Source organism: Hemicordylus capensis, chromosome 14, assembly GCF_027244095.1.
Source record: "Hemicordylus capensis ecotype Gifberg chromosome 14, rHemCap1.1.pri, whole genome shotgun sequence".
Lineage (NCBI taxonomy): Eukaryota > Metazoa > Chordata > Lepidosauria > Squamata > Cordylidae > Hemicordylus > Hemicordylus capensis.
The window spans coordinates 20,803,088-20,918,492 of NC_069670.1; the positions used below are offsets into that span (position 1 = coordinate 20,803,088).

At 48.0% G+C, this 115,405-nt stretch overlaps 3 protein-coding genes and 2 long non-coding RNA genes across 15 annotated transcripts; 2 read left to right on the forward strand and 3 right to left on the reverse strand.

Moving 5' to 3' along the window:
- The first annotated feature begins 7,939 nt into the window (after nt 1-7,939).
- LOC128337656 (zinc finger protein 268-like) lies at nt 7,940-88,891 on the forward strand. Of its 11 annotated transcripts, XR_008312373.1 has the most exons (6): nt 7,942-8,325; nt 9,917-9,998; nt 81,536-81,848; nt 83,059-83,184; nt 84,593-84,719; nt 86,152-88,891. XR_008312373.1 is itself a non-coding variant. In XM_053278890.1 (3 exons), the coding sequence occupies exon 3, from the start codon at nt 66,878-66,880 to the stop codon at nt 68,918-68,920; it is 2,043 nt and encodes a 680-aa protein (XP_053134865.1). In that variant the 5' UTR covers nt 7,946-8,325; nt 9,898-9,998; nt 66,648-66,877; the 3' UTR covers nt 68,921-75,010. The 11 variants fall into 11 exon arrangements, 4 of the variants coding, with proteins under 4 accessions (XP_053134865.1, XP_053134863.1, XP_053134866.1 ...); XR_008312375.1 differs by lacking the exon at nt 9,917-9,998 and having other exon boundaries at nt 7,943-8,325; XR_008312374.1 differs by lacking the exons at nt 7,942-8,325; nt 9,917-9,998 and adding an exon at nt 58,454-58,723.
- Nucleotides 15,205-28,519, reverse strand: LOC128337657 (zinc finger protein 268-like). Its single transcript, XM_053278892.1, has 2 exons — nt 28,207-28,519; nt 15,205-22,445 (listed from the first exon to the last, which is right to left on the reverse strand). Exon 2 carries the CDS (start codon nt 22,214-22,216, stop codon nt 20,192-20,194), a length of 2,025 nt encoding a protein of 674 aa, XP_053134867.1. The 5' UTR covers nt 22,217-22,445; nt 28,207-28,519; the 3' UTR covers nt 15,205-20,191.
- Nucleotides 80,941-85,319, reverse strand: LOC128337674 (uncharacterized). Its single transcript, XR_008312397.1, has 3 exons — nt 84,599-85,319; nt 83,104-83,204; nt 80,941-81,678 (listed from the first exon to the last, which is right to left on the reverse strand). It is a non-coding gene; the product is annotated as an uncharacterized LOC128337674 (long non-coding RNA).
- A 1,278-nt stretch (nt 88,892-90,169) lies between the features above and the next one.
- LOC128337662 (uncharacterized) lies at nt 90,170-112,268 on the forward strand. The gene is made up of 11 exons (XM_053278898.1): nt 90,170-90,261; nt 92,221-92,450; nt 92,565-92,647; nt 92,819-92,935; nt 93,144-93,223; nt 93,364-93,469; nt 93,695-93,790; nt 104,736-104,832; nt 109,857-109,982; nt 110,613-110,659; nt 111,568-112,268. Coding segments are annotated over exons 1-11 (1,071 nt in total). The 5' UTR covers nt 90,170-90,259; the 3' UTR covers nt 111,655-112,268.
- Nucleotides 112,269-113,014: 746 nt separating this feature from the next.
- Nucleotides 113,015-113,890, reverse strand: LOC128337672 (uncharacterized). Its single transcript, XR_008312395.1, has 3 exons — nt 113,785-113,890; nt 113,638-113,687; nt 113,015-113,271 (listed from the first exon to the last, which is right to left on the reverse strand). It is a non-coding gene; the product is annotated as an uncharacterized LOC128337672 (long non-coding RNA).
- Nucleotides 113,891-115,405: the final 1,515 nt, after the last annotated feature.

Here is a 115,405-nt window from a genome sequence, read left to right on the forward strand (position 1 = left end):
TGTTTATTCAGGTTGAAGCTCTTTCCATACTTCAAGCATTTAAGAACATAAGAAAAGCTCTCCTGGATCAGGACCAAGGCTCATCTAGTCCAGCATCCTGTTTCTCACTGGGGCCCACGAGATGCTGCTGGATGCCACAGGAAGAAGTTGAGGGTATGCACTCTCTCCTTCTGTTACTCCCCTGCAACTGGTACTCAGAGGCATCCTGCCTTTGAGGCCAGAGGTGGCCTGAAGCCCTCCGACTAGTAGCCGATGATAGACGTCTCCTCCATGACGTTATCCAAACCCCTCTTCAAGCCATCCAGGTTGTTGACTGACACCACATCTTGTGGCAGAGAATTCCACAAGAGCATAACAGTATGTGTTGTGTGAAAAAGTACTTCCATTTGTTGGCCCTAGATTTCCTGGCAATCTATTTCATGAGATGACCCCTAGTTCTAGTGTGATGTGAGAGGGAGAAGAATTTCTCTCTGTCCCCTTTCTCCACCACAGGCATGATGTAATAGACCTCCTATAACATCATGTCTCCCCACAGTCTTTTTTCTAAATTAAAAAGCACCAGGTGTTGTAGCCTTGCCTCACAAGAAAGGTGCTCTAGCCCCCTGATCATCTTGGTTGCCTTCTTCTGCACCTATTCCAGTTCTACAATGTCCTTTTTTAGATGTGGTGACCAGAATTGTATGCAGTACTCCAGGTGTGGCCACACCATAGTTTTGTATTAGGGCATTATAATATTAGCAGTTTTATTTTCAGTCCCCTTCCTAATGATCCCTAGCATGGAATTGGCCTTATTCACAGCCTCCGCACATTAAGTCGACACTTTCAATGAGTTGTCCACCACGACCCCAAGTTCGCTCTCCTGGTCAGTCACCAACAGATCAGATCCCATCAGCATATACTTGAAGTTTCCCCTTGACATTTTGGTCCCCTTGACATTTTGGGATATTGCCACATTGGGGAGATAGAGCTGCTAACTACTTAACAACGCTGCACTTCTCCCCAGTGTGGGTTCTATGGTGTACAATAAGATGTGCTCTCTGGCTGAAGCTCTTTCCACACTCCAGGTATTTATGTGGTTTCTACCCAGTATGGGTTCTGTGGTGTACAGTAAGAGCTCTTCTTTTGCTGAAGCTCTTTCCACACTCTAGGCATTTATGTGGCTTCTCCCCAGTGTGGGTTCTGTGGTGTACAATAAGATGTGAACTTGTGCTGAAACTCTTTCCACACTCTAGGCATTTATGTGGCTTCTCCCCAGTGTGGGTTCTGTGGTGTACAATAAGATGTGAACTTGTGCTGAAACTCTTTCCACACTCCAGGCATTTATGTGGTTTCTCTCCAGTGTGGGTTCTGTGGTGTACAGTAAGTTTTGTTCTCGTTCTGAAGCTCTTTCCACACTCCAGGCATTTATGTGGTTTCTCCCCAGTGTGGGTTCTATGGTGTAAAATAAGATGTGCTTTCCAGCTGAAGCTCTTTCCACACTCCAGGCATTTATGTGGTTTCTCTCCAGTGTGGGTTCTGTGGTGTACAGTAAGTTGTGCTCTCGTTCTGAAGCTCTTTCCACACTCCAGGCATTTATGTGGTTTCTCCCCAGTGTGGGTTCTGTGGTGTACAATAAGTTGTCCACTTGTGCAGAAGCTCTTTCCACACTCCAAGCATTTATGTGGTTCCCCCCAGTGTGGGTCCTGTGGTGTATACTAAATTCTCCACTCGTGCTGAAGCTCTTTCCACATTCCAGGCATTTATGTAGTTTCTTCCTTGCTTTCATTTCCTTCTAAGATTGAAAGCTGGGTTCAGTAGAGGAGCTTTTCCTGAACGGAGGACAAAGGCTTCTTTCTCCTGCTTTCTGTATTATTTGCCGGATTACATTCTGAAAACCATTGGATTCATTCCTGTTCTCCCAGTTTTCTCCAGTTTTTAGTCTCTCTTGTTTCCCTTTCCCCCATCTAGCAGCTCCATCCATTGGGTTTCTACCATTCTTCCTCTCCCAACATTTACCTGCAGTACCCCGAAAGAGAAAACTAGTTAGAGCCTGGGATAGAAAAGGAAACTGAAGGAGACCCTATTGTCACGAGCCAATGGCCCAGATCCTGTCTGCACGTGTCTCTTCTCCTTGAGAAACAACATGGGCTCTGAAGTGCTTACTGAAACTACTGAGCTAAACCTGTTAATCTATTCATTTCCTTAGCAATGCCTTATAAAATATTGTTATTACTATCCAGTTGATACTTGTATTCTCTTATAAGTTGCCCCCACCAAAGGACTATGGGCAACAACCAAGAATCTTGCTGTTTGAACAAGCTAATATTTTGGAAGCTGAGCAACGTGCCTCAGTGACTTTGCAGATTACAGAACCAGGACCTTCACTGGCTGGCTTTATTTAGTTATCTAACGGTAGAATAATAAAATTAAAATAAAATAAATATTATTATACCGCCCAAAACACAAGTTCTCTGGGCGGTTTACTAAACAATAAAAATAACCAATAAAGATTGACACTTTTCAACCATTTAAATTTAAAAAGTCAAAACTATTAAAACAATTAAAACAATATCTAATTACAAGCCTAGGTGAACAAATGCATCTTGACTGCCCTTTTAAAAGTTGTAAGAGATGGGGAGGCTCTTATTTCAGCAGGAAGTGAGCTGCAATTTGCATTGGTCCCAAGACCCTTTGGGATAGGCCCATAGTCGTCATGGCCAATATGAATTCCTGAGCCGCTCCAGACAAATTGTTCCCAAAGTGGACATTGAAGTTCCCCAGGACCACAACCCTGGGAGACACCTGAGACCAAGTCCGTCAGCTCAGTAAGGAACTCCATTGGGCAGTGGGGAGATCAGTGACCCCCAGGAACTGCTGACTCACCCCCTCTCGCCCTGATCCTGCACAGACAAACCTGCAGGGCAGCCACAGCCCCACACGTTAGGGGGCACACAGACTGGCAAGCTGACAACAGCAGAAAGCCACCACACAGGCTCTCACCACTGGGCAGCCACTGTCTCTGGGAAGCAGATGTTAAAGCCTCATACAAGGCTTCTAGCAACTGTGCTCATGTTTTAGATTTGAGCAAAGTGCCAGCTTCTTACTGGCTAGATGTTTCCCAGATGTACTGGACATAAATTAGCAGGAAGTAATTCACACTTGTTATGGTGCTAATTGTTGCATCTTCCGGGCCTTTTGGCAGCTCTTGTTTGTATTAGGAGGAAGAGTGCTCCTCCCCCCTCCTCCCATCAACATCAATGAGGCCAGCCCTAAAGGCCAGGACAGAGATATGGGCTTTTTGTTGCTCATCTATCAAGGCCAGAGAACACTTCACATGACACTAGCCGCTCTCCGGGCCTGTCCGAAAACAGTGGGGTGCAATAGTTAACCCTGCTTAACACCAGAGGACAACTTGATGGGCACCTGACAACTCTAGATGGGCCAGAACCCCAAAGATGGGCAAGAGGTTTCACAGATGACACCCCAGTAAGAAGTGGGAAGACCCTGCCCCTCGAGAACCATCCAAGTGATCTCCGGAGATATCCATTAGGACTGGAGACAGAACTGGCCAGACAGCTGGACCCTCCCATCAGTTCTCTCCCACACGTGCCATCAGCGCCCCCCAATTTCTCGTCTGTTCTCTGTACCCCAATTGCATTGAACTCAAGCTTCCAATAGGTGGGGAAGGATCAGACCTGGCCAGTTTGGCCTCTCCTCCATCAGACCCTTTCCCAACCTCCCTCCTTTGCAGACGCAAAAAGCACCAGCTTTAAACCCTCTTAGACAATGATCTGAAGGAAGAAATCAGGGAGGCATCCAGGAGAGACCGAGTTGTGAATATGGGTGTCTTGAACCACCCTCCCTTGGAGTGGGCAAATTCCCATCTGGGTCAAAGAGGCCCGATTTCTAGAGACACTAAATGACTGTGCCTTAGATCAGCTGGTCATGGAACCAAATAGGGAGAAGATGACCCTGGACTTAACCCTGAGTGGCGCTCAGCACCTGTTAGGAGATGTCAGAGCCATGGAGCAGATGGGGAACAGGGACCAGAGAGCTATCCAGGTCATCCTATATGCGAGCGGAGACTTGCTTAGGAAGTGCAAAATGGCCACTTTGGGCTTCAGAAGAGAAAAAGGCTCAAAAATGAGGGGAGTGTTGAAAAGAGAGCTGAAGGGCGAGGCAGGCTGGAGGGTAGGATGGATCTTATTCAAAGCCACCATGATCTAAGCCAGTCAGAACTTGCCTTTCCAAGTGGCCTGGCCTGCAGCTGTTAGCAGGGGGAGCTTTTTCAAATGTCCCCTTGGAACGGAATCTATCAAGCTTCTGCTCTACTTTTTCTGTGTGAACTGCTTGGGGAGATTTTTCTTTGAAAGGCACTACATAGCCTGCTTCTGTCTGTCCTCGCCCCCCCCAAAATGGTACAGAAATAGTTATTAAAGGCCCAAGAGCCATTGATTAGCTTGATCTACAGCTGTTCAAGGGATTCCTACTGGACCTACTTCCAAGCTCCTGTCGGTGATGGAGAATGATTTCCATTTTACTTGGGAAGCCGCAGGGTCCATTAGTATGACCAGACACCAAGGCTCCTTCTGTCTTCTCTCCATGCCTCCCTCTCCCACACCAGAAAATACTAAGGGATGGCTATGATGATGATGATGATGATGATGATGATTAGCCCCTTTTGCACACTAAAGATGGAAGCAGCCCCCTTTATTTCCTAAGTTTTGGTGGGGGTTTCATTCAACACCCTTCCAGACTTAGTCTTTCTTCTAGATAACAGCTGAAAAGCAACCAACAGAGACCTCGTTTCCTCCAGGGCAAAGGTGTGTGTGTTCCCCAATGAACTGATCAAGGGGATTGATTCAGAGCAAAAAGCCAGATGAGCCTGTCGGAGCTTCTCTGGGTGCATCTAGGGAATTTCACTCCAGCTCTAATGACTGGGGAGATGGGCTGAAGGTGCTTTCAAGTCATGCAGGTGGCTTCAAATTCTGTTTGCTAATTATACCTAGGATTCGAGAACTCTAAAAGTTCTTTAAGCAGTCTGTATAGAAACATAAGATCAATGAATAGATAAAGAAGGAGAGTGAGAAGTGGGTTGACTGGGATGGGAGAGACCCAAGTTCCAATCCTTTCCCACTCAGTCATGAAGCTCAGTGGATGCCCTTAGGCCCATCACTTTGTCTCCTCCTAACCTACCTCACAGGACTCTTGTAAGAAGTAAAATGGCGGGAGAAAAAGCATTATGCCAGCCTATGCTCCTTAGGCACATAGGAAGCTGCCTTCAACTGAGTCAGAACATTGGTCTCTCTAGCTCAGTCTTGTCTTCACAGTCTGGCAGCGGCTTCTCCAAGGCTGCAGGCAGGAATCTCTCTCAGCCCTCTCTTGGAGATGCCAGACAGGGATCTCGGAGCCTTCTTTCTGTATGCAAGCATGCAGGTGCTCTTCTACTGAGCAAGGGCCCCAACCCCTAAGGGGTATATCTGGCAGGGCTCACACACGTAGTCTTCCATTCAAATGCAATGATGGGTTGGGGGAAGCCAGACCACCAGGAAGGTCCCTTCAGGCACAGGGGTCACCCCTGGCCTCCTCTTCCCCACCTTCCAGGACCCCACTTACAGCTTCAAAATGATCTTTTCATTCCCAGCAGAAATCTGGGCTTGTGGGCTTGGAAACTGTGAGGATCCTTGCCTATCCAAGGCCTTTTCCCCAGCTCACTATTATCTCTCTATCTCAAGCTGCTTGGGACTCACTCACTCTCTGACATAAACTCCCAGACCAACCCTCAAAAGACTAAAACATTGTTTTTGTTTTTGTAGGTAGGTTCCATAACTTATGCAGACTAGCAAAACAATTTTTTTAAACCCCACAAAATAGCATTCTTTCCCCAGAAAATGCAGGGAAACTCTCCTTTTGAAAAGCATGAAGGAGCAGGAAAGCTCAGAGGAAAGAAAGGCTAGAGTCACAGAGAGAGAAAAAAAAATTGGATTGTGGAGGAATGCTTTCAAAATGCAAGGATATATCTATCACACACCCCTGGGGTGCAGCCTGAGATCTCCAAATATGCCCATTTAATGTGTGTACTTCAAGCTAGCAGACAGAGAAAGTCTCCATAGAAGACAGAGCCAAAGTTCTCAGTTCTGCCTTGGAAAAGAATTGCATCTCCACAGCTGATTGCTCTGCATGATTCTATTGTTTTAGGGACTTATATCTATGGGAAGGAGCATAGATCTCCTGTTTGAAGCAGGAGACACAACAAAGCAAGGCTGGGAACCATAGAGACAGAGGAGAGGGATAGGCCTGCGTCTGGGATAGCAAGCAAGGTCCAGTAGGATTCGAAAGAAGTGGTTGGAAGAAGATACTCAACCCGTATTGGGCTCTTCATCTGAAGTGGGAATTGGGGGGGAAACCCTACCGATATACTAAACACACCTTGAAAAGTATCATCTGAACTGGCCCTTTGGTCTCCTTGCAAACAGGCGTAGAAAGGAAAGAAAGAATCATTAGATCAATATGAATGGCAAGGAGAAACTTTTCCCTCCCCCAGCTCAACACTCACTGGTTGCTGAGAGCTTTAGGGCCAATCTGGGGTTGGAGGAAAGAGTTATTATAATCATTTATTATTTTTACATGTATATCCCGTTCTTCCTCCAAGGAGCCCAGAGCGGTGTACTACATACTTGAGTTTCTCCTCACAACAACCCTGTGAAGTAGGTTAGGCTGAGAGAGAAGTGACTGGCCCAGAGTCACCCAGCTAGTATCATGGCTGAATGGGGATTTGAACTCAGGTCTCCCTGGTCCTAGTCCAGTACTCTAACCACCTGAAGTTGCTCCAAAGAGTGGATTTTTAACCCCAGATATAAATCAAGTTACATTCTAACGGAGAATGAAAAATCCAAATCCTGTGTCAAGTGCTCCCCGATAGCAATCTGCCCAATATGTTAATGCACATCCTCCATTCTGGAGGTGATGTGAACTAAAAGCTGGTGTGAAAAACCTCCAGTTTGTCAACTTGCGTCTCTCTCTGTCACGTTGGTGTGTCAGGGCAGAATCACAGGACCAAATCCTTCTTTGAAACCAATTCCCTGTTCTGATGGTCCCATCTCAAGAAACAGGGCAGGGAGGGAGGGAGAAAAAGGCAGCATCGAGCAAGAGAAACTGTACAGAAAAAAGCTAGTCAAGAGACGGAGGAGCTGGAGCACCTTCCTGAGGAGGAAAGGCGAAAGATTCGTCTCTCTTTTCAGAGCTAAAAGACAACGAAGGGGGAGTCAAAGAGAGAGTTGGGCGTGTCCAAGCCATAGAGCCAGAATGTGGGGTGGTGGTGATCCACTCTCACAGCCATGGAAGTGAAGCTGATTAGAAGCCGGTTCTCTGGCACAAATCAGTTCTTGTCTTTTTACGGCAGGGGTTCCCAGACAGGGTTCCCCAGAGGTGGTTGGACTAAAAGGCCCATCATCCCCTGCCCAGAATGCCCAAGTCCCATCATGAATCGAGTGTGTGTGTCACTGTCAGGCGAGGTCAGGAGGGCCCTCAGGCAGGGCCCCCTCTGCCCCTAGGTTGGCCCCACTGACCCCCAGATCCCCCGAGGCTGGGCTGTGCAGGAGGTGGGGTGCAGCAGCCCTTCCATCGGGGACCTGGCAGTTTCCTTCCCTCCCCCTCAGCTTCCCTCCTCAGAGCAGACGGGAGGAGCCAGAGACCAGCTGCTTGCTTGCTTGCTTGCTTGGGGCCAGGAGTTCTGCCATCGGCGGCTGCATCCATCACCCCCCCTTCCCCCTGGATCTCTCTCTCTCCTCCTCCTCTTCCTCCTCCTGGCCGGGCTCTGAGCTCCCCAGGCTGTACCACCCTCCGCTTGTGCCCCCCCCCCCCCCCGCCTTCCCTTATCCTCACAGTCTCCCACCCGCAGCCCGGCTTCCTGAAGTCCTCGGAGTGCTGCTTCAAGAGCGGCCAGGAAGGGAGGAGCTGCTGCAGCTGCATTTCCATTCCATGCCCCGCCTCTCAGCTTCCTGTGCAATGCATTGTGGGATAGCCCCGCCCCTGCCCCCGCCCCCCCCCCCGGCATTTGGGGATCCTGAGAATAGTGTGAAAGTGTTGCATCAGCTGAGGAGGAGGAAGCAGAAGCGAGGGGGGGGGGGTTGAAGGGCTTGGAAAGGAGGCAGAGCTTGCAGGAGGCTGCTGAAGCCTCCTGGGCCTAAAAACGAGCAGGACTTTCCTGAGTTTTCGGGGGCCTCCTTGAGTCTGCAGCAGGGTGCAAGAGGACAGCGCTGCCTGAAGGATTGCACGTGATCTTACACACACACCGTACCAGCCTGAAGGACTCTGGGCTGCTGCATGCTTTGGATAAAGAGCAAGGTAAGGAGGAAAAGCAGCAGCAGCACCCCGGGGAAGGGGTGGAGGTGGTGGTCTCTCCCTCTCCATCTCCCTCTCCCTCTCCCAGGAACCCAGCAGTCTTTTCTGCTGTCAGGAATGTCCCGGCATGGCTCTGAGGTGTGCAGCCAGCAGCATCCACCTGTCCAGGGCATGGAGGTGGGTGGGGAGAGAGAGAGGCCAGGAGGGTTTGCAAGAAGAGAGCCAGCCTGGTGTAGTGGTTAGAGTGCTGGACTAGGACCGGGGAGACCCGAGTTCCAATCCCCCTTTAGCCATGAGACCTGCTGGGTGACTCTGGGCCAGTCACTTCTCTCTCAGCCTAACCTACTTCACAGGGTTGTTGTGAGGAGAAACTCAAGTATGTAGTACACCGCTCTGGGCTCCTTGGAGGAAGAACGGGATATACATGTAAAAATAATTAATAGAAATAAATAAATAAATAAATAAATAATTTAAAAAGCCTGCAGTCTGAAAATGCCCTTGGTGGGGGAGGAACTTGGCCCTGGTCTTTCCTGGGAAAAGGTCTTCAAAAGTAGCTTAGTTTTGGATGCATCAAGTGCGAACCGGCCTCAAATCAGACTGACTCCAGTTAAGTCAATAAAATAGCCATGGGGCACAGCTGTCATCTTTAAGAGGCCTGGTTTGGAGTTTGTGCTGAAATTCTCAATCTGCACATTTCTCATGTGGTTGGCATTTCAAGTCAGAGAGGATTGAAGGACATTTTCAAATGAAATGGAGATGTTCAGAATTATCTCCCCTGCCCTGGTCCAGAGTACCATGTGTATGCAAGACCTGTGCTTCATGCTTGCATAAATCACCCCAGATGTGGAAATTCTTGGGGCATTTCAGCATTGGCTCTGAGGCCCCCTCATCTGATGTGCCCTCGGATTTCACAGCCTCCATGGGTAGGCCCTGAACCAACACTGTCACACAGGCTTCTTAAAAGCTGGGGCTGGCTTGCTTCTTTGAGACTTAACACCCAGTGAGTTTCATGGCTGAGAAGGGATTTGAACTCGGGTCTCCCTGGTCCTAGTCCAACACTCTAACCACTATGCCACATGGGCTTCTTGGCACAGAGCTGCTTTCCTGGCCAATGACATATCCAGAACCACTTTGCCTGGAGCGGAGGGGGGGAGGGGGGGAGAGACAAACCCAGCCGCTGGATGAGGGGGTTGCAAGATCGGCCCTGCAGAATGGAGGGCCCCCTCCAGGGCTAGATGCAGGCAGGAGTATCTCACCTTGCCTGCTCTCTGCAGCCTCTCTGGCCCTCCTGCCCTGCCCTGCCCTTCTGCAGTGGGCCCAGAAGTCAGTGGCTGCCTGCTGGGCGGAAGGAGCAGCCCACAGGCCCTGACAGCCGCCTTCTGGGCACTGCCCTCCGTAGCCCACCAGAGCAGCCGGCCTGCTGGAGATCAGCTGCCAGGGCTGCCGTGTCTGCTCTGGGGAAGGGAGCCCAGCTCCTCCCAGTCCCCTGCTGCTGCCCCAGGGCTCATCCCAGCACAGGGGACATCGGGACACAGGAAGCTGCCTTCTTCCACGTCCGACTCTTGGTCCATCCAGCTCACCATTGTCTACCCAGACTGGCAGCAGCTTCATCGAGGTTTCAGACAGGAGATGCTACCAGAGAGGGGACCTGGAGCCTTCTGCATGCAAGCCTGCAGGTGAGTTCTCCCCATCCCCTCTTGTGGTGCTCACAGGTAGTCTCCCATTCAAATGCAAACCAAAGCGGGCTCTGCTTAGCATATGGGACAATTCATATTTCTTGTGGTAAGGTAAAGTGTGCCGTTGAGTCGGTGTTGACTCCTGGTGCCCACAGAGCCCTGTGGTTGTCTTTGGTAGAATACAGGCGGTCTTTGGAATTATGCCCGGACCGAACCGTGCACACTCCTACTGGGCGCCACTTGAAGGGGGGCGCCCCAGAGACTCCCCTGTCCCCCACCTGCCTGCCTACCTTCATACATTACAATTTAGTTCTGATGGGAGGAAAACGTTTTTTTCTGGCCGAGGCGTGCCACCATATCCTTTTCCCTAGCAAAGAACAAGAACATGCTAAAAGGCAAACACAACTTTAATTATAATAAATAGCAAATAATACAAGTTCTTCTTTGTAATAATACAAATAAGACAATTCAGCATCAGGGGGCAGGATTGTAGGGCTATTTGGGGGAGAAACAGGACTCAGATTAAGGCATCACAATGTTGATATTGCTAAAATTTACCATTAGCATTTTTGATGAGTGTGTCATTCTTATTTATTATTTTTACATTTTATATCCCGCTCTTCCTCCAAGGAGCAAAGAGTACTACATACTTGAGTTTCTCCTCACAACAACCCTGTGAAGTAGGTTGGGCTGAGAGAGGAATGACTGGCCCAGAGTCATCCAGCAAGTCTCATGGCTGAATGGGGATTTGAACCCGGGTCTCCCCAGTCCTTGTCTAGCACTCTAACCACTACACCACGCTGGCTCTCTTGTTGCTTTACGTGCAAGTCACACGCCTGCAATTCTATCCACACTTTGCCCTACTTCCCACAAAGACCTGAAGAGGTGACAAGCTGTGTCTGAGCTACAGTGGCAGCCCAGAAGTGTTTTGCTGCCTTCAGCAGAGCACAAAATAGCACCCCTTCCTCTCCCCACATTTTGTCCTCTTAAAATCTCATCTCCCTTTCCCCAGATCTCTCCCCCTTTTTTCCACCTTGTTGTCTTTTCATTTGCCTCTGGGGAGGGTGCTAGGTGAGCAGCTATGTATGTGGCCATTGTCCTAAAGCAGCCTGCTTCACTCTGCTTTCTGGTGGGGCCAGCCCTGGTGGACTGCAGCATTTCAGAATGAGGTGGATGCTCTTCTGCACAAACAAATCCTTGCATACAGAGGTCTGGGAGAAAGGTTCCGGCTTCGCCTTTCGCAGGGGCGAAGGTCAGGGACATGGTGAGTCCAGGGGGCGTAACAAGGTTGGAGTGGGCCCAGACTCAGAGACAAGATTTTAAAATGCCCCACCACCACCCGCCGTCACTGCCTACATCTCCTTCCCCTGGCCCGATGTCTCTGCTAACTATCCCAACTAGTTGCAAGGTATAAATAACAGCACACCAGAAGAAAACTTAAGTGTTTTCTGTATAAAGGGTTTTTAGAGAGCTGATACTTCTGCTTCTATTCTGAGATCAGTTAATTACATATTGCAGTTATCTTGGCTGTTTGGTAACGGTTTTGTTCCACCAGTTTGCATATTATTATTGATTTGAAAGACTTACTCATCCACCTCTAATTGTGCCAATAAGCACTATTTTAGTCTATTTTATTTCTGCATACTTGCCACAGATATGTCCTTTTTGAGATTTAAAAAAGAGAGAGAAAGCAAACTCCCAGACGAGAGACAATTGTGAATCTCAAAAAGGACACATGATCTGTGGCAATTATTGCAGAAATAAAATAGAATTTTAATAGTGCTTAATTTTAACAGTGCTCCAGGACCTTGGCTCTCCATGAGGACTTCAATAGCTGCCCAATCCTGGCAAAATATCAGACTAATGCCAGCAGACACACTGCTCCAATGGGCGCATCAAAGTTAAAGGGAATTTAGATCCAGAAAGGCTAAATATATGAATGTTTGATGCACAACAAAGGCAGTGAGGTAGCAGGCACTATTACACATTAATTGGCACTTTGAAAGGGAAAGATGGATGCTTTGCTGCTCAAAAGAAAAAAAAGACCATGCTTGTTAACCCCCATGTAGCTGCAGAGGACTCAAGGCAAAAAAAGCAATAGCTGCCATGTAAGCTTAGGGGTTCCCCACCTGTGGTATTCCAGCTGTTGCTGAACTACAACTCCCATCAACCCCAGCCACAATAAATTATAGCTGGGGATGATGGGAGTTGGAGTTAGCAACATCCTGAGAACCATAAGCTGGAAACTCTGAAAGCCTAATCAACTTCACCTTGCTCAACAAACATGCAGGGGAACAGCATGAGAAAGTGCTTAAAAAACTCAAAGCTGCTCTTCAACACACACAGCACTTAGTGCAGCAGCATTTTCAGGAGACTTTTAAAAAGGGGACGTGCCGCTGTGGACCATGCGGTCCCATGGCCGGCCAGTGGCTGTGTGCAACAGTTTCTGTATCTCCTGACCCACAACTGTGGACCATGCGGTCCCATGGCCGGCCAGTGGCTGTGTGCAACAGTTTCTGTATCTCCTGACCCACAACTACAGTGTCGTTCTTCTAAAGGCACACCCTAAAACCTCCCAGCTAGAAGTGCAGATGGAAAGGAATTAACTCTTACTCTCGTGAATATCCATCGAAACTAAGAAAAAGTAATTGTCGACAGATATTTTGCGGGGGAAAGATCCATATTAGTTCTTATAGCTCTATCAAACTCTGGAAGCGCAGCCCAGTTTTCTTGGATCTCAGTATCAACAAAGCGTTGTCTCACTACTCTTTTCGCATTCGCTAGACCCAGTTCCAGCAGTTGAGCTGGGTCTAAGCCTAGAGAGGCGAGTTTCGTACTTACTGTAGCACACCATAGTGACTGGGGACTAACTGAGAGAAACTCAGGAATTAAACCAACTGGTCGCAGATGTATTTTCAACCAGAAATAAATAATCAGAAGCCAGGCCCGAGATTCAATTTTTATAAAGCCAGCCTCTGTCCTTAAAGTCACATTTGCTGTACATTTTGGAGTGCCAAATAAGTTCCTCAAGAATCCTGATTGGCTTCTCTCCAAAGTGTCAAACCTTGAGTATGGACCTAGTTGTATACCATACAATAATTGCGGAATGACCTTTGCAGTATAAAGCTTTAAGGCAGCTGGTATGAAGCCTGCACCCTGAGTTCTAGAAAATCTTAAGATTGCTGTTGTGCTGCGTTTTTCCGACTCTGTGACCATACTTATATGTGCTGATTTCCCAGCATTGTGTTGAAAAATTACCCCCAAGTATTTTATTTGATTTACCTGTTCTAGTCGGTGTCCATCTAGCATCCATACAAATTTTGTTACTTTATTGGTGAAACACATAATTTTAGATTTGTCATAATTTATCTGTAGATGCTCCTCTCTGCAGTAAAGTACTGTGTGTTTTTATCTCATGTTTTAATGTTGTATTTTTTGAGCCTCCCAGAGAACAGTTTCTGGAAGAGTCAAAAGAGAAACCCCTCCCCGCACAAGAGGCACCAAGTGCTTCCAGCCTGAGGCCAGATGTGTAACTCGGGGGGGGGAGCAGCCAGGGCATGTGCCCTGGGCGCCACTTGAAGGGGGGCGCCCCAGAGACTCCCCTGTCCTCCACCTGCCTGCCCACCTTCATACATTATAATTTAGTTCTGATTGGAGGAAAACTGGTTTTTTTCTGGCCGTAGCGTGCCACCATATCCTTCCCCCTCTCCCTCCTCCTTCCACCACACCCTTTGGCCTTGTGACCAGGCACTGGCCCCGCCTCCTCCCCCTCCCCCTTCGCTCATTGGCTGGGCACCACACATGAGAGGCACATGATCTGAGCTGCTGTGCTGGCTTCCTTCAACACACAGATGGGAGGGGCGGGCGCTGCAAGGCAAGCAAGAGAGATCCTCAGAGCCAGGCACCTGTGAGCCCTCAGTAAATCCTTCTTCTGGAAAGCAGGTGGTGGAGGAGAGCCTGCCTGCCCGTGTGGAGAGCGAGGGGGAAGCTCAGGAACAAAACAGGAAGCTTTGCTTTTGCAGCCAACCAGCTTCTCTGCAGAGAGGAACTTCAGCAACTTATTTTTGCAGCCTGCCCTGCTCCTTTGCTGTTTATTTCCTGATCACAGGATATTTGCATTGGAATAGTTCTTTGGGAAAGCAGAGGGAGGGAGGGAGGTGGGGGAGCGCCTGTGTGGAGCGCCAGAGGGAAGCTCTTCTGATCTCCAACTAGAAAGCTTGACTGCTGCTTGCTTGTTCTTTCCTGCAAGAAAACCTAGGATTCAAAAATTCTCTTGCAACCGGTTTTGTCTAGGATAGATTTAGGGGGGAAATCTGCACTGATTCTTAATGTACTGACTCTTGGTGAATTACTGATTTCGATGACTTTACTGAGTTGGATCCTTGCAGTGCAAATTGGCTTTTGATCAGGTTTCATTAGACTTCCAGTCTGTCTGGATGAATGAATGAATGAAGGTTGGTCCTTCCTCTTTAAATCAATTATTTCATGACAAAACTGACTCAGACGCTCCCCCACTTTTTGAGATGAGACCATCATAGGGACATAGGAAGCTGCAATATACCGAGTCAGACCATTGGTCCATCTAGCTTAGTATTGTCTGCACAGACTGGCAGCAGCTTTTCCAAAGTTGCAGGCAGGGATCTCTCTCAGCCCTATCTTGGAGATGCTGCCAGGGAGGGAACTTGGAACCTTCTGCTCTTCCCAGAGCAGATCCATCCCCTAAGGGGAAAATCTTACAGTGCTCCATTCAAATGCAACCAGGGTGGACCCTGCTTAGTTAAGAGGACAAGTCGTGCTTTCAACATCCAGACCAGCTCTCCATGCTGGTCCCTATCAGAACAAGGAACTTGTGTATCAAGAAGGGCTCCAAAAGATCTTTAATTCTCAGTGCAGTGAGTGTGATCCTGCATCACATCAGATGGGCTCAGTTAAGTAAAAGCATAGTAAATCGTGCAGCCCCCTTCTTAGTGACCTGGTTTTATTTATATCTTTATTTACTTGATTTATATACCGCCCTTCCAAAATGGGTGTTTTGGGATAGTGCTGAATTAATCAGCCTGCAAATTTCTTGTCACATTGTTGGCATTAAAAAAAAGGGGTGTGCGTGGTGATTTAGTCTCCATTTTGAAATGGAACAGAGATTATTAGTGTTAAAGGTTGTTGATTTTTACCCACAATAGGTAAAACAGCAGAGCACTAAGGAATGAGCACACACTCCAGTTACAGAGTAGGTAGCAGAGGATGGTTTGGATATTGCAGCTATGTAGAGAAAACACATGGAGATCTTTGTATGACTAAACACTATAAATATTTATTGGTTAAATACACTTAGATAGGAAAGACCTATATCTAATCTAAAGGACTACATAATGGATAGGTAAGGAAAGAGAGAGAAAGATGTTTACATCTGATCTCTAGGAGGAAAGGAAGGATTGTGACTCAGTACAGGAAGTGCTGCAGAGTCCGTTGAGGGGTCATAGAGTGGGGACAGATCGGGAGACCCTGACTCACTGTCTCTACTCCCAATGCCCCTAGTGGTCATTAGGACAGTTGGTGCAAAAGGTCGATGCACTGGAAGTTCATCTCCAACAATTAGAAATATGCGAGATGTAGCCAACAATGGCAGGAGGGACAAAGTTGTTCAACACTGGTCTACACTGACTGGCAGCAACCCTCCAAGGTTCCAGGCAACCTCTATCCCAGCCCTCTCTGTGGATGCTGCCAGGGATTGAACCTGGGACCTCTGGCATGGAAAGCAGGGGCTCAACTCCTGAGGGAGACGTGCTCCAGACGGACATATGAAGCTCCGGAACTCAGTCACACGACTGGTCCATCCAGCTCAGTATTGTCTACACCAACCAACACAGAACGGGATTCGTAGGCAAGGAAAAGCAAGGGAATGCTGTGAAACACTAATATTCATGAATCAGTTGGACCGAATGATGCACACTTATTCTTAACACAGAACCAAACACACCAGTATGAACACTCGGCCTCAATTCCCTCAGAAGGTAACAAGGGTCAAAGCAAGTCAAAAAGAGAAAAAGAAATTGGACAAGGTTTGATATTTCACACAGTGAGGTAGTTTCCCAGGTTTCTCTGCAGTGTCAGGTGTATGGTTTTTAAGCTCTATGGGTTTGCTCATGTGCAGTAAGTCTTGCCTTCCTCCCGATGTTCTATTAACACTCCAAGCATTCATGTGGTTTTCTCTATGTGGGTTCTATGGGATACAGTAAGAGCTCCACTTGTGCTGAAGTCTCTCCACACGCCAGGCATTCATGTGGTTTCTCCCCAGTGTGCGTTCTATGGTGTTTATTCAGGTTGAAGCTCTTTCCACACTTCAGGCATTTAAGAACAGCCCTGCAAGGGTCATCTAGTCCAGCATCCTGTTTCGCACAGTGGCCCACGAGATGCCGCTGGACGCCACAGGCAGGAGTTGAGGGTATGCCCTCTCTCCTGCTGTTACTCCCCCACAACTGGTACTCAGAGGCATCCTGCCTTTGAGGCTGGAGGTGGCCTGAAGTCCTCTGACTAGTAGCCGATGATAGACCTCTCCTCCATGACGTTATCCAAACCCCTCTTCAAGCCATCCAGGTTGTTGACTGTCACCACATCTTGTGGCAGAGAATTCCACAAGTGTATTATGTGTTGTGTGAAAAAGTACTTCCATTTGTTGGCCCTAGATTTCCTGGCAATCTATTTCATGGGATGACCCCTAGTTCTAGGGTTATGTGAGAGGGAGAAGAATTTCTCTCTGTCCCCTTTCTCCATACCAGGCATGATTTTATAGACCTCTATCATGTCTCCCCACAGTCTTTTTTCTAAATTAAAAAGCCCCAGGTGTTGTAGCCTTGCCTCACAAGAAAGGTGCTCTAGGCTCCTGATCATCTTGGTTGCCCTCTTCTGCACCTATTCCATTTCTTCAATATCCTTTTTTAGATGTGGTGACCAGAATTGTACGCAGTACTCCAGGTGTGGCCACACCATAGTTTTGTATTACGGCATTATAATATTAGCAGTTTTATTTTCACTCCCCTTCCTAATGATCCCTAGCATGGAATTGGCTTTTTTCACAGCCTCCACACATTGAGTCAACACTTACAACGAGTTCTCCACCATGACCCCAAGATCCCTCTCCTGGTCAGTCACCAACAGCTCAGATCCCATCAGCATATAATTGAAGTTTCCACTTGACCTTTTGGTCCCCTTTACATTTTGGGATTTTGCCACCTTGGGAGATAGAGGTGCTAACTTCTTAACAACGCTGCATTTTTCTAAATCTCGGGTTTCATTTGCTCGGGCCCGGTTTAATGTGTTGCCCACTTCTCTTTTTTGCTCGGGCCCGGTTTAATGTGTTGCCCTCTTCTCTTTTGGAACGGAGGTTTGCTAAAGATCATCTTCTTGTGGTTTTCTGCCCTTGTGGCGTTGGCCTCCTGGAAACTGTCACCCATGTTTTGCTATATCGCTCTACATATCGGGATGCTAGAGAAGACCTTATTTCCCCTCTGTTACTCAAATTTCCCGGAAGGTGTGAGCTCTTTTATACATATTACTGCCTCGCGGATTCAAGCCCCGGGATTACAACAATCGTGGCTAAATTTTTCTACATTGCCATTAGGTTAAGGTCCCTATTAAGTGCTTAATTGAGAGAGCTGTCTATTGTTTATAAGTAATTTATTATGAGTGATTGTATTCTGTTTTATTGTGTTTTAGCATTGTTTTATTGATCGTTGTATTGAGTATATTTGTTACTCCTATTTTTGCTGGCCAATGTCCGTAATCAAATTGATATTGAGGATGATGATGATATACTTGAAGCTGGGGTTCTTCGTCCCAATGTGCATCACTTTACACTTGAACCGCATTTGCCACTTTGTCGCCCACTCACCCAGTTTGGAGAGATCCTTTTGGAGCTCTTCACAATCAGTTATGGATTTCACTACCCGAAAGAGTTTGGTATCATCTGCAAATTTGGCCACCTCGCTGCTTACCCCTGCTTCTAGATCATTAAGGAATAAATTAAAAAGCACCAGTCCCAGTACACCAGTCCCTGGGGGACATGTTCTATTAGGTGCTTTACAATTTTATCCTTCAGAATGCTTTCCTTCAATTTGCCTAGAACAGATGTTAAGCTAACCGGCCTGTAATTTGCTGGATTACCCCTTTTTGAAAATCCGTGTTGCATTTGCTACTTTCTAGTCCTCTGGTACAGAGCCTGATTGTAGGGATAAGTTATACATTTTTGCAAGGAGGTTGGCAATTTCACATTTGAGTTCTTTAAAGACTCTTGGATGGATGCCATCCAGCCCTGGCGATTTGCTAGTTTTCAGTTTTTCCAGACAGTTTAGAACATCATCTCTTGTGACTTCTATCTGACTCAGTTCTTTAGCCTCCATCCCCGAAAAGCCTGGTTCAGGAACAGGTATATGCTCAGTATCCTCTGCCATGAAGACGGAGGCAAAGAACTCATTTAGCTTCTCTGCAACCTCCATATCCTCCTTAATAATCCCTTTCACTCCGTCATTGTCTAATGGTCCACCCGCCTACCTGGCAGATAGCCTGCTTCTGATGCATTTAAAGAAGTTTTTGTTATTCCCCTTGACTTATTTAACTAAATATTCCTCAAACTCTCTTTTTGCCTCCCTTATTGTCACCTTGCATTTCTTTGGTCAGAGTTTGTGTTCCTTTCTGTTCTCTTCATTTGGACAGGCCTTCCAATTTCGGAAGGAAGTCTTCTTCCCTTTTGTGGCTTCCTTGTGAGCTGGAGAGTTTGAACTTCTAGCCTATGCTCTGGATGGCTAAATTGCACGTGATCTGTGTTTGGTACACAGGGGATCCAGATTCTGTATTCAGAATCCATTAATGACAATGAAGTACATTTTCATACATGTTTTTGTCCATTGTTGTAGAATGTTAGCCATGCTGGCATCCCCCTGGACGTAGCAGTACCTTTCCTCCTTTGGGGTATACAATCTAACTGGCCTTCTAGTACTGTGATTTTGAGTAAACTCCATGCACTCTGTAGCAAAGTGACTCTCCTGATTTTCCTTTTCAGCTTTCTTTTCACCATACTCCTCATTTTGGAGAAGTTTCCTCTTCCGAAATTCAAAATGTCTGTGTTAGACTTCCTTGGCGATTCTCTCCCCGCATGTATGCTGAATTTGGTCACTTTTCCCTAAAAAGGGTTGATGATTCTGACATCACACACCAGGTCCTGGGTGCCACTGCCACTCAGGATTAAGTCCAAGGTCACCTTCTCTCTGGTTGGTTCCAAGACCAACTCTTCTAGGGCACAGTTATTCAGCGTATCTGATTTGACCTCTTTGTCATTACCTGACTGAATGTACCCAGCCTATGTGTGTGTAATTGAAATCACCCATTATTACAGCCCTGCCTCTCCTTGATGCCTCCCTGATTTCCTCCGGCAACTCGAAGTCGCTGTGAGCATTTTGATCCGGAGGGCAATAGCACATCCCCAGTAGCACGTTCCCTTTCAGGCCTTGTATGGGTTTCTGTGGAGGACTCCAGTCCAACTAGGTTTTCTAGCTTGTTAGATTCTATCCCTTCTTTAACATACAGTGCTACTCCACCTCCAAGGCGCCCCTCCCTGCCTTTTCTATAGAGTTTATATGAAGGGATAAAAGTGTCTCACTGGTTCTCACTGTTCCACCATGCTTCTGTTGTTTATGTGGCTTCTCTCCAGTGTAGGTTCTAGTGGTGTGCATGAAACCACGGAGATGCAGTTTGATGTTGGGGGCAGTGGTTCTTTAAGGGTGGGGAAGGGTGCAGTTACCCCTCCCTCCGCTTTTCCCCAAAAGGAGCTCCATTTTTAGCAAAATGCACGGGGCGGCAGCATACCTCCCTGCCGCCCCTTCTCCTGTTCTTGGCCGGGAAAAGCCCCTGCATGTGCACCCATAGCATGTACACATTGAGCGCCCATAGTGATGGGCGCATGCACTACTTCCAGCCATTTCCAGTCAAGGATGAGGAAAGGGGCAGCAGGGAGGAATACTGCTGCTCCATGGGTTTTTGCTAAAGATGGAGCACCAGAGAGGGGGAAAGTGGAGGGAGGGGTAAGTGCACCCTCCATTGCCCTTAAAGAACCACAACACCACCGGCGCTGAGCCTTTGAGCCAGTCCCACCTTTGAAGCACCACCTCTAAAATGGCCTCCAGACTGGTTCATGAACATCCCTAGTGGGTTCTATGGTGTACTGTAAGATGTGCTCTCTGGCTGAAGCATTTTCCACACACCAAGCATGTATGTGGTTTCTCCCCAGTGTGGGTTCTATGGTGTGTTTGCAGATTTCCAATCTGGCTGAAGCTCTTTCCACACTCCAGGCATTTATGTGGTTTCTCACCAGTGTGGGTTCTGTGATGTTTAATAAGATATCCACTTGTTCTGAAGCACTTTCCACAATCCAAACATTTATGTGGTTTCTCCAGAGTGTGAGTTGTGTGGTGTACAATAAGTTCTCCGTTCGTTCTGAAGCACTTTCCACACTCCCGGCATTTATGTAACTTCTCCCCAGTGTGGATTCTATGGTGTACAATAAGATGTGCTCTCTGGCTGAAGCTCTTTCCACACTCCATGCATTTATGTGGTTTCTCCCCAGTGTGGATTCTGTGGTGTACAGTTAGTTCTCCACTCGTGCTGAAGCTCTTTCCACACTCCAGGCATTTATGTAGTTTCTCTCCAGTGTGGCTTCTATGGTGTATAATAAGATGTGAACTTGTGCGGAAGCTCTTTCCACACTCTAGGCATTTATGTGGTTTCTCCCCAGTGTGGGTTCTGTGGTGTATAGTAAGTTTTCTACTTGTGCTAAAGCTCTTTCCACACTCTGAACATGTATGTGGTTTCTCGCCAGTGTGTGTTCTACAGTGTTCAATAAGATGTGCTCTCTGGCTGAAGCTCTTTCCACACTCCAAGCATTTATGTGGTTTTTCTCCAGTGTGGGTTCTGTGGTGTATAGTAAGTTTTGTACTTGTGCTGAAGCTCTTTCCACATTCCAGGCAATTATGTGGTTTCTCCCCAGTGTGGGTTCTGTGGTGTACAGTAAGAGCTCCTCTTGTGCTGAAGCTCTTTCCACACTCCAGGCATTTATGTGGTTTCTCCCCAGTGTGGGTTCTACAGTGTACAGTAAGATGTGCTCTCTGGCTGAAGCTCTTTCTACACTCCAAGCATGTGTGTGGTTTCTCCCCAGTGTGGGCTCTATGGTGTACAGTAAGAGCTCCTCTTGTGCTGAAGCTCTTTACACATTCCAGGCATTTATGCGGTTTCTCCCCAGTGTGGGTTCTATGGTGTACAGTAAGTTGTGGTCTCTGGCTGAAGCTCTTTCCACACTCAAAACATTTATGTGGTTTCTCTCCAGTGTGGCTTCTATGGTGTATAATAAGATGTGCACTTGTATGGAAGCCCTTTCCACACTCCAGGCATTTATGTGGCTTCTCCCCAGTGTGGGTTCTATTGTGTACAATAAGATGTGCTCTCTTGCTGAAGCTCTTTCCACACTCAAAGCATTTATGTGGTTTTTCCCCAGTGTGGGTTCTGTGGTGTATAGTAAGTATTCTACTTGTGCTGAAGCTCTTTCCACATTCCAGGCATTTATGTGTTTTCTCCCCAGTGTGGGTTCTGTGGTGTACAGTAAGTTCTCCGTTCGTTCTGAAGCACTTTCCACACTCCGGGCATTTATGTGGCTTCTCCCCAGTGTGGGTTCTATGGTGTACAATAAGTTGTACTCTCTGGCTGAAGCTCTTTCCACACTCAAAGCATTTATGCGGTTTTTCCCCAGTGTGGGTTCTGTGGTGTATAGTAAGTTTTTTACTTGTGATGAAGCACTTTCCACATTCCAGGCATTTATGTGGCTTCTCCCCAGTGTGGGTCCTATGGTGTACAATAAGATGTGCTCTCTGGCTGAAGCTCTTTCCACACTCCAGGCATTTATGTGGTTTCTCCCCAGTGTGGGTTCTATGGTGTATAATAAGATGTCCACTTGTGCTGAAGCTCTTTCCACACTCTAGGCATTTATGTGGCTTCTCCCCAGTGTGGGTTCTATGGTGTACAATAAGATGAGCTCTCTGGCTGAATCTCTTTCCACACTCCAAGCATTTATGTGGTTTTTCCCCAGTGTGGGTTCTGTGGTGTATAGTAAGTTCTCCACTCGTTCTGAAGCTCTTTCCACATTCCAGGCATTTATGTGGTTTCTTACTTGTGTTCATTTCCTTCTAAGATTGAAACTGGGTTCAGTAGAGGAGCTTTTCCTACACGGAGGACACAGGCTTCTTTCTCCTGCTTGCTGTATTATTTGCTGGATTACATTCTGAAAAGCATTGGATTGATTCCTGTTCTCCCAGTTTCCTCCAGTTTTTAGTCTCTCTTGTTTCCTTTTCCCCCATCTAGCAGCTCCATCCATTGGGTTTCTATCATTCTTCCTCTCCCAACATTTACCTGCAGAACCCCGAAAGAGAAAACTATTTAGAGCCTGGGATACAAAAGGAAACTGAAGGAGACCCTATTGTCACGAGCCAATGGCCCAGATCCTGTCTGCATGTGTCTCTTCTCCTTGAGAAACAACATGGGCGCTGAACTGCTTAATGAAACTACTGAGCTAAACCTGTTAATCTATTCATTTCCTTAGCAATGCCTTCTAAAATATTGTTATTCATATCCCGTTGATACCTGTATTTTGTATTCTCTTATAAGTTGCCCCCACCAAAGGACTATGGGCAACAACCAAGAATCTTGCTGTTTGAACAAGCTAATGTTTTGGAAGCTGAGCAACATGCCTCAGTGACTTTGCAGATTACAGAACCAGGACATTCACTGGCTGGCTTTATTTATTTATCTAACGATTGAATAATAAAATAAAATAAAATAAAATAAATATTTTTATACCGCCCAAAACACAAGTTCTCTGGGCGGTTTACAAAACAATAAAAACAACCAATAAAGATTGACACATTTCAACAATTTAAATTTAAAAGGTCAAAACTATTTAAAAAATTAAAACAATATCTAATTACAAGCCTAGGTGAAGAAATGCATCCTGACTGCCCTTTTAAAAGTTGTAAGAGATGGGGAGGCTCTTATTTCAGCAGGAAGTGACCTGCAATTTGCGTTGGTCCCAAGACCCTTTGGGATAGGCCCATAGTCGTCATGGCCACTATGAACTCCTGAGCAGCTCCAGACAAATTGGTCCCAAAGTGGACATTGAAGTCCCCCAGGACCACAACCCTGGGAGACACCTGAGACCAAGTCCGTCGGCTCAGTAAGAAACTCCATTGGGCAGTGGGGCGATCGGTACACCAAGAAAAGTCCCAGTCTATCCCTGGTCCCCAAACCTAGGTACACACATTCAATAAGGTCAGACACTTCCACCTGGATCCTGGTCAGGGAGAGGTTATTCTTATAGACCCCAGCCACTCCACCTCCCCGCCCATGTCCCCGCACCTGCTCCTCAACAGAATACCCTGGAGGGAGAAGCTGGGACCAGACTGGGCCACCAGCCTCCCCCAAACAAGTCTCTGGAATACATACCAGGTCTGCCCCTTCATCCAGAATCAGATCATGGATGGTTTCTGACTTATTCTGGACAGACCTGGCACTACAGAGGAGCAAGGTAAGGGTCGGTGGGAGGTCCACACTGCTCCCCAAGGTCAAAGAGCTGGCAGGGCAGCTGGAAGGGAAAACAGCTCATAGATTTCTGACTTCCCTTCCCCTGTAACGATGCGCTGACCTGCCAAATTTACTTCCTCCATTCCCCACCACCCCATAATAGCCACCCCACAGTCAGTGGACACAACCCCTGTCTCCCCAACCCCAGACAAAACAAGACACATCTGGAACACCCAGGATCAGAAAACTACAGAAGCCAAACAAATATCATCAGGCCCTCGTCCTAGTCTCCCCCCGAAGTGCCTCTCTCAAAGGGGCTACCCCCTTTAGTGTTGCCCCTTTGGTGTGACCCCACCGGTGGCAGGCCCAACGCCACAGGCCAGCCGTCCTTTGATAAGCCCAGAAAGACAGCTAATCCGAGCAGCTGACCCTCAGGAACTGCTGACTCACCCCCTCTGGCCCCGATCCCGCACAGACAAACCTGCAGGGCAGCCACAGCCCCACACGCTAGGGGGCACACAGGCTGGTAAGCTGACAACAGCAGACAGCAACCACACATGCTCTCACCACTGGGAAGCCACTGTCTCTGGGAAGCAGATGTTAAAGCCTCCTCCTCTCTACAAGGCTTCTAGCAATTGTGCTCATGTTTTAGATTCAAGCAAAGTGCCAGCTTGTTAACGGCTAGATGTTTCCCAGACGTACTGGACAGAAATGAGCAGGAAGTAATTCACGCTTGTTATGGTGCTAATTGTTGCATCTTCCAGGCCTTTTGGCAGCTCTTGTTTGTATTAGAAGGAAGAGTGCTCCTCCCTCCCTCCTCCCATCAACATCAATGAGGCCAGCCCTAAAGGCCAGGACAGAGATATGGGCTTTTTGTTGCTGATCCATCAAGGCCAGAGAACACTTCACATGACACTAGCCGCTCTCCGGGCCTGTCCCAAAACAGTGGGGTGCAAGAGTTAACCCTACTGAACACCAGAGAACAACTTGATGGACATCTGACAACTCTAGATGGGCCAGAACCCCAAAGATGGGCAAGAGGTTTCACAGATGACACCCCAGTGAGAAGTGGGAAGACCCTGCCCCTCGAGAACCATCCAAGTGATCTGCGGAGATATCCATTGGGACTGGAGACAGAATTCGCCAGAGAGCTGGACCCTCCCATCAGTTCTTTCCCACACGTGCCATCAGCGCTCCCCAGTTTCTCGTCTGTTCTCTGTACCCCAATTGCATTGAACTCAAGCTTCTGATAGGTGGGGAAGGATCAGACCTGTCCAGTTTGGCCTCTCCTCCATAAAACCCTTTCCCAACCTCCCTCCTTTGCAGACGCAAATAGAACCAGCTTTAAACCCTCTTAGACAATGATCTGTAGGAGGAAATCAGTGAGGCATCCAGGAGAGACAGAGTTGTGAAAATGGGTGTCTTGAACCACCCTCCCTTGGAATGGGCAAATTCCCATCTGGGTCAAAGAGGCCCGATTTCTAGATACACTAAATGACTGTGCCTTAGAACAGCTGGTCATGGAACCAAATAGGGAGAAGATGACCCTGGACTTAACCCTGAGTGGCGCTCAGCACCTGTTAGGAGATATCAGGGTCATGGAGCAGATGAGGAACAGGGACCAGAGAGCTATCCAGCTCATCCGATATGCAAGCGGAGACTTGCCTATGAAGTGCAATATGGCCACTTTGAGCTTCAGAAGAGAAATAGGCTCCAAAATGAGGGGAGTGTTGAAAAGAGAGCTGAAGGGTGAGGCAGGCTGGAGGGTGAGATGGACCTTATTCAAAGCCACCATGATCTAAGCCAGTCAGAGCTTGCATTTGCAAGTGGCCTGGCCTGCAGCTGTTAGCAGGGGGAGCTTTTTCCAATGTCCCCTTGGAACGGAATCTATCAAGCTTCTGCTCTACTTTTTCTGTGTGAACTGCTTGGGGAGTTTTTTCTTTGAAAGGCACTACATAGCCTGCATCTGTCTGTCCTCGCCCCAAGAAAAATGGGACAGAAATAGTTATTAAAGGCCCAAGAGCCATTGATCAGCTTGATCTACAGCTGTTCAAGGGGATTCCTACTGGACCTACTTCCAAGCTCCTTTTGTTGATGGAGAATGGTTTCCATTTTACTTGGGAAGCCGCAGGGTCCATTAGTATGACCAGACACCATGGCTCCTTCTTTCTTCTCTCCATGCCTCCTTCTCCCACACCAGAAAACACTGAGGGATGGCTATTATTATTATTATTTATTATTATTATTATTAGCCCCTTTTGCACACTAAAGATGGAAGCAGCCCCCTTTATTTCCTAAGTTTTGGTGGGGGTTTCATTTAACACTCTTCCAAGTTTAGTCTTTTTTCTAGATAATAGCTGAAAAGTAACTAACAGAGACCTCGTTTCCTCCAGGGCAAAGGTGTGTGTGTTCCCCAATGAATTGATCAAGGGGATTCAGAGCAAAAAGCCAGATGAGCCTGTCGGAGCTTCTCTGGGTGCATCTAGGGAATTTCACTCCAGCTCTAATGACTGGGGAGATGGGCTGAAGGTGCTTTCAAGTCATGCAGGTGGCTTCAAATTGTGTTTGCTAATTATACCTAGGATTAGAGAACCCTAAAAGTTCTTAAAGCAGTCTGTATAGAAACATAAGATCAATGAATAGATAAAGAAGGAGAGTGAGAAGTGGGTTGACTGGGATGGGAGAGACCCAAGTTCCAATCCTTTCCCACTCAGTCATGAAGCTCAGTGGATGCCCTTGGGCCCATCACTTTGTCTCCTCCTAACCTACCTCACAGGACTGTTGTAAGAAGTAAAATGGCGGGAGAAAAAGCCTTATGACAGCCTGTGCTCCTTAGGCACATAGGAAGCTGCCTTCAACTGAGTCAGAACATTGGTCTCTCTAGCTCAGTCTTGTCTTCACAGTCTGGCAGCGGCTTCTCCAAGGCTGCAGGCAGGAATCTCTCTCAGCCCTCTCTTGGAGATGCCAGACAGGGATCTCGGAGCCTTCTGTATGCAAGCATGCAGGTGCTCTTCTACTGAGCAAGGGCCCCAACCCCTAAGGGGAATATTTGGCTGGGCTTACACATGTATTCTTCCATTCCAATGCAATGATGGGGTGGGGGAAGCCAGACCACCAGGAAGGTCCCTTCAGGCACAGGGGTCACCCCTGGCCTCCTCTTCCCCACCTTCCAGGACCCCACTTACAGTTTCAAAACTATCTTTTCATTCCCAGCAGAAATCTGGGGTTGTGGGCTTGGAAACTGTGAGGATCCTTGCCTATCAAAGGCCTTTTCCCCAGCTCACTATTATCTCTCTATCTCAAGCTGCTTGGGACTCACTCACTCACTCTCTGACATAAACTCCCAGACCAACCCTCAAAAGACTAAAACATTGGTTTTGTTTTTGCAGGTAGGTTCCATAACTCATGCAGACTACCAAAACCATTTTTAAAAAAAACCCCACAAAATAGCATCCTTCCCCCAGAAAATGCTGGGAAACTCTCCTTTTGAAAAGCATGGAGGAGCAAGAAAGCTCCGAGGAAAGAAAGGCTAGAGTCACCCAGAGAGAAAAAAGACTGGATTGTGGAGGAATGCTTTCTAAATGCAAGGATATATCTATCACACACCCCTGGGGTGCAGCCTGCGATCTCCAAATATGCCCATTTAATGTGTGTACTTCAAGCTAGCAGACAGAGAAAGTCTCCATAGAAGACAGAGCCAAAGTTCTCAGTTCTGCCTTGGAAAAGAATTGCATCTCCACAGCTGATCAATGTGCCTGACTCTATTGTTTTAGGGACTTATATCTATGGGAAGGAGCATAGATCTCCTGTTTGACGCAGGAGATACAACAAAGCAAGGCTGGGAACCATAGAGAGAGAGCAGAGGGATAGGTCTGCATCTGGGATAGCAAGCCAGGTCCAGTAGGATTCGAAAGAAGTGGTTGGAAGAAGATACTCAACCCACACTGGGCTCTTCATCTGAAGTGGGAATTGGGGGGGAAACCCTACCGATATACTCAACACACCTTGAAAAGTCTCATCTGAACTTTCTCTTTGGTCTCTTTGCAAACAGGAGTAGAAAGGAAAGAAAGAATCATTAGTTCAATATGAATGGCAAGGAGAAACTTTCCCCTTCCCCAGCTCAACAGTCACTGGTTGTTGAGAGCTTTGGGGCCAATCTGGGGTTGGAGCAAAGAGTTATTATATTCATTTATTATTTTACATTTTATATCCCGCTCTTCCTCCATACTTGAGTTTCTCTTTCACAACAACCCTGTGGAGTAGGTTAGGCTGAGAGAGAAGTGACTGGTCCAGAGTCACCTAGCAATTCTCATGGCTGAATGGTAATCGGAACTCAGGTCTCCCCAGTCCTAGTCCAGCACTCTAACCTCTACACCATGGTGGCTCTCTTCTTGCAAACCCTCCTGGCCTCTCTCTCTCCCCACCCACCTCCATGCCCTGGACAGGTGGATGCTGCTGGCTGCACACCTCAGAGCCATGCCGGGACATTTCTGACAGCAGAAAAGACTGCTGGGTTCCTGGGAGAGGGAGAGAGAGAGAGAGACCACCACCTCCACCCCTTCCTCGGGGTGCTGCTGTTGCTTTTCCTCCTTACCTTGCTCTTTATCCAAAGCATGCAGCAGCCCAGAGTCCTTCAGGCTGGCACGGTATGTGTGTGTGTGTGTGTGTAAGAACACGTTCAATCCTTCAGGCAGCGCCGTCCTCTTGCACCCTGCTGCAGACTCAAGGAGGCCCCTGAAAACTCAGGAAAGTCCTGCTCGTTATTAGGCCCAGTCGGCTTCTGCAGCCTCCTGCAAGCTCTGCCTCCTTTCCAAGCCCTTCACTCCCCCTCCCCGCCTTCTCTTCCGCTTCCTCCTCCTCAGTTGCTCCTCATGCAACACTTTCAGGTTATTCTCAGGTTCCCCAAATCCCTGGTGGGCGTGGGGGGGGGGCTATCCCACAATGCATTGCACAGGAAGGTGAGAGGCTGGGCAGGGAATGGAAATGCAGCTGCAGCAGCTCCTCCCTTCCTGGCCGCTCTTGAAGCAGCACTCCGAGGACTTCAGGAAGCCGGGCTGCGGGTGGGAGACTGTGAGGATAAGGGAAGGCAGGGGGGGGGCACAAGCGGAGGGTGGTGCAGCCTGGGGAGCTCAGAGCCCGGCCGGCAGCAGGAAGAGGAGGAGGAGGAGGAGGAGGAGAGAAAGAGAGATCCAGGGGGAAGGGGGGGTGATGGATGCAGCCGCCGAAGGCAGAACTCCTGGCCCCAAGCAAGCAAGCAAGCAGCTGGTCTCTGGCTCCTCCCGTCTGCTCTGAGGAGGGAAGCTGAGGGGAGGGAAGGAAACTGCCAGGTCCCCGATGGAAGGGCTGCTGCACCCCACCTCCTGCACAGCCCGGCCTCAGGGGGATCTGGGGGTCAGTGGGGCCAACCTAGGGGCAGAGGGGGCCCTGCCTGAGGGTCCCCCTGACCTCGCCTGACAGTGACACACACACTCCATTCATGATGGGACTTGGGCATTCTGGGCAGGGGATGATGGGCCTTTTAGTCCAACCACCTCTGGGGAACCCTGTCTGGGAACCCCTGCCGTAAAAAGACAAGAACTGATTTGTGCCAGAGAACCGGCTTCTAATCAGCTTCACTTCCATGGTTGTGAGAGTGGATCACCACCACCCCACATTCTGGCTCTATGGCTTGGACACGCCCAACTCTCTCTTTGACTCCCCCTTCGTTGTCTTTTAGCTTTGAAAAGAGAGACGAATCTTTCGCCTTTCCTCCTCAGGAAGGTGCTCCAGCTCCTCCATCTCTTGACTAGCTTTTTTCTGTACAGTTTCTCTTGCTCGATGCTGCCTTTTTCTCCCTCCCTCCCTGCCCTGTTTCTTGAGATGGGACCATCAGAACAGGGAATTGGTTTCAAAGAAGGATTTGGTCCTGTGATTCTGCCCTGACACACCCCAGTGACAGAGAGAGACGCAAGTTGACAAACTGGAGGTTTTTCACACCCAGCTTTTAGTTCACATCACCTCCAGAATGGAGGATGTGCATTCACATATTGGGCAGATTGCTATCAGGGAGCACTTTACACAGGATTTGGATTTTTCATTCTGCGTTAGTTTAATAAACCAGGTTACACTCGAACGCGGAATGAAAAATCCAAATTATAAATATCCAAATTATAGATATTTATATAAAATTATAGATATTTATATTTATATAAATATAAGTATTTAAAATATTTAAAAATATAAATATAAATATCTGGGGTTAAAAATCCACTTTCTCGGGCAAGTTCAAGTGGTTAGAGTGCTGGACTAGGACCCATTCAGCCATGATACTAGTTGGGTGACTCTGGGCCAATCACTTCTCTCTCAGCCTAACCTACTTCACAGGGTTGTTGTGAGGAGAAATTCAATTATGTAGTACACTGCTCTGGGCTCCTTGGAGGAAGAGCGGGATATAAATGTAAAAATAAATAATAAAAATAAATAATAAAAATAATTTTAAAAGCCTGCTGTCTGAAAATGCCCTTGGTGGGGGAGGAACTTGGCCCTGGTCTTTCCTGGGAAAAGGTCTTCAAAAGTAGCTTAGTTTTGGATGCATCAAGTGTGAACCGGCCTCAAATCAGACTGACTCCAGTTAAGTCAATAAAATAGCCACGGGGCACAGCTGGCATCTTTAAGAGGCCTGGTTTGGAGTTAGTGCTGAAATTCTCAATCTGCACATTTCTCATGTGGTTGGCATTTCAAGTCAGAGAGGATTGAAGGACATTTTAAAATGAAATGGAGATGTTCAGAATTCTCCCTCTTTCCGTGCTTTCTCCCCTGCCATGGTCCAGAGCACCATGTGTGCAAGACCTGTGCTTCATGCTTGCATAAATCCCCCCAGATGTGGAAATTCTTGGGGCATTTCAGCATTGGCTCTGAGGCCCCCTCATCTGATGTGCCCTCGGATTTCACAGCCTCCATGGGTAGGCCCTGAACAAAGACTGTCACACAGGCTTCTTAAAAGCTGGGCCTGGCTTGCTTCTTTGAGACTTAACACCCAGTGAGTTTCATGGCTGAAAAGGGATTTGAACTCGGGTCTCCCTGGTCCTAGCCCAACACTCTAACCACTATGCCACATGGGCTTCTTGGCACAGAGCTGCTTTCCTGGCCAATGGACATATCCAGAGCCACTTTGCCTGGAGCGGAGGGGGGGAGAGGGGGAGAGACAAACCCTGCAGCGGGATGAGGGGGTTGCAAGATCGGCCCTGCAGAATGGAGGGCACCCTCCAGGGGTAGATGCAGGCAGGAGCATCTCACAGATTCTTTACTACTGATGTGAATTCAGTTCGTCCCTGGGTCCGCCTTAAGCCAATCAAACAGACACAGTGGGAATCAATTAGAGGCTTGGTTTAATGCTCTGCAGAAGCAGGTAGACAATGGGGCTCACGCTCCACATTGAATACAAATTGGTTATAGGTGCATCTTACATTTATACAGACAATCTGAATGATGCTGACATAGTATACGTGGCAGTAAAATGGTGGACTAAGTATCTAGTACGCATGCGAATGATTCATTGTTCATCTGGTGATCACTCCTTATTTGGTTACATCCTGTTTTATTAACTTCTCAGCAAAGAACGGTGAGAACCAAGTTTCTTTAGATACAATTTAGTGGAGAGAGATAATCATGTGAGGCCGTGTCCTTGAGCTGGCCTGAGGTTACTTTAAGTTAGAATTAGGTTTTCTAAGCAAACTTGGAGATGCTTTGGTATTCTAAGTAAAATGTAGTTACTTTGGTTTTCTAAAACACATCAATTCCCCCCTTAAACACTGCATCATCCTGAATCTTCAGGATGTCTTAATTAAAGTTTGTAAAGGTACAGCTGTATGTATGGGTCTTATACTATGGCAAAGTTTAAAGGTTCTCATAAACATTTCGTTTAAAGCTGTAATGCATTGTAAGAAGCAACATGTGATTATTAATACAAAGAAAATACAACCAGAATTATCTTCTTTGCCCATAAATCAATAGGCTCTCCATATTAGTTAATGAAAGTTCTAACTGTTTGAAAATATTAACAGTAGCTCTTTCTAACACACAAACTCTTAATCTTGGAATATAGTTCTTGCCCATTGATGGAACTTTGTGTTTCGTGTGGCTAAAGGGTTTGGAACATATGTGGTTTTGGGATGCCTTAAACATTTGTGATGCATTAAGCATAGTTTTTACAGAAATGGTATGTGCTATGGCAGGCACATTGCATACAATATTCTAGAGCTACAAACATAATTATATAATTCTATACATCACACACACATATCCTTAACCACCTATATCTGGCATGATTTGATATATATATAAAAGTTTTACACATAACAGATAGGTGCATATAAAGATCATACAACTTATAGCAGGCAACATTATTTTAAACCATCTTTATCCCAAATAAAGTATAAATAACAGTCTTGCATTGTGGAACCAGATGCTTCTGGTGATTAATGGGTTATCAGCTTGTGGAAAGCGATAGCAATGACAAGTCATGTATAATCACATTGATTAAATGCAAGTGTCTATAAAATTGTAGGTAAAGCTTGGGCCAGCTTAATGTCTTAGAGCATAAAAGGGACCAGTAACTTGGGGATAGGTGCAGACTTGCAGGTAAATGCTTTGGTTGAAACAATGAGATGATTGGCACAATATGTAAGTGAAACAAGTGAGGTCCATGTCCTTACAGCACAGGAGATAGCAAGGTTTTCAACATAATGATAGCACATAGTCACTACAAGAAAGTAATATAAGAAAGTGGTGCAAATCATCAACTCCCACCCCCCTTAGTGTCCTCTAAAGTCTGTCATGGCCAAAAAGGAAGCCATGGAGAGCTTTAGAATTCAAAATCTAAAAGTCCTTGGTAAGGAAAAATATATTTTAGTCCTTCAGTTGAGAACCAAATGCTCTTGTAAAACGTTGCAGGATTTTGGCTATCCTGATCCGTGTTGTTTTGGCTTGTTTGGCTAGTGTCCACAGACAAGCTCAAATGTTCATGTGTTTGGGAGCCTTGACTCCCTCCCCTTGTGGGCAATCTGAAATAGTGTCTTTGGCAGAATTAGAAATAGTGTCTTTGGCAAGGTATCTTACCCAGGTAGGATGGTTCCAGGGCTTTACAGCTTGGGGAAATGCTGTTACGTGTATGACTCCACAGAGAAGTGAACAAATTGGCTTGCTTGTTTGTTATCAGGCAGTCTTCAGGCGTTTGTTGTCTATCCTTCTCCTTTAACACTTGGAAGCAGGAAGATGAACTGTGCATTAGGCCTTCTTCCTCGAACACAGGACAGGGTAGTAGATAGACGTTCTGTCACCATTGGGTTGGACTGGAAATGCAGATAGGGACTGCCCTCGGGTAGCTGCTGCTGCTGATTGTTAGTTTTCCTGGGTCACTGTTGATGGAGACTCCCTTGGGATCACATTCTGGCGATGGATCCAGGTATTCCTTCGATCTGGGGAGGAACAATCCTTCTTGGAAAGACAATTCAAGGCACTGTTGGTTGCAAACCTGTTTACTTGAGAGAAAGACAGGCAAGTGAGTTGCCAATTCCCTCCCCCCCATGTAGGGACAGCATCCTGAGACTAAGTCTCTGGGTGCCAACCGTTAGCACAAAAGGAAAAGTCAAGTTTTCAAGGCAAATAATACAAAGGATGGATAAAACCTGAGGCTATTTTCAATTTGGTCTTTTGGCATTTCCCCCCCCCCCAATTTATATTTTTGTTTTCCTGCTTGTCCTGGGCCCCCCCTTTCCCTGAAGACCAGAACAGGGGATGATGTCTTCATTTGAGGCTTGGTGGCCAGGCGGGAGGCTGTGTGTGGGGGCCGGTGCTTCTTGGAGGCTGGCTGGCTTGTGTTGTAGGCTGGTTTTTGATCACGAGAACAAAACAGCAATCCTGGGCAATAGCAAAGCAATAAAGTCAAAAAGAAAAAGGCATTCACATTTTTCACCCCCCTTGTGAGTTTGGGGTTTTGAGGAGGCATTAAAGCCTTTCAGGTAAATCACAGTCACTGCTAACAAAGTCCAGTTTCCATGTGGCATCTCACATTCTCTTCTGCATCCTGTTTTTCCTCTTTACAACAACCCTGTGAGGCAGGCCAAATCATTTGAGTTGTAGGCTCTGTGTCGCCCAGCAAGTGTCTTGGCTGAATGAGGATTTGGACTCGGGTTTTCCCGGTCCTATTCCAGTACTCTAACCACTGCACTACGTTGGCTGACAATCATACTTACAGGCCTTTGTCAGGGCAATCAATCTCCATCCAGTATAACTGACTTCATCGTCAGTAATGTGTAGATAGTTGTGGTGTCCCAGTTCTCCATCTTTAGCCTCATAATTAACCAGTCACTGATGGATTCAAGTTTGGGTTTGACATTTCTGTAAAGCGAAAACAACCTCTCGAGACAAGGAAAAAGATAGCCCACACAGTATGTCCAGTGAGATACTATACCTTGGTAAAGTAGGATTGTTTACTACACAAATTACACAGGCTGTTGCCACATGTTCTGCAAAAGGGTACATCCAAGAGGCACAAAAGTGTCTTTGTATTGACTAGGAAAAACCAAAGGATTGGTTCTGCAAGAATTCCACATCCATCTGCTGTTCTTTACCAGCCATCCTCTTCTAAATGCGCCCCCCTGCTGTGGTGCAAAGTCGATGTCCTTTTTTTTTTTTTGAATATGTGGGGGTGGGTTTGTGCCAAGATAGCACAGGAATCAAAGATGCTTGGAAACAGGAATAGAAGGAGCAGTGGTTTTAGCTGCAGCATCTGCCATCCAATTACCCTTTGTCACTGGGTCATTTTCCTCTGGTGACCTCTGCTATGGATGACTGCAACCTCTTCTAGTAGTGTAACAGCAGTCTAGAGTTCTGATATCTGTGTCCCATATTTTACTTCCTTGTTTCCCACTGTTAAAAATCTTCTTTCTTTCCAAGTGGCCCCATGAGTTGTGTAAAAATTACCTTGAAGGTGATGAGCTCTGCAAGCTGTGCTGGAGAAAGAGCATGGTCAGTCACTTCTCCATGGCCAGCTTACGTTGTCCATCTTACATGAAGCTGCCTCCATCTGTGTACAGTTCATCTTTAAGATCAGAATGGCTTGGCATAGATGTAGTCCACAGCTTGCAAGCAATCATGTTCTTGGTCTTCTGTAGACTCAAAAGGAAGTAAGTTAGCTGGATTAAGAACAAAGTAGTAGCCATGGAAACCCCAGGATCCTCACCAAAGTCACATGATATTTGGTCATGTGTGAGGGAGTCAGCCATCTACTGCCCCAGACTAATTCCTTTTTGCTGGGAAATTTCCAAGGTGAATTGCAAACCGGTGCTTTGGAACTCCTTGCCACTTGCAGGGTTGGCAAAACAAAATTCCTTTCATTAAATCTCATGTCTGGGATTTTAAGATTCAGCTGCTGTGAAGGCAAAGCAGGGCTGGTGGATGAGTCAAATAAAAAAAATTTTTTTGAACCTTAGACCATTTGATTAGTAGCTTTCAGTTTACATCAATTCAGTTAGCAGAAATATTGCATAGATTTTGCAAAAACATGACAGTAATACAATTAGACTCATTTATCTTAAAATCCATTTTTCCTTCTCACCCACAATTAATCTGGCTGGAACACAAACTGCTTTACAGAGAACCTCTTTCCCCCTCCCTTCCGGAAATGGGTGGAGTTATCCTTGTTCATCAGGGATCAGCTTTCATTTGAGAGGAAGAATTTGGAAGGGAAACTTCCGGTTTAGATTTTGAGCTCACAGAAAACAGGTAAGATAAGATAGATCATTGTTAAGGAATTCAGTAAACATAACATATAAAGGCTTATGATACTCAGTAGTGGCAGAAATATCACAATCAACTTAACATAAGAATGAATGAAGTAGAGCTTGCTCTCATGCTTAATGCATTTAGCCATCCATAAGCAGCACTTTTGCAGAGGTGGGAAGATTCAGCCCTCAGTTGGCCAGCTGACCGCTGAAAGTTCCCTGTGTTGCTCAGGCCATGACCAATTTTATGTTCAATTAATATAATAATTGTGAATTTTGGAATTCAATGTCAGAGCAAGTTTGGTCTGGAACAGTTTACAGAAAGGAAAAACAAAACAAAACATGTCACTAGTATAAATACATTCACAAATACAACAGAATAAACAGAATAAATACAACAGAAACCTCATCTTCACAGAGATGAGCTATAAAATTGATGTGGGTTGAATTCCTATACAGAACCAGAGCTTTGGGCTCCCTCTCAGAAACATGCACACACACACACACACACACACACACACACACACACACACAGAGGCTTGTCTTGTGTATTTCACAGAACAAGGGACTAAACAAAGAAAACTTCATATGAATCCCAAAGAATTTTATAGCATTTTAAATATGTCAGCCATAAACTCAGTTAAGAAAGTAGTTTAAACAGAACAACCTTATCACAGTTATCCATGAAAACAACCTGTAATTCTATATTACCTTTCCACATCACAATCTTATAACTTACTGGTGCTTTTCAAGCATTTTTCTTTTTGTTGTTGTTAACAACCTCCAACAAAATCCTTTTACGTATTTCCTTCTAGGTTTTTTTTATTTTCTTTTGTCTGCAATTCCCATATGCATTCCTTCAAAACTCCATTTTCTTTCCTCTTTTCCAACTCAAGTAGTTGAAGAGAGATAGAAAAAGGGAAAAAGAGAACAAAAGCAGCCTTTTGTTCAGATAAACTTTTGCAGCTAGAACAGTGTTATCTTTTGGCTTGGTTACAACAGGACAGTGGCAGAGACTGTTTGCAGACTGTTTGCAACACACGGGCAAAGCTTGGAAGCAACTTGGAAACAGAACACAGAGAGAGAAATGATTTTTGCAAAAGACAATCATTCTTCCTTCCTTAACACTTATAAAACAGAGGCAAGTGCAAAAGGATGTTATTTTCGGAGTCAGGAGGCCTCTGACTCGAGTTCATAGTGGCCAAACTTTCATACAAAGGCATTTCAAAACATGTTTTCTAAGAGCACTCTTTGCTCCCATGATAATCACCCAATTTTTCAACACACACTCCAAAGGTGTACATGAAATCCGTTCAGATTTTGTGTACTTGCTATTTCTGCTACCCATAGCCCCCCCTTTGAGTTGGTCGGGCTTAGGCTGTTTATTTCTGACTCAAAGCCGCCCCTCCTTGGGCTCTTGGCTTAAGTCACTCCTTCCCAGGCAGCCCTACTTCGGCTGTGGGGTTTTTTTTTGTTTGTTTGTTTTCTCTCTCTCTCTTTCCCCCTTCTCGAGCTGAAAGATTAAACCGCCCCTGCTTAGACTTTTTGGCTTAAATTGCCCCCCCCTCAGGATTTTGGCTTAAATTTGCCCCTGCGTGGGCAGCCCTTCTTCGGCTGTAGGATTTCCCCCCTTTTCTCGGGCTGAAAATTGCCCCTCCCTGGGCTTCCCCCCCCTTTGCCCCTCTTGGGCTGAGGAGAACCAAAAGACGTCTTTGGATTTCACTCTCTTACTCACTCACTCTCTCTGTTCATACTTTCATTCACGCTTGCCTCGATTCCCAGATGTGGCGCGTTGTGACGACTGGCGCATCCCGGGCCCATGAGAATCCTCCACAGACAAAAGCTGTGGGGCGCGCTGGATCTCATTGTCCCGTGATGGGTCAGACTGTCCACCCAGAGTCACATCCGACTGTCACGGCACCAAATTGATGTGAATTCAGTTCGTCCCTGGGTCCGCCTTAAGCCAATCAAACAGACACAGTGGGAATCAATTAGAGGCTTGGTTTAATGCTCTGCAGAAGCAGGTAGACAATGGGGCTCATGCTCCACATTGAATACAAATTGGTTATAGGTGCATCTTACATTTATACAGACAATCTGAATGATGCTGACATAGTATACGTGGCAGTAAAATGGTGGACTAAGTATCTAGTACGCATGCGAATGATTCATTGTTCATCTGGTGATCACTCCTTATTTGGTTACATCCTGTTTTATTAACTTCTCAGCAAAGAACGGTGAGAACCAAGTTTCTTTAGATACAATTTAGTGGAGAGAGATAATCATGTGAGGCCGTGTCCTTGAGCTGGCCTGAGCAGGGCTGGGGTTACTTTAAGTTAGAATTAGGTTTTCTAAGCAAACTTGGAGATGCTTTGGTATTCTAAGTAAAATGTAGTTACTTTGGTTTTCTAAAACACATCACTACTACGAATATTTATATACCGCTCTTCAGCTATCAAGCCAGAGGTTGCCGATTCCATTCCCCGCTGGTGTGTTTGCCAGACTATGGGGAACATCTATATGGGGCAGCAGTGATATAGGAAGATGCTGAAAGACATGATCTCATTCTGCAAGGGAGATGGCAATGGTCAACCCCTCCTGTATTCTACCAAAGACAACCACAAGGCTCTGTAGGCACCAGGAGTCGACACCGACTCCATGGCACATTACCTTGAACCAAAGTTTACAAAGCGGTTTACATAAAATACATAAATAAAATGGTCCCCTGTCTCCAAAAGGTGTCGACTCCTGGTGCCTACAGAGCCCTGTGGTTGTCTTTGGTAGAATACAGGTAGGGTTGACCATTGCCATCTCCCTCACAGTATGAGATGATGCCTTTCAGCATCTTCCTATATCGCTGCTGCCCGATATAGATATTTCCCATAGTCTGGCAAACATACCAGCAGGGATATGTACCGGCAACCTCTGGCTTGCTAATCAAGTCATTTCCCCACTGCGCCCTTAGGTGCTCACAGGTGGTGCTCCCATTCAAATGCGAAGAACAGCAGAACTCTGCTTAGCATTTGGGGGAAATCATGCTTGAAAAGGTGAGGACAAGTCAGGGGAGCCCAGTGGAGGAGGATGCAGAGAGCAGGGGCTGGCTGGGCCCGGGAGGAGGAGGAGGAGGAGGCCCACAGGTAGCCAGGCAGTCGAGTTCACTAGCCTTCATCCCCACCAGGAGGAGATCCCTGTCTGGAGTCATTGCACCTTCTCAACAGAGCCGTGCTAATAGAAGGAAAGCCATTGTCAAAACTCTTATGGCAGCTTCCCATGTTCCTAGGAAAGATCCAGCACTGTCACTAGAGGCTCAAGTGGCTTCTGTGGCTCAGAGCGCCTTTGATCAGTCTCCGCTGATACGCCAACTGGGACCTGACCTGGACAGAGAGAGCTTGGCCACAGGGACTCCTGCTCTGGGGACCTCACACTTCGTTTACCACCATGCATTGTACGTGGAGCTGCCTTTGAAAAGGGTCCGAAAACTGCCGCTGGTACAGAATCGGGCTGCGAGATGGTTAACTGGGACTGGACGTTTTGCGCAGTGTTTTGTCAGCTGCCCTGGCTCCCAGTCTGTTTCCAGGCCCACTTTACTGGGAACAGCCGATATTCTGCGATGAGATCTATAACAGCAACAACAGCATGGACAATAAAATGCAGCCATCCCAGGTCCTTGAGAAGGACTCGATGTCTGGATAAAACAAACCAGTCAATAACAGCTCTCTGACTGTGGAAATAAATAAATAAATAAATAAATAAAAACTAGTGGGCCCGGGCGCAGAGCATCTGTGCCTCTAGCTGACCCGCCACGGCCTGGCCCGCCGCCGCGGCCTGCCCTGCTGCTGTCACTGTTGCGGCCAGGCCCGCCGCCAGGCCCGCCGCCTCGCCTCCACAGCCGGGCCCGCCTAGCTCCCCGGCCATGGCCGCCACCGCCGCTGTTCTCCTGGGTGCGCCATGGCCGGGGAGCTAGGCGGGCCTGGCCACAGGTGCAATAAAATGGTCCCCTGTCTCCAAAAGGCTCACAATTTAAAAGAAATATAAGGCTGTTACCAGCAACAGTCAATGGAGGGATGCTGTGCTGGGGCTGGATAAGGCCAGTTGATCTCCCACTACAAAATACAAGAGAATCACCACTTTAAAAAGGGGTCTCTTTGCTCTCTCTCTAGGGGGCTAACTTTACTCCCATTTGGCTGAGAAGTGGCCTTTCGTAAGCCCTTTCCTCACCTCGCCCCACAGCCTGCCTTCTGCCTTTCTTCAGGGATTCCCCGCACTCTTTTTGCCCCCCTTTCCTTGCAGAAATCCCCTTCCTGGCCTTCTTGGAAATGCAGCTGGGCAGGCCAAGCCCGGAGCTGGACACAAGTGCCTGGGCAGGCCAGATCTGGGAGCCCGGTGAGCCTTGCCTGCTCTCTGCAGCCTCTCTGGCCCGACTGCCCTGCCCTTCTGCAGCGCCACCGCTGCTGTTCTCCTGGGTGCGCCAGGACCAATCAGGCACCCCCGCAGCCCAGCCAATTAGCTGGGCTGCCGGGACGCATTTTTCCTGGGCACAATCAGGAGAAATATGTGTATATAGATAATAATAATAATATTGCACAGGGTTTCTCCAACCGCGGGCTGCCAGAAGTTGCCAAACTACAACTCTCATCAGCCCCAGCTACAATTTAGGATGATGGGAGTTGTAATTTAGCAACATCTGGAGTCCCCAGGTTGGGAAGTCTGAGTATAGCACTTTCAAGTGTCAAAGGCCATTATGTGCATGGGTTTATTGTAACCCACACCACAATCCTGTAAGGTCAGTGAGCATCATTCTCCCCATCTTTCAGGTGTGGTGGGGACTGAGGTGAAAAAGATTCCTACTTTCCCTTGTGGTTGGTGTGGTGCCTCTCTTCTGGTTTGGTTTCAGTTGTCCCAAGGCACAGTCATTTGGCCCATCTAGAAATCTGGCCTCTTGTCAGGACCTGAATGAGAATTTGCCAAGGCTAAGTGAGGGTGATGAAAGCCAGGCATGATGCCAACTCTGTCTCACTTTGATGCTTCCCTGATTTCCTCCTTCAGCTTCAGGTCACTGCCGAAGAGGGTCTAAAGCCAGTTCAATTTGCAAGCTCTTTTCCATTCTATCCTTAAGTTCAGTCCAATAACTTTTAGTGTAATCACATGCAGAGGCGTATCTAGGCAAAATAGCACCTAGGGCAAGCACTGAAATTGCGCCCCCCCCCAAACATCTGACACCCATCTTTCAGATAACTTATTTACCATAATATCAGCTCAAAAATACAAGTCAAGCTCATTAATTAACAAATCTTTTAATTTACAAATTATTGCACTAGATGAAAATTATAACTGCATCTTCCTTGCTTTCACTGATGCAAACTCATCTAGCAAAAGGAAAGATATACTTTAACACCCCCCCCCCAAAATAAACCCAATCCCACACCACAGATGCTATGGCTAGTAGTGGGTGCGAAAAATGCCTTGCCTTGAAATAATCTTGAAATAATCCCACCGCAACGGGGTAGGGTAAGTGATATCTGTTATATTCACAAATATAAAAATGGAGCATGGAGTAGCAGACAAACATTCAAGCAGTCAGTGACGGTCTTTCAAGCAGCATAAGCCCTGCTTCCATTCCAAATCCAGCAGTGCATATTAGCAACACCCCTGCCCTCCAGCTGCTATCTGCCAGCAAGCAGCAACATTCACTCATATATATCCTGCTCTTCCTCCTCCTCCAAGGAGCCCAGAGTGGTTTACTACACACTTGAGTTTCTCCTTACAACAGCCCTGTGAAGTAGGTAAGGCTGAGAGAGAAGTGACTGGCCCAGAGTCACCCAGCAAGTCTTGTGGCTGGATGGGGATTTGAACTCGGGTCTCCCTGGTCCTAGTCCAGCACTGATTCACATTACATGGGATATATATAATCATGTAGGTATGTTTGCCAGGAAAGCTAGATTGGACCCTGCTCCCCCACTGTGCTTACTGCTGTGTAAAGCCAGAAGCTGCCGTCTGCCATATTTTCCTAATCTGATCGATGGTGCCCCATCTACTTCAAAGGCAGCTTGAGAGAGGATCTCCTGAAACCCGGTAAAAACATTGCCCTCCACTAAAACAATATGTTAAATTTATTGCACTAATTGACTAATTACTAAAAACTAATTGAGAGGAGAGGAGCATTTGCTTTTTTAAAAAGAGCCCCCCTCTTTATTTCTATTTTTAAGGGCCTTTTCATAATTTACTTATTTTAGAGCAAAACAAAACAAGATTCCTGGGGAAAGGCAACTACCTAAAGATGTCAAGAAAAAGGATTTGCACATTTCTATGGGGAGATTTGGTATTTTTTTAAAGACCCATTTTAAGGAGGGAAAGCACTGCTGCCAATGAACCGGAGGGATTTAATTTTTATTTTAAATTCGATGAAAATATGAACTGTAACAAACAGTGAGCTTACTCAAGTGCAATTGCTTTCAGCAGGACTCCTCTAGAGTAAGCCTGGAGTCCAGCCTGCTGTGCATTTTTCGAGGGCAAACCCAGAGAGAGCCCAATCCAACAGCTGAATTCTCGGATCTGAGTACAGTTGACTTAATGGTGCGGAAGAAAGGAAGGAACTGGAGAGAGGGAGGAAGAGGAAGAGAAATGGATGGATGGAAATAGGAAAGAAAGGAAGGGGTGGTGGGGAGTGAGAAATACAAGAAGGATGGAGAAGAGCAGGACCTTGATGGGGAAGGGAAGGGGAAATTGCAGGAAAGGGAAGACTGAGAAACATTGAAAGGAAAGAAGGGAGGTCTTGAAGGCTGCAACCCTCCTATTACAAGTTTACAGGAGCGGAGAGTCGATCGCAGTGAAGGCAGTGGGGTTTGCTTCTGAGTAAGCCCTGCCTAGGTTTCTGCTCCAAATAAGCAAAGGAATGGAAAAGCCCAGTTCAGTCATTGAGTGCGGTGGATCTGAGCCCTTCCTCCTCCTCCATGCCTCCCTTTGAGAAGTCAGTCAGGAAGCACTCTGCGATCTTTCCCTGATCAGGGTTCCCTACAGTGATTCAACCCACCTGGCTGTAAAAAGGCCAGGAGATGGGAAGGGGAAAGCATGCAAGGCGGATTCTCCTCTTGGCCGCAGGAGTCAAAAGGCACTCATTCTAGCCAGCTGAAACAGAGTGGCGCTGAGGAGAAGGACCAGGGAGATACAACGGGTGGGGGAGTGAGGGGACCCTCAGTTCAGCCCCTGGATAGACAGATGCAGTCTGGATTTTGAGTGGCAACCTTGGACTTCAGTTCAGCGAGTCCCACAGTATGCAGTCTGTGTAAGGAAAACTGCAAGCAACCTTGTGGCTGCCAGAGCGGCAGCATCTCTCACCCCTGCTGTTCCCAATCACAGAGGGAGAGGTCAGCCTGAGCCAGCGAGAGAAACCTACAGAGGAAGCCACAACACTCACTCCCGCTCCCCAGCCCCCCCTCCGCCATTGCGATGCAAAGTGAAGAGGAAACTGCAGCCCCCGGCTGTGCAGGCGGCAACACAACACAACACAACAGCCAGAGCAGTAACAGTCGGGCTGGGAATGCCTTTAAACTGGGGTGTTTGACAAGCACCTCGCCTCCTAGTTCCACAAAGTTTCCCTCTCAACAGACCCCTCCCCACTTCCCCACCGCTGTCCTCGTCATTTCCATGGAGGCAACTCTCAGCCCTCCAGGCCTTCCCGCCTCGGGTTTTCCTTCAGAGTAGAGAGGCGGAAAATAACCGCCAGCCCAGCAGTCCCAGGAGGGGGGACAAGAGCTCAGCTGCAAGCCCCGGCTCTGCAAGGACTGGGGACTTTCTCAGAGCCTCATCCTGAGGGGGAAGGGGAGGACCTGCTGCCAGGCGCTGCTGGGTTCCCTCCCACGGCAGAAAACCCACCCAAAGAGCTGCAGCGACTGACTCCACTCACGCGACGCAAGAGGAGCCCGGCAGAATGAACTGCCCAAGCTCAAGCTGCTCCCAAGAGGCTAAGGCACGAGAGGAGTTGGCAAGATCAACTCCTTCTCTGAGTCAGCAGCTGCGACCGTGAGACTCCGAGACGGAGTTGATCTTGCAGCTGTAAACACTTCTCGCCGCGCCCCTTTGTAGCAGCTCGCGCACTTATGGGCTTGGACAGGGCAGAGCAGAGGGCAGCCTCCCCCCCTCCCTTGCCAGCCCGCCTTGCCCTCCCTGGCTTAGCAAAGAGGACTAAGCACCTCCTTAAGCACAGCTTTGCCTGTTGCCACCATCGTCCTCCCTCCTCGCCTTGGCAGCCAGCCAGCAGGAAGCTCCCTCCTCCAAACGAGCGAGCAGGGGAACGATCCTCGTCGCCGCTGCACCCGCCCCGGCACGGAAACCTGCCCTCCCCCGCTCACTCAGGCAGCTGCTGAGCTGAAAACCTCTCCGCTCAGTGCAGGCCCGCCAAGCCGCGCTGCAACACACTCCCAGCCAGCCAAGCCTAGCCAGGCGGCGGGGTCAGGGGCAACTAGGACCCAACAGCAGGCCAGGCCTCACCGTGGCCACTCCAGATGGAAAGGGAGGCTCAGCACGGAGGGACCTTTCCCCTGCCTCTTACACTTCCCGCGGGAGGGAAGGAGCGGAGCGCGTCAAGTGAGGCGCTCTCGCAGTGCCCTGCCGGCTGCAGCAGCCGCCCACTCACACTGACGTCCCCCCACCCTCCTCCCGCCTCCCAACTCGGCAAGATTAAAGGCAGGGAGAGGGCAGAGGATGGAGGGAGAGGCAGTTGCAAAGCTGATGGAGCTGATGCTCCGCTGCCAGGAGCCAATGGTGGGAGAGTGCCCGCCCCGCCCGGAAAGATCTCGTGACTGGCAAGTCGCACCTGCGCCGAGGGGAGGGAGGGGTGCCGCCGCTTCTGACCCGGACTCAATTTTTAAAACTATATATATTTGCAAAAAAAAATTCAGGAAAGGAAGGGGATCGGCGGGGGCACTTTTTGGCGCCCCCTACCAAGTGGCGCCCAGGGCACGTGCCCTGCCTGCCTCCCCTATCATTACGCCCCTGATCACATGGCCATCAAAAATGGGAAAAGATGCTAGCCTTTTCTTTGTGTTTCCAACCTTTCTTCTCAGGCCCAATTCAAGGTGCTGGTTCTAACCTTTCAAGCCCTCAATGGCTTGGGGCTGGGTTACCGGAGAGTGTGCCTTGCCCAGGGGCATAGCTAGGTGAGAGGGGGCCAGTGTTCATCTCACTCTCTGGCTGCCCCCCAGAGTGAGGTAGATAATGAAGAAAACAGGGAGGGAGGGAGGGAGCTGGAGGGCCCTCAGGACTTGGGGGCCTGTGTTCTTTGAACCCTTTCGCTCAATTATAGCTACACCCCTGGCCTTGCCCCATATGCCCCACCCTTAAGATCGTCTTTGGAGGCTCTCCTCTGAGTGCCCTGCCAGATGGGGTGAGGCCGGTGGGTGGAGACTAGGGAGAGGGCCTTTTCAGGGGTTGCACCCCATGGATGGAAGAGCCTCCCCAGGGAGCTTCACCTGGCTTCACCACTTTGTTCTTTTAGACACCAGGTAAATACTTTTTCTCCACTCAGGCCTTTAACATTTCAAATTTGGGTTTTAAGATGGCTTTGTATCATATTTTGTATGACTCCTTTGGCCAGCCAAATTTATGTACTGTGTGTTTTTATTTGATGTTTTAATGTTGTATTTTTTGAGCCTCCCAGAGAACAGTTTCTTGAAGAGTCAAAAGAGAAACCCCTCCCCACACAAGAGGCACCAAGTGCTTCCAGCCTGAGGCCAGATGTGTAACGGGGGGGGGGGGAGCAGCCAGGACATGTGCCCTGGGTGCCACTTGAAGAGGGGCACCCCAGAGACTCCCCTGTCCCCCACCTGCCTGCCCACCTTCATACATTATAATTTAGTTCTGATTGGAGGAAAACTGGTTTTTTTCTGGCCGTAGCGTGCCACCATATCCTTCCCCCTCTCCCTCCTCCTTCCACCACACCCTTTGGCCTTGTGACCAGGCACTGGCCCCGCCGCCTCCTCCTCCCCCTTCGCTCATTGGCTGGGCACCACACATGAGAGGCACATGATCTGAGTTATGTGCGGCTTCCTCCAACACCCAGATGGGAGGGGCGGGCGCTTCAAGGCAAGCAAGAGAGATCCTCAGAGCCAGGCACCTGTGAGCCCTCAGTAAATCCTTCTTCTGGAAAGCGGGTGGTGGAGGAGAGCCTGCCTGCCCGTGTGGAGAGCGAGGGGGAAGCTCAGCTGTGCTCCAGACAGAAAGCTTTGCTTTTGTAGCCAGCCAGCTTCTCTGCAGAGAGGAACTTCAGCAACTTATTTTTGCAGCCTGCCATGCTCCTTTGCTGTTTATTTCCTGATCACAGGATATTTGCATTGTAAGAGTTCTTTGGGAAAGCAGAGGGAGGGAGGGAGGTGGGGAAGCTCAGCTGATCTCCAAATAGAAAGCTTGACTGCTGCTTGCTTGTTTTTTCCTGCAAGAAAACCTAGGCTTCAAAAATTCTCTTGCAACAGGTTTTGTCTAGGATAGATTTAGGGGGGGGAAATCTGCACTGATTCTTAATGCACTGACTCTTGGTGAATTTCTGAATTTGATGACTTTACTGAGTTGGATCCTTGCAGTGTAAATTGGCTTTTGATCAGGTTTCATTAGACTTCCAGTCTGTCTGGATGAATGAATGAATGAATGAATGAAGGTTGGTCCTTCCTCTTTAAATCAATTATTCATGACAAAACTGACTCAGACGCTCCCCCGCTTTTTGTGATGAGACCATCATAGGAACATAGGAAGCTGCAATATACCAAGTCAGACCATTGGACCATCTAGCTTAGTATTGTCTGCACAGACTGGCAGCGGCTTTTCCAAAGTTGCAGGCAGGGATCTCTCTCAGCCCTATCTGCCAGGGAGGGAACCTGGAACCTTCTGCTCTTCCAGAGCGGCTCCATCCCCTAAGGGGAATATCTTACAGTGCTCCATTCAAATGCAACCAGAGTGGACCCTGCTTAGTTAAGAGGACAAGTCCTGCTTGCTACATCAAGACCAGCTCTCCATGCTGGTCCCCAACAGAACAAGGCACTTGTGTATCAAGAAGGGCTCCAGAAGATGTTTCATTCTCAATGCAGTGAGTGTGATCCTGCATCACATCAGATGGGCTCAGTTAAGTAACAGCATAGTAAATAGGAGCAGCCCCCTTCTTAGTGACCTGGTTTTATTTATATCTTTATTTACTTGATTTATATACCGCCCTTCCAAAATGGGTGTTTTGGGATAGTGCTGAATTAATCAGCCTGCAAATTTCTTGTCACATTGTTGGCATTTCAAAAGAAGAAGAAGAAGAAGAAGAGGGTGATTTAGTCTCCATTTTGAAATGGAACAGAGATGATTTGTGTTAGAGGTTGTTGATTTTTACCCACAATAGGTAAAACAGCAGAGCACTAAGGAATGAGCACACACTCCAGTTACAGAGTAGGTAGCAGAGGATGGTTTGGATATTGCAGCTATGGAGAAAAAACACATGGAGATCCTTGTATGACTGAACACTAAATATTTATTGGCCCTATTTACTGGCCCTATCCACCCCTAGCACAGTACTTCCAGTGACTGTTGCTGGTGTGTGTCCTATGTTTCTTTTTAGAATGTGAGCCCTTTGGGGACAGGGAGCCATCTTATTTGTTTTATTTCTCTTTGTAAACCACCCTGAGCCATTTTTGGAAGGGCGGTATAGAAATTGAATTAATAATAATAATAATAATAATAATAATAATAATAAATAATACACTTAGATAGGAAAGACCTACACAGTTTCTCAACCACCGGTCCCTGGACCGCTGTCGGTCCCCGAAGGGTTGAGTGCCGGTCCGTGACTGGGAGTCAACCCCCCCCCCCCCCACAACTGCAGTCAAAGCACTCATTTCCTCAATTCTGCACATGGCATGGAAGAGGGAGAGGAGGAGTATCATGGAGGCATGGGACTCTGCTTCCGCCTTGCCTCCACGTGCTGCTGAGATCTTCCAACAGCTATCTTTATCTTTACAACTTCAAACTGAATGCGGCGTGGGGGCATCTGTTGGTTGGTGTAGACAATACTGAGCTGGATGGACCAGTCATGTGACTGAGTTCTGGAGCTTCATATGTCCGTCTGGAGCACGTCTCACTCAGGAGTTGAGCTCCTGCTTTCCATGCCAGAGGTCCCAGGTTCAATCCCTGGCAGCATCCACAGATAGGGCTGGGATAGAGGTTGCCTGGAACCTTGGAGGGTCGCTGCCAGTCAGTGTAGACCAGTCAGTGTAGACCAGTGTTGAACAACTTGGTCCCTCCTGCCATTGTTGGCTACATCTCGCACCACCTCTGATGATTGATGACTGTTGCTGAGCATGCTGGGAGTTATAATCCAAAGGGTTCAAGCTGTGCTGCCCTGGGTCAGATAGTACTGAACAAGATGGAGGGTGGCTTAGTCTATATCAGGCCTGCTCAACCTGGGGCCCCCACAGCTGTTCTTGGACTACAACTCCCATAATCCCCAGCCACAGTGGCCAATAGCCAGGGATTATGGGAGATGTAGGCAAACATCTGCAGGAGGGCCGAAGCTGAGCTGGCCTGGTCTATATACAGCTTCTTCCAGAGTTCCACATAGCACACACACACACGGTGCTTAGGAGCACATTAGGAGAGAAAGCAGAGAGAATTGGATAGTTCTAATTGTTGGAGATGAACTTCCAGTGCATCGACCTTTTGCACCAACTGTCCTAATGACCGCTAGTGGCATTGGTGGTAGAGACAGTGAGTCAGGGTCACCCAATCTGTCCCCACTCTATGACCTCTGAACGGACTCTGCAGCACTTCCTGTACTGAGTCACAATCCTTCCTTTCCTCTTAGAGAACAGATGGAAACCTCTCTCTCTCTCTCTCCTTACCTATCCATTATGTGTTTCTCAACCTTTTTGGAGTCAAGGACCGCTAAATTCCTTGTGCAGAGTTTCAAGCGCCGCTACATTCTTCATGCGCAGTTTCCCAGACCAGCAGTTAGTAAAGGGGTTTCAAGTTTAAGTTTTTCTATTCTATCTATCTATCTATCTATCTATCTATCTATCTATCTATCTATCAGACTTCTGTACTGCCCAAAACTTGCATCTCTGGGCAGTTTACAATTAAAATAATATAAGCATTAAAATCATTAAATTTGGCATCTTTTGCAAACATGGAACTTAAACTCCCATAACCCCCAGCTTAAACTCCCATAACCCCCAGCCACAATGGCATTTGGCCATTATGGCTGGGAATTATGGGAGTTTAAGTCCACCAACATCTGGGGACCCAAGGTTGAGAACCCCTGAATCTAAAAGCCTGGGTGAAGAAATATGTCTCCAGTATGTCTCCAGTATGTGCGGGGTGGGGGTGCTTGTGATTACTCAATGGAGAGGGGATGTTGGGCCATTAGAAAAATTCAAAAACTACGAAATCAACATACAAGCAAGCTTTTGAATTCCCCAAATCTCTTCATCAGGCTGGATGTCAAACAAAGCAAAAAGGAGGTGAGGAGAGGAGAGCTGGGCAAGTTGTCAGTAGAGCCCGAAGTCTACAATTTAACCTTCTCTTGATGGAGTTGGAGTTTTAGCTGGAGTTGTGTAGTTGCAGGGCCAGATCCAGACCATGTTAGTCAGGACCACCCACTGAAATTAATGTAGTCATCTCTCATTTGTGTCAGTGCTGCTTGTTCATGATCACCTGGCTTGATCTGGATCCTGCTCTTAATTGTGCACTTTGTGAGGTGGACCTAATGAAACTCCCGCAGCTCCTCCAAAACTCCTTAAAAACAGTTACGTGGCAGGTGCTGGGAATGGGGTTTTTTTTAATGGTGAAAGAAAACGTGAAGAAGAGCGGTGGGAACCTGGTGTTAAAGGGAAGGGGGCAATTCTGAGAGGGTGGGGGGCACGGGGCGTTGTAGTGGTGGATGGCTCGTCTTCCTCACTGGGGAGAAGAGGCACTGTTCAGGGTGGGCGAGGCAATGGTGCACCGGACCACGCTCGGAAGGTCGCCTGGGTCCAAGAGCTGCCGCCGCTGTGCTTGCGTACCAGAGTGTGGCAGGTGTTCCTCAATTCTCTCTCGCAGCGCACGCTTCTGTGCCCCCTCCCAACTCCCCTGCATGTGCCAGTCACACCAGCCTGCCTTTGGGGCCACGCAGCTCACATGGTCCCACATGCTGCCCATGCGTCGCTGTGAGGCAAGCCAAGGCAGCCCTCCTCCCTGCCTCCACTGCTTAGCCCTCACCGTGGCATGATCCTGGCCAGAGGTTGTCCCCACTGCCTGATGAGGTCATAAAGGGGACTGCCATCTTCCACCGGTGGTGCAGACCAGGGGGTTATAGGGGGCCAAGGGACCACAATGCCCCACCAATGCAAGAGGGAAATGGCATTCCCTCTCAAGGTGCCTTGGCCGCAACAGGCAGCTGGTTTTAAATCGGTTGGGATCCGACACGAACCGCGCTGGGCATCAAATCCCCAGGATCACTTCATTCCAGTGCCATTCATCCAATGGCCCTTTTGCATGAATGCACAAAATGGTATTGTGCCTCTCCCCCGCACCACGCTGCCTCCCTCCGCCACCTAGCCCTCCTTGGTACGTGTGCTTGCTCCCCCTATCCCAAGGAAGGTCCACTTGCACTCCCTTTCTGTTGTTTCAGAGGTATTCTGAGTGTGGATTCTATGATAGCTAATGAGATTTTCAATGAAACACCATGAATCCACTCTAATTTGCTATCATAGAATCCACACTCAGAAAAGAATACCTCTGAAAGAACAGCACCCTGCACCCCATGGGTTAGAAACCCATGGGGGTGGTTGGCACCCTATGTGCACTACACTGCCACTTGCTCTGGGCCACCCCAGCACCCCCCAAGTGCACTTATGGGGCTGCTGAAAGCTCCATGTCTACCCTATGATGAAAAACCTTAAAGACGCGTAAACTTTAACAATTCCCCCAAAATCAGCCCTCTGCCCAAATCCTTTGAAAAAATTCAGGTAGCTTCCTTGACCCTACCTGGCACTACCACCAACCCCACACTGCTCTAGGCCACCCCTTTGCCCCCCGCGTGAAGCTATACATTTGCTGACACCTCAATGCTTCTCTATGGGGAAAAACCTTAAAGATGCATAAACTTCAACAATTCCCCAAAAATCAGCCCTCTGCCCAATCACTCTGAAATTGGGGTGGTAGCCTCCACCCCTTAGGCACTACCACCCCACCCCACTCTTTTTGCCCAGACCCCACGCTATGCCCCCAATCTGCCCCAAAGACACTAACACTTCAAAAATTCCCCCAAAATCAGCCCTTTGCCCAATTCCCCTGAAATTTGGGTGGTAGCCTCCAAACATTGGGCACTACCACACACCCCACTATTTTGCCCCTGGGACCCATTTTTCCTACCCGAATTGATTCAGATTCGGATTCGGATTTAATCTGAATCCGAACCGAATCAGGGGTGATTCGGGTAGCCCAGTTTCGGGCACAGAGCAGAACGGGGATGATTCGGTTTGGGTCCCGAACCGAATCACCGAAAACCCGAATTGCACACCCCTAGCTCAGATCATGTGCCTCTCATGTGTGGTGCCCAGCCAATGAGCGAAGGGGGAGGAGGAGGAGGCGGGGCCAGTGCCTGGTGACAAGGCCAAAGGGTGTGGTGGAAGGAGGAGGGGAGGGGGAAGGATATGGTGGCACGCTACGGCCAGGAAAAAACACATCTTCCTCCCATCAGAACTAAATTATAATGTATGAAGAGGATATGTATGATATGTATGGAGAGGAGAGCTGGTCTGGTGGTAGCAAGCATGACTTGTCCCCATAGCTAAGCAGGGTCTGCCCTGGTTGCATCTGAATGGGAGACTTGATGTGTGTGCGCATCGTAAGATATTCCCCTCCAGGGATGGAGCTGCTCTGGGAAGAGCATCTAGGCTCCAAGTTCCCTCACTGGCAGCATCTCCAAGATAGGACAAGATTTTTTTTTTTTTAATAGGACAAGATTTTTTAATTGAACCAACAAACTACCAAAGCATACAGTACGTTGCCAAAGCACAATTATATACAAAGTGGTTGTTTGTACATGATATATCTACAAAGATTTACACACAATGATTTGGAAACCCACAAGGTTATGAAGTATATGCAGGTAGTACTGTAACTCAGGGGTGGGGGATTTCAAGGCACATCAGGTAATTGGGGGAGGTTACGTCCAACGTCCATTTCCACAATTTGTCCCATTGCTGTTTAGAAGAGATACTCTTGTCTTTTTGCACATAACCATACAAACTTTTCCAGAATAGATTTACTGTCTCTTCTGCGTGAACCTCTTGGCCGCGTCTTCCCTCCCTATTCCTATGCAGGAGCATTGCATAAATGACATACAGGTTTCCTAACCTGATTACGAGAAGGGGAACGTTCCAATTCCCTAGTATGAGGGCACCCGTTGTGTCCCGTTTCCTTGGAGGTTTCTTTCTGGGACCTCGAAAAGAGGTTCTATCGCTCAAACCCGATGTTAGTTCTTCCCAAGTCTGTTTTTCCAAATCAGGCCACTCTAACAGCTTGCTTACTCCCTCAAGATAGGGCTGAGAGAGCTTCTTGCCTGCAATGTTGGAGAAGCTGCTGCCAGTCTGTGATGACAATACTGAGCTAGATGGACCCATGGTCTGACTCTGTATATGGCAGTTTCCTATGTTCCTATGAAGGTGGGCAGGCAGGTGGGGGACAGGGGAGTCTCTCGGGTGCCCCACCTCAAGTGGCATAACTTCCCCTCAAGTGGCACCCAGGGCACATGCCCTGGCTGCTCCCCCCACCCCCCGCAGTTACACATCTGGCCTCAGGCTGGAAGCACTTGGTGCCTCTTGTGCCTGGAGGGGTTTCTCTTTTGACTCTTCCAGAAACTGTTCCCTGGGTGGCTCAAAAAAATACAACATTAAAACATCAAATAAAAACACACAGTACATAAATTTGGCTGGCCAAAGGAGTCATACAAAATATGATACAAAGCAATTTTAAAAATCAGTTAAAATCAAACCCAAATTTGAAATGGTTTTTCCCCACAACCTTTATTAATTTCAACAATAATCTTAATCTTAATATTAATTAATATTGACATTCACAACAGATAAACAAGTATGGACTTCCCGCTCACACCACTTCGTGAATTATAAGTTATAAAATTTACCCTAAACAAGTATGGACTTCCCGCTCACACCTCTTCGTGAATTATCAGTTATAACATTTACCCTTGCTATAATAATAATTCATAACATAAATTTAAACCTTAAAAACACGATTTTAAATCTAGCCAACCTGCAATTATTACTAGATTGCAAACCCTGCTGTAAAATCCATAGTAGGAAAATTGTTCTTTAGATACAACAAGAATGGTTTCCAATCTTCTTTAAAGCAGGCTAAATTTGGGTCTCTTATCAATATTGTAAGTTTTGCCATCTCCGCATATTCCAAAAATTTTATCAGCCAATCTTTTTTTGAAGGCAGTTCATTACTCTTCCATTTCTGTGCATGTATTGTTCTGGCCGCTGTAGAAGCATACATGAAGAATGTTAAATTAGTTGTAGAAATTACTCCTTGTGTTATTCCCAGCAGGAAGGATTCTGGCTTCTTAGGAAATGTCATTTTAAATATTTTCTTTAACTCATTATATATCATGTCCCAAAAGGCCTTGGCCTTCCTACAGGTCCACTACATATGGAAAAAAGTACCTTCAGAGTGTCCACATTTCCAACATTTGTTTGAAACATTTTTATACATTAATGCCAATTTTTTTGGTGTCAAATACCATCTATACATCATTTTATAATAATTTTCTTTTAAAGCATAACATGCAGTAAATTTCAAATCAGTTTTCCATAGTTTTTCCTAGGCTGCCATTTCTATATTACACCCCACATCTTGAGCCCACTTTACCATGGTCGTTTTAACCACTTCATCTCTTGTCTCCTCCAAAAGGAAAAGCTTATACACTTTAGAAGCTAATTTTTCATCATTTTCACATAATTCCTTCTCAAATCTCGACATCTGATCCTCAAATCCAATTTTAAGATCCTTCTTATATATTTCATTTAACTGGTGGTACTGAAACCAATCTCTAACCAAATTTTGTACTTCAGTTAAACTCTTTAACCTACAGTCCTTTTCTTGAAAGTATAACAGATCACTATAAGTACCCCATTGCAATTGCATATTTGCTTCTTTACGTGTTAAAGCTTCAATCGGAGATACCCATAACGGAGTTTTAGGTTCCAACCATTCTTTATATTTTAACCAAGAACTCATTAGACTCCTTCTTACATAGTGATTCAAAAAGTCTTTATGTATTTTACTTTTTTCATAGCACAAATATGAATGCCATCCAAACCTTCTATCAAATCCTTCCAAATCTAGTATTCTAGGATTTCTTAATGTTATCCATTCTTTTAACCACGTCAAGCAAACAGCATCAAAATACAACCTTAAGTCTGGTAGGGTAAGACCACCTTTTTCCTTTGCATCTGTTAAATTCTTAAAATTAATTCTTGGTCTTTTCCCTTGCCAAACAAACTTAGTTATGTCCTTTTGCCATTGCTTAAAACAAATTAAAGTGTTAATTATAGGAATAGTCTGAAAGAGAAATAACATTTTAGCAAGACATTCATTTTCACCACTGAAATTCTTCCCATTAAAGACAAATTCATATTAGACCATCTTTGTAAATCAATTTTCACTGTATTCCATATTTTAACATAATTATTTGAAAACAACAAAGACTTGTTATTTGTCAACCAGACCTCCCAGATATTTAATTTTCTTCTCCACTTTCAGCTCGCTTATTTCAGAGAATCTGTACTTAGATTTCTGATCCATATTTTTAACCAAAACCTTCGTTTTGGCCTTATGTAAAATCCAACCAATTGGCCAAATTGTTGTATTTTATCTGAGAGTCTTCCAATCTTGTCCATTGGATTTTCTAAGAAGAACACAACATCATCTGCAAAGGCTCTCAATTTGTAGTCTTGTTTCCCAATTTTGGAAAATCAAACCCAAATTTGTAATGTTAAAGGCCTGAGTGGACAAAAAGTATTTACCTGGTGTCTAAAAGAACAAAGTGGTGAAGCCAGGTGAAGCTCCCTGGGGAGGCTCTTCCATCCATGGGGTGCAACCCCTGAAAAGGCCCTCTCCCTAGTCTCCACCAACCTGCCTCACCCCATGTGGCAGGGCACTCAGAGGAGAGCCTCCAAAGACGATCTTAAGGGTGGGGCATATGGGGCAAGGGGTGCACTCTCAGTTAACCCAGTCCCAAGCCATTGAGGGCTTGAAAGGTTAGAACCAGCCCCTTGAATTGGGCCTGAGAAGAAAGGTTGGAAACACAAAGAAAAGGCTAGCATCTTTTCCCATTTTTGATAGCCATGTGATTACACTAAAAGCTACTGGACTGAAATGAAGGACAGAATGGAAAAGATCTTGCCAATTGAACTGGCTTTAGACCCAGTGACCTGAAGCTGAAGGAGGAAACCAGGGAGGCATCAAAGTGAGACAGAGTTGGCATCATGCCTGGCTTTCATCACCCTCACTTAGCCTTGGCAAATTCTGATTCAGGTCCTGACAAGAGGCCAGATTTCTAGATGGGCCAAATGACTGTGCCTTGGGACAAGTGAAACCAAACCAGAAGAGAGGCACCACACCAACCACAAGGGAAAGTAGGACTCTTTTTCACCTCAGTCCCCACACCTGAAAGATGGGGAGAATGATGCTCACTGACCTTACAGGATTGCTGTGTGGCTTACAATAAACCCATGCACATCATGGCCTTTGACACTTGAAAGTGCTATATTCAGACTTCCCCACCTGGGGACTCCAGATGTTGCTAAACTACAACTCCCATCATCCTAAATTGTAGCTGGGGCCGATGAGAGTTGTAGTTCGGCAACTTCTGGAGGCCTGCAGTTGGAGAAACCCTGTGCAATATTATTATTATTATTATTTATTTACACAGGCAGAGAGCTGTTTTTGACTGGTTTGTTTTATTCAGACATTTAGTCCTTCTCAAGGACCTGGGAAGGCTGGATTTTATTGTAAATGTAGTTGCTGTTGTTATAGATATCCTCGCAGAATATAGGCTGTTTCCAGTAAAGTGGGCCTGGAAACAGACTGGGAGCCAGGGCAGCTGACCAAACACTGCGCAAAACGTCCAGTCCCAGTTAACCATCTCGCAGCCCGATTCTGTACCAGCGGCAGTTTTCGGACCATTTCAAAAGGCAGCTCCACGTACAATGCATGGTGGTAAACGAAGTGTGAGGTCCCCAGAGCAGGAGTCCCTGTGGCCAAGCTCTCTCTGTCCAGGTCAGGTCCCAGTTGGCGTATCAGCTGAGACTGATCAAAGGCGCTCTGAGCCACACTTGAGCCTCTAGTGACAGTGCCGGATCTTTCCTAGGAACATGGGAAGCTGCCATAAGAGTTTTGACAATGGCTTTCCTTCTATTAGCACGGCTCTGTTGAGAAGGTGCAATGACTCCAGACAGGGATATCCTCCTGGTTTGGATGAAGGCTAGTGAACTCGACTGCCTGGCTACCTGTGGGCCTCCTCCTCCTCCCAGGCCCAGCCAGCCCCTGCTCTCTGCATCCTCCTCCACTGGGCTCCCCTGACTTGTCCTCACCTTTTCAAGCATGAATGGTCCCAAATGCTAAGCAGAGTTCTACTTTTGTTCGCATTTGAATGGGAGAATACCTGTGAGCACCACAAGATACTAAAGCCACCAAAGGGCGCAGTGGGGAAATGACTTGCTTAGCAAGCCTGCCGGTTCGAATCCCTCCTGGTATGTTTCCCAGACTATGGGGAACACCTATATCGGGCAGCAGCAATACAGGAAGATGCTGAAAGGCATCATCTCACACTGCAAGGGAGGAGGCCATGGGAAACCGCTCTTGCATTCTAGCAAAGACAACCACATGGCTCTGTGGGCACCAGGAGTCAACACCAACTCAACAGCACACTTTACCTACCACAAGATATATGGATTGTCCCATATGCTAAGCAGAGCCCGCTTTTGTTTGCATTTGAATGGGAGACTTCCTGTGAGCACCACAAGAGGTTCCCCTTAGGGTATGGGGAGAACTCACCTGCAGGGTGCTAAGTTTCACAGAAGCAAGCCAGGCCCAGCTTTTAAGAAGCCTGGGTGACAGTGTTTGTTCAGGGCCTACCCTTGGAGGCTGTGAAATCCGAGGTCACATCAGATGAGTGGGCCTCAGAGCCAATGCTGAAATGCCCCAAGAATTTCCACATCTGGGGGGATTTATGCAAGCATGAAGCACAGGTCTTGCACACATGGTGCTCTGGACCATGGCAGGGGAGAAAGCATGGAAAAAGGGATAATTCTGAACATCTCCATTTCATTTTAAAATGTCGTTCAATCCTCTCTGACTTGAAATGCCAACCACATGAGAAATGTGCAGATTGAGAATTTCAGCACTAACTCCAAACCAGATAGCTGTGCCCCGTGGCTATTTTATTGACTTAAATGGAGTCAGTCTGATTTGAGGCCGGTTCACACTTGATGCATCCAAAACTAAGCTACTTTTTGAAGAGCTTTTTCCAGGAAAGACCAGGGCCAAGTTCCTTCCCAACCAAGGGCATTTTCAGACAGCAGGCTTTTTAAATTATTTCTATTATTTATTTTTAGATGTATATCCCGTTGTTCCTCCAAGGAGCCCAGAGCCGTGTACTACATACATGAGTTTCTCCTCACAACAACCCTGTGAAGTAGGTTAGGCTGAGAGAGAAGTGACTGGCCCAGAGTCACCCAGCTATTATCATGGCTGAATGGGGATTTGAACTCAGGTCTCCCAGGTCCTAGTCCAGCACTCTAACCACTTGAAGTTGCCCCTAAAAGTGGATTTTTAACCGCAGATATAAATCAATTTACACTCTAACGTGGAATGAAAAATCCAAATGCTGTGTAAAGTGTTCCCCGATAGCAATCTGCCCAATATGTGAATGCACATCCTCCATTCTGGGGTTGATGTGAACTAAAAGCTGGTTGTGAAAAGCCTCCAGTTTGTCAACTTGCGTCTCTCTCTGTCACTGGGGTGTGTCAGGGCAGAATCACAGGACCAAATCCTTCTTTGAAACAAATTCCCTGTTCTGATGGTCCCATCTCAAGAAACAGGGCAGGGAGGGAGGGAGAAAAAGGCAGCATCGAGCAAGAGAAACTGTACAGAAAAAAGCTAGTCAAGAGACAGAGGAGCTGGAGCACCTTCCTGAGGAGGAAAGGCCAAAGATTCGTCTCTCTTTTCAAAGCTAAAAGACAACGAAGGGGAGTCAAAGAGAGAGTTGGACGTGTCCAAGCCATAGAGCCAGAATGTGGGGTGGTGGTGATCCACTCTCACAGCCATGGAAGTGAAGCTGATTAGAAGCCGGTTCTCTGGCACAAATCAGTTCTTGTCTTTTTACGGCAGGGGTTCCCAGACATGGTTCCCCAGATGTGGTTGGACTAAAAGGCCCATCATCCCCAGCCCATAATGCCCAAGTCCCATCATGAATGGAGTGTGTGTGTCACTGTCAGGCGAGGTCAGGAGGGCCCTCAGGCAGGGCCCCCTCTGCCCCTAGGTTGGCCCCACTGACCCCCAGATCCCCCTGAGGCCGGGCTGTGCAGGAGGTGGGGTGCAGCAGCCCTTCCATCGGGGACCTGGCAGTTTCCTTCCCTCCCCCTCAGCTTCCCTCCTCAGAGCAGACGGGAGGAGCCAGAGACCAGCTGCTTGCTTGCTTGCTTGGGGCCAGGAGTTCTGCCATCGGCGGCTGCATCCATCACCCCCCCCTTCCCCCTGGATCTCTCTCTCTTCTCCTCCTCCTCCTCTTCCTGGCCGGGCTCTGAGCTCCCCAGGCTGCACCACCCTCCGCTTGTGCCCCCCCCCCCGGCCCGCCTTCCCTCATCATCACAGTCTCCCACCCGCAGCCCGGCTTCCTGAAGTCCTCAGAGTGCTGCTTCAAGAGCGGCCAGGAAGGGAGGAGCTGCTGCTGCTGCATTTCCATTCCATGCCCCGCCTCTCAGCTTCCTGTGCAATGCATTGTGGGATCCCCCCCCCCCCCGGGATTTGGGGATCCTGAGAATAGTCTGAAAGTGTTGCATCAGCTGAGGAGGAGGAAGCGGAAGCGAAGGCGGGGAGGGGGAGTGAAGGGCTTGGAAAGGAGGCAGAGCTTGCAGGAGGCTGCAGAAGCCTCCTGGGCCTCATAACGAGCAGGACTTTCCTGAGTCTTCAGGGGCCTCCTTGAGTCTGCAGCAGGGTGCAAGAGGACGGCGCTGCCTGAAGGATTGCACCTGTTCTTACACACACACCGTACCAGCCTGAAGGACTCTGGGCTGCTGCATGTTTTGGATAAAGAGCAAGGTAAGGAGGAAAAGCAACAACAGCAGCCCGGGGAAGGGGTGGAGGTGGTGGTCTCTCTCTCTCCCTCCCTCCCAGCCACCCAGCAGTCTTTTCTGCTGTCAGAAATGTCCCGGCATGGCTCTGAGGTGTGCAGCCAGCAGCATCCACCTGTCCAGGGCATGGAGGTGGGTGGGGAGAGAGAGAGAGAGGCCGGGAGGGTTTGCAAGAAGAGAGCCAGCATGGTGTAGTGGTTAGAGTGCTGGACTAGGACCGGGGAGACCCGAGTTCCAATCCCCATTCAGCCTCATGAGACTTGCTGGCTGACTCTGGGCCAGTCACTTCTCTCTCAGCCTCACCTACCTCACAGGGTTGTTGTGAAAGAGAAACTCAAGTATGTAGTACACCGCTCTGGGCTCCTTGGAGGAAGAGAACGATGTAAAATAATAAATGATTATAACTCTTTGCTCCAACCCCAGATTGGCCCCAAAGCTCTCAACAACCAGTGACTGTTGAGCTGGGGAAGGGGAAAGTTTCTCCTTGCCATTCATATTGAACTAATGATTCTTTCTTTCCTTTCTACTCCTGTTTGCAAGGAGACCAAACGGCCAGTTCAGATGAGACTTTTCAAGGTGTGTTGAGTATATCGGTAGGGTTTCCCCCCAATTCCCACTTCAGATGAAGAGCCCAGTGTGGGTTGAGTATCTTCTTCCAACCACTTCTTTCGAATCCTACTGGACCTGGCTTGCTATCCCAGATGCAGGCCTATCCCTCTCCTCTCTCTCTATGGTTCCCAGGCTTGCTTTGTTGTATCTCCTGCTTCAAACAGGAGATCTATGCTCCTTCCCATAGATATAAGTCCCTAAAACAATAGAGTCATGCTCAGTGATCAGCTGTGGAGATGCCATTCTTTTCCAAGGCAGAACTGAGAACTTTGGCTCTGTCTTCTATGGAGACTTTATCTGTCTGTTAGCTTGAAGTACACACATTAAATGGGCATATTTGGAGATCTCAGGCTGCACCCCAGGGGTGTGTGATAGATATATCCTTGCATTTTGAAAGCATTCCTCCACAATCCAATCTTTTCTCTCTCTGTGTGACTCTAGCCTTTCTTTTCTCTGAGCTTTCTTGCTCCTCCATGCTTTTCAAAAGGAGAGTTTCCCTGCATTTTCTGGGGAAAGAATGCTATTTTGTGGGGTTTTTTAAAAATTGTTTTGGTAGTCTGCATGAATTATGGAGCCTACCTGCAAAAACAAAACCAATGTTTCAGTCTTTTGAGGGGTGGTCTGGGAGTTTATGTCAGAGAGTGAGTGAGTGAGTCCCAAGCAGTTTGGATAGAGCAGGCCTGCACAACATGCTTCCCGGGGGCCAGATGCGGCCCGCGAGGCCTTTTTTCCTGGTTCCTGGGGCTATTTCTTCTTCCTCCGCCTGCTGCTTAAAAAACATCTCCTCAAAAAAAATTCCAGCTGCTGCACGGCGGAGGAGATGGCTGCGGGGGTGCGGGTGTTCTTCCTTACCCTCCCCCATGGCAGCAGTGGCGCACAGCGGCAGAAACCAGAGTGACACTCGGGCCTGCCATTTGGCCCGGTGTTGCTTCCCAACTGCGAGGCGCGCCTGCGCAGTTAAGTCTCTTTAGACTCTCTCTCTCTCCCACCAAGACTGCTCCCTTCTCTCTCTTCCCCCCCACTAAGACTGCTCCATTCTCTCTCTCTCTCTCTCTCTCTCTCTCTCTCTCTCTCTCTCTCTCTCTCCCACCAAGATTGCTCCATTCTCTCTCCCCCCCAACAAGACTGCTCCATTCTCTCTCTCTCTCTCTCTCTTTCTCTCTCTCTCTCTCCCACCAAGATTGCTCCATTCTCTCTCTCCCCCAACAAGACTGCTCCATTCTCTCTCTCTCTCTCTCCCACCAAGACTGCTCCATTCTCTCTCTCCCCCCACCAAGACTGCTCCATTCTCTCTCTCTCTCTCTCTCTCTCTCTTTCTCTCTCTCTCCCCCAACAAGACTGCTCCATTCTCTCTCTCTCTCTCTCTCTCTCTCTGTCTCTCTCTCTCTCTCTCCCACCAAGACTGTGCCATTCTCTCTCTCCCTCCCCCAACAAGACTGCTCCATTCTCTCTCTCTCTCTCTCTCTCTCTCTCTCCCTCCCACCAAGACTGCTCCATTCTCTCTCTCTCTCTCTCTCTCTCTCTGTCTCTCTCTCTCTCTCTCCCACCAAGACTGTGCCATTCTCTCTCTCCCTCCCCCAACAAGACTGCTCCATTCTCTCTCTCTCTCTCTCTCTCTCTCTCTCCCTCCCACCAAGACTGCTCCATTCTTTTTCTCTCTCTCTCCCACCAAGACTGCTCCATTCTCTCTCTCTCTCTCTCTCTCTCTCTCTCTCTCACTCTCTCTCTCACTCTCTCTCTCTCCCTCCAAGACTGCTCCATTCTCTCTCTCTCTCTCTCAAAGCCTCCTGCTGCATCCTTTCCATCTTTGTTTCCCCTTCTCCATTCTTTTCCAAAATTACGAGAAGAGGTTCTCATTTCCCCCCCCTTAAAAGTGTTCCATGTTTTGTGTGATGATTTGGCAGAGGTGGAAAGGAAGAACAATGCATTTTATTATGTATTTTGTACAGATTGTATAATATTTATATTATTAGAATGAATTTTAATTCAACTTATTTCATATTAATTTAAATCAATCTTGGCCTGCCAGAACATCAAAACTTAAATATTGATTAAATTCATTTTAAACTGATTTTTAATTCATTTCACTTTAATTCAGTTGATTGGTTGATTGATTGATATTAAGTGTTACTCTAATAATCAGCACCCTAGGAATTGACCTCGGCCCCCATGAACCAAGTCATGGTTGGTTTCGGCCCGCCAGGTCATTTGAGTTGTGCAGGCCTAAGATCAAGAGATAATAGTGAGCTGGGGGAAAGGCCTTTGATAGGCAAGGATCCTCACAGTTTCCAAGCCCACAAGCCCAGATCTCTGCTGTGAATGAAAAGATAGTTTTGAAGCTGTAAGTGGGGTCCTGGAAGGTGGGGAAGAGGAGGCCACGGGTGACCCCTGTGCCTGAAGGGACCTTCCTGGTGGTCTGGCTTCCCCCACCCCATAATTGTATTTGAATGGAAGATGACATGTGTGAGCCCTGCCAGATATTCCCCTTAGGGGTTGGGGCCCTTGCTCAGTAGAAGAGCATCTGCATGCTTGCATACAGAAAGAAGGCCCCGAGATCCCTGTCTGGCATCTCCAAGAGAGGGCTGAGAGAGATTCCTGCCTGCAGCCTTGGAGAAGCCGCAGCCAGACTGTGAAGACAAGACTGAGCTAGAGAGACCAATGTTCTGACTCAGTTGAAGGCAGCTTCCTATGTGCCTAAGGAGCACAGGCTGGCATAATGCTTTTTCTCCCGCCATTTTACTTCTTACAAGAGTCCTGTGAGGTAGGTTAGGAGGAGACAAAGTGATGGGCCCAAGGGCATCCACTGAGCTTCATGACTGAGTGGGAAAGGATTTGAACTTGGGTCTCTCCCATCCCAGTAAACCCACTTCTCACTCTCCTTCTTTATCTATTCATTGATCTTATGTTTCTGTACAAACTGCTTTAAGAACTTTTAGAGTCCCTTGAACAGCTGTAGATCAAGCTGATCAATGGCTCTTGGGCCTTGAATAACTATTTCTGTACCATTTTTCTTGGGGCGAGGACAGACAGAAGCAGGCTATGTAGTGCCTTTCAAAGAACAATCTCCCCAAGCAGTTCACACAGAAAAAGTAGAGCAGAAGCTTGATAGATTCCGTTCCAAGGGGACATTGGAAAAAGCTCCCCCTGCTAACAGCTGCAGGCCAGGCCACTTGGAAAGGCAAGTTCTGACTGGCTTAGATCATGGTGGCTTTGAATAAGCTCCATTTCACCCTCCAGCCTGCCTCGCCCTTCAGCTCTCTTTTCAACACTCCCCTCATTTTGGAGCCTTTTTCTCTTCTGAAGCCCAAAGTGGCCATATTTCACTTCCTAGGCAAGTCTCCGCTCGCATATAGGATGACCTGGATAGCTCTCTGGTCTCTGTTCCCCATCTGCTTCATGACCCTGATATCTCCTAACAGGTGCTGAGCACCACTCAGGGTTAAGTCCAGGGTCATCTTCTCCCTATTTGGTTCCATGACTAGCTGATCTAAGGCACAGTCATTTAGTGTCTCTAGAAATCGGGCCCTTTGACCCAGATGGGAATTTGCCCATTCCAAGGGAGGGTGTTTCAAGACACCCATTTTCACAACTCTGTCTCTCCTGGATGCCTCCCTGATTTCCTCCTTCAGATCATTGTCTAAGAGGGTTTAAAGCTGGTTCTATTTGCGTCTGCAAAGGAGGGAGGTTGGGAAAGGGTCTGATGGAGGAGAGGCCAAACTGGCCAGGTCTGATCCTTTCCCACCTATCGGAAGCTTGAGTTCAGTGCAATTGGGGTACAGAGAACAGACGATAAATTGGGGAGCGCTGATGGCACGTGTGGGAGAGAACTGATGGGAGGGTCCAGCTCTCTGGCGAATTCTGTCTCCAGTCCCAATGGATATCTCCACAGATCACTTGGATGGTTCTCGTGGGGCAGGGTCTTCCCACTTCTCACTGGGGTGTCATCTGTGAAACCTCTTGCCCATCTTTGGGGTTCTGGCCCATCTAGAGTTGTCAGGTGTCCATCAAGTTGTCCTCTGGTGTTAAGCAGGGTTAACTCTTGCACCCCACTGTTTTGGGACAGGCCCGGAGAGCGGCTAGTGTCATGTGAAGTGTTCTCTGGCCTTGATAGATGAGCAACAAAAAGCCCATCTCTCTGTCCTGGCCTTTAGGACTAGCTTCATTGATGTTGATGGGAGGAGGGAGGGAGGAGCACTCTTCCTTCTAATACAAACAAGAGCTGCCAAAAGGCCTGGAAGATGCAACAATTAGCACCATAACAAGCGTGAATTACTTCCTGCTCATTTCTGTCCAGTACATCTGGGAAACATCTAACCCGTAAGAAGCTGGCACTTTGCTTGAATCTAAAACATGAGCACAGTTGCTAGAAGCCTTGTAGAGAGGAGGAGGCCTTAACATCTGCTTCCCAGAGACAGTGGTTGCCCAGTGGTGAGAGCCTGTGTGGTTGCTGTCTGCTGTGGTCAGCTTGCCAGCCTGTGTGCCCCCTAGTGTGTGGGGCTGTGGCTGCCCTGCAGGTTTGTCTGTGCGGGATCGGGGCCAGAGGGGGTGAGTCAGCAGTTCCTGAGGGTCAGCTGCTCAGATTAGCTGTCTTTCTGGGCTTATAAAAGGACATCTGGCCTGTGGCATTGGGCCTGCCACCGGTGGGGTCACACCAAAGGGGCAACACTAAAGGGGGTAGCCCCTTTGAGAGAGACACTTCGGGGGGCGATAAGGGCCAGAGCCTGATGATATTTGTTTGGCTTCTGTAGTTTTCAGATCCTGGGTGTTCCAGATGTGTCTTGTTTTGTCTGGGGATGGGGAGGCAGGCGTTGTGTCCACTGACTGTGGGGTGGCAATGATGGGGTGGTGGGGAATAGAGGAAGTAAATTTGGCAGGTCAGCACATCGTTACAGCTGAAGGGAAGTCAGAAATCTATTAGCTGTTTTCCCTTCCAGCTGCCCTGCCAGCTCTTTGACCTTGGGGAGCAGTGTGGACCTCCCTCAGACCATTACCTTGCTCCTCTGTAGTGCCAGGTCTGTCCAAAATAAGTCGGAAACCATCCATGACTTGTTTGGGGGATGCTGGTGGCCCAGTCTGGTCCCAGCTTCTCCCTCCAGGGTATTCTGTTGAGGAGCAAGTGCGGGGACATGAGCGCGGAGGTGGAGTGGCTGGGCTCTATAAGAATAACCTCTCCCTGACCAGGATCCCTGGGGAAGTGCCTGACCAGACTGAACGTGTGTCCCTAGGTTTGGGGACCAGTGATAGACTGGGACTTCTCTTGGTGTACCGATCGCCCCACTGCCCAATGGAGTTTCTTACTGAGCTGACGGACTTGGTCTCAGGTGTCTCCCAGGGTTGTGGTCCTGGGGGACTTCAGTGTCCACTTTGGGACCAATTTGTCTGGAGCGGCTCAGGAGTTCATAGTGGCCATGACGACTAGGGGCCTATCCCAAAGGGTCTTGGGACCAACGCAAATTGCAGGTCACTTCCTGCTGAAATAAGAGCCTCCCCATCTCTTACAACTTTTAAAAGGCAGTCAAGATACATTTGTTCATCTAGGCTTGTAATTAGATCCTGTTTTAATTGTTTTAATAGTTTTGACTTTTTAAATTTAAATTGTTGAAATGTGTCAAACTTTCTTGGTTGGTTTTATGGTTTTGTAAACCGCCCAGAGAACTTGTGTTTTGGGCGGTATAAAAATATTTATATTATATTATATTATTTTATTTTATTATTCGATCGTTAGATAAATAAATAAAGCCAGCCAGTGAAGGTCCTGGTTCTGTAATCTGCAAGGTCACTGAGGCATGTTGCTCAGCTTCCAAAACATTAGCTTGTTCAAACAGCAAGATTCTTGGTTGTTGCCCATAGTCCTTTGGTGGGGGCAACTTATAAGAGAATACAAAATACAAGTATCAACTGGATATGAATAACAATATTTTATAAGGCATTGCTAAGGAAATGAATAGATTAACAGGTTTAGCTCAGTAGTTTCAGTAAGCAGTTCAGAGCCCATGTTGTTTCTCAAGGAGAAGAGACACATGCAGACAGGATCTGGGCCATTGGCTCGTGACAATAGGGTCTCCTTTTAATGAGAAGAATTTCAGTGGTGAAGATGAATGTTTTACTTAAAATGATATTTCCTTTCTAGAATATTTCTATAATTAATAATGTGACTTGTTTTGGGCAATGGCAGAAGGATATAATTAAGCTTATTTGGCAGGGGAAAAGACTAAGAATAAATTTCAAAGATGTGGATTTACCTTACCAGATTTAGGGTTATATTTTGATGATGTTTGTTAGATATGGTTAAATGAATGGATAACATTGAGAAACTCTAAAGTTTTTTATCTGGAGGGTCTTGATAGAAGGTTTGGATGGCATGTTTACTTAGGGTATGAAAAAAGTAAAATACATAAAGATTTTTCGAACCATTATGTAAAAATTGGTTGGAACCAAAATTTTTGTTATGGTTATCCCTGATTGAAGCTCTATTGTGTAAAGAAGTAAACATGTAGATGTGTTGGGGTTAGGGTTAGTTGTATTCTTATGGAAAGGATTGTAAGAAATATAAAATTTGGTTAGAGACTGGTTTTAGTATAGATGTTGGACATAATATAGAAAGGGCAGCCTGGGAAAAGTCATGGAAGCGTGATTTAAAACTTACTGTTTGCTATGCTTTGAAGGAAAATTATTATAAAATGATTTATATGGTATTAATGTATAAAAATGTTTTAAACAAATGTTGGAAGTGCGGGTATACTGAAGGTATTTTTGTATATATGTATGTGTGTATATATGTATGTGTGTATATATATCACACCTGTGGGAAGGCTGAGGCCTATTGGGACATGATATATAATGAATTAAAGAAAGTGACTCTTCTCAAGAAGCCAGAAGCCTCCCTGCTGGGAATAATACAAGGAGTAATCTCTACAAATGACTTGACTTTCTTTATGTATGCATTTTTTTTTTGTATTTAAAGAATTATTTTCCTTTTATTGATCTTACAGCAGGATTGGATTTGAACAGGTTGGGTAGATTAATGGTTCTCCCCCCCCCCTTTTAACTTTAAAGGTTTAAATTTGTGTTTTTAATTACAATTATAATAAGGGTAAATTTTATAGTTGTAATTTCACGAAGAGAGGTGCGCGGGAAGTCCATTTGGGTTTATTATGATTGTTATGGTTATTATTGTTAAAAATTAAAAAAAATTGAATTGGGGGCGGGGAGACAATAGGGTCCCCTTTAATTTCCTTTTCTATCCCAGGCTCTAACTAGTTTTCTCTTTTGGGGTACTGAAGGTATATGTTGGCAGAGGAAGAATGATAGAAACCCAACGGATGGAGCTGCTAGATGGGGAAAAAGGAAACAAGAGAGACTAAAAACTGGAGAAAACTGGGAGAAGAGGAATGAATCCAATGCTTTTCAGAATGTAATCCGGCAAATAATACAGCAAGCAGGAGAAAGAAGCCTCTGTCCTCCGTGTAGGAAAAGCTCCTCTACTGAACCCAGCTTTCAATCTTAGAAGGAAATGAATGCAAGGAAGAAACTACATACATGCCTGGAGTGTGGAAGGAGCTTCAGCCAGAGAGCACATCTTATTGTACACCATAGAACCCACACTGGGGAGAAACCACATAAATGCCTAGAGTGTGGAAGGAGCTTCAGCCAGAGAGCACATCTTATTGTACACCATAGAACCCACACTGGGGAGAAACCACATAAATGCCTAGAGTGTGGAAAGAGCTTCAGCCAGAAAGCACAACTTATTGTACACCATAGAACCCACACTGGGGAGAAGCCACATAAATGCCTGGAGTGTGGAAAGAGCTTCAGAACAAGAGGAGCTCTTACTGTACACCTCAGAGCCCACACTGGGGAGAAACCACATAAGTGCTTGGAATGTGGAAAGAGCTTCAGCACAAGTGCACATCTTGTTATACATCATAGAACCCATACTGGGGAGAAACCACATAAGTGCCTGGAATGTGGAAAGAGCTTCAGCACAAGTAGAAAACTTACTATACACCACAGAACCCACACTGGAGAAAAACCACACAAATGCCTGGAATGTGGAAAGAGCTTCAGCACAAGACCACAACTTACTGTACACCATAGAACCCACACTGGGGAGAAACCACATAAGTGCCTGGAATGTGGAAAGAGCTTCATCACAAGTACACATCTTATTGTACACCATAGAACCCACACTGGGGAGAAACCACATAAATGCCTGGAGTGTGGAAAGAGCTTCAGCACGAGACCAGAACTTACTGTACACCATAGAACCCACACTGGGGAGAAACCACATAAATGCCTGGAGTGTGGAAAGAGCTTCAGCACGAGACAACAACTTATTGTACACCATAGAACCCACACTGGGGAGAAACCACATAAATGCCTGGAGTGTGGAAAGAGCTTCAGCCAGAGAGCACAACTTACTGTACACCATAGAACCCACACTGGGGAGAAACCACATAAATGCCTGGAGTGTGGAAAGAGCTTCAGCACGAGTGGAGAATTTACTATACACCACAGAACCCACACTGGGGAAAAACCACATAAATGCTTGGAGTGTGGAAAGAGCTTCAGCCAGAGAGCACATCTTACTGTACACTGTAGAACACACACTGGGGAGAAACCACATAAATGTCTGCAGTGTGGAAAGAGCTTCAGCACAAGTTCATATCTTATTGTACACCACAGAACCCACACTGGGGAAAAACCACATATATGCTTGGAGTGTGGAAAGAGCTTCAGCCAGAGAGCACATCTTACTGTACACTGTAGAACACACACTGGGGAGAAACCATATAAATGCCTGCAGTGTGGAAAGAGCTTCAGGAAAAGTTCACATCTTATTTTACACCACAGAACCCACACTGGGGAGAAACCACATAAATGCTGGGAGTGTGGACAGAGCTTCAGCACGAGTGGAGAACTTACTGTACACCACAGAATCCACACTGGGGAGAAACCATATAAATGCCTGGAGTGTGAAAAGAGCTTCAGCCGGAGAGCACATCTTATTGTACACCATAGAACCCATACTGGGGAGAAGCCACATAAATGCCGCGAGTGTGGAAAGTGCTTCAGAACGAACGGAGAACTTACTGTACACCATAGAACTCACACTGGGGAGAAACCACATAAATGTTTGGATTGTGGAAAGTGCTTCAGAACAAGTGGATATCTTATTATACATCACAGAACTCACACTGGGGAGAAACGACATAAATGCCTGGAGTGTGGAAAGAGCTTCAGCCAGATTGGAAATCTAAAAACACACCATAGAACCCACACCGGGGAGAAACCACATACATGCTTGGAGTGTGGAAAGAGCTTCAGCCAGAGAGCACATCTTACTGTACACCATAGATCCCACACTGGGGAGAAACCACATACGTGCCTGGAATGTGGAAAGAGCTTCAGCACGAGTGGAGACCTTACTGTTCACCACAGAACCCACACTGGAGAGAAACCACATAAATGCCTGGAGTGTGGAAAGAGCTTTAGCACAAGTTCACATCTTATTGTACACCATAGAACCCACAATGGGGAGCAACCATATTAATGTCTGGAGTTTGGAAAGAGCTTAAGCACGAGACCACAACTTACTGTACACCATAGAACCCACACTGGGGAGAAACCACATAAATGTTGGGATTGTGGAAATGCTTCAGAACAAGTGGATATCTTATTAAACATCACAGAACCCACACTGGGGAGAAACCACATACATGCTTGGAGTATGGAAAATGCTTCAGCCAGAGATCACATCTTACTGTACACCATAGAACCCACTAGGGATGTTCATGAACCAGTCCGGAGGCCATTCTAGAGGTGGTGCTTCAAAAGTGTTGCTGGCTCAAAGGTTCAGCGCTGGTGGTGTGGTAGTTCTTTAAGGGCAGTGGAGGGTGCACTTACCCTCCCTCCACTTTCCCCCCCTCTGGCGCTCCATTTTTAGCAAAAACACATGGAGCAGCAGTGTTTCTCCCTGCTGCCCCTTTCCTCGTTCTTGGCTGGAAATGGCTGGAAGTAGCGCATGTGCCCAGTACGATGTGCGCTCAGTATGTACATGCTATGGGTGCACGCGCTGGGGCTTTTCCTGGCCAAGAACAGGGGAAGGGACGGCCGGGAGCTATGCTGCCGCCCCATGGGTTTTGCTAAAAATGGAGCTCCGGTGGGGGGAAAGCGGAGGGAAGGGTAAGTGCACCCTTCCCCACCCTTAAAGTACCACTGCCCCCAGTGTCAAACTGCATCTCCTCAGTTTCATGCACACCATTAGAACCTACACTGGAGAGAAGCCACATAAATAACAGAAGCATGGTGGAACAGTGAGAACCAGTGAGACACTGTTATCCCTGGATATAAACTCTATGGAAAAGGCAGGGAGGGGCGCCTTGGAGGTGGAGTAGCACTGTATAATAATAATAATAATAATAATAATATATAATTTCTATACCGCCCTTCCAAAAATGGCTCAGGGCGGTTTACAAAGAGAAATAACAAACAAATTAATAAGATGGCTCCCTGTCCCCTCAGGGCTCACATTATAAAAAAAACAACAACATAAGACACACAACAGCAACAGTCACTGTAAGTACTGTGCTGGGGGTGGATAGGGCCAGTTACTCTCCTCCTGCTAAATAAAGAGAAAAGGTGCCTCTTTGCCCAGTTAGCAGGGGTCTGTTAGCAGGGGTATGTTAAAGAAGGGATAGAATCAAACAAGCTAGAAAACCTAGTTGGACTGGAGTCCTCCACAGAAACCCATACAAGGCCTGAAAGGGAACGTCCTACTGGGGACGTGCTATTGCCCTCCGGATCAAAACGCTGACATTGACTGGGAGTTGCAGCAGTAAATCAGGGAGAGGCAGGGCTGTAATAATGGGTGACTTCAATTGCCCACACATAGGCTGGGTACATTCAGTCAGGTAATGACAAAGAGGACAAATCAGATACGCTGAATGACTGTGCCCTAGAAGAGTTGGTCTTGGAACCAACCAGAGAGAAGGTGACCTTGGACTTCATCCTGAGTGCCAGTGGCACCCAGGACCTGGTGTGTGATGTCAGTATCATCAGCCCTTTTTAGGGAACAGTGACCATAGTGTGATCAAATTCAGCATACATGCGGGGAGAGAATCACCAAGGAAGTCTAACACAGACATTTTGAATTTCGGAAGCGGAAACTTCTCCAAAATGAGGAGTATGGTGAAAAGAAAGCTGAAAGGGAAAATCAGGAGAGTCACTTGGCTACAGATTGCATGGAGTTTACTCAAAATCACAGTACTAGAAGCCCAGTTAGATTGTATACCCAAAAGGAGGAAAGGTACCGCTATGTCCAGGAGGACGCTAGCATGGCTAACATTCTACAACAATGTGCAAAAACATTTATGAAAATGTACTTCATTATCCTTAATGCATGAAATTTTACTTCATTATCATTAATGGATTCTGAATATAGAATCTGGATCCCCTGTGTACCAAACACAGATCAAGTGCAATTTAGCCATCCAGAGCATAGGCTAGAAGTTCAAATTATCCAGCTCACAAGGAAGCCATAAAAGGGAAGAAGACTTCCTTCCAAAATTGGAAGCCCTGTCCAAATGAAGAGAACAGAAAGGAACACAAACTCTGACCAAAGAAATGCAAGGTGACAATAAGGGAGGCAAAAAGAGAGTTTGAGGAACATTTAGCTAAAAAAGTCAAGGGGAATAACAAATACTTCTTTAAATGCATCAGAAGCAGGAAACCTGCCAGGTAGGCGGGTGGACCATTAGACAATGACGGGGTGAAAGGGATTATTAAGGAGGATATGGAGGTTGCAGAGAAGCTAAATGAGTACTTTGCCTCCGTCTTCATGGCAGAGGATACTGAGCATATACCTGTTCCTGAACCAGGCTTTTTGGGGATTGTAGGCTAAAGAACTGAGTCAGATAGAAGTGACAAGAGATGATGTTCTAAACTGTCTGGAAAAACTGAAAACTAGCAAATCGCCAGGGCTGGATGGCATCCATCCAAGAGTCCTTAAAGAACTCAAATGTGAAATTGCCTACCTCCTTGCAAAAATGTACAGTGGTCCCTCGACTTACAAACTACTCGACATAAGTATTTTTCGAGTTACAAACAGCAGTTTTAGATCCGGTTTTAGATGCGGTTTTTTCGACTTACAAATTTTTAGATGGGGTTTCCTCGACTTACAAATTTTTAGATGGGGTTTCCTCGACTTACAAATTTTACATGCGGTTTCCTTGACTTGCCTGCCTGTTTACTGCCTGTTTATTCTTGAAAAGAAATGTTCCTGTGCAGTTTGCAAGCCTTACTGGGGGTCTGGGTCTTTTTTCTAGGCTCCGGAACGCATTAATCCGTTCCCAATGCATTCCTATGGGAAACCGCTTTTCTACTTACGAATTTTTCGACTTACAAATGTGCATTCAGAACGGATTAATTTCGTAAGTAGAGGGACCACTGTATAACTTATCCCTACAATCAGGCTCTGTACCAGAGGACTAGAAAGTAGCAAATGCAACACCGATGTTCAAAAAGGGGTAATCCAGGAAATTACAGGCCGGTTATCTTAACGTCTGTTCTAGGCAAATTGATGGAAAGCATCCTCAAGGATAAAATTGTCAAGCACATAGAAGAACAGGCCCTGCTGGGGGAGAACCAGCATGGCTTCTGCAAAGGGAAATCTTTCCTCATGAAGCTTTTGGAGTTCTTTGAGAGTGTCAGCAAGTGTGTGGATCAAGGTGATCCAGTTGACATAGTATATCTGGACTTGCAAAAAGCTTTCGACAAAGTTCCTCATCAAAGATTCCTGAGGAAACTTAGCAGTCATGGGTTAAGGGGACAAGTACATGTGTGGATTGCGAACTGGTTGAAAGACAGGAAACAGAGGGTAGGTATAAATGGAGAGTTTTCACAATGGGGGGAAGTAAGAATTGGGGTCCCCCAGGGACTGGTGTACTGGGACTAGTGCTTCTTAATTTATTCATAAATGTTCTAGAAGCAGGGGTAAGCAGCGAGGTGGCCAAATTTGCGGGTGATACCAAACTCTTTCGGGTAGTGAAATCCATAACTGATTGTAAAGAGCTCCAAAAGGATCTCTCCAAACTGGGTGAGTGGGCGACAAAGTGGCAAATGCGGTTCAAGTGTAAAGTGATGCACATTGGGACGAAGAACCCCAACTTCAAGTATATCATCATCATCATCATCAATTTTATTGTGGCCATTGCCCAGCAGAAATAGGAGTAACAAATATACTCAATACAACCATCAATAAAATAATGCTAAAGCACAATAAAACAGAATACAATCACTCAAAATAAATTACTTAAAAACAATAGACAGCTCTCGTAATTAAGCACTTAATAGGGAACTTAACCTAATGGCAATGTAGAAAAATTTAGCCACGGTTGTTGTAATCCCGGGGCTTGAATCCGTGAGGCAGTAATATGTATAAAAGAGCTCACACCTTCCGGGAAATTTGAGTAACAGAGGGGAAATAAATTCTTCACTAGCATCGCGATATAAAGAGCAATATAGCAATACATGGGTGCCAGTTTCCAGGAGGCCAATGCCACAAGGGCAGAAAACTGCAACAGGATGATCTTTAGCAAACCTCCGTTGCAAAAGAGAAGAGGGCAACACATTAAACCGGGCCCGAGCAAATGGAACCCGAAATTTAGAAAAATGCTGCGTGGCAAAATCCCAAAATGTAAAGGGGACCAAAATGTCAAGGGGAAACTTCAAGTATATGCTGATGGGATCTGAGCTGTCGGTGACTGACCAGGAGAGTGATCTTGGGGTCGTGGTGGACAACTCGTTGAAAGTGTCGACTCAATGTGGGGAGGTTGTGAAAAAGGCCAATTCCATGCTAGGAATCATTAGGAAGGGGAGTGAAAATAAAACTGCTAATATTATAATAACCTAATACAAAACTATGGTGTGGCCACACCTGGAGTACTGTGTACAATTCTGGTCACCACATCTAAAAAAAAGACATTGTAGAACTGGAATAAGCTCAGAAGAGGGCAACCAAGATGATCAGGGGCCTAGAGCACCTTTCTTATGAGGCAAGGCTACAAGACCTGGTGCTTTTTAATTTAGAAAAAAGACATGATAGAGGTCTATAAAATCATGCCTGGTATGGAGAAAGGGGACAGAGAGAAATACTTCTCTCTTAGGACATAACTAAGTTTGTTTGGCAGGGGAAAAGACCAAGAATTAATTTTAAGAATTTAACAGAATTTAAAAATTTAACAGATGCAAAGGAAAGAGGTGGTCTTACCTTGCCAGACTTAAGGTTATAGTTTGATGCTGTTTGTTTGACATGGTTAGAAGAATGGATAACTCTAAGAAACCCTAGAATTCTTGATTTGGAAGGATTTGACAGAAGGTTTGGATGGCATGCGTATTTGTGGTATGAAAAAAGTAAAATACATAAAGATTTTTTGAACCATTCTGTGAGAAGGAGTTTAATGAGGGTGTGGTTAAAATACAAAAATTGGTTTGAACCTAAAACTTCGTTATGGGTATCTCCGATTGAAGCCTTATCATGTAAAGAAGTAAATATGGAAATGTGTTGGGGTACCTATAGGGATTTGTTACATTTTCAGGAAAAGGATTGTAAGTTAAAAAGCTTAACTGAAATACAAGATTTGGCTAGAGATTGGTTTCAATACCATCAGCTAAATGAGATGTATAAGAAAGATCTTAAAGTCGGATCGGAGGACCAGACTTCAAATTTTGAGAAGGAATTATGTCAAAATGATGAAAAACTAGTTTCTAAAATGTTTAAACTGTTGCTTTTGGAGGAGACAAGAGAGGAAGTGGTTAAATCGACTATGATAAAGTGGGCTCAAGATGTGGGGCGTAATATAGAAATGGTAGCCTGGGAAAAGTTATGGAAAAATGATTTAAAATTTACTGCATGTTATGCTATAAAAGAAAACTATTATAAAATGATGTATAGATGGTATCTGACACCAAAAAAAAATGGCATTAATGTAAAAAAATGTTTCAAACAAATGCTGGAAGTGTGGACACTTTGAAGGCACATTTTTTCATATGTGGTGGACCTGTGGGAAGGCTAAAGCCTATTGGGATATGATATATAATGAATTAAAGAAAATATTTAAAATGACATTTCCTAAGAAGCCAGAATCCTTCCTGCTGGGAGTAACACAAGGTGCAATTTCTACAACTAATTTAACATTTTTCATGTATGCCTCTGCGGCGGCTAGAATTATATATGCACAGAAATGGAAGACCAGTGAACTGCCTTCAAAAGAAGACTGGCTGATAAAAATTTTGGAATATGCGGAGATGGCAAAACTCACAGAACTATTAAGAGATCAAAACTTGGAATGTTTTAAAGAAGATTGGAAACCATTCTTGTTGTATCTAAAGAATTACTTTCCTACTATGGTCTTGACAGCAGGGTTTGAAATTTAGTAAAAATCGCAGGTTGGTTAGATTAATTATGTTTGTAAGGGTTTGAATATATGTTTTGAATTATTATTACAGCAAGGGTAAATTTTATAGTTGATGATTCACGAAGAAATGTGAGCTGGAAGTCCACCTTTTTTGTATGTATTTCTAATGAATGATAATATTACTATTGTTAAAATTAATAAAAATTGAATTTGGAAAAAAAAAAGAACTAGGGGTCATCCCATGAAATAGATTGCCAGGAAATCTAGGGCCAACAAATGGAAGTACTTTCTCACACAACACATAATGCACTTGTGGAATCCTCTGCCACAAGATGTGGTGACAGTCAACAACCTGGATGGCTTTAAGAGGGGTTTGGATAACATCATGGAGGAGAGGTCTATCATCGGCTACTAGTCGGAGGGCTTCAGGCCACCTCCAGCCTCAAAGGCAGGATGCCTCTGGGTACCAGTTGCGGGGGTGTAACAGCAGGAGAGAAGGCACGCCCTCAACTCCTGCCTGTGGCATCCAGCGGCATCTCGTGGGCCACTGTGCGAAACAGGCTGCTGGACTAGATGAGCCTTGGGCCTGATCCAGCGGGGCTGTTCTAATGTTCTTAAATGCCTGAAGTGTGGAAAGAGCTTCAACCTGAATAAACACCATAGAACGCACACTGGGGAGAAACCACATGAATGCCTGGCGTGTGGAGAGACTTCAGCACAAGTGGAGCTCTTACTGTATCCCATAGAACCCACATAGAGAAAACCACATGAATGCTTGGAGTGTTCAAAAGAACTTCAGGAGGAAGGCAAGCCTTACTGCACATGAGCAAACTCCTAGAGCATAAAAACCACACACCTGAAACTGCAGAGAAACCTGGGAAACTGCCTCACTGTGTGAAATATAAAACCTTGTCAAATTTTCTTTTCTCTTTTGACTTGCTTTCACCCTTGTTACCTTCTGAGGGAATTGAGGCCAAGTGTTCATACTGGTGTGTTTGGTTCTGTGTTAAGAATAAGTGTGCATCATTCGGTCCAACTGATTCATGAATATTCGTGTTTCACAGCATTCCCTTGCTTTTCCTTGCCTACGAATCCCGTTCTGTGTTGGTTGGTGTAGACAATACTGAGCTGGATGGGCCAGTCGTGTGACTGAGTTCCGGAGCGACATATGTCCGTCTGGAGCACGTCTCACTCAGGAGTTGAGCCCCTGCTTTCCATGCCAGAGGTCCCAGGTTCAATCCCTGGTAGCATCCACAGATAGGGCTGGGATAGAGGTTGCCTGGAACCTTGGAGGGTCGCTGCCAGTCCGTGTAGACCAGTGTTGAACAACTTTGTCCCTCCTGCCATTGTTGGCTACATCTCGCACCACCTCTGATGATTGATGACTGTTGCTGAGCATGCTGGGTGTTATAATCCAAAGGGTTCAAGCTGTGCTGCCCTGGGTCAGATAGTACTGAACAAGATGGAGGGTGGCTTAGTCTATATCAGGCCTGCTCAATTTGGGCCCCCACCTCCAGCTGTTCTTGGACTACAACTCCCATAATCCCCAGCCACAGTGGCCAATAGCCTGGGATTATGGGAGTTGTAGGCAAACATCTGCAGGAGGGCCGAAGTTGAGCTGGCCTGGTCTATATACAGCTTGCTCCAGAGTTCCACATAGCACACACACACACGGTGCTTAGGAGCACATTAGGAGATGTTGTTGCTGTTGTTATAGATGTCATCGCAGAATATCGGCTGTTCCCAGTAAAGTGGGCCTGGAAACAGACTGGAAGCCAGGGCAGCTGACCAAACACTGCGCAAAATGTCCAGTCCCAGTTATCCATCTCGCAGCCCAATTCTGTACCAGCGGCAGTTTTCGGACCCTTTTAAAAGGCAGCTCCACGTACAATGCATGGTGGTAAACGAAGTGTGAGGTTCCCAGAGCAGGAGTCCCTGTGGCCAAGCTCTCTCTGTCCAGGTCAGGTCCCAGTTGGCGTATCAGCTGAGACTGATCAAAGGCGCTCCGCACCACACTTGAGCCTCTAGTGACAGTGCTGGATCTTTCCTAGGAACCTGGGAAGCTGCCAGAACAGTTTTGACAATGGCTTTCCTTCTATTAGCATGGCTCTGTTGAGAAGGTGCAATGACTCCAGACAGGGATATCCTGCTGGTGGGGATGAAGGCTAGTGAACAAAACTGCCTGGCTACCTGTGGGCCTCCTCCTCCTCCCGGGCCCAGCCAGCCCTTGCTCTCTGTATCCTCCTACACTGGGCTCCTCTGACTTGTCCTCACCTTCTCAAGCATGAATTGTCCCAAATGCTAAGCAGAGTTCTGCTTTTGTTTGCATTTGAATGGGAAACTACCACAAGAGGTTCCCCTTAGGGGATGGGGAGAACTCACCTGCAGGCTTGCATGCAGAAGGCTCCAAGTCCCCTCTCTGGCAGCATCTCCTGTCTGAAACATCAATGAAGCTGCTGCCAGTCTGGGTAGACAACAGTGAGCTGGATGGACCAAGAGTCCGACTTGGAAGAAGGCAGCTTCCTGTGTTCCAATGTCCCCTGTGCTGGGATAAGCCCTGGGGCAGCAGCAGGAGACTGGGAGACGCTTGGCTCCCTTCCCCAGAGCAGACACGGCAGTCATGGCAGCTGATCTCCAGCAGGCCTGCTGCTCTGGTGGGCTACGTAGGCAGAGGCGTATCTAGGGACAATAGCGCCTAGGGCAAGCACTGAAATTGCGCCCCCTGTCCAAGCATCTGACACCCATCTTTCAGATCACTTTACCATAATATCAGCTCAAAAATACAAGTCAGGCTCGTTAATCTTTTAATATTTCGAAAACTATTTAGCAGTGGACTTAGCCAGATCAAAAAATGCTGGAAAACTACAAATTTCAGTCTGCTGGGACTCATGAAATACCCAAATACTATGTGGAGGTGTACTTGGAAAACTAGAAGTGCCTGTCTAATTCTCTACTATGCATTGTAGCATCACTATTACATCTATATATATAATTCTCCTGGGTGTGCCCAGGAGAAATGCGTCCCGGCAGCCCAGCTGATTGGCTGGGCTGCAGGGGGCGCCTGATTGGCTGGCAGCACACCCAGGAGAATTCGCTTGCTGGGTGGCTGCGGAGGCAAGGTGGCGGGCCCAGGGCCGCGGCGGCAGAGCCCAGCGAGGCGGTGGGCCCAGCAAGGTGGTGGCGGCCCCAGCCATGAGGCGGGGCGAGGCGGCGGGCCCAGAGCGATGGCGGCGGGCCAGGCCGTGGTGGCGGGGCCCAGCGAGTGGCGCACTACGGCCAGAAACAAACGTTTTCCTGCAATCAGAACTAAATTATTATGTATGAAGGTGGGCAGGCAGGTTTTTTTTTTGTAAAAAAAATTGAGTCCGGGTCAGAAGCGGCGGCACCCCTCCCTCCCCTCGGCGCAGGTGCGACTTGCCAGTCACGAGATCTTTCCGGGCGGGGCGGGGGCTCTCCCACCATTGGCTCCTGGCAGCGGAGCATCAGCTCCATCAGCTTTGCAACTGCCTCTCCCTCCATCCTCTGCCCTCTCCCTGCCTTTAATCTTGCCGAGTTGGGAGGCGGGAGGAGGGTGGGGGGACGTCAGTGTGAGTGGGCGGATGGTCCAGCCGGCAGGGCACTGCGAGAGCGCCTCACTTGACGCGCTCCGCTCCTTCCCTCCCGCGGGAAGTGTACAGGTGAAACTCGAAAAATTGGATAACTTCATGGAGAAGAGGTCTATCATCAACCCCAAATCCACAATCCCAGAAAATTAGAATATTGTGAAAAGGTTCAACAGTCTAGGCTCCAGGTGTCCCACTCCAATCAGCTAATCAATCCATAACACCTGCCAAGGGTTCCTGAGCCTTTAAATGGTCTCTCAGTCTGGTTCATTAGGAATCACAATCATGGGAAAGACAGTTGTGGGAAAGACAACTTGACAGTTGTGCAGAAAACCATCATTGACACCCTCCATAAGGAGGGAAAGCCTCAAAAGGTAATTGCAAAAGAAGTTGGATGTTCCCAAAGTGCTGTATCAAAGCACATGAATAGAAAGTTATGTGGAAGGGGAAAGTGTGGAAGAAAAAGGTGCACAAGCAGCAGGGATGACCGCAGCATGGAGAGGATTGTCAGGAAAAGGCCATTCAAAAGTGTTGGGGACTTTCACAAGGAGTGGACTGAGGCTGGAGTTAGTGCATCAAGAGCCACCACACACAGACGAATCCTGGACCTGGGCTTCAAATGTCGTATTCCTCTTGTCAAGCCGCTCCTGAACAACAAACAACGTCAGAAGCATCTTACCTGGGCTCAGGAAAAAAAGAACTGGTCTGTTGCTCAGTGGTCCAAAGTCCTCTTTTCTGATGAGAGCAACTTTTGCATCTCATTTGGAAACCAAGGACCCAGAGTCTGGAGGAAGAATGGAGAGGCACACAATGCAAGATGCTTGAAGTCCAGTGTGAAGTTTCCACAGTCTGTGTTGATTTGGGGAGCCATGTCATCTGCTGGTGTTGGTCCACTGTGCTTCATTAAGTCCAGGGTCAACGCAGCCGTCTATCAGGAGATTTTGGAGCACTTCATGCTTCCTTCCGCAGACGAGCTGTATGGGGATGCTGACTTCATTTTCCAGCAGGACTTGGCACCTACATCAAAAGGCCACAATTTGGCCTTTGCTTCTAGCTTCCTGTGTTATGTGTGTAGGTGGCTGACTGTCCTTCCTGAAAAGGGAAAGGTCCAGGATCATGCACAGTCTTCTTGGCCCTGCTAACTGAGGCACCTTTTAAAAGTGGTGATTCTCTTATCATTAGCAGAGGGAGAGCAACTGGCTCTATTCAGCCCCAGCACAACATCCCTCCAGTGGCTGTTGTATCTGCCTTATGCTGTTGTATCTGCCTTATGTTTCTTGATAGATTGTGAGTCCTTTGGGGACAGGGGACCATCTTATGTATGTATGTATGTATGTAAACCTCTTTGGGAACTTTGGCTGAATAGCAGTATATAAATATTCATAGTCATCGTCCAATCAGGGCTGGTTCTCATGAGCCAATCCCTGCCCTGGCTGATTGGACAGGCATTGCTCCTGCTGGCTTCTAGCCAGAGGTGCACCTCGGTAATTTTGGAGCCCGGCCCTAAAGGTCCTTGGAGCCCCCACCCCACCCCCACCCTGGCAAGTTAAGCATCATTCCCCTACGCAGGGGGTTCCTAACCTGCATTCCTCTAGATGTTGCTGAACTACAATGCCCATCATGCCCAGCTATAATTTATCATTATGGGGGGTGATGGGAGTTGTAGTCCAGCAACGTCTAGAGGAACCCAGGTTGGGAACCACTGCCCTACACACACACACACACACAGCTTCCAGAGAATAAAAAATGGGGAGTACACACAGTTCCCAAACCCAGGTAGAACACAGTTTTCGATTGTGTGAATGACCTCACAGTATTTTTAACACATGGGTTCTTGAGGGCACAAACAGCAACTGAGCTCACAAGAATGTAAGGATATCCAACCTCTTAGCGAGACCTTAAGGTTACCTTAGAGCGTGCCTTCTTCTGTATGATCCCCATCACATGTTGAGGTCATCTGGTCGCTCTCCAGATGGCATGCTATCACAGTGTCACAACGGATCCCTTAAATGTGCTTCCGATTTGCCTGTGTTTTGACATTGCAGCCCCTGCATTGTAGGCAAGTTGCCGTTCATATTTCTGACGCCTTCTTTCGGATTTTATCTTTGCGTTATAGTGTTACCACGTTGCTAGTCCATTGCAAAAAAAAAGCTGTATTTGCCCGTTGTAGGAGGCTTGCCCCTTACAACGGATCTCTAATGCGGTTTGAATTTGGCACCATGCTGCAGTTTACACCGCTTTTTGTGGTGTAAGGCTCGCAACTTGGAAAGCACCCTGGAGAGTTACCACCGGTTCGTCCAGTGGCGACTCGGAGCCGGGCCTTCTCTGCAGCTGCTCCTGGCCTGTGGAATGCTGCACTCCCGGCAGATATCCGTACTTTGGGCTCATTGTTGGCCTTCAAGAGAGCCCTAAAAACGTACTTGTTTGGCCTGGCCTTCCAAGGTTTCTAAGTTGTTCTTCAATGTTTTTAAATTGGTTTTAAATGCCTCTGAATTGTGTTAAATTTGTTTTTCTATTGTTTTAAGCAGTTTGTTTTAAATTGTGTTTGTTTTTGGTTTTTACTTGTGTACCACCCAGAGCCATTGGATGGGGCGGTCTAAAAATGAAATAAATAATTAGAACAGGTACATTGATGCAAATATGCATTAGCAGAAATATTTCAACACGCAACTTAACATATTCCTATCCCACATATTTCTTTTCCCCAAAGAGGCCATGCTTAGCCGTCTAGCAGTGACCAAACCACCTGGGACCAGCTAAAGAGGATTTGGGGGCCCCCAGGGGGTGTGGAGGCCCTGGATTTCGGCCCAGAGAACCTCTGCTTCTCGCCTCCTGTGTTAGGTGTGAAAGTGGCCGAAGGTCCTTCCTGCTGATGTGGTTGGCCTGGCCTGGTCCCCCGAGAAGGTAGGAAGAAGACCTCTCTTGTGCACACTGCTCCAGCCTTCTTGTGTGTGCAACACCAAGTGAGAACACCCCAGCCTAGCCCCTCACCACATCACTGGCCCCTTCCACACTTCTTGCAGCCCTCGGGGTCCCCAGAACACAACTTGCCAAACACCAGACTGAGGTTCTGAAATAAGGACCTGATCATCTCTTCACATGAATCATGTGGCTCGTGGCTGAATTCTTTGCTTTACTTCTCCCCATCAGACAGTTACACCCCGAGCACCCGGGTGATACTTTTGCTCCCATCTGCTCATCCAACATCCAAGTCTGTGCAGAGTGACCGTCTTGCTTGCGTGGTCCATGGAGCATCCAACTTGGTCCAGGTGTCCTGGAGCATCTCTGGAGATCTTTGGGAAGAGGAACAGACGTTTTTGGCGAAAACCAGCAGCGGCTCCTTAACCTTCATCAGTCTCCCTTCCCTTCCCATGGACTCACAGATGAGAGAAAAGCTACACATGTGAAGTCAGGTTCAACTCTTCCAACACCACAGTGAAAAAGAGCATCAGTTTCCCTACAGGTAAGTGAGCTTGTGTGGGACCCTTGATCATAAGGCTTCTCCCAGCTCTTGTTTCAACCAGATTTGCCAGGTGACTGCAAAGCCTGCTGTGGCCAGAATGCTCATTGGCATTACAAATGCCTCACTTCCCCAGGTTGCAATGCTCAGATACTCACAAGAGGGGTTCCAAGGCAGCTTAAGCAAGCCCATGCATGAAAACTCTTTGCTGGTTTGCTCTTTCCCCTGACGGGTAGGACGTTTCAGTCCACTTTTGAAGGCTCTGCTTCTGTGGGAGGACCCAGCACGGCAGACCTACTCAAAATGGCCCCTTCCAGCAGCAGTCCCCTCTGCTGGGAAATGGGGCACGACCATCCTGCTGAGCGGCCTGCCCTCCCCTACAGTTTAACCGTGAAACAGGAAGTCAGGTGGGGTGGTTGGGTTCTTTTTCAACACACAGCAGCCATTTCTGAGAAAAACTCATGGGGCCAGAATCTGTGTGTGGTGGGAGCGGGGTTGGGGAGGTAACACAGGGTTGTCTTTGGGGATGTCAGCAAGCAAGGCAGCTCAGAGTTGCAGGATCTCAGAGAGCATCCAGTTTGCCACTGATTGCAAGCAGTGCCAGCCAGAGATGGGCTGAGGCCTCCCCTGCCTCTGGGCTCCATCCCTCCCTCCTCCCTGCCTGGAGAGCGGAGACCAGTCTGGCTGCAGGTCCGGAGAAGTGCCAGGTTCCCAGCGTAGATCTGGTCAAGGATGTGGGGGCTGCCTTGGGGGCTCCTGTTATGGAGGATCTTCAGGCTCTGGACCCAGTTGGGGGCTCAGGACTGGGTCCAATGTTCAAGTTGGCTGGGCCTCATTCCCAGGATTGGACCCCAAGTTGCTGCTCAAGGTTAGGTCATGATGTAAGCCAGGGCTTGAGAAATCCCAGGTGCCAGGGAACCATGGCGCCTAGGAATTTGACCTTGAAGCCTAGACTAGGATATTCAGAAGAGAAGTTATTTAATAAGGTCTTCATTTGCCCCCGGCAGTCCTGTTTCTGTTCTCTGTTACTTGGAAAGGGGACAAAGAGAAACTGTTTAACCTCCCACTTCACAATGACCATCACTAAGCTGGTAATTTTGTCAGGAATTCACTGACTGACTCCTAAACCTTTGGGCTGGATCCAGATCCAAAGTAAATTTGTCAAGGGCCGACATGGGCACCCCTGTTTCTTCTCTTCCTCCTCCTCTTAAAGCTTCCTCTGCAGACCTGAAGGAGAATTGCCTGAACTACGCAGTACCTGTGGCTGTCCTGGGCGTCTCGGCCTCCCTGCTGCTTCTCCTGAGCTGTCTGTGGTCTCAGCTCTGTCCTTCCGGGCCAGGTAATACCAACAAGCACACCCTAAGAGGGGAGAGAAGAATAGTTCACATCTGAATATTGCTTTATATAGAAGGAAACACTCCCCAGCAAGTCTCACTAAAGGGGGAGAGCTAGTCTCGTAGGAGCGAGCATGAATTGTCCCCTTTGCTAAGCAGGGTCTGCCCTAGTTTGCATTTGAATGGGAGACAACATGTGTGAGCACTGGAAGATATTCCCCTTAGGGGATGGGGCTGTTCTGGGAAGAGCATCAGCATGCAGAAGGTTCCAGGTTCCCTCCCGGACACCTCTGACAACTGGTCTGACTCAGTATAAGTCAGTTCCCTATGTTCCTGTGTGTGTTTTTCTTTGGCGGTGGTGGGTGGTGGGTGGGATGGGTCTGGAGCTCAGTGGTAGAGTATTTGCTTTGCATGCAGAAGGTCTCACATTCAGTTCCTGGCAGCATCTCCAAGTAGGGCTGGGAAAGATTCCAGCCTGAATTTTGAGGAGCTGCTGCCAGTCAGTGTTGGCAATACTCAGCTAGGTGGACCAATGATCTGACTCAGCAGAAGGCAGCTTCCTCTGTTCCTGTTTGCTTATCCACTTATTTTTCATGGTAATTTACATTCAATAAATGTAAATTTTATACCAAAGTGAAGATACAACAAAACTCCATTAATATTACATTTAAAACCTTGAAATCAGTTAAACACTAAGAACCATAGAACACCAAAAAAGCAGATAAACAGAAGCAGGAAAGCTGAGAGACCTGACAACCCCTACGGGTCAAAAGCATGGAAGATTGAGTAACAGCCGTACTATACCAATGCTAGCTCTGCTTTACACTTCTGTGTTTTCTGGCTTTTCTGTGTTGGGGGCACCACAAAGAGAGCTTTGCTTCTGCCAGTTCCCCCTACCCAAAAGAGGGAGATTTGGAAGGGGCCCCTTGGCATTGGGTGTGCATTGGATGCAGGCGTCAGCACTCTGGGATCTCCGACTTGCATTGCTTTCTTATTTGTTTGCTTTTTGTGTTTTTAAAGCAAACTGCTATCCTTTCAGGTGATGGACACCAGCTTGAGATAGCAGCAGTTCCCAAATATTATTTATTTATTTATTTATTTATTTACACAGTCAGACAAGTGTTATTGACTGGTTTGTTTTATCCAGACATTGAGTCCTTCCCAAGGACCTGGGATGGCTGAATTTTATGGTCAATGTTGTTGCTGTTGTTATAGATATCGTATTATTATTATTATTAATTCGATTTCTATACTGCCCTTCCAAAAATGGCTCAGGGCGGTTTACAAAGAGAATTAACAAACAAATAAATAAGATGGCTCCCTGTCCCCAAAGGGCTCACATTCTAAAAAGAAACATAAGAATACACAAATCTGTGTTTGTTCTCCCTCTCCCTTTCTCTCTCCCTTTTTAAGCTTCACCTGCAGGAGCCAATCACAACTTCCTGAGCAATAAAGTGCCTCCAACTGCCAGGGCCATGTGGATGTTGCTGCTGCTTCTTCTTGTGAGTTGCCTTTGGATCCGGCTGTACTTCCATCCCAAGTAAGATCCATCAATCAAGCCTTTATTACGGTCAGAGACCAGCATAAAATTGATACAGGCTAAAAATTGACAAATAACTTGGACAACATAACTTGACAAATCTGAAATTAAGGATGATTGCAATTTAAAAGGCAAGTTAAAATTCATATTAGTACATAACATCAAAAGGCTAAAACTAAGAATGATTGCAGATTTAAAAGTAAAATAGATCTGTGGTCTGTGGTCTGTGGTCAGATTCCAGAAATCTTAGTCAGTTAATTGTGTGAGTGTTACTATTCAGTTGATCAAACCTGCATCCGTTTCAATATCCATACAATCAAGAACTCTTGCTTAGTTTTTAGAAGAGATTTGCAGGAAGAGCTGTCTTAGAAGAGGCATGCCTTTCTGTGTGGGAGTAGAATGCCTCATCTAAGATGGCCATTGTATTTTCCATCCCTAGCACAGGACCTCCAGTGACTGTTGCTGGTGTCTTATCATATGTTTCTTTTCAGATTGTGAGCCCTTTGGGGACAGGGAGCCATTTTATTTATTTATTTGTTATTTCTCGATGTAAACCTCTTTGAAAACTTTTGTTGAAAAGCGGTATATAAATATTTGTTGTTGTTTCTTAAAAAAAATCTTCTGCTCAATTCTTTGAGGCCACCATTTCAATCAATCAAAATAAATATAAGTAAGAAATATGCTAAATAAATAAAATATTTTAATCAAGTCATTAACTAACTTCTGAGCAGAGGTGACATTGTTCAAAGATTGACACATATGTTTCTGTTGACTTGAGGGAAGGCATTTAGTAGAAGGAAGCCACCTCTGGTGCACTGCTGGTACCTGCATTTAAAACCCCCCTCAGCCATGAAGAGGCCTTGAATCTCAGCTACCTCAAAGGGCTGTTGTGAGAATACAGTGGGGAAATGCCATGTCTGCCACTCTAAGCTCCAGGGTGGATATGAATATGACAACCAATTGAGTCACCAGAATCAAGAAAGCAGAGGCAAGAGTCTCCATGGTAGATATCTTAGAGCCATGCAGTTGACTTGACTTCTATTCATTCATTCATTCATTTATTCATTCATTTCATTCATTCGACTTCTATACCGCCCTTCCAAAAATGGCTCAGGGCGGTTTACACAGAGAAATAATAAATACATAAGATGGATCCCTGTCCCCAAAGGGCTCACAATCTAAAAAGAAAAACAAGATAGACACCAGCAGCAGTCACTGGAGGTCCTGTGCTGGGGGTGGAGAGGGCCAGTGACTCTCCCCCTGCTCAATAAAGAGAATCACCACATTAAAAGGTGCCTCTTTGCTAAGTTAGCAGGGGTAACTTATTCTGAAGTATGTCCACTATCACACACACAAAACCTCTAACACAGAACAGGCAGGAAATGTAAGTGGTCCAATAACCATGGGTTTCTCTCCTTTTGTTTATTTGCAGCTGAGTTTGCATCAAAGAATCAGGACAGGAACAAGAGGAGTCATGCATTGCAAGGGAAACATCGATAGATTGGGAGGACCTATGAAAAGCCAGGAGACGGTCAAACGGTAGATGATTCTTGGGATTGAAAGCAGAGTGGATCAGACAGAAGGCCAGTTCACCACCACCACCACACATACACACACGCACACACAAACACACAGACCATAGTAGATTCAGCTTGGTCATTAAAGTAAGTTAGAAAATAAGGCCATGGATGCCATTAGTACAGAAAAAGTCGTGCTTAATGCAAGCTTCAACATTTAGCATGTTCAAAGATGATAAACTCTGGACTTTGCTTTTCTTCTTTGTGTCCTTTCTTCTGTTAAAAGCAATAAGAACTTTTTCCAACTGGCTGCATCCATCCCTTTGACCCACATCTCCGTTCCTGTGACGGGCTTCTGCATAATCAGTCTGGAAGAGAAGAGGGAAGGGAAGAAAAAGTTTCTTCCACTTTCCAAAAGATGCAGTGTTTGCTCACCTGGACCCCATTTCACCACAGGTGATCAGGCAACTGGCCATTGACTAGCCTCTTAATGGAGCATCGTCCAAAGGTTTATCCATAAGCGTGCTCTACCACAGTCCCCTATCACCTGTAGCCTCCTTCCCTCTCACTGCCACTTCTTTTCCCCAAGACCACTTGCTGGACCTGCTTCATCCTACCTCTCTCAAGGTGAGCCCAAGCTCACCTTACAACACCAGCCACTTCCTATTATCCCAGGTACTAGTTTCCCAAGGAATTTGGACTCATTTCTTCCAAGCCCTTTGGGCGTCCTGTGCATCTTTTTGAAACCTGAGTAGTGTGTGTGTGTGTGTGGAGCGGATGCTGTTAGCTGTGGGGTCTGCCCCATGGGAATTGGAGTAGCTGGCTTCTCTGCATTTCCTGTGGGGGGGGGTGAAGAAGGCAGACTACATTACTCTAGAGCAAGGGCTGGGATATAACACCATTCACCTTACAGCAAACACATGGCCTTTGGACAGATGCTTTCTGAAGATGAAGACCTTGGCTGTGACCAACAGGAGGGTGACAATACAGGGTAGCCCAAAAGGGTGTGTGTGCAGTTTCCTGTAGAAAGAGGAGGAGAGGGGGAAGGAGAAAGAGCAACTAAAGCAGCCAGAAGGTCCACCGAGGGCAAAGCAGAAAGTTCCCAGGGGCTTCATGATGCTTAATTTACTATTAATGCTCCCTTCGCTCGATGTGGCTGAAGGCCTCCATCTGGGATGCTTCCTGTCCCGGGAAGGGGCGGGAGATTCCAAGAAGGAGGTGGGTGGGGCCTTCTCCACTCTGCCTTCCGTTCTCACACAGCCTTCTTCCCACCATTCCATATCTCTGCCACCAAAATCACCCTCATTGGCTCACCTGGGCTCACCTGATTAGAGCTGGATTAACTGGTCGCTGCGTCTGCTTCGGCCACTGACCTCTCCCTTGGAAGTCCTTTTCTGAGGCTTTTGTGGGCAGGCAACCATTTCTTTGGCTTTTCTATGTCAACACTGGGAGACCTTCCTTTTTGTTAAGAACAGAAGAACCACCCGGCTGGACCAGACCTAAATCCCATCCCATCCAGCGCCCTTTTCACACAGTGGCCCACCAGATGCCCCGGGGAGCCACACAACCAGTGTTTTTCACTCTGGAGGGTTGTGGAAACTGCCTTAAGAGTATGTTGCAGCAAGTGCCCAAAGGAGAGCAACTGTGGTTAAAAAACATTTCTATACTAAAGGTGGATATCATATTCCGGCAGCCCTCAAGGTGCTCCAGGTCAAAATATTAGCCCAAATGTTATACGGGATTCAGACCTTCCCTACAGGTCACTTTTCTATATTGGAAGCTGTTCAGGCGGGCTTCCTTCGGGCTATGTTCCATCTTCCTCAATGTGTTTCCAGTGCTGCCTTACGCCTTGAATCTGGAGTGATTAGAGTAGAAGCCCAGGTGTGGTTATATCTGATTAACTTTTGGCTGAAACCCCACGCTCGCCCCTTGGGGCCTTGGGCCATTAGTGTTGGAAGATGAATTCCCGTCATCCTGGTGAAAGAACAGGTCATCTTGGGTAAGTGTGGGTTCACATGGCAATATCTGTCATCTTGAACACCTGATGCTGCTAAAAGGATAGTCAAGCAAAGAGTGCTCGATATGGAGAAACAAAGAGAAAGGAGTTTGATGACTGCAAAGAACACCTTAGGCAGTTTTTCAAACTAGGATATTTGATACGCCTGGCCGCTTTAGGTCATAGAAGAGCTTTCTCACAGGCACGCTTTAACGCGTTACCTTCTGTGGTGTTAGAAGGGAGGTTTAAGGGAATTCCCTTAAGGAATCGGTTATGCCCTTGTGACGCTGGAGTTGTAGAGTCGGTAGCACACGTCCTTTTACACTCTCTTTGATAGGACTATTCTTCCTATCTGGATAGAACCTCTTTTAAAAGACAAACCGGGTTATTCTGATGATTATTATGTTTCTTATTTTTTTTAATGGATCGCCACTCGGAGGTGACAGAGAGGATTGCAAGATTTTGTGCAGCGGCTTGTAAAATGAGACGAGATAAACTTAGCTGTGTATGACCTTGCCATTCTTGTAACTCAGCTTTATCTAATTTATTCTTTTGATATTGTGTATTTTGTATTGTATTGTATTGTATTGTATTGATTTTATTCCTTGTTTTCTTGGTCATGGACTGTAATAATAAATTTGATTGATTGGTGTGGGAAAGTGCTTCCTTTCTGTGGTCCTAAATTTCCTGGCCTTTTGTTTCATGGGATGACCCCTGGTTCTAGTGTTGCAAGAGAGGAAGAAGAACTTCTTCCTATCCATCTTCTCCACACCATCCATCATTTTGCAGACCTCTCTCATGTCTCCCCGTTGTCACCTCTTTTCTGAACTAAAAAGCCCCAGATGCTGTAGCTTTGCCTCCTAAGGAAGGTGCTCCAGGCCCCTGATCATCTGGCTTGCCCTCTTCTGCACCTTCTCCAGTTCTACAATGTCCCCTGGAAGACACGGTGACCAGAACTGGACAGAGAACTGCAAAGGGAGCCGCACCATAGACTTGTATAAAGAATAACAATAAGAGCAGTTTTCTTTTCAATCCCCTTCCTAATGGTGAAAATCGGGCCTATAAATATTTATATATTTATATATTTGTTGTAGTAGTAATTGAAGCCTTGGGATGGATTACGGCCAAGGAGCAACGCTTCTAGCCGGAATTGGGGACTAGAAAATACAGGAAAATACAGCTAATTTTTGGCAACATCGCCCATGCAACGTTGTAGGATAAAATCCAAAAGAAGCCATCAGAAATGCGAACGGCACCTTGCTGACAGCACAGAGACTATGATGTCGAAACACAGGCAGTATGGAAGCACATTTAATTGACATGTAGTCACACTGTTGTAGTGTGTAATCTGGAACGTGCTCTGGAGGTGGAAAGGGTCTCCCAGAAGGGATTTGGGACAGTGCCCCTCTAGCAAGAGTGGGGAAGGCGGAGGCCTCTTGGGGGGAACAAGGACGTGGCCTGGAAAGGAGAGACCCTTGGACCAGCGGCCGTTGAGTTGGCAGTTAGCTGGTGATGCGTCCCCCTTTGTGACATCACCTGTCGCTACTGGGTCCTGGGGCAGCCGTTATCTCTGGCTCCCTTGAATGAATGTGAGAGTGAAAGAGAGCAGGTGTCTGAGAGAGAGGCTGTGGCAGCGAAAGTCGTTTAGAGAGAGATTGGGCGCGATTGTGAGAGAGAAAGAGAGAGAGATTGAGTAGAGTGTAGAGGAAGGATATCGAAGCGATTTGAAGCGGGGATTTGTTTGGGATAGGGAGGGGGGAGGTGGTTGGGGTTGGTTTTAGTTTCTGTGAGTTTTTAGATTTTGTTTTTCTGATAGCGTTAGATTTAGTTAGATTGTAGTTAGATTGAGTTAGGTTTCTTGGGTTTCAAAGTATTCGTTGGAGAGGGAGGGATTGGGAGGGGGTTGGGGTTTGTCTGTTTTAGTTTGGGGAGTTTTGTTTTTTGTTGTTCTTTTTGAGTTAGTTAGTGTTAGTGTTGGTGTTAGTGTTGGAAATTTTTATCGTCGAGGAACAGCGATCCTGCTGATTATGTAAGTATTGATTTAATTCTTCCATTCCATTTCATTTAGAAAGCACCTAATACTCTGATCTCAAGGCATGGCATGTTGAGGGTTGTAATATTTATCCCAAAGTAAATAAGCAGAGCACTAAACAGAGCTACCCACTCCAGTTAACAGAGTGGTTTTGCAGAGTTTAGTTCTTGCAGCTATTTATAGAAGACATGGGAGATTCTTGTAGAATAAAATACTAATTCAGTTGATTAGTGAAGTACACCTTTGGAGAGGAAAGACCATCCAAAGGTCTACATAAGGAATAGGTCGGAAGAGAGAGAGAGGTGTCCATCTGCTCTCTAAGAGGAAAGGAAGGGATTCTGTGACTCAACAGGAAATAGCTGAGGAGTCATATCAGGTTCCTGAAGAACATCTCGGTAATATTAAGACTGTTGATATTTGAATTTATTAAGAGTTCTAAATCTGTTATCAATCCGTTTTTAAGAACCACTTTTAAGATCTGGGGGAAATGGCATAAAATTCCTACCTCCATATTCCCCCTTGTTATCCATTTGTAGTCATCTTAAATTTCCAGCTTCAGACTCACCCTCTCGATTTCTTGGTGTTTTTGGAGGTGTTGCAAATAGATTAAAGGATTTTTATTATTTGGATAAGCCAATTGATTTCGAAACTATTTGGGAGAAGTTTATGAATAAGCATTACTCTTGGTTAAATTTTCTTCTGTTTCAGTCCTTTATTTTGCATCCTGATATAGTTAAGCAGGCTAAGAGGAATCTGACTATGTTTGAGGTATTAATATTAAAGGCTTCATAAGTGTCTAAGGGATTTATTTCTAGATTATACGAGATTCTAATAATTCAAACATCTGATCCATTAATTGGCCTTAAGTTGGCCTGGGAAAATGACCTACAACAAACTATTAGCAACTCACAATGGAATTGAATACTGAAATGGAAGCTGGTGTTTTCTACCTCTTCCTTAGAGAGAATTTTGTAAAGCTCTTTCACAGGTGGTATTTGACCCCTTCCAGATTATCCCACATTCATAAGAGTTTGTCCCCGCTATGCTGGAACGGCTGTGGAAATAGGGGAACATACTTCCATTTATGGTGGTCTTGTCCCAGTATTTTCTTCTTTTGGACAGAGGTATTTTTAAAAATGGGTAAAATTACACAACAAAGATTAGATATGAGAGCAGAGTTGGCTCTATTAAATGTATTTTCGGGAGCTAATTTGGCACTATTGTTTAAGGATCTTACAGTTTCCATGTTAAGTGCAGCTAGATTATCCATTGCACAATACTGGAAGCATAAAACCATGTCTTTGACATCTTGGTATCAGTCTATGTGGCATATTGCCCTATCTGAAAAATTGACCCATATTATTGGTCTTTTTTCATGATATGGTCGGATTTTATTGTGTTTACAAATCAAGATAATTTCAGTCATTCTCCTCCATCTAATGATTTACATCTCTGGAAGGATGGTTAATGGATGTCATTATGTATCAGTTTTACTATTCATGTTGATGTATTGTCTGATTAAATAAAAATTTAAAAGGGGGAAGGGTCATAGAGTAGAGACAGGTTGAACCGTTTGAGGATACCCCAAAGTTGGTGCAAAAGGTCAATGCACTGAATCCCGTTTCCGAGACCCCTCCTCTGGGCAATGCCTTGGTTAATCCATCTGCCAGCATCTCTTCCGCTGGGCAGTGCTTCAACCGGACCACCCCTTTCTCTTGCAAGTCTCGACCATAGTGGCACTTGATAGGAATGTGCTGGGTTCGAGACCTCCTTTTCTCCATTTGGGAGATCTGGATACAACCTTGGTTATCCTCAAACATCACTGTGGGCTTTGGTGCCCCAATTCCACAGTCCGAGAGCAGTTGGAATGTGCTCCATCTGCTCCCTCTCGCCCCCCGCCCCATAAACATTCCTGCCCAAGGGCCTCGTTCTCACTGTCTTCCTGCTCTCTTCTAGGTTGCGCAGGATCCGAGGCTTCTTTTCCAGGAGGAGCAGTCGGGTGGCCCCCCTGGATGCCCCAGGGGAGCCCGCAGCCTCCAAGCCAGCTGCCTGCCCCTGTTGGTTGTGCATCTGTGGGAGGAAGAACCGGGTGGCCCCTGCTCCCACCGTGCTGCCTCCCTCGCTGCCGCCAGTTGGGGAGAGCAGCGAGCCCGGGCCGTCAGCGCCCCCCGTACAGGATGCTGGAGGTGAGGAGGAGCCCCTTTTGGGGGGGATGGTGGGGCAGAAGGAGAGGGGGTGGCCCGGCTGGAAGGACAGCTCGCTCACGGTCCTGCCTTCTCCCTCTCTTCCCCACTCGGCAGCTTCCACCCCCTGCCATCTCATTCACGCCAGGCTGCAGAGGGTACATCAAGCCAGAACGCTGAAAGAAGGAGGAGGAGGGAAGGTAGGGAACCACCCTCACCCAGTACGGTCCCCAGGAAGCCCAGATCCTTGTCCAGGGTACCGGGAAATGGTGGGATGGCAGCCTCTCATCCAAGGGGGCCTGCCTGGTCCATTCCGGAGGAGGGAGGGGAAATCCTTCCCCACCCAACAGCCCCACGCTTGCCCCTTTCAGGAGCGGAGGGGCAGGATCACTTTCCTGATGGCCCTGATCCAGGCCTGCCAGGAAGCCATCCGGAGGGGGGAGCAGCGCCTTCCGTTTTTGAAAGGACTGGCCGCCCAGGCCGTGCTGGTGAGTGATTTGGGGCAGGGAACTCTGAGGCAAAGGGGTCGGCTGGCGGGAGGGGAGGCCTGGATGGGGGTGAGCGGGGAGGAGGCAGCCGCCCTTGGAACGGGGTGAACCCCAGCCGGGAGAGGGGGCTGGGCGCTTATGGGGCAGGAGAAGGGAAGCCCCCCAGGGCCTCTGGGGTGACTCCCTCCTGCTCTCTGTTCCCTCCCAGGAGGAGATGGCCTACATCTGGGAGGACCCCGTGCCCCACCACCTCTTCTCCCTCTGCACAGAGGCCATTGCCTCCTTAAGGTACGTGAAGGGCGGGACAGGGATCGGGGCCCAGATTAGGGTGCTGATACCTTCCCCCGCCTGTGCCAGTTTCTTCATGGCATTATCTCCCACCCCCCACCCCGGCTATTTTTCTAATCTTTCTCCTTTTCGTTTGGCAGTGGAATGAAGCCCTGCTTGGGAGCAAAAACAGAACAAAAGCTCATCTCAGAGTCAATCTTCTGGATGAGCCACATGATTGGAGGAGAGCCGGAGGAAGACCGAGAAGTAAATATCAACACCTCTGGCTGGGCCTGTGCTCTCTTGGTAGGGGGGCCTGCATAAGACCCCCTCCCCAATGGAGACAGACAGACGCCTTGATCCCCCCCCATGAGGGAAGAGGACCGGCAGGGCTTTGGGGGGCCCTGAGGAGGGGCCGGGAAACCCCTCAGGCCAGCAGCAGCCACACTCTGGCGCTCTCTCTCTCTCTCTCTCTCTCTCTCCCCCCTTCAGAGCCCATTTCTGCCCCCGGAGAGGTCCATGAGGAGGATGCTGCAAGCAATGCTCGCTGAAAAGCCCACCCTGACCCACCTCATCAGGATTACTGAGGTAAATTTGGGAGAGGGTGGTGCCCCCTAGAGAAAGAGAGACATCCAGTCTGGGGGTCAGCAGAAGGGGTCCCCTGCCCTACCCTGCTGGGCTTGGGTGGGGCATGTCAGTGGGAGAGGCCTCAGCTCACTCCCGGTCAGCAGCGTCCACACATGCAGCCCCCTCCCGGCACGTGTGGGGCCGCCTCCCTCTCTGAGCGGCCAGGGGAGGGCAGCCCACAGGCAGGTCCCTGCCCTGATGAGACCCCTTTTTCCCCACCTGGCTCACCTGACCCAGTGGGTGACCCCCCCCCCAGGAGACTTGCTTCTGGACATTGGGGGACGCTTCCTTCCTGAGGCTGCCACAGAGACATGGGAGAGAAGCCCCCCCACCCCCTCGGTCTTCCGCCATCTTGGCTCCCAGCTCTCAGCAGCCTGGCATGGGGGCTGCTGGCCAGAGGATTCCGTCTAGGGCTGTGGCATTGGGGGGGGGGACTGTATGGACTCCAAAAGTAGCCACCGCCATATAACAGCCCCAAAAGTTCTGCTTTAAAAGTATGTATGGGTTTGGGGAAATTATCGAGTCGATGGATGGGGGAAGTATGCAATACCTCTAAACACCTTGGAATAAAAAGACAAGAGGAAGAAAAACATTGAGTAAGCCATCTCATTTAACCAGAAAATGCCATGTTTTTCCTTGTGACCTGTATTGACTTCTTGAATGTGCATTGTTCCCCTTGATGTGGTAAATGAGATGGCCTATTCCACGTTCTCTTTATCTTCTCTTTTTATTCCATGGTGTTAGCATACTTCCACCAGCCATAGACAGGATATTTTCACAGAGTGCAGGCATCCCTGGGAAGCATCACTTTTTAGCCAATGACATGGTGGTGGGCTCTTGTTTGGGGTCCATTTGCATCCCTGATGGAACTCACTTAGGTCCTCTCCAGCTTCTCATTCAGAGGGACTGTTTCGTCCAACAGGCCATTGATGCTGAGTAGGGATGTGCATAAAACCGGTTCTCCCGGTTCGGTTCGGGTCCGAATCGGGTCCGGACCGGACCGGGGAGGTTCGGTTTTGGTTTTGCCAGACCACCCCCCTGGTCTGGTCCAGTTTCGAACCGGTTCGGATCCGAACCGAACTGGTTCGGATCACAAAAAGTGGCTGGTTTTGAAGGGGACATTGTGTTCTACCTGCCACCCAAATTTCAAGTCGATTGGACCTTCCTCTGATTTTTTACAAATTTTTTTTTAAAATTAATTCTTGCCCATAACTCACAATGTGGAGCCCTTAGGGGCAAAAAAGCTGGGGTGGGTGGTAGCCACCCATGGGTGTCCTCCACCCCAAAAATCCCAAGGCAATTGGTTGCTCCTAGTATTATTGGTGAATTTTTGAAGAAATTTTTTTTCCATTGGCTAGAATGGGGGTTTGGGGCTGCCCCAGACCCGCCTCTGTGGGGTGGCAGCACCCCCAAAGTGGGTCCGGGGCCATGGCAAAAATGCCCTCAGTCCCTCCCTGCAATCCCCGTAGAGATAGGAGTGATGGTTCTGTTGTTTTTATGAGGTGTTCTGAGTGTAGATTCTATGATAGCTAATGAGATTTCCAATGAGACACCATGAATCCACTCTCATTTGCTATCACAGAATCCACACCACACTCACTCAGAACACCTCAGAAAAACAACAGAACCATCACTCCTATCTCTACGGGGATTGCTGGGAGGGACTGAGGGCATTTCTGCCATGGCCCCGGACCCACTTTGGCGGTGCTGCCACCCCACAGAGGCGGGTCTGGGGCAGCCCCAAACCCCCATTCTAGCCAATGGAAAAAAAATTTTTCTTCAGAAATTCACCAATAATACTAGGAGCAACCCAACAATTGCCACCCCATCTTTTTGGCCCCTCTCTCTGGGCGCCCTAACACGTAACACCTAGTCAGTCCATCTTAATGCCTACCTACTACCACCACTCCTATCCAAGCAAGTAAGAGGAGGACACTCAGAGAGACAACACCCACTCTCTGATCTAACAAAAAGGCCACTGCTGTGCTGCCTGCCAGCACAGCAGCAGCAGCGGAGCAGCACACTAAGCACAAGAGCAGCACACACAGAGAAGAAGCAGGAGGCGGAGCAGCAGAGCAGCAGACCTGCCGCTCTGCATGATGGGTGATGTGACGCCCAAAGAAACCACCGCCTCACTCAGTGCCTGCCACTGACTAGGCCCGACAGACAGAAGCCAGCCAACCTGCTCTGCTCTGCTCTGCTGCTCCCCATGGATGATGCACACACACCCTACATCTGCATCCAAATTACCAGACCAGACCAAGTGCGCAGAGTCAGCACAGGCCAGCAGCCACCAGCCCAGCAACAACAACAGCTACTACTGCTACCACCACAACCAGTGTTGCCGCTACAATAACATTCCCAGTCCAGTCACGCGTGCCACAGCCTGAGCCTAGCACACAGCCAACAGCTGCTGCCAGCCAGTGCCTGGCAAGCCCAGCCAACATGAGGAGGAGAGAGCTAACAAGTAGACGGCGCACGCACATCACCAACCCATCACGACGGCGCAACTGCAAGGGGAGAGGGCACAATTACAGGCAGGAGGAGGAGGAGGAGGAGGAGGAGGAGGAGGAGGAGGCGGGCGAGGCAATCCTAGCACAGATTTGAAAGTTTAAAATCCACCAGGACATCTTCTAGAATCTAGACTTCTGTTTTTTCTACCACCAGCTGTAGTGTCTAGTTAGTCAGTGTGCTGTGCAGCTGAGCTGAGCTGAGCTGCGTGTGAGGAAGGGTGATTGTAGCTAGTTCTTTAGTTTCAGCAGACTGAGCATTGAGCATGGGCAGTGGCCTTGGGAAGCAACACAATTACACGACACTCACCTGCTGCTGCTGGTTCTAGAAGTTGCCTCTTCTCGTCTTTTCACCTCTTCGTGTGTGTGTGTGTGTGTGTGTGCAGTGAGTGCATGCCTTTTGCCTTGCTGGAAAGAAATGCTTCTCTGGTCCACCACCACATATCTGCTCAAGGACACAGAGGCCCAAGGCAGAGGTGGTGGCACCAGTGTGAGTGCATGTGTGCTGGTGGTGTTTGCCACCACAGGTGTTTAGTGTGTGTATGTGTGCGCTGCTAGCTAGGAGGGGGGAGGGAGGCAGGGAGGGAGGCAGGGAGGCAGGGAGGCAGGGGGGAGGAAAGGGGAGGGGGAGAGGGATGTAGAGGGGATTGAAGGGGGGAGGGTCCGGCTCAGAGTTGGTCAGCCACATATTTGTGCACACACGTGCTCACGTGTGTGCTTCGGTGGGAGAGACCAGACTCTCATCATCTGCCAGACCGGGGTTGGGGTGAGGTGGGCTGGAAGGGAGGGAGGATGGAAGGTGGTGAAGAGGAAGGGGAGAGGATGAGAGGGGAAGGATGGAGGGAGGCATGGGGGGGAGGGAAAAAAACATGTAGACAGACACACACCACACTACACACAGAAAGCATCCACACACAGAGACAGTGCTAGGCATCCATTCACACCGACAGACAGACAGACAGACACACAACAGGAAGAGACAGACTGCGCCTGCACCACACACACACACACACACAGACCCAATTCCCCCCCTGCACAGTTATCAATCAATATGTTGTGTTGGCAGCCAGTTCATTGCTATTCTGATGGTTTTGGGTTTTTTGCCATCAGCCAACATCAACAGTGACCACAATCAAGATGAACATAAGATGATAATAATTCATTCGTTTCATTTGAAAAAATCACCCAATCATTTTCTCCATGTAAACCAAGCCCCCCACACATGATTTCTGGTAACATTTTCAATAAAATCAATTCATTTGGCATTCATCATTTTGTTCTCCCTCTGTCACCTTTTTTTCTTTCTTTTGCATAATTTTGAGGCTTGATTTTTACATGGGGTTTTTAAAGAAAAAATTATTTACATGTTTATTTACATACAGTATTTACATATCTACACTGCATTTTAGAACGTATACCCGCCGCTGCCGCTAAGTCTAGTACTCCGTGGGCTGTGCTACTTTGGGGGGGTGTGCCGTGCCCACGCCAGGTCCCCAAATGCTGACAGGTGGATAGATAAAGGGCCTGTGCTGGTCAGCATTGGGTTTCTTTTTAGGTGGGCGTGGGCATTGTAAACATCTGGCCAGTCGCAGCACTACAACTACTACTACAACTGCATCTCTGTGTGGGCACACTACACGCTGCGACTGGCTGGCACGGCTCAGCATCTGTCACGTCATCTCAGCTAGAGGTGGAAGGGGGGAGGGTAGGGATAAGCACAGAGGTCGAGCCAGGCAGGTGACCAACCATGGGGCAACCCACGGTAATCACTCGCCCGGCTCAAACTCAAGCTTGGGGTAGCCCAACAGGGGGAGGTTCACCTTAAGGAAGACCAGCTGCTCCACCAGACCAGGGTCCAAGCGGGAGCGAGAGGGTGTCACCACGTCCCCGGCACGTGAAAACACCCGCTCGCTCTGGACACTGGTTGGGGGGCAGGAGAGGAGGCGCACAGCCACCACCGCCAGGTCCGGCCAGACTTGGCGGCGGCTCGCCCAGTACTGTGCGCAGTCCATGCCGTCTCCCTCCACAGGCTCCTCCAAGTACTGCGCAACGCATTGCTCAGCACTGGAGGGGGGCCTGGCAGGTCGAGCCTCCCGCATACCAGGCATGGCGCCATAGCAGAACCGCTGAAACCACTGGGCGGATCTCGAGTTGGTAGCAAATGGCTGCTGCGATGGCGCCGCCTGGGATGCCGCGCTGCTGGACTGGGAAGAGGGAGGGGAAGGGGAAGCTGACGCCGGCTGGCCGCCCATGCTGCTGCTGGGTGCGGGTTGGGCCGCGAGGGCTGCCCCCGCACCACTACCAACACCCTGGTCTCTGCGGGCCCTAGCGGCCTCCTCCTCCCTAACCTTCTCGACCAGGATGCCCTTCCACCTGGGCAAGTCGTCGGCACTCACGGCATTGCCCTTGAGGGCTGGGTAACAGAGACAAGCGAGGACATACTCCTCCCTGTCTCCCAGCACATCAACGAGCCGCTTGTCAACCCCAGACCTCAGCCTCCCAGCCAGAGCACGACCCTCTGGCGTGGTCAGAGAGATATGGAGTCCACCCATCAGCTTCTCGAGACCAACAGCTGTGGGCAGCACCTGGCTCAAGGGAGTGGTGTCGCCACACAAGCCCTTCGTGGCAAGCTGGAAGGGCTCGAGTGCCGACACCGCCTCGGACATCTGCTTCCACTCTGCGTTCGAGAAGTCGCAGACATCCAAGGACTCGTCCCTCGCCAGGGCGACAAGGGCTCTCTCCTGCTCCAACAGGCGCTGGAACAGGAGGAAGGTGGAGTTCCACCGCGTCTCCACATCCGTAGGGATGAGATGGCGAGGAAGGCCAAGGTCATCCTGCTTCTGGCGAAGCAGTCTCCTGGACTTCTCACTGCGGTGGAAGTGGGCGGCCAGCTTGCGGGACTTATCCACAAGCGTGGCCGTGGCAGCAACAGCAGCTGGGATGGGGTGGGCCCCCTTCTCCTGGGACGCCTTCAGCTCCTTAAGGCCAAGGGCGTCCCTGACGGTCAGATGGAGCGTGTGTGCCATACACCGTATGTTCACACAGTCCATGACTGTCTCGACAGCGGCGGTAACGTTGGCTCCATTGTCGGTGACAATGAAGCCGCGGGAGAGGTGTGGACACCCGCCAATCCACTCCTCTATCTGGCGGTCGAGTACGGCCGCCACCTCCTCCGCGGTGTGCCTCGTGTCCATCGTCTCCACGTGCAGGACAGCCCACCTGTGCCGTAGTGCAGCGGGAGCCGCGCCGGACCCGGAAGCATCGCCCGCGGAGGTCCCCTCACTCTCCGGTCCCCACCAGTGGGCAGTGAGGGCCAGGAAAGAAGCGTGCATCCCACTGACACTGGTCCAGAGGTCAGTCATGAAATGCACGCTTGTCCCGGCTGGAGCTGCACGCAGCTCGGCCGACACGAGCTCCCTGCACCGGCGGTACAGGGAGGGGACCACGTTCCGGCTGAATGTGGTCCTTGAGGGGATGACATATTCGGGAGCCAGGTATTGGAGAATCCGGCGGAAGCCGTTGTTCTCGACCACCTGAAACGGCTGGTCATCGGTGGAAATCATCTCCCCTATGAGGCGGGTGAGGTGATGATGGTCCACGCGAACAATACGCTGGCTGCCCGAGGACTGCGTCCACCGCTGGACAGGCAGTGTAGCCTGCCTGCTGGCTGGCACACTGCCGCTGCCCGCCCTAGTGGCAGATGCACAAGGCGCACTAGCGCTGCCAACCTGTCCCCTGAGACCTGGGTGGTGACGCTCTAGGTGTCTCCACATAGGCGTCGTACCCAGGTGCGCAGGGTCCCTTCCACGGCTGACAAGCATCCTGCAGTGGACACAGCGGGCGTGGAATGGGTCATCTTGAGGGACCTCAAAATGCACCCATGCACCACTGCCCTTGGCCTCCTGCGCCCTGGGCGCCGTCCTAGGCCGTTTCTCGCAGGGTGGCTGCAGTCCTGGGGGGGGGGCGGCCGCTGCTGCCTGCCCACTGCTGCCACCCAACCCGCCCCTTCCGCCCTCCACAGCGGAGGAAGGGCCCGGCTCAACTGGCATCGGAGAGGCAGGCCTCTCCTCCACCACCTCGCCAGACCGCTCCCCACCAGAGTGTCGGGCTTCACGAGGGGGGGCCCCACTGAGTGGCGAAAGGATAGGGGGAAGGGGCCCCAGAGGGAGGGAGAACCTGGCTACATCGCTGCCAGCCGCACGGTCCTCACCGCCCTCTACCTGCTCTTCCAACTCCACAGTCTCCTCCACCTCAACAACTGGCGGTAGCTCAGCAGCACCTGGTGCCGCCGGCGAGGAGGGACCCGCCACAGCCCTAACGGTGCCTCTGCCTCTGCCGCGATTGGCGGCAGCAGGCGTGGGGAACTGAATCCTGCGCACCAAAGATGGGGCCGGAGCAAAGAATTCTCCAATGGGGAGAACTGGGGTGTCCTCAGGCTCCCCGCGTCCTCTCCCTCCCCGTGCCGCAGGCGCACCCCGCACCTGGCCTCTCCCACCTCTGCCTGCCAGCCTTGAGCGAGCCCTGCCCGCCACACGGCGCTCAGACATGCTGCTAGGTCAGAAGGAGGGAGACTTTAGGAGGAAGGCCAGACAGGGTCAAAAAAATAATTTGGAGGGGCTTAGGGGCCAAAAAAAAAAGGCAGCTGATTTGGAGGCGGCGGGGGGGGGGAGTTTGTTTTCAAAAAAGGAAGCCAATTGGGGGGAAAGGAAGACTTTTTGATATGGGGGGGGGAAGCCAATCGAAGTGAGGGGGAGGGTGTCCTTTTTGAATTTGGGAGTCAACCACCAAGCCAATTGGGGAGATGGGCCTGGGAGGGTTTTTTTTTAGAAAAATAGGGGGTTAAAGGGTGGAACCCCGGTGTGGGAGGGTGGCACGGGCAGTTGGGTGGAGTAGTTGTGGTGTGGGTGGCAAGTTTTTAACTTTTTTTGGGGGGGAGAGTGGATGGGGGGAGGGCACAGCACCTACCGGGGGTGGGGGAGGGATGCAGTCAACGCTTGGGAACCTGCAGATCAAAGGAGGAAACCCTTATTTAGTGAACTTGAACACAAAGTGTGGGTTCTGGGGGGGGGTTCTCAAGTAATGCTCCTGTGGGGGGAGCATCAAACTCAATGCAGCCTATTTAGTGACTCTAAATTGCACACAACCAAAACCAGAACCCAGTCACACCAACACAGAGGTTGAACCCACCCACTCTGTGACTCTGCCTGCCCAATGCCATGGCAAGCAAGCAGCAGCAAACACTTGATGGCAGCCTCATGGATTGAACATCATGATCATCATCATACGTGTGTATTGGCCCAGCATGTAGTGGCAGCATCAGAGCCCAGCCAGGACCCCACTCAGACTGCCCCAGAGGCAAGGAAGCACTCTGGCATGGCATGGGCCCAGCATGTAGTGGCAGCATCAGAGCCCAGCCAGGACCCCACTCAGACTGCCCCAGAGGCAAGGAAGCACTCTGGCATGGCATGGGCCCAGCATGTAGTGGCAGCATCGCATCAGAACCCTGGACCCCACTCAGACTGCCCCAGAGGCAAGGAAGCACTCTGGAAGGCACCTGTTCAAAAACCACCTGCAAGACGCATGCAATGCAACGCAACACACAGCAGCAATTTCTTTACTGGGCATGGGCATGAAGACACAAGTTTTACAACAGTACATCTCCTCTCCAAGGTTCCCTCCCTCCTCCCCACACCCAAATGCATTTCAGAATAGGGGTGTCCCTATTTAAAACCGCCAGCTAGGGAGAGAAAGGGGCAACAAAAGGTGCACAATCACACACGCACTAACCCCTCTTCTTCCGGTCCTTCTCCTGCCGCTCACTGCTGGTCACGGATTCGCCACCGCCAGCCAGCCACCCTGGGCTGAGACACAGCAGGGCGGCCGCACGAGGCACACAGGCAACCGGGGTAGTTCAACAACGATGGAGGGGCAGAAGTGAGGAGACAACACTATTTGTGTCGCTCAACTCACCCCCAAGCAGAGACAAAATCAACCAAAAACTATAAAAAGAAAAAAAAAACCGATGGCAGCCGCCAGGTGGGTAGGCTACTGTGTGCGGCTGCAGCTGTGGGAGAGGAGGTGGAAAGTGAAGGGGAGCAGAGAGAGAAAAGACTAAGAGAGAGAGAAAAGAGAGGGGGGGCAGGGACAAAGAGAAAGAGGAGAGAGAGAGAAAAGAAAGAGAGAGAGAGGAGAAAGAGAGAAGATAGAGAGAAAGAGGAGAGAGGAGAAGCGCAGCGCAGCAGGGAGGGGGGATTCAGGTGTGGGGGGAGGACACAGCAGTAGCAGCGGTCCAAAGAGGTGGGGGGAGCAGAGAGGGTGTGTGTGGTTGGGGGCTAGTGTGTGGCAGGGGGCCTGGGGTAAGTGGAGAGAGTCAGGGGCAAGGAGAAAAAGAGGTGGGGTGGGGGGAGCAGAGAGGGTGTGTGTGGTTGGGGGCTAGTGTGTGGCAGGGGGCCTGGGGTAAGTGGAGAGAGTCAGGGGCAAGGAGAAAAAGAGGTGGGGTGGGGGGAGCAGAGAGGGTGTGTGTGGTTGGGGGCTAGTGTGTGGCAGGGGGCCTGGGGTAAGTGGAGAGAGTCAGGGGCAAGGAGAAAAAGAGGTGGGGTGGGGGGAGCAGAGAGGGTGTGTGTGGTTGGGGGCTAGTGTGTGGCAGAGGGGTGTTGGGGGGAAGGGGAGGGGGCAACAACAAACAGCAAAGGAGAAACTGGAACAACTCGGGCAGCAGCAGCGATTAGGCTGGATGGGGTGGTTGGGGGAGGAGCTGGGCCTGGGCTAGGGTCTGGGAGGAGGGAGGGTGGGGGGGCAGGCGGGGGGGGAGGAGGAGGAGGAGGGTAGCAAAATATATAAAGCAATATATATCAAGAGAACACAAGCCAGAAGTTTAAAAAAAAATGAAAAGAAAGACTATACTAACCAGCAGAAAAAACTTGGGGGTGGGGGTGTGGGGAGGGGGAACCAAACACAGACTCTGAGGGGGGCCACTAAGTGAACAGAGACAATGAAACCACAATTGCTGCAAATTAATAATAGCAAATGAATAAGTGGAACCAAGCAAAGAAAACTGGACTCTGTTTGGCAGCAGCAAACTTGGGAGAAGGCTGGATGGGGTGGGGTTGGGGTGGGGTGTGGTTGGACTTGGAGGGGCAAGTTGGGAGCAGGGAACCAAAACTGATTATATGGGACAACAAGAAACAACAACAGAATCCTCTGGGGGTGGGGGGGAGGGATTCAGGGAACCAACTCGCAGGGCAGCAGCAGTCAGCAGAAACAAACAAAATGGTACGATTTAAGCAAAACCAGCAAGCAATATATAAATGAAACCAATGGAATGCAATGTGAAAATCAAAAAGTTGGACAAAAACAAGGCAGGACAAAGAGCAATAATTAATGGAAGAAGTTTTAAAGCAATGAGGATGCAGTGGGTGGGAGTGGGGGAGGGGGAGGGTAGGCCCAAAGGATGAGAAGGGAAAGGGGGAGAAAAGCAGACAGACAAGGAACAGGGAAAATTGGGGGAAATTAAGAAGAAAGTAAAGTGAAGTAACACACAGTATACAGACAAGAGACAGACAGAGAGAGGAGACACACAGAGAGTCACAAAGGGCAGGTGGAAAAAGGATTAGAGCACACACAGAGTGAGAGACACAGGACACAGTCAGGACTCACAGAGACACCAGAGCAGCCAGCAAAGGGCAAGCAGGTTCCTGAGATGATCCCACAACTGCAGCCAAGAGAAGTTTCCAGAGAAGAGGCTTGGGTTTATATAGGTTTGAAATTCCCTCCTTTGGGAGCCCCCACCTTTGCACTCCCCCCACGGCCAACAGGGTGCCAGCTCTCAACAGTGCAACAGCCAAGCAGCCTACCAGACCAAAGGACTTATGCTGGCCAATCAAGGATCAATAGCGCAGCCAATACAATGCCTGGAAATAGCATCACAAAATGGATGCAAGGAGGAGCAAAAGTTTCAGGAAGGAGACACAAAATGGAGGACAGACTTGGAACTTTAAAGAGACACTCCAGAGACTCAATTTCATTCCCGAACCGGCTCGAATTCGGTCCGGCTCGGTCCCGGAAGGGCCCGATTCGGTCTGGGATCGAGCCGCCGGATCCGGACCGGTTCGGGACGAACCGGTCCGGATCCGGACCGAACCGCACATCCCTAATGCTGAGATGTTCAGCGAGGAGGAGGAGGAGGCAGCCATGGCAGAGAACGTTGGCTTCTTACTGCTCAACATGGCCATTGGGCCCCCTTTCTACTTTGAGGTAAGTCTCCCCCATGCTGGCCTGACTCCCCCTGGCTCCCCCTGGCTCCCCCATGGTGGCCTGGCACCCCCCAGCTCCCCCTTCCAGGATCCAGGGTCCCCAGAAGAGCTCTGACAGGCCTTCTTTTCTCCCTCTCTCTACAGGCAGAGCAGATCAAGCCACTCCTGCCACTGGGCATTCGCAGGGTGGGCCGAACAACATCCAGGGCCAAGGGCGATGGGAGCCATTCCTCCGATGAAGGTAATGTCCATCCTGAAGGAAATGGGGCTGGCAGAGCTCCCTCCCTGCTCTGGGCTTGGGGAGCTCCCGCTCTGTGCCCACCATGGGTCTCCGAGGAGCCCACGTCCTCCCTCTTCCTGGTCCCCCAGAGCCTTCCCCAGAGCCAGCCCTGCACACCCCAATCCTGCCCCAGGGAAACATGGCGCTCCCTGAGGAAGGCCTTGAAGCCAAACTGCAGCTGGGGAAGCCCTCTCTGCTGCTCCCCTTGGGAATCCCCGACCAGAAGCCACCTCCTTTTCTCAGGGGCAGGTAGGGCCCCTTTTGTAAACTAAGCCATGCCCGTCTTCTCTCCCAACAAGCAGACCTCTTCGAGCCCTGAGAGGATCTGGATTTTGGTGACCTTCTCCAGGAGCAGCCCCCTTCCACTGCAAGCCCCAGGACAAGAAGAAGAGCTCCATCTATGCCAAGAAGATGAGGAGGGTCTTGCCCAGCTGGAGGCACGACGACACCTAGAATCCCCCTCCCCTTGGCCTCGTGCAGAGGGGAGGGAGTTTGTCCCAGCCCTGCCCTGCACGAGGCTCAAGAAGCAGGCCGATTGGCCCTTTAGGTTTGGGGGGCGGGGTTTTGGCCGGGATCGGCCGATCCACGCCCCAGGCTCCTCAGTTCGGCCTGGGCATTCCCCTCCCTCCCTTCCCTGGTGCAGAGCGGGTCTAGTGATTGGTCGCCCGAGGGGATCGAGTAGGAATTTTTTGCTCCCAACGCATTGGCCACTGTTGGGGGTATTTTCGCCTACTCCGTTCTGTACCCAGGTGTTTAGTTAGAGTTAGGCTGGTCACAATGGCAGTAACAGTGCGGGTTGGGGGGTAGGTTGAGGGATAGAACATCGGTGAGCACCCTTGGATATTCAAAAGGTTGATTGGTCAATTGCTCCTTTGTGGCCTGTGCGGCACGGGGAGAATGGATTGCCATGAAACCTGCTTCAGGACTTCACCAACCTTTGGGCTGTGCGGTGCGGGGTGGGTGAAGACCTTGAAGTATCCAGATCCCCTCTTCTAAAGGGGGGGTTGGCTTTGAAGGAATTGGGCAGGGCGTTCCTGCCCATTTCCTGAGCCAGGGTGTGTCGCCCAGTGAGGCGCTGGGTAGGACGTTAGAGTCCTAACCCGGGCCTAGTGGCCCGCACTGTTCTCTAAGGGTGATTAATCACCTGGCGTTCCAGTCCGCCATGTCTATTGTTCCTGTTAATAAAGTTGTGGCCCTTTTACCCATAATAAGTCTATGTGTCTTCTTGGGCTGGGAGCTGGGGACAAGGAGACCATCTTTGTATGCAGGGGACACAGCACTGCAAGAAGCGGGTTGCCCAACTCCGCCAAGAAGAGGCAGAGCAGCTCAAGCGGGAGAGAGAGTAGCGAGAGGTAGAGAGCCCTCTGGAGGAGGAGCAGCGCCTTCACCCAAAGCAGCATCGACAGGAGCAAGAGATGCTTCCGCCTCAACAGCAACAGCCAGCCGAGCTCCCCCGAGAGGGCTCCACTGTCTTCCCCCCAGGAGAGGATCCCCGTGTGGTTCTCGCCACCTTGGAATGGGCTGAGCAGAACCAGGATCTCCAGGAAGGCAAGTCCATGAGTGGGGTACCCAGTGTGGTTGTCCATGGGGATCTGGCCAAGGGTTGTAGTCATGTGTCAGAAGGAGGGGATGTTACCTGAAGCCTGGCTGCTTTGACATGAAAAAAAACTGAATAATATCATGACCTTGGATGAAGGTTTATGGACAGAGGGACAGGAAATGTCTTGTGGGCAGCTGAAATCGCTGGTCAATGGATGTTTCTCAAAAGGGAGTCTCTGCTCAACTTCCCCAAATGTCAAGGGGAGAAGGAAAAAGAAGAGGAATCACAGGAACCTGGACATAGGCTGACCTGGTGTCTTTGTGCAACAGATGACCATGTGGTTCAGTGGTCACAGACTATGGGGACTTTTGGCTCCAAGTGGCAAAGGTGGTCCTGGACGCTGCAAGAGTCACAGATGCGGGTCCAGCATGTGCCTGGCAAAGAAAACACCCTCAAGGAGTTTTCTCTGTCTGGAGAGGGGGAATCTCAGCCTGGAAGGATGGCCTGGACGTGGCCCACAAGTACCCTCAGAAGACAAGCACTGAAATCCTGGAAGGGCCAGGCAGTATTGAGCCCCAGACCTCTGCCGAGAGCAGGACAAGAGACTGCCCATCCAGCAAGCCAGACGCCGAGAAGAGAGAGAATCCAGAGAACTCTGTGTAGGGACCAGTGTAGGGTGTTAGGGTAGTGGGTGCGTTTCTTTCCAACCTTTTATTTTCCCTGGTATGTTCTTTTGGTAGGTTTGTTTTCAGTTTTCATTTTTGCTGCAAAGTAATGCTTTAATTGAACTGGTTTTTTAAAAAAATAAACTTTCTTATTCTATCAAGATTGGAAGCTTGTTGTTGATTTGTCTTCCCCCCACACCCATAACCCTTTCCACATGAGTGAGTTTTTTTGTGGGTTGGATACTTTTGACAAAGGGGTTTTGTAGTGGACCCAGCCATACAAAAAGTCTACTTGGTGGTGGCAGCGGCAAAAGGTTAGGAGGAATAGGCAGTTGTTCCTCCACAGAAGTCTTCGAAACCAAACTCCATCCCAGCTTAGGAAACAAGATCAATCACATGCGTTAGAAAACATTTCACTGAGGGATTCTGTTTAACCTCTCATTAAGGTGGTAACACTTCGTTGGTTAGATTACTGGGTTCAAAGCCCTTGATATATACTAAAGATATATTCCTGATTAATCCAGTGGCAGGGATTTTAAAATGTGAATCCTAAAGTCACTGACTAGGGAGCAATAATAAACTTAGCAATTCACTTTATTTCTTAGCTGCCCCATTCAAACAACATTCAAACGCAAAATAAAAACACATCACACATTAAAGCATCACAGACCCCCACCCCCACCTCAGAAGACCTCTCCTCCTCACAGCTTCAGCCTCCCTGTGTTTGCCAGACAAAATGAGAACAACCCACTCAGCTTCCACGGCAGTTTTTAGCACCCACCGCAGTTTTTAGAAAACAAGCAAAGATGTGGCTCTTCACACAGGCTTTTAAATGAGATTAGTTTTTCATAAATGTTTTTGCTGCGCCTGCTGCTCTGTCTTTTATGTATTGTAATTCCAGAGGTTTTGAAATGTTTAAAAAGAGATTATTTCTATATATTTATATTTATAATTCTCTATGGCGTATAAGCAGTGGGACCAGGAGATGCAGGGAAAGGAATGCAGAGAGGCAGGACGCAGAGGTGTATCTAGGGGAAATAGCGCCTAGGGCAGGGGTGGGGAACCTTGGCACTCCAACTGTTTTTGAACTACAACTCCCACCATCCCCAGCTGGGGATGATGGGAGTTGTAGTTCAACAACAGCTGGAGTGGCAAGGTTCCCCACCCCTGGCCTAGGACAAGCACTCAAATTGCGCCCCCTGTCCAAACATCTGACACCCATCTTTCAGATAACTTTACCATAATAACAGCTGAAAAATACAAGTCACGCTCGTTAATCTTTTAATATTTCAAAAACTATTTAGCAGTGGACGTAGCCAGACCAAAAAATGCTGGAAAACTACAAATTTCAGTATGCTGGGGCTCATGAAATACCCCAAAACTATGTGGAGGTATACTTAGAAAACTAAACAGAAGTGTCTGTCTAATTCTATACAGTACTATGCATTGTAGCATCACCATTACATAAGTTTCTCCAGATTACCTCAACAAGCGATGGGGATCATACCGAAGAAGGCGCTCTTTTCAACAAAGTTTCCAAAGCAGTTTACATAGAAAAATTAAGAATTAATAAATAAGAGGGTTGCCTGTCCTCAAAGGGTGACTGTCTATAAAATAAATAGAAGGTGAACACCAACAACAACCACTGAAGGGATGCTGTGCTGGGATTGGATAGCGCCAGTTGCTCTTCGCCTGATAAATATAAGCGAATCACCACTTTGAAAGGTGCCTCTTTGTTCAGTTAGCAGGGGTCATAAAACCACTGGCCCCTTTTCACATGAGACTTAGGGCTTGTCTTCACGAACAAAATCGGGACTAGGAGAAGTGTCCCGCCAGGCTCAAAGCCCTGGGCGCACTCCTAAGAAATGAGTGTGTGCCAGCAAGAGTGAGCTGGTAAGAGAAGGGGAAGTGATTGGGTGCCAGAGGCAATCCAGGTCGGATGACACAGAACGTGCTTTTCCTCCACCCTCAATACAGTCTGTTGCTGTGTACATTCAGTGGGTTGCCTGCTGCCCTCCTCCACAGATCACGGCTAGCACATGGTAACTTCCCCCAAATCTTACCACGATTTTAGCTGGTAAAAGGACTGGTTTTCGGGAGCATGCAGGAGGCCCGGAGTCTGGCTGGATGCTCCTCCTCCTGCCCCGATTCTGGTTGTGAGAATGGGCTCTTAGTGAGGCTCTTTCTCCCATCAGATTGGTGGTGGGAGGAGAGCTGGTCTTGCGGTGGTAGTGCCTGGCATGGGCACTACCCCTTTGCTGAGCAGAACGGGTTTGCATTGGAATTGCATTTGAACAGTCTGCTTGAAGAGAGCTGGTCTTGTGGTAGCAAGCAGGAATTGTCCCCTTTGCTGAGCAGGGTCCACCCTGGTTTGCATTTGAATGGGAGACTACCTGTGCGGGCACTGGAAGAGATTCCCCTCAGGGGATCGTCCTGTTCTGGGAACTGAAACTTCCCATCCATCAGGGAAAAGAGAGCAAAACAGCAAGGAGTTTCAGTACATGAGGCTACCACAAGACCCACTCTTGTCCCATGATAAATATTTAATAAAGTGTTTAATCAGGTCTTTATTGGCCCCCGGCAGTCCTGTTACTTACAAAGGGGATAAAGAGAATCCCGTTTACCCTCCCTCTCCATAATAACCATCTCTAAGCCTCAGCATTTTGTCAGGAATCCACTGACTGACTCCTCAATTTGGGGGCTGGATCCCAGAACCAAAGTAAATTTGTCAAGGGCTGACATGAGCACACCTGTCTCTTCTCTTCCTCCTCCTCTTAAAGCTTCCTCTGAAGACCTGAAGGAGAATTGCCTGAACTACGCAGTACCTGTGGCTGTCCTGGGCGTCTCGTCCTCCCTGCTGCTTCTCCTGAGCTTTCTGTGGTCTCAACTCTGTCCTTCCGGGCCAGGTAATACCAATAAGCACACTCTAAGAGGGGAGAGAAGAATAGTTCACATTTGAATATCGCTTTATGCAGAAGGAAACCCCCCAGCAAGTCTCCCTAAAGGTGGAGCTCTGGTCTTGTGGGAGCAAGCATGAATTGCCCCCTTTGCTAAGCAGGGTCTGCCCTGGTTTGCATCTGAATGGGAGACTTCGCCTCCGATGTGAGCACTGCAAGATATCCCCCTTAGGGGGTGGGGCCAGTCTGGGAAGAGCACCTGCATGCAGAAAGTTCCCAGTTTTCTCCCTGGCATTTCCAGTGGGGCCAGGAAATGCAGGGAAAGGAATGCAGAGAGGCAGGACATCATCAGTTTCCTCATGGGATGAGAATGCCTGCTAGTTGTGGCAACAGTAGTTTGCCAGGCCACACTGGACAGGCTGGTGCTGCAGTTGCATTCAGAGGTTAAAAAGCTGCGACAAAAGGGGTCTGAAAAGACTGTTAAGACTGAGGGAAACTGTGGCAATTCTAAAAATTAAAAAAAAAGGCTGGTGTGGAATGAATCTCCAGACTAAAGGGTGGAAAGCAGGAGGAGGGAAACAGTAATTTCTCCCCCCACCCACCCTTTCCCTCCCTCTTGACTCTTTTTTGCTCTGCAAGGATTCCAGCCCAGAGTCTTCGAAATAACTTCTTCAGAGATGCCAGAGGTAAGGCTCTACTTGGGAAACCGCTCTAGCTTTTCAGGGTGTTTTCACACCTGATACCCAAGGGGGAATGCCTCTTCCCAGATAAGATCAGAAGAAGCATTCCCTTTTGCATGAGAGTGAAGGAAGAATGCTTCTTCTAAGATGGTGCCTGACACCCTTAGTAGTATTTGAAAGAAACATAGATTGACTTTTTATAAATCCCCAGCCTTAAAAATAATGAACACATTAAAAAAAAAAGATTTGGAAACATGTCTGATTGTTTCAAATGCAACTGGAACTCAGTTTTGAAATCAATTGAAGACATTGTAGGAAGGTAGATTTACATGTGTGGTTCAACTTGGGTGGTCACCCCATTAAAGAAAATCCATGAATTGTATGAAGTCTCGTAGATTAAGATTTAATTCTTAATCTATGAGGATTTAAGAAGTGTGAACTAAAATAATACTTTCTTTTTAGATTATCCCCATACATAGATAGCAGTTGGTGCCATTATAGAAAAAGTGCTTCTTGTTGTAGCACTGGGAATACCTCTTCAAAGATGGGATTAGAAGAGGCATTCCCTGTTGTATGGAAGTGAGAGGGAAATATCTCTTGTAAGATGTTGTTTAACACCTCTAGTATTAGTTCAAATAAATATAGATTGCACTTGTGTAAATCTCCCACTCAATAATCAAAAACATAGGGGGAGTGAAGATGCAACTTGGAGATTCACAGGTGATCACTGAATTTTCCTTCTAGTCACTTGTGCAAAGGCTTTTAGGAGTTGAAAGCCAAAGGTGGTGTGGTGGCTAGTGTTAGGCTTGGCTGGGCTAAGGCCTGTTTGGATCCCTCTTCATCCTCTGGCATGGGCAGCCTGGAAATGTAAGCCATCACACAAATAACAGGTTTCCCCCCCTTTTGTGAAACAGGACGGAATTTGCTACAGTGAGCTGGATTTTCCTTCAAGAACTTGGGACGTGGACAGGAAGAGAGCAGCAGCACAAAAGAAACTTTGAACAGTCTGTGATGAGCTGGTGCTCTTCCGTGAAAAGAGAGGTTAGGGGTTCTGATCTGGGAAGTGGTGCCTTATTCCCAAGCAACTCCATGAGTCGTTCCACGCACAATGCCACTTCCCAGCCTCAAGTCTTCAGTCTGCCATAGTGAAATCTTTTTAGACTTTAAGGCAGGAGGAACCATTTTGTCTTTTTGTTTCTGAGGTCAAGTCACCAAAGTTCACTTCAGGAACTTTCCCCCTTGAAAAGCAGAGTGGACAGGTGCTACAGGAATGACAAATGTACAGACAAAGGTCAGCCTCAGACCAAGGTCAGCCTCCTTTAGCAGCCCCTGCTGACTGAGCCAAGGGCGCCTTCTCAAAATGGCAGCTCTCTTGTATATAGCAGGGGGAGAGCAACTGTTCCCTTTCAGCCCAGCATAGCTTCCTTCCTGGTGACTGTTGCTGGTGTCTCCCTGGGGTTTCTTTTTAGACTGTGAGCCCCTTTGGGGCAGGGAACCATTTTCTCATCCCCTTTTTTTTTAAAGTTAACCATTTTGAGACATTTTTTGTTGCTGAAAAGCAGTATATAAATATTTCTAATAATAAAACAATAATTAAAGTGACTCGCCTTTCAAAGCCTTTTGTGATAAGTTGTGATGTATTTTAAATACTAGTAGACATACATAGAAGAATGATTAATAACACATCTGGCAAATTATTGTTCATTGAGTGACCAGAATCAAGTCTATACCAGCAGGGCTCTCAATTTTAGATATCTTTTACATAAGCAACTGACCTGGCTTCAAGTATTCTGTCACACACACCTTTAACCTCCTCGAGATTGACTGGAATGATAAGCAATCAAATAACAGGAGGAGGTTTATCTCCTTTTTATTTTATTTTATTTTATTTATTTTCTGAAGAATTGGAAGGTACTTGTTACAACCAGCTGAATTTGCAGCAAAGAAAAAATCAAGATCGGAACCAGAAGAGTTACAGACTGCAAGGGAAAGTTCTATAGATTTGAAGGACCTGTGTCAAACATTATATCTCAGAAAACTGTAGTATTTACCTGAATCCAAGACTAGGTTTTTCCCCAAGTTCTTTGATAATAGAAATTGGGGTGTTTGTTTTTCTTGAACTGAGTGTGCTGTTCCTTTTGGGTAAATACAGGTATTGCTTGTATTTAACCTCTATTTTTAAAAGGGGGTCGACTTAAATTTGGTCAACCTAAAGTCAGGGTTGTCTTCTTTTGGGGTAAATACAGTAAATAGTCAATCAGTAGGCGGTTGCTGGGATCAAAAGCAGGGTGCTTCAGACATAGGGCTAGTTCTCCAGCATCACCACCACCACACACACACACACACACACACACACACACACACACACACAACATAGCAGATTCATCTTGGTCACTAGAACATGGTGGGAAATGATAACATGGATGCCATTAATACAGAAAAGGCTGTGTTTAATACAAACGTCGACATTTAACCTGCTTAAAAAGACAATAAACTCTGGATGTTGCTTTTCTTGTGTCATTCCTTCCTTTAAAAGCAACATGAACTTCAGCTCACAGACTATATCCATCCCTTTGGTCACCGTTTCAGTTCTTGCAACGGAGTTCTGCACAATCGGTCTGGAACAGAAGATGGAAAGAAAGAACAATTCTCTTCCACTTTGCAAGAGATACAGTGCTTGGTGGCTTGGATCCCACTGTCCCTCAGCACAGGCCACCAGGCAAGCGTCTATTTACAAGGCTGTTAATACTGAATCGTCCAGAGATTTATTCATCCAGATGCTCCACAGCCTCATACCCACTGCATCCTCTTTCTCACATAAAGCATCTGCTCCTTTGGCCCATCTTGCAACACCAGACACTTCATGTTATCCAAGCTCTGGATTGTCACAGGATTTTGATTCATTTCTTCCAAGCCCTTTGTCCAAAAGATGTACTGCATGCATATCTATTGAAATGTGTGTAGGAAAAATAAATGCAAATTACCTGTGGGGCCTCTGCCATAGGTATCCGGGTGTCTGTCTTTTCTCCATTCCCTGTAGAGAGAAAGGGGTTAAAAAGGGGTAGGAAGCCACATTACCCTTGAATAGGGGCTGGGATATCACACAGTCCCTTTCAAGATAAATGCATTACCTTTGGCAAGATGCTTTCTGAAGATGAAGACCGTGGCTGTGATGATCAATAGGAGGATGAGAATAGAGGGTAGCCCAATATACAAAATGGGGGTGCAGTTTCCTGTACAAAGAGGAGGAGGAGGGAGGGAGGAAGACCTGGCGGCTGATAGCTAAAGCAGCCTGAAGGCCAACTGAGGGCAGAGGAATAAGTGACCCAAGGCCGCCCTATGGCTATACTGGACTACTAATGTTCCTTTAGCTGCCCGTGGCTCAAAGCCCCAGACTGGGTTACTTCCTGTCCTGGGGAAGGCTGGGAGATTCCAGGGAGGATATGGACGGGGCCTTCTCCTCTCCTGCATCATTCTCCCATTTCTATCCGCCAAACCCCCTTCAGACTATTGTTCAGACTCTGAATCCAAGGAAAAAGTGACCCAAGGCCTTCCCATGTGTATACTTGACTACTAAATTTAGGACTGACAGAAGAAGTATTTTTTCCACACAGAATCTAGGGAATTCTTTGCCATGGGATGTGTGGAGGGCCACCAGCTTGAGTGGCTTTCAAAGGGGCTTAGACAAATTCATGGAGGACAGGTCTATCAGTGGCTACTAGTCTGGTGGCTGTGGGCCACCTCCAGCCTCAGAGGCAAGATGCCTCTCAATACCAGTTGCAGGGGAGCAATGACAGCAGGAGAGAGGGCATGCCTTCCCCTCTTGCCTGTGGGCTTCCCAGTGGCATCTGGTGGGCCACTGTGTGAAACAGGATGCTTGATTAGATGGGCGTTCTTGGGCCTGATCCAGCAGGGTTGATGTTCTGGAGAGGAGAGCTGGTCTTGTGGCAGCAAGCATGACTTGTCCCCTTAGCTAAGCAGGGTCTGCCCTGGTTGCATATGAATGGGAGACTTGATGTGTGAGCACTGGAAGATATTGAGGATCTCTTGCTCTGGGCAAAGGAGCCCGATGGGAAGAAGAAGGTCGTCTGATGGATGAGTGGCAGGAGGAGGACAGGCCACCGGCCTCCTAGGCACCTGATGGAGCCCACAGCCTTATCTGGGGGACCTCTGCCAGCCACCTAGGGAGGGAGGAGGGCCATGGCCTTCAGGTCCTAGCTACACTTCCTTGTCCTAGGAGGAAACCTTTGCTTTGGAGTGGATGCCAGTCAGAGCTTGGCCTAGGGAGGCAAAGCCTCAGTATGGCAGCTGCATTATGTGGGCATCGTGGCAGAGAGAGCTTCGATACAGCCCCCCCCCCATTTGTTTCTGTCACTGGCCCACCCAAAGAACATGCTCGCTTGGCAAGCAGAAAACGGAGGCCATGGCCATCAGGGCCCCGAGGCTTCCTCCGTCTCCTGATCCCTGCTTCCTTCCCTCTCTTGCAGGTGTTCCTGAGAACCCTAGCCCTGTTCCCCCTCCTCCTTCCGCCACCCACCGACCCCACTACCTCCCTCCCTACCCAAGCTCCCCCCTATGCTCCCACCTCCCCATCCCAGTCTCCCCCCCTTCTTCTAACGGAGGAAACATCAACTCCAGCCTGCTCCCATCCCATCCCTGACCTCTCCACCATAGTAGTACAGCCCCAGGAGACCCCCTCGCTCCACCACATCTGAGGAGGAGGCTATGGTGGCGATGGACCTCTTGAGTGAC

Bases quoted from the DNA above. Each gene is read 5' to 3' on its own strand.
- LOC128337657 (XM_053278892.1), bottom strand. From the start codon at position 22,216: ATGAACACAAGTAAGAAACCACATAAATGCCTGGAATGTGGAAAGAGC.
- LOC128337656 (XM_053278890.1), top strand. From the start codon at position 66,878: ATGAATGCAAGGAAGAAACTACATACATGCCTGGAGTGTGGAAGGAGC.
- LOC128337662 (XM_053278898.1), top strand. The intron at 92,936-93,143 runs GTGAGTGATTTG...GTTCCCTCCCAG, and splicing joins TGGCCGCCCAGGCCGTGCTG to GAGGAGATGGCCTACATCTG. The intron at 93,791-104,735 runs GTAAATTTGGGA...CTCTCTCTACAG, and splicing joins ACCTCATCAGGATTACTGAG to GCAGAGCAGATCAAGCCACT.